Source organism: Pyrgilauda ruficollis, unplaced genomic scaffold (genome assembly GCF_017590135.1).
Source record: "Pyrgilauda ruficollis isolate IOZ18807 unplaced genomic scaffold, ASM1759013v1 scaffold54, whole genome shotgun sequence".
Taxonomy (NCBI): Eukaryota; Metazoa; Chordata; class Aves; order Passeriformes; family Passeridae; genus Pyrgilauda; species Pyrgilauda ruficollis.
This window is the reverse complement of record NW_024527044.1, coordinates 7,481,568-7,605,691: the sequence shown is the minus strand read 5'-3', so window position 1 is coordinate 7,605,691 and position 124,124 is coordinate 7,481,568. Positions and strand designations below refer to the sequence as shown.

General features: G+C 48.9%; 2 protein-coding genes across 2 annotated transcripts; one reads left to right on the top strand and one right to left on the bottom strand.

Annotated features, from left to right (window-relative positions):
- Nucleotides 1-27,616: 27,616 nt before the first annotated feature.
- On the bottom strand, nt 27,617-49,748 carry FAM167A (family with sequence similarity 167 member A). Its single transcript, XM_041480883.1, has 3 exons — nt 49,627-49,748; nt 41,659-42,202; nt 27,617-30,292 (listed from the first exon to the last, which is right to left on the bottom strand). Exons 2-3 carry the CDS (start codon nt 42,034-42,036, stop codon nt 30,029-30,031), a joined length of 642 nt encoding a protein of 213 aa, XP_041336817.1. The 5' UTR covers nt 42,037-42,202; nt 49,627-49,748; the 3' UTR covers nt 27,617-30,028.
- A 15,085-nt stretch (nt 49,749-64,833) lies between these two features.
- On the top strand, nt 64,834-100,371 carry BLK (BLK proto-oncogene, Src family tyrosine kinase). Its single transcript, XM_041480871.1, has 13 exons — nt 64,834-64,913; nt 73,981-74,083; nt 76,376-76,424; nt 82,378-82,471; nt 83,474-83,572; nt 84,623-84,726; nt 90,504-90,653; nt 91,283-91,435; nt 92,311-92,490; nt 93,022-93,098; nt 96,256-96,406; nt 98,209-98,340; nt 99,917-100,371. The coding sequence occupies exons 1-13, from the start codon at nt 64,834-64,836 to the stop codon at nt 100,123-100,125; spliced, it is 1,581 nt and encodes a 526-aa protein (XP_041336805.1). The 3' UTR covers nt 100,126-100,371.
- Nucleotides 100,372-124,124: the final 23,753 nt, after the last annotated feature.

The following is a 124,124-nucleotide window of genomic DNA, read 5'->3' as shown; positions in this document are numbered from 1 at the left end:
TGTGTTGGAAGAGAGCTTAAATACCATCTCGTTCCACCCCCTGCTATGTCCAGGGACACCTTCCACTATCCCAGGCTGCTCCAAGCCCCAGTGTCCAACTTGGCCTTGGACACTTCCAGGGATCCAGGGGCAGCCACAGCTTCTCTGGGCACCCTGTGCCAGGGTCTCCCCACCCTCACAGGGAAGAATTCCTCCCAATATCCCATCTATCCCTGCCCTGTGTCAGTTTTCAGGCCTTATTTCAGTTTTCAGGCCTGATTCAGACTCTGAATGCAGTGAAGATGATGATGATGATGATGATGCAGTGACAACAGAGCCGCTCACACGGTGCTCAAGGCCTGGATTCTCTTCCAACACTGTTCCATTACTGCCAAGAAGATTGCACTCATGTCTCTGGCCGATGATTTTTATGATGGCTTTTTTTCCATGGCTGGGGATCAGATATTTGCTGGGCTGGAGGCTTGTGCCTCTCTCCTGCCAGTTCCCAAATCTCTCCCCACCGCAGCCACCTGCCACTCCAGCAGAAGCTGCCTCTCCATCTCTTCCAAGACACTTGGAGCCAGACACAGCTTTACTTGTCTGGCCAGGGCAGGGTTCTCCATCCTGCTGAGGTGCCTGTTGAGGTGGAAAGTTTAATTTGAGGCTTAACTTGTCCTCTCCGCAGAAGCCATTAAGTAACTGGTGCTGGTTTGGCCGGGGGGCTGGAGTGGAGGCGGTGGAGGTTGTTGTGTTCTGGGTATGGAAGATGCAGCAGCTGCACAAATTTGGGATGTGCTTGGGGCAAACAGCACTGCTGGGGCAGGAGTCATCTTTGGAAAGAAGAAGTTCCAAGGGCTGGAGTTCCTCTGCTCTGGAGCCAGGCTGGGAGAGCTGGGGCTGTTCCCCCAGAGAAGAGAAGGACCCAGGGAGAGCTCAGAGTCCCTTCCAGAGCCTAAAGGGGCTCCATGAGAGCTGGAGAGGGCCTTGGGATGAGGGATGGAGGGATAGGACACATGGAATGGTTTTAAGTGGAAAGAGAACAAATCTAGATGGGATATTGGGAGAAATTCTTCCCTGTGAGGGTGGGGAGGCCCTGGCACAGGGTGCCCAGAGAAGCTGTGGTTGCTCCTGGATCCCTGGAAGTGTCCAAGGCCAGGTTGGACAGGGCTTGGAGCAGCCTGGGATAGTGGAAGTTGTCTCTGCCCATGGCAGGGGGTGGCACTGTGTCGTTTTTAAGTTCCCTTCTAACCCAGCCAGTTCTGGGATTCTATGAAAAGTTTTTTCCATGTCCAAGCTTGGTGTCAGAGAAATACCTGACCCAAGATTCTTCTTTAAACCCAAAGAAGCTGCTCAAAGAATGATTCTGAAGAAGTGGGAAGGTGGAGGATTCTCCATCCTCACTCATTCAGCCCAGGCCAAAAAGCTGCTTTGGTTTATCACATCCTCTCTCCCCTGCACCCTGGAATTTGAGGACCTTGTGCATGACAACGTCAGCAGGGGTTGATGATTCAAAACTCTCCTAGTACTGGATTTTATTTGGATATTTGATTGTTTTGTAATTTCAAAAGAAAATGACAGTTATGCACAATTGGGATACTCTCATTTATGTGAAAGCAGCTCTCCCCTCCCCAAATGTGTTATTATTTTAATGGAATCACAGAATCATGGAATCATAGAATAAACAGGAGGAATGGAAGACAGGAAGGGGGCGGGGGGGGAGGAAAGAGCTTCTTGAAATAAATATCAATTAATTCCCAATAAAGGGAATGGGAAGTGATGGGATGGGAACCAAATCTCTCTCAAGGTCGAATTCTGGCAGGGACCACAGCCAGCTGTTCTGCTGGGACAGAATACATGGAGACAGCATTGCTTTTTAATTTTTTTTTCCTCAAGATCTTGAAACCTGGCCATTCCCCTTTTTTTTTCTCCCCGTCTCCCATGCTATAGGTATTTTACAGCCTTCTTCCCACGGAAATGAAGCATTACACACCTGAGTGCTATTCCACTTGCCCATCAGCCCTTCCCTAGCAATGTTTGCACCCCAGGATTTACTTCACTGAGAGGCAGAGAAACAAAGAAAAAACAAGCCAAATATTTGGGAAATTTGAGGCAGGAGCAGCTGGAGATACCCTGGGGTGAGCTGACCCCCCTATCGGACACAGAGAAGCCCCACCCTGGCACAGGTGGCTCCCAGGTCTCTCTCCCACTCGTGGTTGCTTCCAGCCCAAAATGTGGGCTCGTCTTGCCATCTGCTGGTGCAATCTGAAGCTCGTCAGAGGAGCAGGACTGGGGGACAGAGGACATCCAGGACAAGGACAAGGGAAGGACTGAGCCCTCTATCGCTGTTGTGACCCCCAGAGGGGACAAGCCTGGTCAGGAAGAGACCAAGCACTGCCTTGCAAGGTAATTTTTTGTTTTCCAGAAAGATTTCCATGTTCCTGGAGCTACTAATTCCTCTTTAAATGTGTTTATCCTCATGATGCATGTCCCCCCTCCTAAATATCCTTGAGGGTCCCTTCCTGGACCCCAGGCTTGGTTCAGGGATGTTCCCTCCTCTTCCTCATCTCTGCTCTCCTGGTTCCACCTTCCTCAGCACAGACATCCCAAGGATGAGCTGCAGGTGGCCTGGCACGGATTTTGGGGGAGTTAGGAGATTGTGGAACACATCCCAAGATATGGGATGGACACCAGGGCTTGGAGAAGAAAAGGATCCGTCCCACATGAAAGCACAAATGCACTGGGAGGAGATGGACACGGGAGGCTCCCACTGTAGGCCTGGGGGACGTGTCCCAAATATGCAAGGCCATGCTTGGCACGGTGCTGGTGAGGTTTTGATTTGGTCCAACAGGTTTAACAGGGTTTTTTTGGAGGAGCTTTGGAAGCACGTTGCACCCCGTTACGCGTTCAGAAACTTCAGTGGGTGAACCACCTACAGAACTGGATTTTGGGGATGCTTGAGCCACTCAGAGGTTTTGTTCATGCCCCTGGCCTGGATCTGAGGGGTAAAAAGCAATCCCAGTGCCTTCCCCACTGGATTTTAGAGGATGGCTGGACCAGTAAAAGGAGTCAGGAGAGGGAGCCAGAGCCTCAGCTGAGAGCTGGGAGAGCTGCAGGGAATGGCTCTCACTGCTGCAGGGACACCCCAAATTACACAACTGGGCCCTCACTTTTAGAGACTGTCCTTGTTTTATAGAATCACAGCTTGCAAAACTCTAAGATCCTTTATTCCAGGTGTTTTGGCTGGGATAGAGTTGATTTTCTTCCTAGTAGCTGGCAGAGTGGTTAAATCAGGATGGAGACTCATCCCAGGGTAGTCAGGACAATAATTTTAAGCCTTGTGTGAGTTTTGCTTGGAATTTTAACTGCATGAAGTATTCTGTGCTGTGTCTGGGGTGTCCCCTTGTCCCGTCTCCCAGTGTATGAGGAACTTACATCCCACTTTTATCTGCCTCAACAAATGCAATCCGTCTGTTTTGCTGAGTCCACCCAGAAGCTCAGTCAACAGAAAATGCATCCAAGAATGGGTTGAACTCACAATTTAGCGAAATACACCCCTTGTGATGTTTTAACTTCAGCTTCAGGCTTTTTCCTTCCATTCTTCCTTCCCTCTGAATTTAAGGGATGCTCAGGAGCATGTGGCAGCCCCAAGCCAATGTCTCAAGGATGGGAAGAGAGAAGCATTTCTGGCCATATGGATACTCCAACCCCAGCCTCATGAATGAAACCCCATTCTAACAAATTCAAAATCTTACCGAGGGCAGAGAAAAGTGCAGAGCTGAGTGTGGGAAGAGGTGGTGAATGGGACTTGTTCTTTTTTGGGAGGAAACCTGGAGCTTAATGGCTTGAAACCCAGAGAGAGGCAGGATCCTGCCACCTTCACTTGCCAGTGAAGCAGGAGGAAGGAAGGGGAGCCTGAATTTGGTGTCTGGCCCTGGAAATGCAGAGATGACAGAGCTGCATCCCACTAATTCCCCATGATTTGGCCACCCTGACCCTGGGTGCTTCGAGCACTGAACGAGCCTTGTCCTGCCACTCGTCCCCAGCTCCTTTTCAGCTCCCTGAATTATTGATGGCTCTGATGCAGGAGTTTATAATTAGCTCCCCAGACCTTCTCCCTGTGGGCTGGAGCTGGGAACAGGCTTTCTTTTTCAGTGGTTTTGCTCAGAGTTGAGCAGATTGAGGAGGGAGGAGGGGAGTAAGGGATGGATGGTGACCTTGGGGGACACTGAGGATGGCTTTGAGTGCATGGGGTGATTTAGGAGTGGTCACCTTCAGGGAAAGGGCTCTAGGAGAACCTTGGCTGTCTGAGGGGTGTTAAACACAATTTGAACAGCTTGGAAGCTGTGCCAGAAGCTGGGAGAAGGCAAAGGGTCTTTGTGTCACCTTTAGGGACCTCCTCAGTCACAGTGCTCAAGGACTTACAGGTCGGAGGGAGAAAAACACTGAGCCCTGGCTGCTCAGGGAAAGCCAGGCTTCATCTGGAGGGGACAAAGAGCTGTGTTTGTGTGTGTCTAGATATAGAAAATGATGGGTTAGAGGCACAGCTGGGCAGCAAGGGGGCAGTTCAGTATCTCAAAGATCTTCTTTAAGAGCCATTCATAGCCTAAAAATGGCTCCAGTGATTTCCATGAGGTCTGGGTGCCACAGCCCTCATTCCTTGAAACCCCAAGTCCCAGTCAAAACAGGAGCACAAATTCCCTGGTGTTCTGAGGTCAGAGGCACCAGCCCTCAAATTTAAATCTATGAATTGCTTTGAAAACCAGGCAGTTTGAGCTGAGTTTAACCCAGTCTGAGCTGCAGCAAAGAGTGGCACCTGCAGAGTGCCTTGGCGCCCAGAACTCTAATTCTGAATTAGTTATCCTGGGGATATTTTGTTTATCCACTTATGACACTTCCCTGGAAGTGTCCAAGGCCAGGTTGGACACTGGGGCTTGGAGCAACCTGGGATGGTGGAAGGTGTGTCCCTGTCCATGGCAGGGGGTGGCACTGGATGATCTTTTGGGTCCCTTCCAACCCAAAACATTCCATGAGAGGCTTGGCCAAGGACTGCTGGAGACCAAAGGACCTCTCCAGCCTGAGGTCTCCCTTTTCTCACTGGTGGAAATCCCACTGCACAGTGCCAGTGGGAAAAACTGGCAGGTGAAGGAGGGCAGGATGTTTTTGGTAGCCAGATGAACTGTGAGATTGAGTCTGAGGACAATCATCTCCCCCTGACCTCAGCTGAGCACGGAGCAGAGCGGAGAGCCAGGCCAGCATCAGGAAGGGCTCACAGTCAGATCTGAGCTGCCAGTGCTCTTGTGGGTCTGGGGGTGATCAAAGCCCTGCCAGGAGAGCTCCCATTCCCAAATCCTTGCTCCAAGGTGGAATCATAGAATCACAGAACAGTTTGGGTTGGAGGAGATGTTAAAAACCATCTCATTCCAACCACGTGCCATGGACAGGGGCACATTCCACTACCCCAGGCTGCTCAAAGCCAGCAGAACCTGACAAATATTTCTCTGGGCTTGTTTAAAAAATGGATGGAGATTAAGGAATTCTCTTTCTTGGATGAGACAGGCACTTGACCTTTAAGCAGGACTCTTCTTCCAGGGAGATGCAGCAAATCAAAGGGAATAAAGACAGGGAATGATCACTTCTCAACAAGAAGGAGATGAGTTGTCTTCAATCCCAAAAAGTCTTGGCCTTCTCCAGCATGGTGACTGGGGCTCTGCCTTGGAGAAAAGCTGGTGCTGGGGTCAGCCTGGACAGCACTGAGGGCCACTCTTGCCTGTTCCAGGTCACCCTCCACTTTCCTTGGGGACTCCAGCATCAAGATCTGGCTTGAAACAGCAGCAACAAGGCTCTAGCAGGAAACTGCACCTATTTATAGGGGATCTGCATAGTTTAGGGCAGAGCTGACCCGTGGCTGACCCTTGTATCCCATACACAGGACAGGCTGAGCAGGGGACAGGTCACCTTTCCCCCAGCACCAGCAAGAGCCCATCCTGCCCCAATCCCAACCCCTTGGACACCCCTCACTCTGCCCTCAGAGGTCTCACTGTCCCCTGCTTGCTTCAAGATGTACATTAAATATACATACCTAAGCACATTCCCTGGAAATTGTCACTTTTTTGAGGACATAATTAAAGAGTTGATTTAGTTCCAGTGGCACTGGAAGGGCTGCAGGCAGGCTCAGGGCTCTGCTCCTGCTCTGCACCTGCTCACCCTAAGCTTTGGGCAGAGCTTGGGCCAGGATGAATCCCACTGGCCCAAACACCCACTGCACCTGTGCACACGGGGGTGGTGGACTGAAAATAATGGGCTTTTTTGGGGAAAAGGAGGATTTTCCTGATGACACCTGCAGGCTTTGGATGGAGATGGAGAATTCTGATAAAATCTGTGGCTGCCCCATCCCTGGAGGTGTCCAAGGCCAGGCTGGATGGGGCTTGGAGCAGCCTGGGATAGTGGAAGGTGTCCCTGCCCATGGCAGGGAGTGGAATTGGATGATCTTTAAGGTCCCTCCCAACAAAAACCATTCTGTGATCCTCTCTCTCCATGTCACAAGCATCATCCTGGGGTGGAAAGACAGAGATAAGGATGTGCAGCCATGGAACCAAGCAGGGATAAAGAGGATTCTTCAGCCTGTGGCACAGGAAACCCAGGGCAGCTGGGGCAGAAGGTGAAGGACACAATGTGGGTGTGGTGCATCAGACCCTCATATGGGTGCTGCCAGCTTGGATTTATGTGTAATTTCTGCTCCCTCAGGGCAGGGAAATAATTGGAAAAACCTCTCAAGGCACTTTGCAGATCTCTTTATCTGCATTTCTGAAGGGCCCAGCTAACCCACAGCCTTCCACCCAGCCAGGCAAAACCCCAGAGATGAGTGGATAAGGGAGCACAGGGGGAGACTGAAGTTCAGGGCACAGGTCATGGGAGCCCATAATAAATAAACAAGGCTTGTTTAGGAGATGATTTATGCTGCACTAACATTGTCCCCAGTCTCCCACTCATCACTGCGAGCTAATTACCCTTCCTGGAGCCATCAGACTTCCCTTTGCATTTCCATGCACTGTGCAAAGGCCTGGACATGACCTGGCAGCTGGGGGCTGGGGCTGACCTTTCTGTTTCGGTTCCTTTCAGCTTTTCTGCTGTAATTGGTCCTGCAATTCCACGCTAATGAAGTGTGTCCTGCCCTCTGAGGAGCTCTGTGTCCCTGCCACGCTTCCTTCAGGGAATGTGGGGTTGATAGGAGGTGAAGTCCCATATAAATCTTTACATAAAGCTCTGTGCAAATGGAGTGGGGTTCATTATTGTGTTTGTGTCAGCAGAGAGAGTTCCCGAAGGCTGAGAGATGGATGTGGCAAACCATGGATATCTCCAGCTGGGTTCTGACACTTCCTCACATGGTTTTGGTCCCACTGCTGGTAAAATAAAGGGGTTTTGCCTCAAATCTTGAAGGGAAGGATGGTGGGGAGTCTGGGAACCAGGACTGCTTCCCCGTGGTTGGTCTGTGTGGCCTCCCAGATGTGGAGCTCCCTTGGCCAAGCCAGGCTCCCACAGAGTCACAGCGTGGCTGGGGTGGGAAGGGACCTTTAAAGGTCATTTATTCCAACCCCCTGCCATGAGCAGGGACACCTTCAATGAGATCAGGACCTGCCTGAGGACACGTTTTATGGTGGGGAGCAGCAATCCTTGCTCTCTTTGCCCTTTACTTGGGGGAAGCCCAAGGCTCCTTGGGCCACTTTTGATGTGTGGTGTCACGGTGGGGAAGGTGGGTCCCTGAGCAGAGAAGGGTCTGCTTCATGCCAGACTTACATCAGATTTGATCAGTGGGCCAAATTCCCTCCCAAAATCTGTCCCACTGGAAAAGGTTCCCTTTTCTGACCTTAACAACACCCCATAGCTCTTAAAAGCTTAATTTCCACCAACCCATGGGATGCTCTCAGGGCCAAAGGCTCCTGAAAGCTTGCAGGAAACACAAAATCCAAGGATTTTTTGCACCTGAAAGGGGTTGATTTGGGGTTTTAGAGGCTGAGGGGCAGCCCTGACCCACCTCACTGATGTGGGTGCAGGGTCTGACTGGAGGAGAGGAGCCTGCACCAACCTGGAGAACATCCTTGCTAACCCCAGGGATTTATGTAGCCATCAGTAGAGGACATTTGGGGATTGTAAATATAATCCCAACCTCGGTTTAGCTCCAGTGCAAAGAGCTACTTGGAGCAGAACACAGGCAGATGGAAATCAGGTGCATGGGGGACACGGATGGGACTGGTTTCCTTTGTGGTGGGAAACCAGAAGGAGGCACAGGGGACTCTGGAGTTGCATGAACTGATCTCACCACTCTCAGGAAAAAGCTGGAGCCAAGCACAGCTGGGAGCATTCAGATGTCTCATTTGGGAGAAATTATCCCCATAAAGACAAACCACAAAGCCTTGTTAATAGGAACAGACCAGGCAAGGAATAAAGAGCTGGAGAATGGATTGCAGAGAATTGTGGAATCATGGAATAGTTTGGATTTGAAGGGATGACGCTTTTAAAGGTGATCCAGCCCAAAACCCCTGCCATGGGCAGGGACACCTTCCAGGTTGTTCTGAGCCCTGTCCAACCTTGGACACTTCCAGGGATGGGGCAGCCACAGCTTCCCACCTTTGCCAATGTTTTACAACCCCCATTGTAAAAAAAAAAATCTAATTCGAATCCAATCTAATTTAATCTAATCTAATCTAAATCAACCCTTCTTCACTTTGAACCTGTCGCCCCTTGTTCTGTCACAGCAGGAGGAGGCAAAGCTAAAATATCCTTCACCAAGCAGGACTTGGCTGTGCCTCAAAACATTCCTGAGTTTATCTGTTGTTTCCTTCTGCTCATTCACCAACACTGAATTTCACTGCCACAAAATAATCCTGAGTCCCAGCAATTTCATATCAGCTTTTAGCAGGAGCAGCACCTTGCAGTTGCCACGTTATTGGGAAGTGAGTCCATTTTTAAGCACTTTCCCAGCTGAGTTGAGCCTGGGTGGAAAACAGGGTTCCAGTCAGTCTCTGGGAAATACCAACACCTTCTCCAGCTTCTGGGCACAGCCTTGCCTCCTGTCCCTCGAAAATGCTGCTGCCTCTGAAGCAAGGCTGGGGACAACGGGTCCTTTCATACTTCACAGGAGAAGGAAGCAGGGCCACAGTGCAGAACACCCAGATTTTCCACTTTTCTGGGCCAGACAGGTGGAAAACAGGACTGCCAGCAAAGCAAGGAGGGAAACCCAAACACCTTGGGTGCAGCGTTTCATGGTGCTCCAGCCCAATTTGAAATTCTTGCCCCTGAAGGTTTTAAAATTGCTCTTCCTGAGGCTGGAGATTGATGGGTTCATTCCTTCCCTTCCCAAGTGTAATTTCTCTTATTTTGACCCTATTGTAGCAGCTCCAAGTGTTTAATGTCTGGGATATTTTCCAGGTAGTTTAAACAACAGCTTCAGGGGCTGACTTGAAGCTTTAGTTCATGCTGCAGTGGGGTGCAGGAATGGATGCAGGTGATTTCTGTCTGGCTTTCTCCACAGACCAAGAGGTTTCCATGGAAAGATGTGAATTTGCCCCTTCTTAGAATTCACTTTACCCTTTCCACCTGTAACACCTGCTTTGCTTTTGGAAAATTGCTCCAATATGAAAATTGCTCCAGCATTGCTGAATCTGAGCAGCTCCCAAGAGATCCCATTCCCACCTTTGAAGAGCCTCCTGCAAGACTTTGCCAGGACATTTCCGGGTGAGTGGTTCCCATTTATTCCAGGTATTGGTGTCACTGACATTCAAAAATTATCTGGAATAATTTATCTTAAAAAGAAACCAACCACCAGATGTAGCCCCCAGGGTGAGGGTTTGTTCCTGGCCTGGTGGCTGGTAGGAGTTATTTTATTAATACAAACCACAGCAGCAATTTAAAATCATGGAATAATTCAGGTTGGAAGGAATTAATGGAACTCATCTCATTCCATGCGTTGGTCAGTGCAGGTCTAATTAAGTCAGGTCACTGAGGGCCACGTCCAGGTGTGTTTTAAACTCCTGCAAGGCCATGAAGGAGGATGAAGAAGGGCCTGGCCATGTTCTGTGAAGTTTTGGGGGAGCATGGATGCCTGTTCCCCATGTCTGGCATAGTCTCTCTGGTCTAACAGAGCCAGGCAGGGGCAGGGATGAGCAAATGCAGCCCTGGTACTCCAGGATTGGGTGGGGAAATGGTCATTTCCATGCTCTTCACAGTCCTGGGCTTTGGAGAGTTGTCCTCACATGTCTGGCATAGTCTCCCTGGTCTAACAGAGCCAGGCAGGGACAGGGATGAGCAAATGCAGCCCTGGTACTCCAGGATTGGGTGGGGAAATGGTAATTTCCATGCTCTTCACAGTCCTGGGCCGTGGAGACTTGTCCTCAGAAAGCTGGGGGTGTCCAGCTTGCAGAAGAAAAGGCTCCAGAGAGACCTCAGAGCCCTTTCAGTGCCTAAAGGGGCTCCAGGAGAGCTGGAGAGAGACTTGGGACAAGGCATGGATGTGGATGGTGGGAAGTGCCCCTGCCCATGGCAGGGGGTGGGAATGGGATGGTCTTCAAGGTCCTTCCCAGCCCAAAACATGCTGGAGTCAGACTGCAAGGGACTCATATTCCTGACAGGAAACATCTCCTGGTGCTTGGCCATCCAGGCACCCTGGGGCTGGGCAAGCTGTCCCAGAGCTCTCTCCCAGCAGGATTGGTTTCCAAGGGCTGTGGCAGAGGAAGGGGTGTGGGTGGCACGCGCTGGCTGGGAGCCACCAACCTCCAGCCAAAGGACACGTTCTGCTCCACCAATCTGTTCCCTGTTTTTCCTCATCAACGCTCCTTCCACGCTCGACAGTTGTGATTTGAATAATTTGGACTGATCAGTGTTTGCACAGCAACATTGGGAGGAAATGAAACCACACCAGAGCCAGCAGCTGACTCCAGGCTCTGAGACACCATTTTTGGGGGGATGTCTAAAATAAAAGGGCCCACATGACCTGCAGACCTTTGTCACTTGCTTGCCTGCAGGTTTGGTCACTGAAATAGGTGACAGATCACAGCCATGTCTGATCTGGGGGTGCAGCTCTCAAAGAAAGGTGGTTTTTGAAGGTTTTAAGTAAAACTGGTTGCTGGCTGAAGGGCAGGAGATGTTTCACTGTTGGCACTGGAGGAAGGGCAGGGATGGCAGTGCCTGAGATTGTTTGTGTTCCTTAGAGCACAGATCCAGCAACCAGGAGGTGCCTCTGCTCTCTTGTTCAGCACCTGGAACAGCCCATGGCAGGGGGTGGCACTGGAGGAGATTTAAGGTCATTTCCAACCCAAACCATTCCATGGGTCTGTGAAACTCCCTCAAGGAACACTTGCAGGGAGGATATTTCAGTGCAGAGGGATAATCTGAATAACCTCAATGGAGCTTTTGAGCTCCACCAGTGTTGTGACAAACTCTCTGTGTGTGGAGATACGAGGCTTGACTCCATGTTTCTCAGAAGGCTGATTTATTATGTTTAATATTATATTAAAATGCTACATTAAAACTATACTAAAAGAACAGAGAGAACAGAGAGATCAGAAGGCTACAAAGAACAGGAATAGAATAGCATGCATAACAAAAATCTTGTGACTGCTCACAGCCTTGGCACAGGTGGCTGTGATTGGTCATCAATTGAAAATAATCCACATGCACCAATCACAGATGCACCTGTTGCATTCCACAGCAGCAGATAGTAATTGTTTACATTTCTCTCCTGAGGCTCCTCAGCTTCTCAGGAGGGGAAGAATCCCAGCAAAGGATTTTTCATAATATCATAGCTACACACCAGTTCACTCAGTTTGAGCTCTGGGTGCAGCAGCATTGGTGAGATTCCCTGCACAGGATTCCCCATCCAGAGGGATGGGGATGGGGTGAACACAAAGATTTGGGGATTCTTTTGTGCTTTGATTCCTGTTGTATTTTCCCCTCTCCTCTAAATCCACCCTGCAACCACTGACATTCACCTGCTGAGAGCATTTCCCACCACCCTCCCTCTCCTGCAAGCTCCAAGCAACCAGGAAAAGAAGGAGAGGATTTAACAGAAACTGAAATAATCAAACCCAAAGTCCTCCAAATTTGATATTTTATCTGATGAAGGGAGCAGCTCCTGAGCCCCCTCAGTGCCTGCTGGGAGTGTGATCCAAGCACTGATATTATCCAGGGGATGCTCTGATCTCTGTCAGTGAGCTGAGGGCAAAACCCTTGGAGAACTAAAGAAACCTCCCTGTATTTATTTATTTATCTGACACCTTGTGCGTGGGCAGGTTTGTTTGTGTGTGTAGGGATTTCTGAGGGAACACAGTCTTGGATTACCTTGCTGGCTGGGTTTTTTTTGTTGTTTTTTTGTTTGTTTGTTTGTTTGTTTGTTTGGGGTTTTTTTTGTTTGTCTGTTTTTTTGGTTTTTTTTTTTGGTTTTTTTTTTTTCTGAAAAGATCAGACTTCACCCCTCTAATTTAGGAAGATCTGAGTGTTGGCAGTGACCAGACCCCCCCCAGCTGCTTCCTCAGCTTCTCCATGGATGGTTGAGCAGCCTCTGGCTATGGCTGCACGTCCGGGTCCTCTCTAAATGAGGGGAGAGACAGCATTCCTGCCTTTTCCTCTCCTGCCAGCACACCATACTGCCAAGGAAATGCAAAATCATCCCTTCCTGGCTGCAAGGATTAATAACCAGCTCATTGAGACAAACGACACCGGGCTCTGCCTGTTCATGGCTCAGCGAACACCGACGCTCTGCTCTCCCTGCTCCGCTCCGCACGTGATGCACGCAGAGCTGGAATGCTGCTCCCGAGGGAAATTCTGATCCCATGAGCTCTCAGCTCCCTCAGTGCTCCAAGGTCTCCCTCCCTGCAGAATTTCTGGGCACTGTGAGATGTTTTTGCCTTCCCTCATCTACCTCCCTGCTCCCCAAATGGGCTGGGGGGTTGGTGCCTCAGGTTTTAGATGTAGTGTTTTTCAGATTCTCTGCTGCTTTAGTGTGCAATTCTGAGCTTCATATTAGGGGATGGTGAGCTCTCTGCACAGAGTAGGCAGGCAAAACAATTCCTTCTCCAGCTGGGGACCAAGGACCAAAGGCAAAACAATTCCTGCTCTAGCTGGGGACCAAGGACAAATGATCCAGATTTCAGGCCCAAGAGCATAAACAGTGGAATGAAGAGAGAAAAACAAGAAGGATGGGACTTCATTACCCAAAGCTGTAATTGGGCAATTAACTCCAATATGCAAATGGACCAGAACTTACAAAAGTGAGAGACCCCATGACCGGTTGTCCACTTTTGTGACCATTTTGGTTCATCTTGGGTGTAGCCCTGGCTGGGCTCTTGTGCTGCCCAAGGTGGATCCATTGAGGCTTTAAAAAATTCCTACTTTATTCTTTAGCTCCTTCTAGTCTCTGTTCTAGGTCAGCCTTCACAAGGCATCAGGGTCCCTCAGGATGTGATTCCACACAATTTGGGCAGGGGAGCATCAGCCCCAAGAGGGACTGTGAGGATCAGAGTGGTACAGGCAGGAGTGGATGCAGGAAATCTCTCCAGGGTCACAGCACGGTCCCTTGAGCCCACACTGGCCAAAGAGATGCTTTTTAGGGAGAGCTTGTTAATCCATGGGCAGGAGCTCTCCATGGGCCCATCCCTGAGCACTTCCTTAGCATCCTCATCCCTGGAAAGGATGATCCCTGGAGTTAGGGATGACAGGAAGGACACCCCAGCCTGGTCTTTAATATGCATTTATGGCCTTGCTGCTATTTCTCACCCTTTCCCCTGTGGTAACCACATATCCTCTGAACAGAGAGAGACATAGCTCTCTCCCAGGATTTTCCTGGGAAGCTGTGAGAAAGCTCAGAGAAAAGAATGAGAAACAATTTTTATCTCCACTTGCTGCACCTGTTGTTGTGCACATGTAGAATGTGTTATGGAGATTTGTTTACCAAAAAGTGATTTCTTAATTAGACACTGGTGATGGTGTTTAGATTTCAATTGACCAATTGAGTCTGTCTGTATCAGACTGTCTGCAAGGCCAAGGTTTTTTCTTAATAGTATAGTAGTATAGTACAGTAAAATAAAGCAATTAATCAGCCTTCTGCAATCATTGAGTCAATGCTCATTATTCCCCATTCAGGGGCCCACTGATGCAATATTCCCCAACATCCTTATATTTTCTGATGCCCACTGTGCCAAGAGCTAATTCATGTTACCGGTTTTAAACTGATTCCTGGGGGTTTCATCCCTTGCTCCCCAGGATTTGGGGAAAGATGGGTGTGTAGTTGTTATACCCAGCTCCTTTGTAGCCACTTGACACAGCCAGGGGTGTCCTGGGCCAGGGGACAGGTCCAGGCACTGGTCATTTCACTGGTGTGGATGTAGTCAATGTCCAGCATGTGTTAGATCCTGGAAATATGGAATATTTTGGATTGGAAGGGAAAGCAAAGATTATCTCTATATAACCCCCTGCCATGGGCAGGAACACCTTCCACTATCCCATGTTGCTCCAAGCCCCGTCCAGCCTGGCCTGGGACACTTCCAGGGATCCAGGTGCAGCCACAGCTTCTCTGGACACCCTGTGCCAGGGCCTCGCCACCCTCACAGGGAGAAATTTCTTCCCAGTATCCCACCCAAATTTCCCCTTTTCTTCCCGTTTGAACCCATTCCCCCTTGTCCTGTCCCTCCATGCCTTGTCCCCAGTCCCTCTCCAGCTCTCCTGGAGCCCCTTTAGGCACTGGAAGGGGCTCTGAGTTCTCTCTGAAGGCTTCTCCTCTCCAGGCTGAACAACTCAACCCTCTCAGTCTCCTCTGGAAAACTGCACTGATGGAAAAGCCCTTGAGAAACATTTGTGGGAATATGACATCTCTGAGGTTCACTGGTCGGGGATGAGGAGGTTCCAGAGTGGTTTGGGGGGAAGAGGGGGTGGGTGACAGCAGGATACACAATCAGCGTCATTCTCAAGTGTCCTAGGAATAAAACAAACACTCCAAAAGCAGCTTGTGCATCAGCAATCCAAACTGACACCAGGAGAAGGGAAATCAGGACAACTGGGAAATTTCTACAAGGCGCAATTAATCAGACTCAAAAAATAAACCACAGCTCTGCCTCTGAGGCAGCAGGAGAAGCAGAAAACGAGGCTGAGCCTCTCCCTCTCCCCACACCCAGCATGCAAATCCATCCTGAGCAATTTCTGGAGCAGCAGAAGGTCAGTAATTGATTTGGAGACCCGAATTTCTGACTACATCACCATGCAGATGTGCTTCCCAGCCTGGCTGGCGGCTGTGCAGCTCCCACTGCAGAAAATGAGCTCGGAATACCAATGGAGAGGGGAAGGAGCACTCTCTTCCCTTGATGGAGGAGCAATGGAGAGACAAAAACCTTTCCATGCTGAATTAACCCAGTTTTGTCTGGGGTTGCAACCCCCCTTCCCTGCCTCTCTTCACTCTTCAGAGCAAAATGTCTATTCAGGGTTCCTTTGCTGGGGTAAAAGGGAACTGGGAATGCTGGGGGAGGAGGAGCAGGAGATTCACCTGGGATTGTTTTTAACTTGGTCTGGAAGCTGCTGGCCTTGGAAATGGTGCTGCTGTCTCAAAAATCAGAGTGGCTCTGGTCCTTCCCACTTCTCAGCCCCACAGCTCAGGCATCCTTTGGGAAGCACTGGGAGCACAGTGAGCCTTGCTCCAGGGATGAATCCGTGGTGCCGTGGTGGAGAATGGCTGCTCCTGGCTGGGGAGGCTGAGCACTGGCCCAAGCACCTCATCTTCCAGCCTGGATTTGAGCAAAAACCTTAAAAACTTCCTGGTTCCTGGACAGCTGCATCCTCCCCAGGGGTTGTGGAGATTCAAGGAAGGGGTGAGAGAAATTCATGCAGGGTTGGTCTATCCACAGGAATTGAATGAAATCCACTCAGAAAAACCTCACACTGATGTCAGAAGCTTAAAAGTGAAGGCCAGGGTGAAGATGAGATCCTCCAAAATGAGATCCTGAGGAGGCAGGATGCCTTCATCTCTTCCTCTGAGATCCTTGGCTGTTGCCATGATGAGGATTACCCAGCTGAAGGGTCAGCAAAGGCTCTTTGGGGTGCTGCCACTCATCCTGCAGGACCTGGGTGGAGAACCATGGGTTTGTGCAGGGTGACCCAAACCTGTGGATTTTGGGCTTTGGCACCTGAACTCCACAACCTGGAATTGCAAAGCAGCAGCCCACGGAAGTGACTGCATTGGGAGATTTTGCTGTGGTTTTTAAAAGTTCAGAGGGCCTCTAAGCCCAGTTTTGTGGGTTTTAAGCCCAGCCTGGCTTCTTAGCAATTCTGGATTTTGCAGCAGCAGAATTGGAGGAGTATCTCAAGAGCCATCACGGAAAATCCAGGAATAAAAAGGAATGTGGTGCTCAGAAGAGCTTTGGGCAGTGGGGTTTCCAACCCTCATCTGCCTTGCAGTGCCAAAATCAGATCCTGCCCTGCTGCAGGCTTGGAGTTTGCATGTCTGTGTTGCTCCAAAGCCCACAGCAGCCAAGAGGGATTTCCTGGGACACAGCCAGTGCAGGATGAGCATTAAATGAAGCAGAGAAATATCTGGGAACACGACTCAACAGCAGAGAAAGACCAGCACAGCTATTGTTTATTTCTTCTTTAATTACGTCCTTTCTTTGAAAGAGATCCACAGTGGACAGATGGGCTGGGCGAGCTGAGACCTTTCCCTACCCCCCCCTCATCCTTGTCTGTACAAAGAGATGCTGCAGGGAAAGGCAAATATTTGATTGTTTGGAATGCTGAGGAAAGAGAAACCGGAACGTGAGCCAGCAAGCAGCTCCTTACTCAAGCAGAGCTTTCTGTGGCAGGGATTCAGCCTTCCAGAGGGGCTGGAGCAGGGGGTCCTGGAGGCTGCTGGAAGGCAGGATGGAGGAAGAACATCTGCATCCTTTTCAAGGCTGTGCCCTTATCTCAGTCCCACAGCTGAGGGTGTTTCAGAGGAAAAATTATGATGGAGGGGATGATTGGGAGGGGAGAGGAGGAAACCTCCCTGGGAGAAAACAGTGTGAGGAGTAGGCTTGGAATGCTGGTGTAAAGGAGAAAGGGGGGATTTGGGAATGAAAAATGCCATGAGGATCCATCTTCTGGCTCTTGAGGTGTTATTTCAGTTCCAAAGAGGTGCCCTTCACCTGCTGTCCCCAAGGACAGCCAGCACAGATCTCCTCCCTCCAGCCTGCCCGTGCTGGCACGGGCTCCCAGGAGCAGCAGGGTTGTCTCCTGTCCCTGGGCATCCCCTGTGGCCACAGAGGCTCAGTGGAGGTGGGGACAAGGTGGCTGAATGTCACAGACACATCAGACAGCCCACGGGGGACAGGTGCCCAGGGCTGGTGTGCAGCCCCACCCCAGGGAATGGGCTTAAAATCATAGAACCTTTCAATAATTTAGGGTGGAAAAGACCTTTGAAATCACGGAGTCCAACAGTTCCCCCAGCACCACCAAACCCACCACTAACCCATGTCCCCAGATGTCACATCCACACAGCTTTTGAACACATCCAGGGGCGGTGACTCCACCCCTTCCCTGGGAAGTCCCTGTTCCAATCCTTCTCACAGAATCTCTGTGCCTGTCAACGGCTGTCCCAAAAAGTGCTCCAGGGAGAGAGGGAGGGTTACAGGCTACTGAGAAATTTGTGTATTTTATTTTTTTCAGGCTACTGAGTAGTTGGTCTATTTTATGTTTTTCATGTTATCTGAATTCTAAGGATTTGTGGGTTTGTTTGTTGTTTGTGCTTTTTTTTTTTTTTTTTTTTTTAATAAATAAATCTAGGTTTAAGAGACTGCAAATATGAAAAGCCACTCTGAAGTGGAGGAATATTGGAAATAATTTATGTTAAAAAAGAGCTTTGAAATCCTTAAGGCCAACCATTCCTCCAGCACTGCCAAGCCCACCACTAACCCCTGTCCCAAGTGCCACATCCATCTTTTAAATCCTTCCAGAGCTGGAGACATCAGCACTGCCCTGGGCAGCCTATTCCAGTGTCTGACCCCCATTTCAGTAAAGAAATTATTCCTAATATTCAATATAAACCTCCCCTGGTTCACGCTCAGCTCCAGAGCCTGGCTCTGCCCCTCTGGTCTGTTCAAGGAAACATCCAGAAAATGACAATGAAATGTTGTGGGGAGCTCCAGGCACAGTGCCAGCCCCCACAGAGGGGCACAGGGAGGCACACACAGGTTTCCACAATGACGTACACCCTTACAGGAGAGCTTTGGAGGCTTATCTGGGGTCTGCAGATGTCCCACGGCTCACACAGACACCCCAAAATCCTGCCCCTGCCGTCCTCTCCTGTAAATTTCCCCTTCCCAGCACCCACACCCCAAACGTGGCAGGATCCGGGCAGGAGAGCACGGCCAGGTCAGAGCCACAGCCAGGAACGAGGCACAGGGACATCATTCCCCAAAATATCCTGTACCAGGGAATTTTGGCCCTTTGCTCTGGCACATCCACTGGGCAGATGGTCGCAGGACACGGCTCAGGTAGGGATGCAGCTCCTGCATGCTCAAAATCCTCCCTTTTCCCTCTGCTTCCCAGCAAGAAAGGGGCTGATTAGCACAAAATCCATGGCAACCCGGCCAGCAGCCTCGGAGCCAGCTCCTCGCTCCCTCCCCTGCTCGGGGAGCCTTTGTTTGCTGCTGGCACATCCCTCAAGCCCTCACTTTTTGCTCTCCTGGATTTTGGAAGGAGCTTTGTTCTTCTCTGCCCCTCTGGGCAGAGCTGGTGGGGGAATAGAAGATTCAGGTTTCCCTCTTCCCTGTAAGGGACAATTTCACTTCTTTTCCTATTCCTGAGGAATGTCTGAAGAAGCCAGGCAAGGGATATGCCCTCAGGGTGCAGGCTTGTCCTAGAGATGGGTAAATACCCTGGGCTGATTCCCCTAAGGAGATAATTTCCACCTGCAAACAGCACAGGGGGAAAAAAATCAGCCTGTGACTGCAAAAATCTTTGCAAGAACCACCTGGCACTTACAGATCAGGGTGTTCCCCTGAGGAAAAACCCTATAATAACAGTCAGGTGTGGTCCCCTTTGGGGTTAAGGGTATTTCTGGAGTAATGAAGCAGCATCTTTTCCCTCTGGGACTCACAGAGCGTCTCCTGGCTAAAACCAGCCTGGAGTCCAGTCCATGCTTTGCCTGCAATCTGGAAGAGCAGCCTGCTGAGGATAAATCAAGAGGAAGAGGGGAATTTTCCTCTCCAAGTAAAGCCAGGTTAGAGGGAATTCCCCCAGACCCTCTCTGATCCCTCTCACTGAGCCCACTCCACACAGGAAAACCATTTTGAAAGCAGCCCTTGAAGCCACCCACGAGGATTTCCTTCCCTGAGGGAATCAGCCCCTGCAGGGCATGGAGTCCTCCAGGCACCTGCACGGGGTGAATTGAAACTTTACATCCCATAGTGCAGAGATTCCTGCCATTCCCCTGAACCTTTACATCCCATACTGGCAGAGATTACTGCAATCCCCCTGAACCTTTGCATCCCGTACTGGCAGAGATTCCTGCCATTCCCCTGAACCTTTACATCCCATATTGGCAGGGATTCCTGCCATTCCCCTGCACCTTTACATCCCATAGTGCAGAGATTCCTGCCATTCCCCTGAACCTTTACATCCCATATTGGCAGGGATTCCTGCCATTCCCCTGCACCTTTACATCCCATAGTGCAGAGATTCCTGCCATTCCCCTGAACCTTTACATCCCATACTGGCAGAGATTCCTGCCATTCCCCCTGCTCCCCTTGGCAATCACTCCAGGAAACCGGGGTGAGTCCCTGAGGAACCCTGAGCTGGCCAGACCTTCCCAAATCCTGGCCAGACAGCCCAACATCCTCTGACTGGTGTCAGTCAGGGATGGCAGAGAACCACAGCAGCAGAAGCATCGTTCCCTCAGCATCTTCGAGGGAAAAACGGGCAATTCTTGGCAGCGGGGGCTGGGACAGGGAATTTTTTGAGTGCTGCAGGAGGACCTCGGATGCCTGGCACGATGCACTCAGCGTTCGAGTGGTCCTGCTGAAGGCTGTAAAGCTGGCTCTGCCTAAGGATAAGCCTGAGCCTGCAGGCTGGGCTGGCTGGAGCCCAGGCCGGCACAAAGAGGGCTTTGTGCGAGCGGGATGCTCAAGGGGATGGGGCAGAGCTGCTCCAGGAGGGTATTGAGTGCCCGGAGACAAAACGGGGCGAAGCTGAAAGGGGACCTTTCTTTCTTTGCTGTCCGGGAGATGGAAGGGAGCTGCACATCGGGATTGAAAAGCCGCAGGTGATCAAACCCCCGCGGCCGCGGAGCGGTGCGAGGGGAACAAAGCGGCGCAGGGGGGAGAGGGGAAGGCAGAGTAAACACTCCACGGGGATCTGAGGGCAAAGAAAGGAGCTGCGAGGCTGAGCTGGAACTGCCAGGCTGGAGCTCATTAAAAGCCGTGTTTCCTCCGGGCTGTGATGCCAGGGGTGAGGTGATGAAGGGTGGGAGCAAGGCGGGAGGAAGGCAGGGTGACATCCAGGAAAAGCGTGTCCCTGTATCCTGTGCAGGCTGGGATGGGCACACACACTCAGGGTGATCTGGGGTGTGCAGAAATCTGAAATTCCTCATGCCACGAGCAGCAGCTGAAGGATTGATTGCAGCTGAACTTCTGCAAGGGCAAGAGCTGGGCTGCGGGTCAGAGTCAGGTTTGGGTTGGAAGGAGACTGGGGGTCACCTAGTCTGAGGTTTCCCTAGAGCAGGTTACTCAGGGTTGTGTCCAGATGGCTTTTAAAAATCTCCAGGGAAGGATAAATCCAGAAGCACAGAATGGTTTGGGTTGGAACGGACCTTAGAGTTCATTCCATTCCGTCCCTGCCGTGGGCAGGGACACCTCCCACTATCCCAGGTTGTTCCAAACTCTGTCCAACCTTCTTGGACACTCCCAGGGATCCAGGGGCAGCCACAGCTTCTCTGGGCAGCCTGTGCCAGGGCCTTACCAACCTCACACTGAAGATTTTCTTCCTAAAATCTAACCTAAATATCCCCTCTTCTAGTTTAGAACAGCTCCTGCTGTCCTGTTACTCCCTGGCCATGTAAAAATTTGTTCACCCTCTTTTTTATAATCCCCTTTGCTCTGGAAGGGGCTCTGAGCTCTCCCTGGATCCTTCTCTTCTCCAGGTGAGCACCCCCATCTCCCCCAGCCTGGCTCCAGGGCAGAGGGGCTCCAGTCCTTGGAGCATCTCCTTGACCTCCTCTGGACCTGCTCCAATGATTCCATGTCCTTATGCTGAGACTCCAGGGGTGGATTCAGTGCTCCAGGCTGGATGTCACAGGGAGGGAGCCCTTGCTCAGTCCTGTCCACACCCACCAGAGTGTTTGACCTGCTGCTCATAAAGGAGAAGGAGCAGAGGAAAACTGAGGTCAGGGGTGGCAGGTGGGGCACTCAGAGCTATGAAATAACTGGACTTACACCTGGAGAGAGGCTGGAGAAGCTCTAGGCTGAAGATTTTGGATTTCAGGAGAGTTGACTTCAGCTTTTTGGGGAACTGTGAGGTTGCTATGAAGGGGAGAAGGTGTCCAAGACAGCTGGCTGATTTATTTTTAAAGAAAATTCATTCAGAGCTTGGGAACAAACCCTGCCTTTGCTCATGAAAATCAGGAATTTCAGCACAAAGCCTCCTTGGCTAATTAAGACACTTCTTAGTGAGCTGAGCTGTTAAAAGGGAGCATACAAGAAATGGAAATAAGGAGGGGAAATGAAAGAAGAGTGCAAATGCAAGGCTGGGGTACTTAGGGATGAAAGCTGGAGGGCTGAGGACCAGCTGGAGCAGAGAGTGGCCAGGGATGCTGAGAGTGACAAAAAAAGGGGGTTGCAAGTGTTTTAACAGCACACTTCAGGGAAAATGTGTGTGGGTTGTTGGATGGGGGGACAGCCTCACAAAGGGTGATTATGGCAAGGGTTGAATTCCCTTCTTTGCCTCAGTTCCTATATGCCAGACTTGCTCCAAGATTCTGCACAGAACAGCAGTGTTTGGGAGGGAGAATAACCAGCAGCTGGGGAAATAAAACTTTAGGGGCTGTTTAGTGAAATTAAATGTATTTACATCCATGAGACTGGATGAGAATGCTCCAATGGAACTCCGTGGTGGAATTGTGGGGCTGCTGCCTGTCATCTACAAAAAACTCCTGGTGTCTGATCTCTGCCCACCCTCAGGTGTCTCCAAGATTTATACACACCTTAAAAAAGATAAAAAAGAGGATTTGGAGAGCTCTGGAGTTCAGCCCCACCTTAGACTCTGGAAAAATCATGGAGCATGTCCTCTGGGAATTAATTTCTGGACATGAGAAGACCAGAACTCACAGACTCCAAATTTATTTCTCTGGAGGCTGGTGCACAAGGTGCTCTGCAGAAATGGAATTCCACGTGAGAGGAAGCACACAAAGCACACAAAGCCTTTCTTCTTCTGTGCCAATAGCTTTGAACCGGGCTCAGGAGGAAGGCTGGCATTTTGAGGAAGTGAAGAAATCCCTTAGGAATCAAGTCCTGGTGCTAAATCCTTTCCTTCCCTGCCAGAACTGGGAAGAAAACATGAACAACGAGGCAAATTACACCTCACCCTGTGGCACATGGCAAATCTCAAGATTTTTACCCCAAGATCAGTCCCTGCCCTTGCTTGTCCTGAAGGCGGAATGGGAAAATGGTGAAAAACTCCAAAAAGAGCTTTTCCCAGGAAATATGACTGGGTATATACAGCCAGCCCCAGGCTTGAAATGCTCCTTTTCGCTCAGGGCAGGGGCTCAGCCTGGCTCTTGTGTGACATCCTGGTTTTTCCCACCCGGGAAGATTTTTTGGTGGCTGTATTTTTTGCCCAAAGGAAGGATTTCCACGAGCACCACAACCTGTCATCCTTCACAGAAGTGCTGGAGACTGCAGCTCCTCCCTGCAGAGCCCCTGGGACATCCTTCCTCTGCCATCCTCTCCTCCTGCATGGCAAGGAGCTCTCTGATAAATAATTCCCTTTTTTTTTTTTTGGCTGATTTCATGCTGTTACTAGGAAACCTCCTGGCATCCCTGGGACTGCAACTCAGAGCAGGCTGGCATCTAATGGAGATAATTAAGATTTTATGGCCACCTTTCTGAACGAGCTGGCCATCCCTCCCTGTGGGGGTCTCAGGGGACTGGGGTCCTCTCTCTGTGCTGAGTGGGATTGGAAGAGACCCAGGGAAGGGAAAATAACTTCTTCAGGACTTTGCTGGAGCTGTGTTGGGGCTGGGAGCAAACCAAAAAGCTGAGGAGCATTTCCATGAGCTGGATTTCAATGGCCATCAGAGTCCCTGGCATGGGTTAGGCACAGGACAACTCTCAGGCAAAATCTGGGAGCTTTCATGGACCGGGGACATTCCTAAGATGCAGTTTGGTGTGGCTGCTGTTTTGTAATTAATAATATTAATCAGATGGGCTTGATCAGATTGGGCACTTGGCCTTAGACCAGAGGATGGGTCCTGGTTGCTGGTGAAGACACAGCTCCTGCTGTTCCCATCCAAATGAGTGATTCCACTGCTGGGGGAGAGGTTTGTGTGACACAAGTCAAGAAAACTTTGCCTCTACTGCCTTGGCTTAAAAATGCACTGGGGAATTGTCCCTTTGCAAGATCTCTGAGTCCTCAGTGATTGCTCTCTGTGAGAAAGGATTCTTGCACTCTGTCCTGGCTGAGTTTCCTCGGCTCTGTGGGTGAACTGAACACCACCAGGGTCACTCCTGTGCCCAAGATTCCAGCTGGGACAGCCCAGACAGGTTCATACGGTTAAACCCTCGTGCCCTCAGAGAGGTAGCAGCACCCAGGCTGGCAGTTTGGGATGATCCCTGGCTCCCACAACTCCTGAATCCAACCTGCTGGTTGGGCTGGACCTACACCATGCCAGGAACCTCGTGGAGCAGGCAGAGCCCACCCTTGGCAAGCCACATGCCAAAGGCACCAAAGCTTGGGCTGGAATTGGCAGCCTGGGAAGGGAGCAGCACACACTGAAAAGCTGCTGCCTTCACAGGATGAGCCTGAGAGAATTGAGAATTGATCCCTCTGATCTGGTTAGAAGCCTTGCAAGGGGCTTTCAGTTGTAATTCACCTGCAGGGCAAGATTTTCTCTAAAATCCCAGTCCCAGCAGCTCCCAGGGTGGTGCAGGATGTGCTGAGCCTGCCAAGGTGTTCACACCTGGGAGCCCGGGATGTGCTGAGCTGCACCTCCAGCAGAGCACCCACAGCAGGGACCCTCCCATATCTCATTTCCCACCTTATAACCACAGGACAATCCCTCCATTCCTCTCCCTGGAGTTGCAGGAAGGAGCTGACCTTTGCAGACCTCCACAGGGCACTGTCAGCAGCATTCCTGCTTGCCACTGAGCTGCCTCCTTGGCTACCAAGGCTGGGAGATGAAGCAGTTGAGGGCAGCTCCCTCTGCCCCCCTGAGCAATCCCTATCCAGGAGAGATCCCCTCGCAGCACATGGCATTTCTGGAGCAGCTCCTTCCTGCCCCCATTGTTCCTGGGAAAGGCAGACAATGATCTAAGAATGCAAAACTCCTGAAACCCCTCCAGAAAGCCGAAATTTATGAGCAGCCTGTTCCAACTGGCAGAGGGAAACTGTCAGTGGAACAAAAACATTGTGTAATAACCTCCCTCCTCCCCCTCATCCCCCCTCTGGGGGGAGCTGAGACAGCCACAAGGGAGAGGGGGGGTCGGGGAAGGAGCAGTGGCGAGGCACTGATTATTCCTCACTGAGAATGGACTGGGTTGGAAGGGAAAATAAAGATTATCTCATTCCAACCTCCACCTTCCACCATCCCAAGCTGCTCCAAGCCCTGTCCAGCCTGGCCTTGAAGACTTCCAGGGATGGGACAGCCACAACTTTGGCACTGCAGACCCCTCTCAGTGGTTGCTCCAGAGCATTTTAAAGCACATTTAGGTGCTGAGGGCAACAGTGACCAGAATGGTTTGTCTGAACACAGGGGCTCTGTAATATCCACCTTTTGCAAGGAGGGGGCCAGCCCAGGTCTTGGCTGCTCTGAATGATGATGGTTTCTGGGTGAATGAAGGTGGTTTCTTGATCCTTCTTCATAAAATAGGTTGAAAAGGTGAAAGATGAAAGGCTGAAAGCAGGAGTTTTGCCCAAATTCAATTGTTGCTTAAATTCCACATTTACATTTCACCTTAACTTCCCAACCACTGGAACCTGGGGCTCCCAGGAGTGAGTGTGATCACCCAGGACTCAGGAGTGTCCAGAGCCCGGAGAGGGGAGGGAAGTGCTGCCCTCAGCTTCCCAGATTTCCCAGGTCACACGGAGATGAGTGAGGATTTTTGGAGTGGTTTGCACATCTTTGGGTGCTGCTCCTCTGGCCAGCATCTGGTTTATGAGTGATGCCAGAGGGCTGGCTCCTGCCAGGTTTTGGGATGTCTCACTCCCACGTGTGCCTCCCCTCAGACACAACACTTGGTTGTAAAACGTGCAGCGGGGGAGGTGAGCCTGGCTCCAGTTCTGGTGTGGAGCCTGCCACCTCCTCCTTGCAATCCCTTGTTTTTTCCTTCCCCCTCCTCCTGTCTGCCTTGATCTGAAGGAAAACCCACTCAGCAGAGAGTGTCAGGCTGTGAAACAAACCCACGAGGTGCTGGGAATACTCCAGATGGGATCTGTTCCCATATATATCCATATCTATAGCATCTGTATCTATAAAAAAGGTTAAACTGTGATAGTTGAAATCCTGTGTAGCAGAGTCAATCTGAAAATTCAGACTTTAAGTCCTTAAATGTGTCATTCCTTGGCTTTCCTGGTGCAAGGGGACCCAGTGTGGTGCTCTCTGACAGAGTCTCCACTGAATTTAATTAAGGTTTATGGAGGTGGTTGTGGGAGACCTCAGATCGCTCACTGATTATGGGATATCACTTCCCATGCCAAAAGAGTGAGGAATGAGACACTTTGCTGGGAACAATGACCCTTTTCATCATTTCTGCTTTGGGGCTGTGGCAGAGGAGCAAGGTCCTGTCCATTACTAGGCCGTGGCAGCTCATGCCAGGGAGAGCAGCCAGCTGATTGTGAAGTAAAATATGTAAAATTGCTTTGTGCTTCCTCTTAATTGACCCAAAGGAAGTAAAAGGAAAAAAGAGACCTGGGCCAATTAATTTTTAACTGATTTTTTTATGGTAAGAAATGTAGAGCTTTGGATTGACTAAAACTTCAGGGATTGGGTCTAGCTGAAAAAGAGAAAGTGGAAAAGTTTTATTCAGGCTCCTTCAAGGAAAAAAATTTAACAGTTAACAGCAAAACAATGTTTGAATGAAAATGAAGTGTTAATGTCTCAGCTGTAATTTAAAATTTTTAAAACTATTTTTGCAGAATCACAGAATCCCAGAACAGTTTGGGTTGGAAGGGACCTTAAAGTTCATCCAGTTCCAAGCCCTGCCGTGGGCAGGGACACCTTCCACTATCCCAGGCTGCTCCAAGCCCCATCCAGCCTGGCCTTGGACACTTCCAGGGATCCAGGGGCAGCCACAGCTTCTCTGGGCACCCTGTGCCAGGCCTCCCCACGCTCATAGGGAACAATTTCCTCCTAAGCAAAAAAATTGTAAGTGATGTATTTAAATTTTGAGTAAAAGCAAAGCTTATACAATTAAAATGCTAGACTAGTTCCCCCCTTTAAAATTTGCATTGAGCTTTTCGGGGCTAGGAAAAATAATCTGAAATTTTATCATCCAGTTAGCCTGGAGAAATCCATGGTCCTCCAGCTTGGCCACCCCAATTAAAAATGCAATTATTCCCATGGATTAGTCTCAAACTGGCTCTTCTATTTCATGAGCAACGTGTCTCATTGCTGGGTGGCTGAGGACAACACTGGAATCAGTGCCCAGAAGATTCCTGCTTCCAAGAGATGGAGCAGCAGCCACTGGTGCTCCAGATGGAGATGCAGCTTTGATTTGTTGGTCTACAAAGGAGCATTTTTTGGATGGACTTCATCAGAACCAACCTTGATTTCCACCAGATTTTCTCTGCAGGCATCTGGGAAAGGGAATGTGACTCTAAGCCATAGCAGAGGAACCAACACTCGAGGGTTTGAATCATCTCACTGTGGACAGCTGAGACCTGCAGGCTCCTGTCTGGGAATTTTGTGATGGGAGCAATGACCTGTCCTCATGTTTCTCAAATCTGACCCAAAAATTGGGTGACTTTTAATTTTAAATAAAATTCAGCAAAAATCAGATCTATTTCTATTTATTTTTCCTCCTTAGCCTGATATCTTTTAAGTGCCTGATATCTTTTAAGAGAGAGAAGACCCACTTTTCTCTCAGTGGCTAACTAGCATATAACTTTTTTTTGGGGGGGTTTTTTGGGGTTTTTTTTTTTGTTTGTTTGTTTTGGGGTTTTTTTTGTTTTGTTTTGCTTTCTTTCCCATAGGTTTTTGTCCAAACACACCATACGTGCTCCAACCTTATTTTCTTCCCATCTCTCCTCGACTGCCAGGTGGAGCTGATGGGCTTGAGCGGATACAAAAACCTGCCAGGAAAAAACCTGCCACACCTGTAATCCTGGAACACACCATCCTGGTGCTTCCCCAACGCAGTGAGAGACCAGAGGCAGAAATCAATACAGACAGAGGTTTTATAATTAAAAAATTGTGCATTTCGACAAACAGCTGGCAGTTACACCCATCCTTCTTCCCCCTTAATGCAGAAAATACATGTCTGGAACCCAGACGTCTGATTTTCTAATGCCACGTGTAATGACCCATGAAGACTGTGCTTGAATTAACCCCTGTTTTGGCTACCAGACAAGAGCCCAAAGGCAGGCCCACCCTGTACTCAACTCCATTTGACCCTAGAGGGAACCAATCCCCCTTTCCAAGGCATTATTTTCAAGGAAAACCCATCATTTCCATCTTCTGATTGAAAACGCCTCTGAAAATCAACGTGTGGGACACAAAGTGATTTATTTTTATGAAAAAAGTAAACAAATAAGAACTTTAATGAGGTGGGGGTTTTTTTCCAAGATGTCCATGGGGAAGTAAGGCTGTTCCTAGTAAACTGAATGGCACCATGGCTGGTTGTTTTGTCCAGAGGGACAAGTGACAGTCTGGTCACAACCCAAAATAAACTTTCCTCACCTGGGGAGCACAAGATTCAGCACCCAGGCGTGGTGCTGATGGTATAGATAAAGCTCTGGTGCCTAAAATTCCTCCTTCCTTAGCAGAAAGAAAAGATACTCAGGGAGCTTTGGAGTGGATGGGGAGGCACCACCCAGGGGTTGTGGGGATGTAGGGCTGATCTCAGCTCAGAGTCCCCAGCCCCATCTGGGAAACCCTTGATTCATCCCTACCATGCAGACCTCTGGAGGCACATGAATTATTTGTCTTCTCTGCACCAACCTAAAGCTTCCTGTGGAACCCCAGGTCTGGAAGCCTCCTTGCATCCTCCCAGGCACGTCGGAGTCTCACCAGATCCTGGTTCCTGTCACATTTCAGAACAAAGGCGCGAACCCAGCCCGGAGCCTCCCGGGAGAGGCGTCCTGCGGGCTCAGATGCACACACACAGCGACTGACACACACACACACAGAGCTCACAGACAGCTACAGGCACATCGACACAGCCACAGCTTCCAGAGCAGTGGGATTGCTCCTCCTGCTCCTTCCCAGGCCTTGGGCACAGCCAGGTCTGCTCAGCCAAGAGCTGCTCCTGCTCGGGCATGTAGGGAGGAGCAGAGATGGGCTGAGATCCTAGAATGGTTTGGGTTGGACAGGACCATAAAGATCATCTGATTCCAGCCCTCCTGCCATGGGCAGGGACACCATGAGCAGGATTGTTCCACTCTGACAGGGTCACGAGTGGGGTGGGCACAAGAGGGAGAGCCTGAAGGCATCCATGCTTGATCTGCACTGCCTTGGGTGCCAGGTGTCCCAAAATTACCACGGCAAGACCTTTGGAGTCCCTTGCTGGGCAGCACCAGAGGTCTCTGCCCCCCGTGCCAGGTACAGGCAGCTGTGTGCACTGAAAGGCAAGAAAACACAGCATCCATCTCACATTCTGCTGGGCAGGGAGGGAACCCCCTCTGTTGCTGCAGATCCAAAGCTCATCACAGCAATTTTTCCCTTTAATTTGAAGTCCCATTTTGAGTTCATTACCCGAAAGTCCCCTTTCTCCTCTTGAAGTCCCTCTCTCTGATGGATGTGTGTGGCTACAGAGGATCCAGGGTTTGCTGGTGCTGCTGTTGGGGGTTGTCAGCCTGGGGATTTCTCTGACAGGAAACGTCTTGGGTACAGCATTTCCTTGTTTTCAGGGTGAACCACAGGGTGTCTTGTGGCTGACAACAGGATCCAACAGGATCAGAAATGTGTATTGCTCTGGGTACGACTTCCAGGGCACACAGGAGACTTCTGGTCAGCTGGAATCTCTGAATGTGCCCATGCTGAGTCCATAATCTATACCACAGGCAAAATGAAGCTGTAGTGCCCTGGACTCTACGGAGCAATCCAAAAAACACATCTTCTCACCACTTCTTGGGGCTGGTACCATTTAACCCACAGTCCTTTGCTTGGCTCCTTCCCACTGGAAATCAACTTCCCACTGATCCCCATGGATCCCACACTTGGAGCAGCAGAGGCTGGGGGCTGGTGCCAAAGGGGACATCCATGGAGGAGAGCAATGTTGCTCCAGCCTGGGAGGAGGGGAAGGGGAAGGAAAGAGGGATTTTGCTTTGTGGCTGATTTTTGACCCCTCCTTTGATTTTTGAGCACAACCACCCACACCGAGCTGCGTCCTGTGGGAGGCAGAGGAGAAGAAGGGACTTGGCAAAGGAGCTGAGTGCGTGTGTTGGGTCTGGATGCTCTCCAGGCTTCTTCCACGCAGGTCCTGCCTTCCCCACGAGCATCCCCAGGCCGTTCCAGTGCCAATCTCCACTCTGCCACCAAGACCAGCTGCAGGTTCCCTGTTTGCTCCCGCTCCCTCTGCTCCTCCTTGGCCTCTCCTCACCCAGCCACGAGGCAGAGAGAGCCCTCTCCCTCCTTCTCCCCCATCCTTTCCTCTCCTTCCCCCCATCCCGCTCAGCACAGCGAGAACCGGCGGGAGTTGATGTTCATCTTGGTGACCCCGATGAGCTTGAGGGGCGTGGAGAGGCTGAAGGAGCTCACGAGAGGGAAGTCACAGAAGAGGTCGGCGAGCTCGTCCCTCTCCTCCAGCTCGTAGGTGGCATCGTTGAGCATGCGCTGGTGCAGGTGGCACGTCTGCTCGATCTTCAGCTTGTTGATGTCGCTGCGCAGCCGCATCAGCTGCCTGGCCAGCTGCTGGTCCTGCAGGCGCATTTCTGCCTGCAACAGGGAGGGAAGAGGGGTTTTAGTGGCAAATTCCCCGCCTCCCTGCTCGAGGCTGCACCGGGATCACGGGGAATGGAAGGATGTTGAGGTGCTTGAATGCGGCCAAGAAGGGCGACAAGGCTGGTGAAGCTTGACGTAGCTCAAGCTACGTCAGGGAAGGTATAGGTTGGATATTAGGAAAAAATAATAATAATAAAGTACTGGAATGCTCTTCCCAGGGAGGTGGTAGAATCACCATCTCTGGATGTGTTTAAAAAAAGACTGGACAGGGCACTTGGTGCTATAGTCTAGATGAGGTGTTAGGGCATAGGTTGGACTCGATGATCTTAGAGGTCTCTTCCAACCTCATTATTCTATGAATCTGTGATTCTAGCACTAGCCCTGGTAAGGAGGGGCTGTGGGGGCTCAGCCTGAAGAAAAGGAGGCTCAGGGGAGACCTCATCACCCTGCACAACTTCCCGACAGAAGGTGCAGCGAGGTGGGGGTCAGGTTCTGCTCCCAGGGAACAGCAAGAGGATGAGTGGACACAGCCTTAAGCTTCTCCAGAGGAAGTTCAGGCTGGACATTAGGAAAAAGTCCTTTATATAAAGGGTGATTTGGCATGGAGTGGGCTGCCCAGGGAGGTGATAGAGTCAACATCCCTGGAGGTGTTTAAAAAAAGGTTGAATGTGTCGTGGTCTGGTTGACAAGGTCATAGGTTGGACTCAATCTCAAAGGTCTTTTCCAATCTAGCTGATTCTGTGAACTCACCTATAGGTGCTCAATCTGTGAGGGAGACAGGGATCTTCCAAGCCAGCAATGCATCCCAAAAAAATACCAGCTCAGGATGGGGAATTTTTAACAATCGAGAAATTCTGTGCCTGCTCTTGTTTTCAGGAGCACCAGGAAAGTGGAATCAAAGCTGTGCCAAGGCTGTTGGCTTGGGTATCTGTCAGGCTTCAGAGCCTCCATTTCAACATTAAACAAAGCCCAAATTAATTTTGCTCATAAGGCAGCAGCCACAGGGAGACAGAGCAATTAGAGGTGGAAAGGACCAATTAAAAGAACACCAAATAACTGATCCCCAAATACTCAACCCGGGTTTCTAGCCTGCATAAATCAGAGCTGGTCCATGACAGAGTCCACCTCCTTTGTGGCTTATTTTATCTCAGTAATTTGAAGTGGCTCTCAGGATGGGACCTCCATGGTTTCCCCCAGGACAGAAAACTACAACCTCCAAGCTAATGATCTAAGTGTTTTGGAGGTATTTTTTTCTCCCCTGGTACCTGGCTTTGGAAGGTGGAAGATTCATAAGTAATGAAAGGAAAGAGGTCTTTTATTAAAAAAAAAAATCTAGCTCATAATTAAGAAAATTCATTGCCACAGGATGCTGTGGGTAGTGAAGGAAGGAGTGAACACTTGGTGTGGGAATCAGCCTGGCAAACAGGGGAAGGCAGGGCTGGAAAAGCAAATCAAGACAATTCCCACTTCCCACCCCACTTCCCTCCTCACAGAAAAGCAACAAAACCACAAAAGCTACAAAGAAAAGAAGGTGGGAAAGAAGTTGAACAGGCTCACTAGAAGGGGTTGGAACAGGGTGATCTCCAAGGTCCCTTCCAACTCAGCCAGTTCTAGGACTGTGATTCTACATTTTGGCATAAATTTCCATTTCCTGGATTTTAGCAGCATGGATGTGATCAGACCATATCAGTTTCCCTCCAGGCCTGAAAAAGAGCTGCTCAGTTTGTGGGTACAGACACAGCTCTGGGGAATGGGTAAATTATTCCTGTCCTGGTGGCTTGTCCAAGAAGATGCAGGAGGGAAGGGAGGAAGGAAAGTTCCCCTTGAGAGACCCCACAGAGACCCTGATATTCCTACATGAGACCTTTCCATGACCCCTTTCCAAGGGTTGCTGCAAGGAGGGTGTGAACCAGAGTAGCCTCAGGGTTGCTTTAGCTTTTTCCATAATCCCTCCTCCTCCAGGCAAGCAGAGAATCCCAGAATAATTTGGGTTGGAAGAGACCTTGAAGTTCATCCAGTTCCAAGCCCTGCCATGGGCAGGGACACCTTCCACTATCCCAGGTTACTCCAAGCCCCATCCAGCCTGGCCTTGGACACTTCCAAGGATGGCAACCAGTGTCAGGGCCTCACCGCTCTCACAGGGAAGAATTATTTTCTAATACCTAAATCACTTCAAACCCAAACCATTCTATGATTTTCTGACACTACAGAGACATCCTGGAGGACCTTGCCTGATGCTCCCAGACAGCAATAAGACTCCAGCTTGGCTGTCTGGAGAGGATTAAGTCACCTTTGTACCAACCTCTGAGTGAATCTCTCTCTCTCTCTCTCAGGAAATCTCTCTCAAATTGTTGGCAGGGTTGTGGTAAATTACCTTTATCAAAAAAACCTCACTATTTCCTCTCAGACCTCATAACCTGTGCCCCCAGCAGAGCAATGCCAATTGGCAGTTTTTATTCTTCCACCTGAGTTACAAAAAAAAAAAAAAAAAAACAAACCAAAAACAACAAAACTATTCTGTTGATATTTTGCCCTGTCTCACAACAAATGCTGACATTTTATCAGGAGGTGATCACAGGTGTTATTGAAGTGACCCTGGGTCATTCTTTCTTCTTGGTGTATCAAGTTACCTAAGAAAAGCCAACAAAGGCTTTCATTGAATATTTGGAAGAATGTGGGATTAAAAAAGCCTCTGCTGTCAAAAAAAAAAAAAAAAAACCAAAAAAAAAAAAAAAAAAAAAAAAAACCCCACAAACCAACAACATTTAAAAGAGAATTATGAGGCCATTGTGCAAAGAGCTGTGAGTTATAGGTGCTTTCTTTCTCTTGCAAACCAGCTTTACATTTTTTGACTGGTTCTTGTTTTCCCTCTTTTGAGGAATCTGTTTGATTTCACACAAGCTGGAAGGCAAAGCCCTCTAGAAAATAAAGATAAGGAACAAAGCCTGGCAGTGGCTGACTAAAACCATGTGGATGTGGCACTTGGGGACATGGTTTAGTGGCAGCCTTGGCAGTGCTGGGTTGAGAGCTCAAGTCAATGATCTTTGAGGGTTTTTCCAGCCTTAAGAATTCCATGTTTCAATGAGAGGATGATGTGCACAAGGAGGAGATGGAAGATGGGGTGAGAGCTGTCACTGCCTGTGCTCCTTGGAAGGCTGCCTTGTCTTCCCAAGGGCTTGGGAGTTCCTTGCCTGGTGACAGGTCCTGTGGAGGCAGCTCTGAGGGGTGAGAGCTGGGCAGAGGGTGGAGCATGAAAACAGAGCTGCTCTGCAGGGCGTGAACTCTCACTCCCCACACTCATCCCTGGGGCTTGGCTTGAGATGCAAACCCCTTGCCCTGCATCCATGGAGTCGCCCCATTAAACACTGCTCTGTTCAAACCCTCCCAGAATATTTAGCGGAATTTCAGCCAGAACCCAGAAATCCTCCTTCTCCTTCCCTTTCCCAGAGGCTCTGCACAAATACTAAAGCCATTCCACTGTCCCATGCTGAGGACCAAACAATCACTGGAAAGGATGAGTGATGTCCCTTGAAAAGCAGCGTTGTCAGGCCAGCAGAGCCCACAAAGCTGCCTGGCAATGAATAATGGGATTACAGGGGCCACACCACGGGAAGCCGTGGGGTTTTTGGTTTGCAGAGTTCACCCACGAGGTAACTCCACACTCCAGTTTATCCGTGTGAGGCAGCAGCAGGATCCCACACACGGATGCAGCATCCTGGAGAAATCCGTGGGGAGCATCCAGCAGAAGCCAGGCTTTGGATTTCCTTTGATCCTCTCATGGCCAGGGCAGGAAGAGCCTTAGGTGTGTCTTGCTCATGAAAACCAACATTTTAACACATTCTGCCCCTCTCTGCACACCCAGCCCCAGCTGTGTCCCACCAGCATGGGTGGGGAATGTTGTTGGAAAGGACAAGATGCCAGGTTGAACTTCCCAGGCTGGAAGGGGGAACAAAACTCAAGTCCTTCCTGGCAGTAAAGCAACTGCTGGATTAAATGCAAAGCTGGACCACCAGATCTTATGAACCTAGGGAGAATTTTCTGCTTGGATTGAGCCTCAGAGTCTCCCAGGGATGTTTAACAGGGATGAGGGAGAGAAAGCTCCGGATGTATTCTTTCCTGATTTCCAGTCTAGGTGGCTCATCCTAAATAGCTACAAGCAACTGCCTTCAATTTTGCCTTCAACAGACAGGAAGACCAATAATTTTCCCATTTAGAGCAACCTATCTTTTCTCTGCATTGCTTTTGGGGGATTTTCAGCAGGCAGCACCTCGAGGCATGGAGATGAGGAGTTCTTTGATATTTCCCTCTCTTCCCAAAAGAGAAGAATCCCATGGATGAAGTCCCAGCCTGGTCCATCAAGCTCAGGGGAATGGTCTGTGGAGAAGCAGCTGCTCCCACAGGGCCAGCCCTTTTTATTTCCAAAAGATCAAAAGAAACTATAATGTCAATTGGCACTGTCCTGAGTGCAAGCACAAAGAAGCACAGGCCACTTGTCAGATCCTTGCCCAACCCTTCAGACAAGCCCACACTGTCTGTGTTTTGGTCTGGGGCTTCTTCTGAGGAGCTCAGATGCCACGCTGTCATGGCTAATTTTAGGTGCTCACGCCCTTGTGGTGCAACTCACAGCCCCAAGTGAATTATCCCAGATCCTTCTGGAGTGCCTGGGAGCTCTCCACCACCACCAGGAGAGCTTTCTTTGCCAGCTGGACCATGTCATGGGTCCCAAATCTCACTCTTCCTCAGTGTTGTTTAGGCTGTGTTGGCTCCCTCTGTCCCCAAAGCAGTGGCTGCACCAAACTGACCCTTGGGGGTGGTCCTGTTCCATAATAAATCCTAAACTCTTCCCTAGTTTCAGCAATTTAACAGCAGAGGTCACAGAGTCACACAATGGTTTGGGTTGGAAAGCAAATCTCACTCTTCCTCAGTGTTGTTTAGGCTGTGTTGGCTCCCTCTGTCCCCAAAGCAGTGGCTGCACCAAACTGACCCTTGGGGGTGGTCCTGTTCCATAATAAATCCTAAACTCTTCCCTAGTTTCAGCAATTTAACAGCAGAGGTCACAGAGTCACACAATGGTTTGGGTTGGAAAGGACCTTAAAACTCATCCTGTTCCACCTCCTGCCATGGGAAGGGACACCTTCCACTATCCCAGGCTGCTCCAAGCCCCATCCAAGCTGGCCTGATAAGGAACAAAGCCTGGCAGTGGCTGACTAAAACCATGTGGATGTGGCACTTGGGGACATGGTTTAGTGGCAGCCTTGGCAGTGCTGGGTTGAGAGCTCAAGTCAATGATCTTTGAGGGTTTTTCCAGCCTTAAGAATTCCATGTTTCAATGAGAGGATGATGTGCACAAGGAGGAGATGGAAGATGGGGTGAGAGCTGTCACTGCCTGTGCTCCTTGGAAGGCTGCCTTGTCTTCCCAAGGGCTTGGGAGTTCCTTGCCTGGTGACAGGTCCTGTGGAGGCAGCTCTGAGGGGTGAGAGCTGGGCAGAGGGTGGAGCATGAAAACAGAGCTGCTCTGCAGGGCGTGAACTCTCACTCCCCACACTCATCCCTGGGGCTTGGCTTGAGATGCAAACCCCTTGCCCTGCATCCATGGAGTCGCCCCATTAAACACTGCTCTGTTCAAACCCTCCCAGAATATTTAGCGGAATTTCAGCCAGAACCCAGAAATCCTCCTTCTCCTTCCCTTTCCCAGAGGCTCTGCACAAATACTAAAGCCATTCCACTGTCCCATGCTGAGGACCAAACAATCACTGGAAAGGATGAGTGATGTCCCTTGAAAAGCAGCGTTGTCAGGCCAGCAGAGCCCACAAAGCTGCCTGGCAATGAATAATGGGATTACAGGGGCCACACCACGGGAAGCCGTGGGGTTTTTGGTTTGCAGAGTTCACCCACGAGGTAACTCCACACTCCAGTTTATCCGTGTGAGGCAGCAGCAGGATCCCACACACGGATGCAGCATCCTGGAGAAATCCGTGGTGAGCATCCAGCAGAAGCCAGGCTTTGGATTTCCTTTGATCCTCTCATGGCCAGGGCAGGAAGAGCCTTAGGTGTGTCTTGCTCATGAAAACCAACATTTTAACACATTCTGCCCCTCTCTGCACACCCAGCCCCAGCTGTGTCCCACCAGCATGGGTGGGGAATGTTGTTGGAAAGGACAAGATGCCAGGTTGAACTTCCCAGGCTGGAAGGGGGAACAAAACTCAAGCCCTTCCTGGCAGTAAAGCAACTGCTGGATTAAATGCAAAGCTGGACCACCAGATCTTATGAACCTAGGGAGAATTTTCTGCTTGGATTGAGCCTCAGAGTCTCCCAGGGATGTTTAACAGGGATGAGGGAGAGAAAGCTCCGGATGTATTCTTTCCTGATTTCCAGTCTAGGTGGCTCATCCTAAATAGCTACAAGCAACTGCCTTCAATTTTGCCTTCAACAGACAGGAAGACCAATAATTTTCCCATTTAGAGCAACCTATCTTTTCTCTGCATTGCTTTTGGGGGATTTTCAGCAGGCAGCACCTCGAGGCATGGAGATGAGGAGTTCTTTGATATTTCCCTCTCTTCCCAAAAGAGAAGAATCCCATGGATGAAGTCCCAGCCTGGTCCATCAAGCTCAGGGGAATGGTCTGTGGAGAAGCAGCTGCTCCCACAGGGCCAGCCCTTTTTATTTCCAAAAGATCAAAAGAAACTGAAATGTCAATTGGCACTGTCCTGAGTGCAAGCACAAAGAAGCACAGGCCACTTGTCAGATCCTTGCCCAACCCTTCAGACAAGCCCACACTGTCTGTGTTTTGGTCTGGGGCTTCTTCTGAGGAGCTCAGATGCCACGCTGTCATGGCTAATTTTAGGTGCTCACGCCCTTGTGGTGCAACTCACAGCCCCAAGTGAATTATCCCAGATCCTTCTGGAGTGCCTGGGAGCTCTCCACCACCACCAGGAGAGCTTTCTTTGCCAGCTGGACCATGTCATGGGTCCCAAATCTCACTCTTCCTCAGTGTTGTTTAGGCTGTGTTGGCTCCCTCTCTCCCCAAAGCACTGGCTGCACCAAACTGACCCTTGGGTATGGTCCTGTTCCATAATAAATCCTAAACTCTTCCCTAGTTTCAGCAATTTAACAGCAGAGGTCACAGAGTCACACAATGGTTTGGGTTGGAAAGGACCTTAAAACTCATCCTGTTCCACCTCCTGCCATGGGAAGGGACACCTTCCACTATCCCAGGCTGCTCCAAGCCCCATCCAAGCTGGCCTTGGACACTTCCAGGGATCCAGGGGCAGCCACAGCTTCTCTGGGCACCCTGTGCCAGGGCCTCCCCACCCTCATAATGAGGAAATTCGGTGTTGCATCATTGTTCAAATTCACTCAAGCACTTGTTCAGCCAATATGAGTACACTAAATGGAAACAAAAGTGCTTAATATTTAATTTTTACAAATCTGGCTGACAGGACACAGGTGTTTTATGATTTCCCAGGAGGGCCCATCAGACATTTTTTTTCCTTTTCAAGTCTTTCCTGCATTCTGGCTCACACCCCTCAGATTTCAGTGCCAAACTGGTGAATTTGAGATAGAAAACTCAGTTTTCCTAAAAGGACAAAGTTAGAGCTGTTCTAAGATGTCCCTATTCACAGGGCTGTACTTTAGCCATACTTAGGAGGCAGAGAACTTTGAGTGCTTAATTTTATAACTTGTAAAACCTGGCAAATTTCAGAAGCAAAGAGCAAAGTGTGACCCCTCCAGTCCTCGAGTCTGTCACCATCCCTGGGCTGGTGATGGCTTTGCTCTCAGCACAGATGAGGATCTGCCACACTTGACAGTGCAAAGGCAAGCACAAGGGCAGAGAAGAGGCAGGAGAAGCTGGGGAGGGAAATACTCCAGCCCCGGGGCAGCTCAGCACGAGCTGAGAGCTGCAATTTGCTCCTGCACCTCCACAGAGCCTCTCAGCACAAAAACAAGAGCAGTTTGCATGTCTGAATAAATCAGCTCCTCGGGGCCAGGCTCTCAGCAGGGCCCGGCTGGCGTGGCTGGCTGAGGCTCTGTGGGTTTGTGTCAGTCCCACAAACCTGGACCTGGCACGGGTCACGTGGGGTGACAAGCCCAGAAAAGCAGATGGACAATAAAACCTTGGGTTTGTCTTTTGCTTCGCTTCTCAACGTGAGCAGCCTGAACCTGGCTGAAGTCAAATCTGTGCAGACTCTGAAGACATGGAGGAAAATTCCTTGCAGTGTCAGATGATGACTTTTGTGTGGATTGGGAGTGACGAGAGATAGGGCAAGAGGAAATGGCCTCAAGTTACACCAAACTAGGTTTAAATTGGATATTAGGAAAAAAGTTCTTCAGCAAAAGGATTTTCCAGCCCTGGCACAATGCCCAGGGCAGTGGAAGTGTCCCCATCCCTGGAGAGATTTGAAAGCTGTGTGGAAGTGGCTTGGTGACATGGTTTAGTGCTGGCCTTGGCAGTGGTGGGGAGTGGCTGGACTCGATGATCTTAAAGGGCTTTCCCGCCCTAAACCCTTCAATGATAGTACCAAATTTACTCTCCTGACTCTGCTGTTTTGGCTGGGATAGAGTTAAACCAAACCTGGGTGGTCCTGTACAAATTGCCTGATGGGAACAGTCCCCAGCATGTGCAAACTCCTGAAGCTCCAAGTGCTTGGCAGGAGCTCCCTGGGACAAGCCAGAACCATTCCAGGGTGATGCTGTTGAAACAACCCAGCCTGAACACGCTGGGAGCTGTGCTGAGGGTTGGGGGTGATGGAGCTGCACACTCTGCATTTCACTCCCTAAGAACAGGGCTGCTGCACTTCTTTCCTGCATGGAAAGAATCTCCACATTCACCAGCTTTTGTCCCTTCATTGGCTAGGTGAACCCTACAGACCCTAAATAACCACATTGTGGGATCACAGAATCATGGAAGGGTTTGGGTGGGAAGGGATCTTAAAACTCATCTTGTTCCACCTTCCACCATCCAGGGACACCTTCCACTATCCCAGGTCACTCCAAGCCCCATCCAGCCTGGCCTTGGATACTTCCAGGGATCCAGGGGCAGCTACAGCTTCTCTGGGTGCCCTCTCCACCCTCACAGGGAAGAATTCCTTCCCAATATCCCATCTAATCCTGCCCTCTGGCAGTGGGAAGCCATTCCCTGTGTCCTGTCCCTCCAGGTTGTTGTCCCAAGTCCCTCCCCATCTTTCTTGTAGGCTCCCTTCAGGAACTGAAAGACCACAATTAGCTCATCCCAAAGCCTTCTCCAGGCTGAACAACCCCAGCCCTCTCAGCCTTTACTCCCAGCAGAGCTGCTCCATCCCTCTGATCATCCTGGTGCCTCCTCTGGACTCTTTCCAGAAGCTCCAGCTCCTCTCTGTGCTGGGTCAGCTCTGCAGGTGGGGTCTCACCTGAGAGAGACAAAGGGGGCAGAATCCCCCCTCCCCTGTCCCCTGCTGCCCACACTGGGGGGTCAGCCCAGGATCTGGTTGGTTTCTGGGCTTCATTCCGCTGTGGAACCTTCCTGATGTCTTTGCTACCACAGCATGAGGAAAGGCAAGGAAAAATCTTGTCTGTGTCGGGATCTTTGGAAGCTTGTTCCTTTATTTGACAAGAAACTGCTTTTCACCCTTGAAATGTAATGTGAAATGCACCTTTTGGTTCCAGCACCATGTGATGGGATGGCCTGGCTGTGCTCCCTCTGCCTGCTGGCAGCTCTTACCCACACTCGTGCCTCCAGCTCAGCTATTTCACCCTGTGGTCAGTCAAAAAATTGCTCTCTCTTTTGGGGAAATTGTTCTAAATTGCCAGTCATGTCCAGATCCAGCAGAGACCGGTATTATTAAGTGGCTGGGAAATGGAAAGTGAGGAACAATTAGGGTTTGCTTGGCCTTTTCTCGTCTTTAATTCAAACTTTCAGTTTTTGACAGATGGTGGTTTAGATACCACACCCGAGTTTAAGGGGTAGAATCAGACTCTGAGACAATTTGTACTTCCATCATGGGCAGAGATTGAAAGGAAACCCCAAATCTTTTAAAATTCAGGGTTCTGAGAAAGAAAATCTGCTTCTTACTCTCTTTGATCATCTTGAGATTCAGGGTTTCCACCAAGTGTGAATTTAAGATTACACCCAGATTCAGGTCACAGATCTGGAGCTGAGGCTCTCCAGAGCACTGAGGGGTTGTAGGGGATCATCTCAAAGCTGTTCCTAATAGTCCTGAATTCCTGAAAGCAGGATCCTAAGAAACCAAGTCACCAAAGTGCAATATCCAGAGCCACCTCTGTAAATAAATCCTCAGGGGACCAGTGGAGTTGGGAGAATGCAGCAACAGAAAGTCGACAAATCAATGTTATCTGAAGCAAAAGTCACAAAGAAATCTTTAAAACTGTTATTAATTTTTGTGAGAAGCTTTCCTCAAAGATTTCAGTGCTTCTCAAAAACAAAGTGTCTGCACAGGAACATCTTCACAAATGTTGGCCACGAGTGATGTCCCAGCCCCTGTTGCAAATATTCCTGCTGGGACTCACAGGCACAACTCCAACTGGGCAACAGAAACAAAGCCACGTGTCATGAGTCACTTCCAGTGTTTTGGGCCAAGTAATAAAGAATTTTCATGCCAGTGAGGAGAAGGGAAGTGTGGTTTTGGTGTCTGATTGCTTCTACTCTTGTGAAGAGCACCTGAGCTCAGTCTCCAGCTGCCCTGTCAGGGACATGCCCATCCTATCGACCTCCAGAGAATCACAGAATACCTTGAGCTGGAAGGGACTCACAAACTTCATCAAGTCCAACTCCTGGCCCTGCACAGGACAACACCAAAATCACTGTATGTGCCTGAGAGTGTTTTCCAAACATTTCTTGAGCTCTGTCAGGATTGGTGCATCCCCCTGGGAATTATCCCAAGGCTGTGCTGACTCCTGAGCTCGGCTGGGAGCTGGGTCAGGATCAGGATAAATTTGTGCCAAAAACCATGAGAGCAAAGTGACAGAGAAAAGATGAATTCCAGCCCTGGCTCTCTGGATTTTCCTAGCACAGGTTCCTAGAAAAGACAAAGCATTTTTGTTCCCTCCTTTTCTGTGAAATATCCAGCACATAACCACCAGAAATAAACAGATGTGGGAGACAGGGCCCAAGGCTGGGATGGGGGGATGACTGAAATGTGAACTGGGTTTGAATAAAGAAATAAAGCAACAGAGGATGGGCCTGGAAGAGCCAGGTGTGGAAAACAAAATGAGTGATGGAAAATACAATGAGTGATGAAAAACACAAGGATTGATTGTTGCCTTTCCACCTGGGGCTGAAGGCAGGTAGCAACAAGGAGTTTCCCCACTCTTTCATTTTTATCCCTCTTGAAAATTTATGCTAACAGGGACAGGCAATCACTTACCAGCTCCTTCCTGAGCCACGTCAGAGCTTCGTCGATGCTCTCAAAGCCACCTATCCTCCCTGAGGTGACAGTCCCCTTGTCCTGGGCAGGGCTCCCGTTGAGGTGCAGCTGCACTTTCCTCATGGGGACAGTCTCCCCTGGGGTCTTTTTGGCCTTGGTGGCCTCGTCCTCCCTGTCTCCCTCTGACTGGGGGCTCTTCCATGCCTGCTCCTCCAGCTTTGCCTTCCATTCCAAGTAGGAAGGGCGCCTGGTTTCCAGTCTCAGCTTCTCTGTCAATGCCTTGAGGGTCCTCAGGTGATCATCAGGAGGAGGAACCCCCCCAGAGCCAGCATCCATGCTGTCCAGAGCCTCTTCTATTTGGATTTGGGGCACAGACATCCTGTCTGGCAGTCCAAAGGCATAGAGGTGGGCTGGAAAGGACCAGGGATGGAGCTGAGAACGCTCAAGGTTTGACCAGGTGTCACGAGGGGCTCAGCACAGCTCCCTGGAGGACAGCTGAGGTGTGGGCCCCTCCTCAAGCACCAAACCAGCCTTGAATGAACACCTAGAACAAGGAAAAAAAAAAAAGATTGGTTTTGAGAAGGAAAAGGGAGTGAGGAAAGTGAGACAGCTCTTGCTGGAACAGGGGAGTGAGGGTTTTGGGAGAGGCTCAGTGCCAAGGTGCTGCAGGGGAGGGTGACCTCACCTCAGTTATCTGAGTGCTCTGGGGCAGGAACAGACAGGCTCTGGCTTTTAGCAAAGCTCTGGTTACCTACACCTCCAATCTTAACTCCAGGGGCCACAGAAGGGTGGCCAAGGAGGCCAGGAGACATTCTCAGACCCCAAAGTCCTCTGGAGACAGCAGTGGCTGCTGCTGGATGTTGGGCTGTCTGCTTTTGCTGATCTTCTGCCTGGCAAACCCACATTTCCCCATCTGGGCAAATCAGGCCCAGATGAAATAGGACAACCTGAAAGAGGGGAAGTTTGGATTAAATATCAGGGAGAAATTCTTCCCTGTGAGGGTGGGGAGGCCCTGGCACAGGGTGCCCAGAGAAGCTGTGGCTGCTCCTGGATCCCTGGAAGTGTCCAAGGCCAGGCTGGACAGGGCTTGGAGCAACCTGGGATAGTGGAAGGTGTCCCTGCTCATGGCAGGGGGTGGAGTGTTTAAGGTCCTTCCCACAAGCCATTCTGTGATTCTGCAAACCCAAAGTTTTCCCAAGAGTTTGAGTCAAAAGGAGAACTGGAAAAAGGGACTCGTTCTTCCCCACACCACACTCCCCTCCAGTTTAAGATCTGGGTTTAGTTCTGGGTTTGCTAAAGCTGCAGCCTGAGGATTCAGTTCCCTCCTGGCCCACTGGCCCCAGCCAGGAACATGGTCCCAGCCAGGGGAGGAACTAACTGTGGTGCTGGCATGGCCTGGGCTCAGACACCCAGGGACACTTGGACTGTGGTTTCCATCTCTGGCCACGTCCAGTTTGTCCAGTAGGAGTGGTCCCTTGTAAACACCCCCAGGAGCAGCAGCAGAGAGAAGCCAGGAGCTTCCTCCCCACTTCTCCTCCTGCCAGCACTCATGGAAGCTGTGCCCAAAGCTGGTCTGACAAACCCTGGGACCTGGAAGGGCAAAGAACTCCTCAAGAGTTAAGCTCAGGCAGCTTCCGTGTTCATTTGCCAGCAGGATCAGATAAAGACATTCTCAAGGTCGTGTGCTCATCTATAGCTGAGCTAGGAATAGATCCAGAGCTCTCCTCTGAACGTCAGGCACAAAACAAAATACTTTTCTGCCTGCCTGGTGAGGTGCCTGGAAAACCAGGCAGGATGTGTGCAGCTTCCTAGAGTTACTCAGCCATCCTTCTCCCTGCCATTTCCACAAAGGCATGTGCAGCTCTGAAATCCAGACCATAATTACGCCTCTCCAACCTTTTGAGTAAGAAGATTCAGTTTAAAATAAACACTGAGTGAGAGCAAGACTTATCCCAACAATTGTGTGGGGGGCACATGAGCTGAAGGAGGAGTTGTGAGTGTACACACAGACAGTGTGGGGGTGGAGGATTAGTCATGTTGTGCTCTCCTTCCTGCTCCTATTTATGTTAATGAGAGTTTTACTGGGAGAGGGAGCACACACAGGCACCCTGGCTGGTTGAAGCCAACAGCTCTCGTGCCTGGAACAGCAACAATTTTCCTTCTTCTGTTGAAAAAGAGAAGGGAAAGCAGTGGGCTGCCCTGGTGGAAGGGTGCTCTGCAGGGCTCAGGGCATGTCAATGAATTTACCTTCCCTCCTGCTCCAGCCTCCCCAGATCAATAAAGGAAAACAAGTAATGACTCTAAAGACCTCGTTTCTGAGCGTTTTTCTCTATCCTATGAGACCTCTGTGGAGATTGCTGAGGGTGGCCCAAACCCAGCAGTCCAAGAGTCTGCTGCAATTTCACACTGGGCTTCTGGATTTGCTAATCCCCAGCAAAGATCATATTTTTATCATTTTCTGAATGCCACAGCTACAAAACAGAGCGCCACACAAACTCTTTTGTCCTGTTTTTCAGCTTGTATGGAATCCTCAGGGTGGCAATGGCCCCTGGTATTTGAGCCCTGGGCACAGCTCACTTAACATTTAGAGCATTGGAGCATGAAAACAGAACAGCAGCTTGGAGCATCCCCTTTGTCACAACCCTGCTGTCATCTCCCCCTCCCTGTCACCATAACTCCCAGCAGCTTTGGAGGAGATTTGGTTTTTCTACCCTAAAAGCAGCATTGATTCAGCCCATCCTTCACTTTCTCTCTCGTGTAACATGAAACATCTCATTCCCTCTGCAGGGACACCCCCTAAATTGGCAGCATTCCTCAGCCTGTCCGAACTCCAAAGTGACAGAAGCGAGCCACCTCTAATTTCCTATCAATATCTTGGATTTGGCTTAAAGACCTGCTGTGGAGAAAGAGATCTGAAAGTTGTAAGTGTGAGAAAAACGCCCTTGTGCTGTAACAAAAACCCTGAGAGTTACCAAATTCCCAGGAACAAGCCTGCCTCTGGCTCAAATCCACATCCTCCCAGTTTCCCTGCCCTAGGCTTGGCTCCCCCTGGGCTGGCCTGTGTGAGGGGATTTAAGTGATTAATCCTTGATTTGTCTCATTATCACACCTGCCACAGGGAGTTTGTGCCACTCCTAATTAGGGGTAACGAGTTCAGCCCCGAAACAAGGTGAGGGTTTGCTCACACCTCACTAAGAACCTCTGCTCAGGGGTTCCCCCCTTCCCTTAGATGAATCCTGAAAGCACAGAACACAGCAGCAACTGAGGCAGCAACAAAAAACACTTTAATTTCTTTCTTGTGTTAGGTTTCCACTGGAGAAGTCAACTGACCTACCCCAAGGGATCAGCAGAAGCACCAGCCTAGGATGGAGAAATAATAGGAATGTTAAACTGGGAGTTCAACAATTAGCCAAGGAGGAGCTGTGGGGAGCAAATTATTCTTCTTCCTTCACTGTTCCTGGTGGACTCTGGGTTCCTCTAACACCATTTCTTATTGCAGAGGAGCAGCAGTGGCTGCAGGAGTCTGTGTTAGAGGAATTCTACTCCTCTGGAGGCTGGGAAGATAAAAAAGCCTCAATATGAGACAAATGCTCAGCTGACAAAAGCCCTTTTGCCCACACACACCACGGATGACACTTCTGGCATGGAGCAAACAGGGCAGAGGCAGTGCTTCAGGCTGTGAATGACCTTCAAAAAGCACCTCAGCCCTTTGTGCCTCAGTTTCCCTCTCACTGAGAAGTCAGTCCATGCAAATGGCCTTCAGGGAAAAAGCTCTGAGGGTTTTCAGAATTCACCTCTGGTGTCCCCAGGTCTCATCTGAGTGCTTGTGCTCACACTCCAGTGGGTGCAGGGGAACCCCCTGTGATCCATGGAGTTTGGGATGTGGTTCCCCTGAGCATTTGCTCAGAAGGTTTGCACAGGGCTCACACAGATACCCCCTGCTCCTACCTGAAACCCCTGGAGTAAATCCAACCTGCCAGCATCACCATCCAGCTCTGCAGCTCCCAGCAGCAGAGGAGGACCCTGAGCCTGGAAAGTGGGATGAAGGAACACCGAGGTGGGGGACAGTGCCTGGTGTGCAGGGAGAGTTCTGTTTGCCTCCCTCCATGCACAGCCATGACACAGGGATGGGGTGGGAGTGACTGACCCCCCTGGAGGTCTCTGACCCCCCCTGGGTGTCTGCTGCAGGTTGGGAGAGGGGCAGAGAAGAGGAGATGCCCGTGAGACGGGGTTGCCATAGCAATGGAGTAAGGGAGGACTCTGGCTGCTCACGGAGGTGGATGGATGTTCTGGAGCATCCTCAGGGCAGCAGAGACTCAGAGGGCTCAGGAACGGGGTGAGGGAAGGAGACACTCATCAGGATCAACACTGCAGCTCCCTGGAGCTGGTGCTTCCCTTTCAGAGTGGTTGCACATCACTCATTCCTTTCCCCACGCCAGAATGAGCTCTGTCAGCAGAGTACTGCTGTGCTGAGTGGGTTTGGTGAGCTGGGGGTTCCTCACCCTGCCAGAGCCCCCCCATCCTGCTGGCTCTGCACAAGGGTCCTGCAGAGGTGGAGAACAAATCCCCAGCTACCCCACCGACCCTGAGGAGAACTGGCTTTCCTGGATTTTATTACTCAGTGTTTACCCACCCAATCGTTTTCTGTATCAGCTGAAAATCCTCTCCTGCAGAAAACCAGCCTGGTCCCAAAGTGACCTTCAACTGCCCTCCCTTCAAAAGGACAAAATCCCAGCAGCAGGAAGAGCTGTCTGATCCTGAGGAGCCAGGACACGCTCCAGGGCTGGAATTGGTGCTGTCAGGATCAGATGCTCTCTGCCTGCTCAGGATGGTCGGGACAGGATGGAAAGGGCTCTGCCCATGGAGGAGTCATGGCAGAGCCCTCAGTGACACAGCACGGTGCCCATGGAGACCTTCTGGCCACACTCCTGTCTGTGAGCTTGTTCCTTTCTCCATGGAAAAATGACAGCACTGATGGGACCAAAATGGGCATTAAAGGCATAGATGTGGACATGGCATTCACAGAAAAATGGGGAAAAGGGAAAAAGAGGGGCTTTCCAATCACATATGACCTGGAGCAAGATGAGGGTTTGCTCCAGCACATCCTTCTGCCCAAATGGCCTCCAGAAAGAGCCTGAACATTGCAAGGGAGGAGGGGAGAGCAGTGGCTGCTGCAGAAAATCCACCAGGGGAGTGGAGGGATGCAGAGATGGCTGCCCCAGCCCTGGCAGTGTCCAAGGCCAGGTTGGACAGGGCTTGGAGCAACCTGGGATGTAGAAGGTGTCCCTGTCCATGGGAGGAGTGGATGAGATTTATGGAAGGGGCCTCCCTTCCAGCCCAAACCATTTTGTGATTCTGTGAGATTAGAGGGGACCAGTTTGCACTCCCTGCCCCAAGGCACTTCTCCCTGGCTGATTTCCAGCATCACCAGCAGAGTCAGAACCTGTTTCAGTAAACACATCTGCACCTTCCTGCCTGACTACACCTCATCCCTCCTGCGTGCCCCACACAGCTTCTAGCAGGCTTCTGGTGAGGGAGCAGGGCTGAGGCTGCTGCCTGCTTCAGAGGGACCCTTGCAGCTCCATTTTCAGACCGGTTAGGCTCCCCTAGATCAGCAGATTTCTAGGCTTTGTGTGGAAATCCTGCATGAAGAAGTATTTGGCATTCCAGCAAACCAGTCTTCCAGTCAGCTGGAAGGAGATGCAAACTGGGGAGCTGAACAGGGTCAATGCTTACAACCCATGAGCACAAGCCAGGTGGGATTCCTTTTAGGAGGAAAAGGATTGAGGAGCAGAAGCAAAGGCAAGTTTTCAGGCTCTTGGTGAAGTCACCATGTCCACCCTCTGTGTTCTGAGCTCTGTGGAGCCATGGGTCATGGGCAAGGGTTTCATCTGCGCTTACTGCCCCAGGCTCCTGACAGGTTTTGGAGCTGATCTTGGAAGTCACACAGCCAACCTGTTCCCAGAGATACCCCCAAAGGACCTGTGGCTTGGCACAGCTGGTTGTTACCCCTTTTTCCCCACTGCCACCCCAGGCACAGCCACGTTTCAGCAAGGAGAGGCAGGGACCTCTGTGCCCGTGTGCCCAGGGTAATGAAAAGGGCTGGGATTCCTTGGGAATGAGCCAGGGCAGGCTGAGAAATGCTCTCTTCCCAGGAGACTGGTATGGGGAGCTATTTTTTTCCCCCAGATCCAGCATGCAAGGGTGTGTTTTCAGAAAGAAAAAAACCAACCTAACCTTTTTGTTTTTGTTTTGTTGAGCTCCAATCTGCCCAGCACCGAGCTCAGCCCCTGCAGGTACAACACCAGGGCCAGCTCCCACTGGAGACCCCCAGGCTCCAAGTTAACATGATCAGGGGAACGGGGTCAGCCCCTCGGTGACCCCCTAATCCCCTTTACATGCCCCCTGTCCCATCCAATTATCCAAACCGTGATCATCCAACCTCTGTCCTCAGACTGGTGTTCTCCCAGTGCTGAGCTGCACTGTGGGATTTAATATCATTTAAGATCAGCTGGTTGCAAACAGACCCTCCTCTCCCTCCCCCCAGAAGGGCTACGCTGCTCTGAGGCTGATTATTTTTATTTATTTTTTTTCTTTTTCCCTGCAGTGTCTCTGCTACATTTTGCAAACACCTAATGGCTGCGGGGCTGTTGCAAGCCCAGAGCCCGGCAGAAGCCGGATTCCTCCCGTTCTGCTGGATTTTTGTGGTGTACAGACACCCCCCCACCCACCCCCCATGAAGGATGGGGGTGATTTAATGGGAATTTGAAGGCAGAGAAGAGCTGGGATGCAAAAACCAGCAGCAGCTCCCGTGTGCTGAAATGATGGCTGGCACAGAGCAAACCCACGGCAGCCAAAACAGGCTCGTTCCCGCTGGAAAGTGGGGAGTTCCTCGGATACAGGGGACGAGCAGACAAAGCCAGAGGAATCAGCTGGGCACAGCTCCCCGCTGGAAGCCAGGAACTTGGTTTTCATCCATTCCCACCTCCCCCCACGCCTCCGCCGAGGTCTCCGATGTAGAAAAAGCTCCGGAGGGTGCAGGATTGTGGAATAACAGGGGGAGCATGGCAGGGAAGCAGGGAGGGGTGTCCTTAGAGAGGTGCCTGCGGTGGGAGAGGTGCCAGCCCGCCCGGAGCGGAGCGGTCCGGGCTGCGGGATGGGGATGCTGCCCTGGTGTGCAACACCCGCGGCGTTCGGGCTGGGCTTGCACAAACACTCGTGCTGGGAGGGGTGCGGGCTGGCGCTATTATTTTAACAATTAGCCCCAAGCTGTTATAAAGGGCTCTGAAGAAGTTCTGGCTGGGGTTTTTTTCCCCCCTCTCCTCGGTGTAAAGGTGAGCTGCGAGGGCCAGACCCGCGCAGGTGGAAACCTGCTCTGCTCAGCGCACGGTGCCTGATTCAAAAACCCGAGGTAGCTACGCCCTGCGAGGCCACCACGCTCATCCCACCATGTCTGCACTGCACAAACCCACAAACCATTCCAGGTTTGGAAAGGTTTCCAGGGCTCCTGCACCTCTCAGGCTGGGGGCAGAGGGAGCAACAGGTGATTGTCCCGAAACCCGGGCAGCCTGTCCCCTGTCACACCTCACCCTGTGCGGGAAAATCCTCCTGGAGCCGGTGAGAAGCCCCACGCTGCTCCCGGCTGAGAGCAAAATCCACAAACATCACGGGAAAGGAGGATTCAGACATCCCCAGTCAATGGGGAGCCACCGTGCCGGCCATCTCCAGGGAATGTCGGCGGGGCAGGAGATTGCGGCAGGGGGGACACTTTGCAAACCCCAGCCCCGCCACAGCAGAACCGGCTCGCCAGACCCCGGTGCTGAGCTGGTGCTCGGTGGGGTCCCCATCACCCCTCTGTGCTGCTCCTGGGGTCCCCTCCAGCCGCGGGCAGCTCTCCGACAGCTCCCGTGCTGGGTGTCCCCAGGGTGGCTCTGTCCCCCCCCCAGCCACCACCAGCATCAAACTTACCGGGGCTGGAATCAGAGAGGGGATGGCACGGACATCTTGGCTCCCTCCTTGCACCTCGGGTCCCCAACTTGGTGTTTGCAGAGCGGTGTCACCAGTGCCTCCCGGTGTCTGTCTCATCCTCCTCCTCTGTGTCTCGCTTCAGAAATCTGCGCGTGTGGCGGTTGGTTTGTTTTTGGTTGGTTTTTTTTTTTTTTTTTCCTTTAGGGGGCTCTTTTTTTTTTTTTTTTTTTTTTTTTTTTTTTCCCACATTCAGCGTTTGTGAGAGAAACCCCTTCAGAGCCTTTTTATTCCTTTTTTTCACCCTTCCCTTCTCCTGCCTGAACCACCCCCCCCCCCGCCCCCCCGCGAAGGCAACAGGGAGATTTACAGCCCCTTCCAGAATTCCAGCATGGAAGGGATGGAGGTGGGATTTCCCACCTCCCTTCGATGTCAGGAGTACCCCAGACCCCCACAGTAATTCAGAGGCTGTGCCTGCACAGGGTTTGGAAGCCTGGAGTGCAGAGAAGGGGGGTGCCCTGGATGCAGCAATGCAGCCTCAGAATGAACAGCAGCATTTCCACATTTCTGATGAAAATGCAAATATTTTTCAATTTTTTTTTTTTTTTTTTTTTTTTTTTTTTTTTTTTTTTGCCTTCCTTTTTTTTTTCTTTTTTTTTTTTTTTTTTTTTTGCTTTGCTAGCATCCATTTTTTGTCAGATTTCAGATCTGCATATGCAAACTCAGCCTGGTGATCAGCTCTCACTGTGCTGCAGGGAGGCACCTGAAGGCTGATGATGATGGAGAGGCACCAAGGGAGATGGAAGAGCTGTTGGCTGCATGTTAAAATTGTCTGACAAAGACCTACAGCAGCTTTTAGCAGCAAAAGGAACCCCAGAATCCCAAGAGCGGTCAGGTTGGAAGGGATTACAGTGGGTCAGCTAGTCCAGCCTCCCCATCCCAGAGCACAGGGCACAGGGTTGTATCCAGATAATTTTGGAATATCCCCAGTGAGTAGATTCCACTCTCTCTCTGGACAATCTGTTCAGTGCTCAGTCACTGCACAGGAAAGTTCTTCCTCGTTCCAGGTAGAATTTCCTGGGCATCAGTTCCTGCCCATTCCTGTTATCCTGTTGCTGGGTCCCACAGAGCAGAGCCTGGTCCATCAAGCACGTGGAGGTTCAACATTTTCAGCAGCATCTCATCCAAATCAAAACTGCGTCTGTGCCCATGAACCAAGCAGAACCAGGGAACAGAGAGGCACAGGGTGAAACAGCCCCTGACCTGATTTTGGTGTGGGATGAGCAATCCCAGGACATGGCTTGGAAATGACCATGACTGGGGCCCCTTCCTGACAAACAAATTGGATTCAGCCACCCAGATTTGATAGCCAGGAGCGTTGAATCACAGCGACGTGGCCAGACAGGGTCAGTTGGCCTCAGGGCCAGAGCCCAGGTCTAGCAGGGTGAGTTTACAGCAGAGGTGTTGCTTCCAAGGCTGGATGTCTGTCTGTCTGTCTGTCTCCTCGCAGGAACAGACCACACACTGTCACCCGCTCCCTCTCCTGTAAATGTTTATTTTTAATTCGGTTGCGTAATGGATTTCAAATGAGCTGCCATAAGATAGCAGTGAAAGGCTGCAGCCACATCCCTCTGAAGCCAGTCCATGGGTTTGAATGCTTTTTGGCCTGGATTTATCTTGGATAAGTTTTCTTCATCCAGAAAAACACTGGTGGGGAGCTGCTGAAGAAGAATGCTGCTCCCGCTGGTGATGCTCTAACACCAACCACCTGCAATGGACACCTGAAATTAGGTGTGATCAGTTAAAATAAACCTGTGAAACACCAGCACTGTCCACACCTATGGCTCAGTATTTTTTTCTTTTCCTCAGACACAAGGAATCCTTTCTGTTGCCCGCAGGGCTCCAGAGACTGCCAGTTCCCACAGCATCCCTGGGCACAGGAGCTTTTCCAGAAGACTGCTGAATCCTTGGAAACACACAGATCCAAGCCTGATTTTTTGCTGGAATGAGGTTTTGCAAAGCCCAAGCTGGAAATTGCTTGCTGTAGTGGTAGTTTGTAAAATCATGGAAGGGTTTGGGTTGGAAGGGACCTTAAAGATCCTCTCATTCCATCCCCTGCCATGGGCAGGGACATCTTCCACTGTCCCAGGTTGTTCCAACCCCTGTCCAACCTGGCCTTGGACACTTCCAGGGATGGGGCAGCCAGACTTCCTTGGGATCCCCTGTGCTGATCTGAACACCACAAACTGTAAGGTGCCTTAGAGGCCCCTAAGTCTTACCTGGACATTCTGAGCTGCCTCTCACCACCCAAAATGGGCAGAAATGACCATTTCTTTATCACAACAGCAGCAGCTCAACTCAGTTTGGATTTGAACATTCTGCTTCTTGCCTTTTTACTGGACTTGTGGTGGTTCCTCCCTGCAGGTATCCTGCTAACAAAGCATGGAGGAGCTGGATCTCCTGGCAGGGTTGTGTGGCCATTCTGTAGGAATCTTGCAGAAGCATCCATGTTTTTTTCTCAGCTGGTCCTCAAATAAATGGTTTTCCCCTAAAGTAAAGTCCCTGTAAAGAAAAGTTCCTGAAGTACCCAAGGGGAACATATCGGGGAGCTGGGACAAGAACATGGAGTGACAGGACAAAGGGGAAAGGGTTCTGGAAGAGAGTGTCTTTAGATGAGATATTAGGAAGGAATTCCTCCCTGTGAGGGTGGGGAGGCCCTGGTAGAGGTTGTCTATAGAAGCTGTGGCTGTCCCTGGGTCCCTGGCAGTGTCCAAGGCCAGGCTGGACAGGACTTGGAGCAACCTGGGATAGTGGAAGGTGTCCCTGCCCATGGCAGGGGGTGGAACAGGATGGTCTTTAAGGTCCCTTCCAACCCAAACCATTCTGTGATCCTACAGTTCCCTGGGGTTTGGCCTTCCAAGGATGGGAAGGGGAGGCTGTCGTGCACCCAACCATCATCATCCCACCCTGGGCAGGATCACCCTCTGTGCCCTCCACAGGGATTGGTACCAGGAAAGTCCTCTGGCATGGCAGAAGGATCACCTGAGACCAAATCAATCTGGAAACGTGGCAGAGGCACCTCCAGAGGGCAGCAGGTCCCCAGGTGATGTTGTCCCCTGGTGTCCCCAGGGGCTGCAGAGGTCATTGTGGTCACCTGGCTGCTCATCTCCACGGATCACTGAGGGACCTGGCACTGGCCTGGTTCAGTTTCCACAGAATCATTCAATGGTTTTGGTTGGAAGGAACCTTAAAGATCACCTAATTCCAGTCTCTTGCCGTGGGCAGCATCACCTTCCACTAGATCAGGGTCCTTCCTTGGGGTATCTACTTTATTTTCTCTATGGGTTTCTCCAAGGTGAGTCAAACATCAAAGACCTAACAAAGGACAATTGTGCCTGAAATCCTATCAAAATCATGGTGGGTGGGAATTTTCAGCCCATTTGTTTTTCAAAGGTAAAAGTAAACCCATTTTGTGATTCCATAACTAACTTTGTAAGTATGTGTATTACTGAATTATTTCTCCCTCAACTAAAAAAAAATTTCACCAACACCTGAAGAACTATAAGTCACTTCCAAATAAAATCAAGACCCTTTCCAAAGATTTTTGACTGATTTGTAATGGCTTTCCTTTGATAAACCTACTAACCCAACTCATTTCAGTAATCCATAAAAGTAAAAAGCATTTAAAAATCTCAGGACTGATATATGTTTTTCCACCTCACCTCTTTGCTGGAAAAAAAGGGATTTCAGTTCCACTTCCACTCCAAATGTTTGTTATAAATTAATTCCAGAAGTGCTAGTGAATAAAAATTCCTCCTCCAGTCTTACCTGTCCACCCACTAAGACTTCATCACCAAAATCCACAGGACTGGAGGGGTCTTTAAAAATGCTGTGATTGCCCTGAACTTATATCCTATGCTTTGTGAGGAAGGGAAAGGTAAGAAAAGTCCATCTCAGACTCTTGCTTTAAGCTGGGGTGAATGAAGGGTGGAGTCCAAGCTGCAGCTTCCCTCCCTTGTCACCCCAGAATCACTTCCTGCTAGCTCCTGAAGGAAGAGCTGGGTGGAATTCCCTGGATTTGGAACTGATCACAGGGAACACAGTTCTACTTCAGTATCTGGTGGCTTGACAAACAGAATCTGGACAATCTCCTCAACCCAGGACAATAAAAGACCAACAACTGGATTTTTATCTTTTTTTTTTCTTTTACCCCAGCTGTTGGAATTTTTTTTTCTATTTCTAAATCAAACTGAGTATTTTGGGGGCCTTAAAAGTGAACAACACTTGAAATGTGTTTGCTTGTTAGATTCCTCTGCTTTGATGTTCAGATTGATGAATGAGCCATAAAATCAAATGTTTGCAACACTCCCAATGTCCACTATTCCAGAGAAATCCACATTTTGGAATTTGCTTCCAGAAAACTTCCCCTGCAGAAATCCATCAGAAGAAGGGTGTTATCTCAGCCAGTGGTGATCCTTGAAACTGCAGGACCAAGAGTGAAGATCCAACCTTCTCTTAGATAATATTTTCATCCCTCATCTCAAAAAAAGCTGACAAACTTCCCATTGCTCAGCCAGTCTCAGCCAGGATCCCTGCTGTCCTGTTTGATGAGCCTCTGGCTGGTTTTCCTTTCTCCTTGTCTCAACGTGCAGTGGCTCTGTCCAGAATCCAGCAGGATCAGGAGGTGACACTCATCACCTTCCTGGCCTTCAGATGAGTTGGTGGGTCTGGAACCCTGGGGGTGAGGGTGGAAATGGGGATGATGGAGCTTCACAGCATTGCACAGTAAAACTAGGAAGGACCTGGAGCTTCTGGAGTGGTTCCAGAGGAGGCCATGGAGATGCTCCAAGGACTGGAGCCCCTCTGCGCTGAGCCAGGCTGGGAGAGCTGGGGGTGCTCACCTGGAGAAGAGAAGGATCCAGGGAGAGCTCAGAGCCCCTTCCAGGGCCTAAAGGGGCTCCAGGAGAGCTGGAGATAAACTTCGGACAAGGAATGGAGAGACAGGACACAGGGAATGGCTTCCCACTGCCAGAGGGCAAGGATGGATGGGATATTGGGAGAAATTCTTCCCTGTGAGGGTGGTGAGGCCCTGGCACAGGTGCCCAGAGAAGCTGTGGCTGCCCCTGGATCCTTGGAAGTGTCCAAGGCCAGGCTGGACAGGGCTTGGAGCACCCTGGGATAGTGGGAGGTGTCCTTGGCCATGGCATGGTGTAACATGCTGATTTTTGTTTTCCCTTCCCACCCAAACCATTCTGTGATTCTCTGGCGCCCAAAGGCCCTTGGGAATGGAAGGCACTGAAATGCCCCAGAGGTTTGAGTGAGGTTTGAGCTGGGCCTCACCCACAGCAGCTCCAGATGTGCTCTGGGTGCTCAGCACAGGCAGAGCTTTGTGCAGTACCACAAACAGTTAATTGCACAAAACAGAGGGAAGGCAGATCTCACAAAATCTCTCACACAAGCAATAAAGAGATACCAGGATGTGCTGTCAGCTGTCTTCTGTGCTCTTCCCCCTGTGCCCTAAATGGCATCAGCTGTCTTGAACTCGTTGAAGAAAGGAGGAAGAACATGACCTGTCTCTTTAGGTGAGATCTGAAGCAGAACCAGAACCTCAAATGGAAAGTGAGTGAGGTTACAGCCCCGTAACCCAGCTGATTACAAAAAAAGAAACTTCTCAGACTCGAACCTGACTGGTGATAAGCTCTCTGAAAGTCAAGTGCACACAATAAATAACCCCACCCCTTCTATTGGCTCAGACTGCTCTGAGCTGTGAATGGGCCAATTTACACAACCCCAGACCCATATTTCTCCTCCCATTTTCAGACCAGCTTTATATCCTGAGGCTCCAGGGGTTGACTTTCACCTCACCCCAGCCTGAATGAGAGCAGTTCAGGGCCCTGTTTGCAGCAGGACCAGACTTCTTACAGCCTGAGGAGCCTTTGTGGGTTCTTCTAAGGTAGACCCCGTTCTAATATTAGTAGGGTGTGAGAAGTGTGGTCATACAGCCAGCCCTCCACTGCTCTAAGTGTAACAAACCAGCTCCATTTGTCATTCAGCTGTTGGCAACAGGAAACCACCAACAGCAACTCAACACAGAACAACAAGAAGAATTAGGGTTTTCTCTTTGCATGCTCCAAGGATTGAAACTCATCAGAAGGAGCTGATGGTCCCACGCTGATGATCTGGAAGGGGTTGTTCAGCTCTGGTGGACAGCTAAGATTGAGTGGGATATGATTTAATCTGAACACAGGATTCTCAAGGTAAGTGCAAATGATTTTCCAGCAGTTTTCCTTCCTTCCTGCTGCCTGTTTGTTGTTTGGTGCTCCGCTGGGCATATTCCCTTAGGGTATTTAAAGATTTGGCCCATCTGTGGACCAGTGATTATTAAAGCCTTTGGGGTGGGATGTCCAATGAGCCAAACTGCTGCTCTGGACCAGGACAGGGGGTGTGTCTGTCTTTCCTTCTGGCAGCTTCCCGGTGCTGGAATTGGGAACGCTCTGAGGTGGGACTGATGCTCCAAGTCGGGCATTCACACAATGGGTTCTCTCTCAGGCACCGGCCAACCTTCTTTCTCTTAAAAATAGTGAAAACAGATGGTAGCCAGGAATGAATGAGTTTCATCCAACTGAATTTCTTGGAAATGAGAGTGACAGGAGAAGGCGAAATCAGGGACCCAGTTCTGGGGTTGAGGAGAGGTGGAAGTTTGGGTACTCAGCTTCCAACACAGCAACCTTTGGGTGCTGCGGACAGAGTGGGGAAGGGTCAAATCTTTAATTCCCCATTTGTGGAGATGCACATTTGGGATTTTTAAGAGTTTTTGCTTTCTTCCGCCCCACAGATGGTTTAAATGGTCTCACTGGATGCAATATTTTGTTTTCACCAGCTCCTCCACTGAAGCTGGTAAAACCACTGCAAAGTTAACGCTGGTTGTAGACAAAGCTTCTGGCAAAGCTGGAAATCTCCAGGGGAGCTGTAGGAAGAGTGGACTTGCTGCTTCTACCTTGGTCACTTCCCAGGATCTGCACTAAGCCTATAACTTTCATTCCTGATTAAAATTTAGGTCAGGCTCAAAATTGCAGAGCTCTAAGTTGGAGCATGGATATTTCAGTATATCTGTGCTTGCTGTGGCACTTTTGGGACGGAATAGCACTTGCTGTGTTGTGGGGTATTTGCATCTCAGACCTCCTCAGTGAGGAGGTTACACTACAGTGTTTTCTCAGGGCTTTGTGGCTGATGAAGCCCCACTGAACGCTCTTCAAAGTATTTTAGTTACCCCATTCATGGTTTGGGGCTCTTTCTTGCCTCTCATGACAGGCTGCTCTGATATTTAATTGATTATGAATCTTTAACAGTACAAAACCAGGACACTGCCAGCAGTGAGGGTTCCTGCTGCATGCAGAGCACACGCACATGGTCCCAGCTCATGTACGTGCTGGAGATGGAGAAGGCAGATGGAAATGAGGAATAAAAAAAGGACAGCTGCAGGGCAGCCCAGGCACCCTCATTAATATGCTTGGTCAGTCATTCTGTCAAGGTTTAAGTAATTTTTTATCAGAAGATTTGAGTGCTGCAGAGCTTGTGGTTTCTCGTTCATATTCTGCTTTCTTCTCCCAGACCTCCTGCAGCCTTTTCATTGTATTGGTACCCAGAAGTCAGTGAAAAAACCCTTCTGGCCCATTCTTGTTTTGTTCTGCCAGTACGGGGCTATTGTTGCCCCATGAGGATTGCAAAGTCAAAACCTGAATTTTCTGGTGGAGGAGGAAACACCCAAGGCATATTTAAGTGAAAATTTTGCAAAAGTGCTGCTGATTATTCTTCATCTTCTCATCCAACAAATTCCCATGTTCGATTTAATCAGTATGGAGTGTTCTGGGATGCTGTTATGCCCCGGACTTTCAGCTTAGATGGTGTGCTCCCAGCTTCTCTTAACTCATCACACAATATCCCAGGGTGGGCATCCCATTCTCTCATAATTTGGGCTGTGTGTCCCTTTAAAACATGGCTATCAGCTCCTTTATTTCTGCTTTGTGGCTTTCTTCCTGACCCATATTTCAACCTTTAATTCTCTGTGGCACCTCGATGGGCATATCAACATCCGAAAATGACCTTGAGGCTTTTTTCAGAAACAGCCCAGGCTTTTTGTCATCTAAAGCAGGTGTGGAAAGGGAGGATTCACATGGATGGATTTCACAGGGATCACAGGGATGTGCTGAGTAGAGTAGGAGCTCCTGGGCACGCTATTACTTCATCATTATTTGCCGTCTTTCCTTCCCCTCATTCTTTCCATTCCATCTGTGTTAAAAAAGGAGTTTCCTCACTGCTCCTCCACGGTTCACGAGCCTCTGGAGGCAACCAAGCATTGCCTCCATGTGGGTGAGTTCCCTTGTAGCCAATCATTTCCTGCAGGGGTTCTATCACAGGGAAAATATCTTTCAGGACACCTGGGGCTAAATCCTGGTGGAATCCCTGCCAACCCCAAAGTTTCCATCCATGTCTTAATTCCATGTGGAGCAAGTCAGCTCTTTTCATTAGGCTGACTCCACATTGCAAGATTAGAAGTAGCTGGAGGGGTAAAAAAAGGATGAAATTCCCCCTTGCAGAGGTCTTGGCAATGAATTACAGCCCCAGGGTCCTCATGCTGTTTGTGGAAGGAGCAGTTGCACCAATGGACATCACTGGACAAAACAGGCTGTGCAGGGTCACGGTTCTTGCTTAAACATAAATAGGAATGTAAACCAGAATTCCAATATTTCATGCTGGACAAGACATTTGCTTCTTACAGGTCGGCCTGTTTTCCATACCAGGTTTAGATCCATCACAATATCCAGCCAAAAATATCTCCCCCACCACCAAAAACCAGGCTCAAACCACAGCAGCTCCTTGTGTGGAAGTAAAAAAAATGAGTTTCAATTATAATTTTTTCCAAGAAGAAGTTGCAACTGAGCAGGAGAACAATGTTCCTGTGGTTTTACAGAGCAATTTTGTCTTTGTTAATGCTGGTCAGTTTTAATTTCAAAAATGTTGTGGCCTTGCCTATTCAAACTTCCAAACCCAGTGACAAATGCCTGAAGTAGAGGGACACGGTTGAGCAAAGGTGTGGGAAGGGTGAACCATTTGGAATTACTGCAAGAAATTATGTTGCTTCATTTGCTGGAGACACAGCAAAGAGGGAGGGAACAAACTTGCAGTCCACCATGGAATCATGGAATGGTTTGTGTTGGAAAGGAACCTTAAGGGTCAGCTCATTCCAGCTCCCTGTCATGGGCAGGGACACCTTCTATCATCCCAGGGTTTTCCAAGACATGTCCAACCTGGCCTTGGACACGTCCAGGGATGGGACATCCACCATGGGCAGGACAGAGAGTTGTGAGTCTTTCAGTGAAGGAAATTAGTGGTGGTTGTTAGGATGCCATTTTAAGGCTGTGGGAATTGGAGAGCTGGGATAGACTGGTAGGAAGCAGTGGGAATTTCCATCACTGAAAGCTTTGAAGCACAAGTTAGGGGAGTCTCTGAGATTAATGACCTTCGTGGTGCCAGTCCTACATTTCTGCCACCCTGTGGAATACACTTGGCTTCTGAACTGAAATGCGCTTTTCAAAATCACCCCCCTGCATTTCCCCCTCTTTATTTATTTACTTACATACTTTTATTAAATAGTTTTCCAAATTTGACCCAATCTCACTGGCAATTTCTGCTCCTCTGGAAGCCGTGGAATGTGTTACTGATCAAAAAGCAGCGAGCAGCACCCCTGGGGTCCTGTGTGTCAGCCACGTAGGAGACACAGCAGAAATAATAAACACATGGCTCACAAATGAATTCTTTGCTACTTAACGAGCAGAGAAGAATGAAAAATTACTCGGTGTCCAGGATGTCTGGTCTGCCTTGGTGATGGCAGGATCAGGAATGATTTTGGTGGATGAAGGTTGGGTGAAAAACTCTTTGTCACTTGATAAAGGGACCTCACAGCCAAGAGGCAAAAGAGGTGCTTGGCCCCATGCCCAGGTCCCCAGGGTCACAGTTTACTACAGGATGGTGTTTCCTCAATTATGGAAGGTCTCTCTTCTCCATGAAACCTGGGATGGGAAAAAAAAACCGTAACAAAATGCCTGGTGCAGAGGAACTGCTGGACTTCTTTCAGCCCAGACAGCTCCTTGCCCAGCCCCTGAGCCTTGGTGCCATCCAGGCTTATGTGAACAACTTGGGACCATGAAATTTGGGGTAGAAGCTCTCGAAATGTGTCTGTGGGAGGATGATGATTGAGAAGTGGGCTTTGAATAGAGGTTAAATTTGACCTGTGGAAAAATCAAGGGGTCACCTGTAATGCATGATGGAAAGAGGGACAAGTGATGCCAATCTAAGCAGGCAGAGAAATTGATAGAAAAGCTTTAAATTTACTTTTATCTCGATGTTTTTTCCTGGCTGTCTCTTGCATATTTGGCCTTGACCATTTTAGAAGCAGAGGAAGAAGAGCACAGCTGCTTGAGACATTAATGCAGCAGACTTGCACGATTATTATTCTTTTTTTCCAGTGAAAGGTGCCAATACTCGTGGTGTTTGTGTGACAGAACGTTTTGAAAGGTGGTGATTTCCCATGGAATGCTTTTTTTTCCCCTGAAAATTGTGGTGAAAAGTTGGAAAAAGCATTCTAAAAGTCACTCAGTGGTCTGCCAAGGAATAATAACTGTGAATGGAAGGGAATTGTGAATGTGGGACTCTGTACAAGACTTGTCCTAACCAGGTGAGAAGAAATCCTGGTTGTTTTAGTGCAGTACTGCTTGTGCCAGGCAGAGGATGGACACTGGAAAAGCAAGAAACTTTAGGAAATAAGATTTCTTCCAGCTCTGAGGCAATAACTTCAGGCCAGATCAAATGTGAGGTAACCTGAGAGTGGATCAGCCCCATCAATTCAGTGCCATAAATAATGACTTTCTGTAACAAACCTGGTTGTGAGGTTTGGCTTTGTTCTGTCACATTTCTGTCTCCTTCGAGCACCTTAAGGGTGTTTTGGTATTATTTTAATTCTGAAAATCGAGTTAATCTTCTAATTTTGGGTAAGGGATTAAAAAGCAATGGGTTTCTTCTTTCTTTACGAGCATCAGAAAGGAAATAATATTGAGACAAGGTCTTGGCTGCTGCAAATAGTCAGGAATAGTCATGTTGTGAGTATAGGACAAGCTTGGCAGGGAAAACTGGCCTGGGTAGGAGTCACTTTCTCTTTTCAGAAAGGCTTTTCCTCACGGGATCCAGACAAAATCTCTTTGTGGCAATTGCTAGCAGAATATCTCCCAGTTGCCATCAAGCATAACCTGCATTTTCATCCCAGTCTCCAGAGATATCACTGCAAAACCAATGGGATTTAATGATAAATAATGGTAGTGAAACAAGAGGGAACCCATCTTCACCCTGCACTCGGGGCAATCTGGTACCTGGTACTGTGTCTGAGTGTCATCCCAAACACGGGGATGAGATCAGGGAAAATCCTCTGTTTTCCTTAAAATCAGGGAAAAAGGGATAGCCAGTCTCTTGCAAAGCAGAGATCCAACAGGAGGGCGGTGAAATCAGGATAGACTTTACATAAACATGATAAACATACATAGATAAATATAATCCACCACAGGAGCCACCACAGCTCCTGTAGAATGGGGATCACCAGGAGTTTGGATGCAGCCACCAAAATTTTAAGAGGGGGAGGAGCTCCAATATTGCCTGTTTTAGTAGTTGAGATGCTGCCTTGGCGTTCAAAAAGTCCTCGGAGAGCTTCAAAAATGAACTCTCAAAATGGAGTCTGGTGGGTTGGTTGTAACACATCAGTGTCTTCCAAGAGCAGCAGGACACTGTAAATAAGCTGCTAGAGGTGTGGGAACAGGGAGGTTCTGATGGTAAATGAGACTACTCATTCCTAAAAGGGAAGAGAAAAGCTTGGCCAGCCTGTGAAAACAAAGTCTAGAGGAAATGAGCTGCCCAGCTTTTGCAGCAGCAGGATAGGGAAGCAGTCCTGGGGGCCAGCTAGGAAAGCAGGGGTACCTTCATCCTCCTGGTGGGCTCAGTTCAAAGCTGGAGTTGTTTCTGCAGCAGAAATCCCAACAGGAATGCCTTTGTGTCAGTGTGAAATGGATAAAATGCCACGGGATGGGCACTGCTGCACAAGGAGGCCGTGCAGGTGCCACCACTGCACAAGTCTGGCAGTGGGGTCATCCTGGTGGGCTGTGGGGTCATCTGCAGGGAGGCTTTCCCAGGAATGGCTTCAAACTGACAGAGAGTAGGTTTAGATTGGATATTAGAGAGAAATTCTTCCCTGTAATGGTGGTGAGGCCCTGGCACAGGTTGCCCAGAGAAGATGTGGCTGCCCCTGGATCCCTGGAAGAGTTCAAGGCCAGGATGGACAGGGCTTGGATCAGCCTGGGATAATGGAAGGTGTTCCTGCCCATGGGAAGGTGTGGCACTGAAGGATCCTTAAGGTCCCTTCGGACCCAAACTATTTTGTGATTCTATAATTCCATGATTTCACACTCGTGTCAGGGCCTGCAAAGGCACTGGAGAACATCTGGGGGCTGACGTATGAAAACAGGGTGGAAGCCACCACCAGAAAGACCCTGCTTGTCTGGGTGAGATCACAGCCTGTGCTTTCAGGTTGGGGAAACAGGGACAGATGGAGCCCATCTGGAGTGACTGGGAGCTGCAAATGAGAGACTTTTTCCCTTTTTAGTGCTTTTTTTCACAAACTTTCTCAGGGTTCCCCCTCCAGCTGCTTTCAGAGGACATCCCTGGGCTGAGGAAGCAAATTTTCTGGGCTTCCAGAAGCTCCATCTCGTGGCCATGAGATTCCCAGGCTGGAGGAAACAGTGTGGGCCCAAGGATGAAGGGATGTGCTCCAGGTGACACACAGGATAACTTAGATACCAGAAAGACCTCCCTGGGATGCAGTAGGCCAACCACAGCACACCCAATCCTTTTTATTTTTAATTCTTACTTTTGAGCTGCTTGAACTGTGGCCATCACTGGCAGGGCTTTTGCAGCAGGCGGCTGCAGCTGCTGGGTTTCCCCGCTGTCAGCAGTGGGAATGCGTGTCAGAGCAGAAGCAGGTTTCTATCTGGAGCTGCCACGCTGTCGCCCTGTTCCCAGGATGACTTGGCAGACACTACAGCAGTGCTCAGCCTTTGCTGCACCTCGTGGTAGCTCCTCCTTCCCACCTCGGTGGTGGATGACAGCATCTTTCTAAAAGAGCAACTTCCCTTTTCACAGGGATAGGAAGTGAAGCTCATTTAGCAAAGAGAGGTTGCCCACCAAATGGCGAGGCCCTGTCTTAAAGCTCAAAGCCCTCCACCTAACCTGACACTGCCCTCTTCTTCCCCAGCCCCAAACCTGAGGAGCTCCACCTCCATCCCCTGCCCTCAGCTGGAGGAGAATTGGGAAGGGAAAATGGGAATTGACAAGGGGGAAGTCTGGCAAATCTGCAAGGGCTTCCTCATTTCTGTGTCTCTAAGAGCAGGCACACCTGAGACCTGCTGGGCTGAGTGTCTGTCCTGGTTGTCTTCAGTGTCACCCAGGCTTGGAGGGTGTCAGAGGATGGTGCCAGGCTCTTTTCAGTGGTGCCCAGCCATAGGATGAGCAGAAATGGACATAAAATAAACCACAAGAAGTTCCACCTCAACCATGATGAAGCAATTCTTTATGTTGAGGGTGTCAGAGCACTGAAACATCTGCCCAGGGAGGGCGTGAAGTTTCTTCTTTGGAGACATTCCAAACCCACCTGGTCATGTTCGTGTGCCACCTGTTACAGGTGATCATGCCTTAGCAAGAGGGTTTGACTGGCTGATCTCCAGAGGCCCTTTCCAATCCCAAACTATTCTGAGATTCGGGGATTCTGGGATTTAGAGATTCTGAGAGTCTGTGCTGACCCTCCAGGGTGATGGTCTCAGTGTGACCCCCAAGGACTTGCAGGCCCCTGTGTATGGCCCAGACAGCCTTGCAGCCTTCCATGGGGTTGTCTTCCTTTGTCAGGAGCACAGCTGCAGAGCCAAGGCTGCTTCCCATCCCATGCTTCCAGAGGGGGCACCAGCCACGAGAACCTTGGGGCAGCTGCCCCCATCTCACACATCATCGTGTCCTCAGCCACCCTCTTGTTGTTCTTGTGTCCTGTGGCTGGTAAAGGTCCTCTGCCATGACCTCAGCTCAGATCTACCCTGTGAAGCTTTTCCTCCTGTAAACAACATCACCAGTGTGGGGTGACCTTTAGCTTGTGCATCACTCCCGGCAGATGTTGGCTCGTGTTTGTCCTGCTCAGTGGGGGCAGCTGAAGTGTAAACGATGTGAGGTCATCCCAGCCTCGAGCTGGCTGACACCAAGCGTCCTTTTCCCTCCTGCTGTCACTTACAACGCAAAGATGACGCCATGCAATTTCCCACAGAGGTGTACATAGTGGTTTTTGGGGGCCATGTGTTTGCAACAGCTTAAAAAAATACACTGAAAACACTGCAGAGGAGTCAGCTCATTACACATCCACCATGGGAAGCCTCTACAGAAACAAATCCTGCTTCTTATACAACATTTATCTCCCAGGACATAGTTTCAGTCTCTCAATTGAACATGCTGAGGCAAAGTGAGAAAGTCACTTCCTCAGAGCGACCCACAAGTCCCTGACCAGTCTTAATTCGTTAGACCACGCTGCTATGGTCGAGTAGGTTCATAGAGGGATGGAGCTGGCTGGAACAAGATGTGTTTCATCAGTAAAAGGTCTTTTTTTTTAGTGACAGAAAGGAAAGATCATTGCAAAGCCAGTTTGTTGGGTTGTTTCCTAAAATTTGGTTGTTTTAATAGTGGAAGCACATCCATTCACAGTCATTTTCACTGCTTTTATTGACAGCTGTTAATAGCCTGTGGCATTTGCTGGGGTTTGTGTCTGGATTCTCTTTGTGTTTCTCGCCTTCCTCATTGTTATTTTCATTGGCCAGGTTGTCTGGGAAGTGCAACTCCCAGTCCCTCCCAGGTGATCATTTTTATAATCAAAATAGAGCAAGGAATCCTTAGGGGGGGAGAAAAGAGTCAGTTCTGACACAAAGACCTGATTAAAAAAAGAAATCCCATTAAAAGCATTTGCAAAACCAGGCTGCTCCTGCGGTCGGTGGGTGTAAAGCTGTTGGTCTCATGGATGGTGTGGATGTGGTGGAATCCAGAGACCTCTGAAAGAAAAAATTGGGAAGGGCCTTCAGCCCCATGGAGCATCTGTCATGGGTCCGACCAGTGGCTCGTGCGTCCTCGGATCGTGTCCCCCGGAGCAGCAGCGTGGGAAGCAGGCAAGTTGGGAACATCCCACCCCCATCCACATTCCCCTGAGGGTGGGGAGAGGCACAGCAGGTTTTTCTCTGTCTTCATCCACCCTTCTGTTCCTCCTTGTCCTATTTCCTCTCCTCCCCACAATCTGTGGGTTAAGGAGATGATGGAGGCACTTCCTAGCTCCTGCTGGATCCGGCGCCGAGGGATGGTTTGCAGGGATGTTGTTCCTTTGGTCTCCTGCAAAAGGAGGGGAAGACAAAGAAGTGCCAGGTGTGCACATCCTGGCAATCCCATCCCCCCCATTCTCCCAGGGCCTGGAGGGGAAGAGAGGTTTTGTGTGCGGGGAAGGCTGACAGGAGATGGACACAGCTGTGATGAGTAGGGAAGTGCTCTGACATCCTATTGCTATTCCTGACACGCAGCTGGAGGCGTTCAGGTGGGGAATTGGAGATGTACATCCTTCCCTATAGCCCTTTGCCTCCGCTGAGTGTGGTGGGAGGGAGCATCATTCCCTCTGAGACCCGACCCAAGGAACTGAATTTCTGAGCACCAGCCTGCCACCAGGTTCATTTCTCCTCTTGGTCCTATAAAATGCTGTCCCCTTCCTAGGAAAAGTCATCCTCTGGAATGCAGGGCCTCCAGGAAGGGCCTTCCCCAGGGCAGAAGTTTGGGTGACCACATATAAAGGTGTGGAGCCCATCCATCTCCTCATGTTCTCAGGGCTGGGAGGGCCAGGACGTCCCCACATCCCTACAGATTCCTGTGATGTGTCCTCCAGGTGCTGTGGAATGGAGCATCAGGGATTCTGGCCAAGGGAGCATGGCCTGTGCCCACTTCCAGAGGGTTTGGATGTCAGATAGGGGTGGCCTGTGGAGGGGATTTCTCCCTGCTGTTCCCCTGCTCACCCAGGACCCATCCACAGTTTGGCCTACACCAACACTGGGCAGAGAGAGGTTTGAGTTGAAATTTGAATTGAAATTCCGGGCTCTGCAGAAAGTGCTATTGGGCAGTGCAGTTTTGTCATAGAACCTGTCCCTCCTGAAGAACCCCAGAGTGGCTGCAGGTACCCAGAGGGATGTGCCTCATTCTCCTGGACCCATCCTCCTCCTTGCCCACTCCAGTGCATCCCACAGCCCCTGAGTCCTGCAGAGACATTCCCAGCAGACATACCACCTTGCTGCCTGGGCTGAGCTCATGAGGGAAGCATGAAGGGAGGTGGGATAAGCAGTCTGCCCTCCTGCTTTTCCCCTCTCCAAGACCCTGAGCCCTGGCTCTGTTTCCTGGCCCGCAGCCTCCTGCAGCCCAGCCGAGCATCCGTCGGCTTCCAGCGGGATGCAAAGCTCAATGTAAGCAGCCATTTTTCCTCCAGACAGATGTTTTGATTAGGGAATGACCACTCTGGCAACAGGAGGCTGTTTTCTTCTTCTGGAATGAGCAAGAAGCTTTTATTATCTTCTTCTCTTTATTTTTTTTTTAATTCCCTGTCAAAAGACTTTCTGTGTCTGCTTAAACTCAAGGTTCTGGAAATCTGTGTGCTCCCACACCCCCCCAGCCTCACACAGCCTTCTCCCAGAGATTGTCCCAGCTCTTCAGAAAGACCTGGAACAGATGGATTTTTTGCTTGTTTCATTGCTTGGGCCAGGTTCACCTGCAAATCATGGCCTAAGAAAAATGGTAGATTTAGGGCAGTTATAAATTGTAATAGAAATGGAAAGCTGGCTTGGATTGTAGCAGGAGACCCTAAAACAAGCCAGTGGGCTTCAGTCTCTTTCCTGACATGTGTACCACTCACTTTGGGATAAATTACAGGAGCACAAAGCTCCTGGATTTGTTCATCTGCCCTGGGCTGCCAGGGAACAGATATTTCCAAGGCAATTCGGCCACACTGGCTGTGCTCAAGAATGGGGCCTGGACAGAATTCAAGCCAGGGAGATGGGATGCCCTGGAATGGGGAAGGAGGAGGATGGGGCCAAGAGAAGGAGGCAGCTACAGTTGCTTTGGTGTTCTTTGGTTGTGCAGTTTTAAGATGGATCAGCCTCAACCTCAGCACCTCACCACGGTGGGAGAGCCCAGCTGCTCCTGGGGGTTCTTCACCTTCCCTTCACCAGAGTGTTTGACAGAGTCTTCATTGCACAAATACAATCTGGTATCCATCAAAGATCAGGACTGAAACGGGGTCTGAACACTGCCAGTAGTATATTCCCAGTTCTCTGGTGAGGATGCAACATGGAAACCCAACATTTGCTTCACTCCCCAGCAAGAACCAGGATGCTTCTTCCTCTGGGCTCTCCAGCTCTTCACGGAGACTTCCTGCAGTGCTGGAATCATGGAATCACAGAATGGCTTGGTTTGGATTGGAAGGGACCTTAAAGCCATGGGCAGGTCGACCTTCCACTAGACCAGGTTGCTCCAAAGCTCACCCACCCTGGCCTTGAACACTTCCAGGGATGGGACAGCCAGATTTTGGCCACCACATCACAGAGGATGGCTGTAGCCTCCACCTTCTGCCTCTGAGAAAGACCTTGCTAATGGTTTTAATGCTCTTTATAGCACAGCACATTGGTTTGGAGCTGTCTTCTTACCTCCTCTTAGCAACAAAGCTGCAAATTATTTCAAAATATGAGCTAAAAAGGACTTGACAGAAACCCAGCAGAAGTAGAAAATGGTCACAGCAAAAACTGCTTCAGTAGCAAATCTTTCTTCTTATTTAAGGAGCTGATCCATCAAGATCTTCAGTAATTCTTCAGTTTTGTGACTTGCAAAGCAGTCCAAGGGTGCCAGGTCAGGAAATGTTCTGAAAAACTACATTATTGAGGGGAAAGAGAATTGAATGCATCTGTGATGCTCTAAGAACTGGAGGAAATTATTTTTACTGAACTTTCTCACTCCTTGTTGATGCAAAATGCAAATCTGGAACACTTAAATTATTGCATCTGAAGTGAATTGATTTCAGCAATTCTTTCAGGAGAGGGGAGGACTTGCAAAGAGAAAGCTAGCATTTAAAACCTTTCATAATAGGCTAGATCTGCATTTTCAAAGTAATTTTTTTAGGGTTTTTGAACCCATTTCCTTTTAAAAATGTGTTCTTAAAAAAATAGACATTCGTAAGTTTTTAAATGAATTAAAATATCCGAACTTGCTGAACTGTTAAAACACTGTGTCGCACCCACCACAGAATCTGGATGGAAAGGGGGCTCATTTTGTGATTTCAGTAGGTTTAGGGGTTTTTTTTTTGGAGCTGCCCTCAGAGTGAAACTCTATTGACTTACTTGGGCATTAACCTCTTTTTTCCATGGCAGTTTCATGGGGTTGAGGCAAATGGTGATCCAAGACTTCTGCTTTTCTGCTCAGTTTGGTCTTGTTTCCTTTCCTATACTCGCCTATGCACTCTCAAGGCTGCCTGTCAGTGTCCTCCACATCCCTCTTGCAGAAGGTGCTGGATCCTCACCAGAAATGACTTTAGATCTCTTTTTCCCTGGTAGAGGAAAGCAGCCAAAGGCAGTAGGTGTTGCAGGGCTTTCATTGTGAAAATGAAACGGGCAAAGATTTGAAATGACACAGCCCAAGGCAAGGGTGTGAAACTGACTCCAGGGAGGTTTAGGCTGGATATTAAAGAAAGTTCTTCCCCCAGAGGGTGATCAGGCACTGAACAGGCTCCCCAGGGAATGGTCAGAGCCCCAAGGCTGCCAGAGCTCAGGGAGCGTTTGGACAATGCTCTCAGGGATGCACAGCTCCAGGGAGGTTTAGGCTGATATTATTGGCAAGTTCTTCCCCCAGAGGGTGATCAGGCACTGAACAGGCTCCCCAGGGAATGGTGAGAGCCCCAAGGCTGCCAGAGCTCAGGGAGCGTTTGGACAATGCTCTCAGGGATGCACAGCATGGGATTGTTGGGGTGTCTTGGGTAAGGCCAGGAGCTGGATCGATGATCCTTGTGGGTTCCAATATTCTGTGATTCTAAGCTCTTCAAAGAGCTCCCTTTGACTCATTCCTTCAGAAACCCTTGAGCCTGCACCCACCTCTCTGTAGCCAATGGTTGGATATTAGGTTGGATATTATTGGCAAGTTCTTCTCCCAGAGGGTGATCAGGCACTGACCAGGCTCCCCAGGGAATGGTGAGAGCCCCAAGGCTGCCAGAGCTCAGGGAGCGTTTGGACAATGCTCTCAGGGATGCACAGAATGGGATTGTTGGGGTGTCTTGGGTAAGGCCAGGAGCTGGATCGATGATCCTTGTGGGTTCCAATATTCTGTGATTCTAAGCTCTTCAAAGAGCTCCCTTTGACTCATTCCTTCAGAAACCCTTGAGCCTGCACCCACCTCTCTGTAGCCAAAATGCCACCTCAACTACCCCTGTGAAGGCTGCTAAAATTGCATTCTATCATTCCCCAATGTGGGCACCCAGCTTGAACCCCAGTTTTATGGGCTCATACATCCAGTGTTCCTGTGACCTGCACGTCTGTCCCACAAATTCAGGGCTGGCTGCACCACAGGGCTCGTTGTCCTTGTGTCTATTGGCTTCTTCAGCAATTAGTTGTTCTCTTCCAGGAACAACTAATATTCTTTACTCATGACCTAGCAGCAGCTAAGCTGGACTCATAAAATTGTAGAATATCCTGAGTTGTAAGGAGCACATAAGGGTCATTGAGTCCAGCTCCTGGACCTGCACAGGACCACCCCAAGAATTCCATCATTTTGTTTATGAAGCTGTTTTATGCTACATGTTTTTATGCATATAGGATTTTAAAATCCCAGAATGGTTTGGGTGGGAAGGAACCTTAAAGACCATCCCATTCCACCCCCTGACATGGGCAGGGACATCTTTTGCCTTCCCAGGTTGCTCCATGCCCTGTCCAGCCTGGCCTTGGACACTTCCCGGGTTCCAGGGGCACCTCTGGGCACCCTGTGCCAGGCTCTCCCCACCCTCACATGGAAGAATTTCTTCTGTATATCAGACCTAAATTTCCCCTCCTTCAGTTTAAACCTGTTGCTCCTTGTCCTATCACTCCATTCTCTGATGAAGAGCAATGTGGAAAAAACTTTGTGTTGCCTTAAAACTTTTTTGTTCTGGTTGTTCTGCTTTGACTTTTGGTCACTTTAAAAAGAACTCGTTTTGGAAGCTTGAAGAAAAAAAGTTTCCCTTCTCTTAGTTATTAAATAAAACCAATATTTTTAGATCAGAAATACTATAAATTCACAAAAGGAAATTTCTATGATTTTCTGAGTTGTTGTGCTCTCCCCAGCACTCCTTTCCACTGGAAAAAAAAAAGTAAAAACAGGGTGGGAGGACTATTCTAAGTGGCATTTCTCATTTGTTTTTTCTTGTGAAGATAATTTTTAAAAGCATTAATCAGAAGCGAAACACATTGTCATGACGCACACTCAACTCAGCCACCTTTATTTTTGAAAATAAAATTACTTTTTACCAATCTAAGGTTCCACCAGCTGTGACATGGGAACCAGCAGCTCGCTGTATCCAGAAACATTTGCCTGCAGGACTTATTTTGGGTTTTTAAAACACCTGCTGGCCCAAAGGACGGTGGCTTTGGCTGCCAAAGGTGTTGGAGGTGACTGGAAGAGTGGGACTGGTGGATTTTGTAGGGACTGTGAATCCTCAGCGCTGTTCAAACCCCTTCTGTGTGTGGGTGGGAGCGAGTGACCTTTGTGGGAAGCTTGACTCGAGGTGGGCTGTGTTGTTCCCCTCTCTGAGCTGCTTTTGCACGGCTGTGTCTCCAACACGTGCGTGGGGACAAAGCTGAGCCTGTGCAAGGCTGCAGAGAGGTGTTTCCAGTCTCAGCAGGGTGCAGAAAGGGCTGCAACGTCCCCACGGGGGTGCACAGGTCAAGTTGTGGTCCCCACTCCTCTCAAACCCTGCCAGAGGAGCTGGAATGGTCCCAAGCCCCTGGTTGGACTTGCTGAGGTTGATGTTCCTCCAGGCCTTTCCTATTCTGCCACCACTGGGTACCAGCCTAGTTGAAAGAAGATTCTTGGCCCAGTGGGAGAAGTAGGACACAGTGATGGTGTGGATGATTATGATTAGATTTATAGATAATACAATAAATATTGCCAATGAATATCTAAATAATAGCTCCATCATCTGTTACAGTGGTTGCAGTGTCACCAGGTCATAGTTTATCTTGTTGAGCCATGAGACCTCCTTGCTTTCTAAACTGCTCAAAGAAATCCAAGTGTGGCTCACTCCACTTAGTCTCAGATTTGGTCTATGACTAAAGCATTACAATGTAAGCAAGTTCAGCTGGAAATGTACAGATTTTCAGTCTTTGGCCCTGCAGAATTCACAATTGCAAAGCACCTATGGAGCTACTTTAGGATTTATCTCTGTATTTGACCAGAACTGAGAGCTTTTACTCACCCACCCAAAAGTTCCCCATCTTTGGGCTGGATGTTCTGCAGGTGTCCCTGCCAGGTGAAGACCCATCCAGAAGCTGCCTTCCCTCTTGGAAGATCAGTTGGTCCGGAGAGTCCAATCTCCAACAGCATTTTTTTACCCTTTTGCAGGCCCCCAAATAATCACAAACATTAATAATAATAATAATAATAATAATAATAATAATAATAATAATAATAATAATGTTCTATTTTTTAATGTATTCCATTAATTATGTGAGCACCTGGTGTTCTTATGATTGGACAAATTACATTGCCTGACACAGAGCGGAAGGGGAGAGGGAGGATGTGTGTGGGAGGATATATTTGATGGCCAAAATATCTTTCGTTGCCATCACACATTGAGAGCAACTGAAAACCCCAAAAAAAGCATCCATAATCCTGTAGGTGTCAATCCTCCCGTAAGATCATCCTTGTGACATGACTGGCAGTCAAAGCAAATTGCTGACTCGTGCTGTATCTCACACTCCCTAAATCTGCCAAAAATATGGCAGTTGCATGAATTATCTCTCATTTGGGAGCAGAGTATATCAAAGATCCCAGGATTTTCCAGTGAGACCATAACAAGGACAACAAATCAATGCCAAACATGTAGGTGGATTTTCTGTCTTTCACAGTTGCTAATGAGTGATAGCTGAAACTTATCCATTGTCCAGCCTTGACTTTAAATGATACCTTGCTTTTCCCTGCTGCTGGAAGAAAAAAAAAAAAAAAAAAAGAAGAAAAAATAAGAAAAAAGAAAATTAAAGCCACTCTTGTGGCAAAAAACCCATGATCCAGAATCTGAAATCCTGGCACAAAGTTATGAGTGGAAAAGCAGGAAAAGTTTCCCTAATAAATCATGTGCCATTGCACCACCAGATCTGCTAAGCAGAGCGAGTTCTGGGTACAACCCGGAGGCTGCCAAATAAAAATGAAATTGCTGCAGGAACTGCTCTGGTTGATTTAATAGGTGAAACTCCCGCTCCAACTGTGCTGTCAGTGCCTGGAGAGGAGCTGAGGCCTGGGGACAGATGGATGGGCCATCTGTAAACCCAGGTCAAAGGAAATCTCAGAGATGAAAAAAGTTTTGGATGGGGGAAAGTGTGTATTGGGCTATCCTGAAATATTTCAATATTTCCTTCTATTTTGCATACCTTATCAGTAATAATAAAAATAAAGCAGAAGGGAAAATACATTTAAAAAAAAACAACAAACCAAACTTACAATATTGTGGTGGCTTCATTAGAAACCTCATTTTAGAGTCCCAGATTTTAAAATATTACATCTGTGCTAGAAAGCAAAAAAAAAAAAAGTTGCTTTTACTGGAATATTTTTCCCTGTGAGTCTGGCTTGCTGAGAGCTTTTCTGAACACATTGGTTGGAATCTGACTACCAAGAGACAGTGCCAGACTGACATTTGGGGGTTGTCCCTGGACCTGAGGCCCCTGATCCTCCATGATCACTGCAGACCTTGAGGTATTTTGGCAGAAATAGGAGTCAATGTGTCTCTGCACAGAGACACGTCTCTGCACTTCAGAGTTTGAATTTTGGGAGTTTTGGGCATGTAGCCCACACCTTCCAAAGCCTTTGGTTCAAAGCAGGAGTGGGGCAGACTTTGGCACTGGAAGTTGCACTTCAGCAAAGCTGGCTTCATCTATTCCTTCATTTTTGAGGCTCCAAGAAGAGTTTGGCCATTTTGGCTACCCAGACCCATTATTATCCTTGAATTCCAGACTGGAGCTGAAATTACATTTCTAGGATGAAAGTCAAACAGTCCTCAAGCCCAAGTTTGGAATCCTTAACGCAGACCAGATGATGATCCATGGAAAGGGCTTGATTCATTAGTGTCTAGTGATCCTTGGGGTGTCCAGGAGGTCTGAGACATCCATAGGGTAGAGGGAAACCTAATCCATGATTTCTGGGAGACCCACACCTTGTGAGACCTCAGAGCACATCACAAAGTACCAGAGTACTGCAGCTGGATGAGACAAGCCCTCAGCCCACACTTTACAGGCAGGATGGATGCAGGCTGCACCACATTTCTTAAACTTCTCACAGTATTCCAAAGGGCCAGAGGGGTCCTGTGGCTTCCTGGACAAATCAAGTGTGAGCCTGAGCTGCTGAAATGTGGGGAACAGTGGGACTGGTTCCCTGCAAGGTGTGGTCACATCCGCGCGCTGGCCCGGCTGCGTGGGAGGGACAGGAGCTGCAGAAAGCCCTGAGCTGCCTGAGGTGACTCGTTCTTGGGCCAGGGACTGTGGGACCCTCCTGAAGCCCTGGTGCAGCTGACCAGCTCAGCACAGGGCTGTTGATAAATCCATCTTCATCCTTCCAGCATCACCCAGCCCTGGAGCAAGTGCGATGTCAGACGGGGATCTCTGAGTTGGAGAGGGGACATATCCAAAGCAGTCATTTGAGCCTCTTTTTCTTATTTTTCTGGTGACTTGTAGTGTCTGTTTGAACCTCATTTGCAAAGTGTGAAACACTAGAGTCATGTGGGAACAGAAACCGTGGGATTCACAGGGTCCAAGGTAGCAGAGGACTGTAGACAGGATGGTTTTCGACTCCTCTCTTCACTGTGCCATCGTCCTGCATTCTGATTTTCTCCAGCTTCTTCTTCATGAATGCAAAATTTGTCCCTCAGTGCCTGCACCTTTCCCCAAAAGCAGTCTCATTTAAAAAAATTTCTGCTCTTCCTTCCAGGATGGGGTTGTTTGGCAGCAAAAATCAGCTGATGCCCAATGAGAAACACACTTCTGGGGGCAATACAAAAAGCAAGGGCAAACCTCCTCCTGCCCCACCCAAGGTAAGCCTGCAGTTTTGTGTCCTTTTGGGATCCCCCCACAGCTCAGTTGATATCTGGGGTGATGCAGTCAATATTTAGAATCAGAGAATCACAGAAATATTTGGGTTGGAAAGAACCTGAAAGTCTATCCAGTTCCACCCCCTGCCATGGGCAGGGACACCTTCCACTATCCCAGGTTGCTCCAAGCCCTGTCCAACCTGGATTTGGATACTTCCAAGGATGGGGCAGCCACAGCTTCTCTGGGAAACCTGGTCCTCCCAGCTGATGGACAGGGGTGGGAAGGGATCTGAGGAACCTCTGTATATTTAAAACCCCTAAAATACTGTGTATTGAAATATCTTCTCATCAGCACTTTGAAGCCCAAGCTGATGTTGCTGACTTGCAAGATGGGTCAGATTCAGGCTAAGATTCAAAGTTGCAAACCACAATGGAAACTTCGCCACTGTGAGTCCTCAGCGGGCTCAGTAAAGAGGGTCTGCAGCCACTCTGTGTTGGGGTGAGCTGAGACTCAGCAATGCTGGGCATCTGCTGCTCCCTTTCCCCTCCCTCAGCCTCTGCTGGCATGGACCTAGAGCAGGAAGGAACTAGGGAAGGATTTAGGAGACCTCAAATGACAAACTTGTTTAAGCTTTGTAAGTCACTTTGCCTCTGTTGCTGTCCAAAGGACAAGAAGTTGTTTTGTCTTTCCTTGTCCCTGCCAGTCCAGCAGCCAGCACAAGAGAAACTCGAGGTGCAGCTCTCATGTGAAGACCATCTCGAGCCTTGGGAGAGGGGAGGAATTGCAAATCATTGCTTTTTATGACAGCTGGAGATGTTTTTCACTCCTTTACTTTCATTCCTGAGTTCTCCCACGGCTATTCAGCCCAGTTTTCATGACAGTAGATGTCAGATTGACCAAGAAGATGTTATTTTCCTAAATTTCCTTCTCTCCAGCTCACTGGAGAGGAGCCACTATCAGTATAAATACAGTATCACTGACCACCTTCTGCCATTCGTTATTTTTTGCCACAGGCACTCAGCTCTCACATGTCAGGGGAAATCCAAATTTCTTCCACTTAAATGAGAAATGGCAGCAGATGAGCAGCTCTCCCACCCCACACTGCTGCTAAGCTGGGGTGAAAGGGTGGTGCAGGCAGAAAACACAAGGTGTTTTTAGTTCTGTGTCTGTATTTTACCGCTTTTGCACGTGTATAAAAATACCCAGTGTGGTCAAACACCCACCATAGGCACTGTAAGGTGGGTGAAGGCCAGTTTCAAACTGTTATCCCCCAAAACAAGGTGGTTCCATCCCAGCCTATTTGCAATGATCTGTGGACAATTTGCCAGTTCCAGCAGCAGGGCCAAACCAAACCAGGAACAAAGTAAACATTTTAAAATTGTGCCCAGATGAGTTGCAGTAACTCGTTGCTATTTAATTTCACAGTCTGCAATTTCCTCCTGAGGGACAGTGGAGGGGCAGCTGCAATCTCTGCTCTCTGTGACCAGCGACAGGACCCAAGGGAACAGCTGGAGCTGTGTCAGAGGAGATTTAGTCTGGATATTGGGAAAAGCTTCTTCCCCCAGAGGGTGTTGGGCACTGAGCAGGCTCCCCAGGGAAACTCCCAAGGCTGCCAGAGCTCCAGGAGCATTTGGACAATGCTCTGAGGCACGGGGTGGGATTTTTGGGGTCTCTGTGCAGGGCCCAGAGCTGGATCAATGATCCTTGTGGGCCCCTTCCATCTCAGGAATCATAGAATCATTGAATCATAGAATATTCTGAGTGGATATCCACAAGGACCATCGAATATTCTGTGATTTCTACAGTTCTCTGATTAATTAGCTGCTACAGTCACTGCCTCTGTGTTTTTAATGTAATCTTGAGCAAAGGATATCATATACTCATGATCCTTGGGACAATTATGGCAGACAATATCTCTGGTTTTCTGCTTCAAACAACTCTGCAATTGCCATTTCTCAATTGGACCATTCATCTCTCACCCCTCACTGATCCGAAATCTGGCATCAGTGGACAGAGGTTGGATAGAGCAGGCTCCAAATGAGGGGGCAGCAGATTTCTGCTTTAACTCAGAGGGAAGCCAAGGCTTATTCCAGCTTTCTGTGAAGACAGCTATGAACACCTCATGGCAAAATGTGCTAAAGCCATCACAGCTGTGGAGCCAGGCACAGGGGCTGCTGGCTGACTGCAGTGGTCTCTGGACCAGACTCCCACTCGTCTGTGAAGCTGAAATCAGTTCTTCCTGAAACACAGAAAAGTGATAAATATCTCCTTTTTCCTTTCTATTTCTATCACAGGGGAGACAAGTTATCAACAGCCCTCATCTAAACCAAGCCTCTGCACAAGGTAAGGTTCTGTTTTCTTTGCCTCCCCGTGGGGTTTTGCAGGGTGGTGGTCCCCAAATGTCAGGCTCTGAGGATGAGCCATCACATCACAGGCGTGTGGTTTCTGTATTTGCAGCCGTGCCAGGCAGGGAGTTTATCAGAGTGGTTCAGAAAACTCAGTTTACATCACCAAGTCCTTGCAGCTGCCAATTTTCCCCTGCTCATCAAAGAAACCCAGAGGAAAAAGCACTCCCTCTCCTTTGGAAGCAGATCTTTAGGGTCGCTTCCAATCCTGTGATTCCATGACTGGTGGAGCAAAGGGAGATCTGAGCCTGGAGCTGTGTGAGATTTCTCTGCCCTGTCTGCAGTGTGACAAGTCATGGATGCTTTATCCAGCCAGCTGAAAATTTCAGAGGAAATAGCAGGCATCAGAGAGCACAGAGAGGCTACAAAGAGAAGGAGAAGAAAGGGAAGAACATAAAATAAGGATACACAGAGCCCCTGCCTGGAGACGGGCTGTTGGCTTCATCCACCTCTGCAATTATCTGTGGGTCACAGATGGTGTTTGGAGATTATTGCCTTTTAGCAGGGAGCCCTCAGCTCCCTCTGCCCAGCCTCCATTAGCAGCTCATGTGTATTTTTGTTGAAGTTCTGCAGATTAAGGACAGAAAGAGAGATAATTAGAAGATGGGGGAAAATAGAGGAAGCTTGGAAGAGGGCAGTTAGCAAAACATGAACGTTCTACACATGGATGAAAGGGTAGGATTAGGGGAGATGGTGTGAGGAAAGAGAAAGGGGGGATGGTGAATAAATGGGATGGGTGGAATGGCAGTGTTAGGTCTTCTTAGGTCTTATGGATGGTGATGGAGGGTCCCTACCACGGGCCAAGCACAGGAACTCTTGCCACATCAAAATATTCTTCAAATTTGGCTTTTGTTATGGAGATCATATTTGTGGGAGGTGAATATCTTCAACCATGTGATCTAGGGTGTGTTTTCATGGAAAGGCCATTTTTCCAGAAACTATGTTTTCTTTTGCATACTTTTTTTCATGGCACATTTCCAAGTGGCCGTGCTCTCCCACCTCCCCAGCTGAGCAGGGACTGACAGTTTGTCGCAGAATTTTTATCACAGAGTTTTTATCACAGGGTTTTTATCACAGGATTTTTATCACAGGGTTTTTTCCACTCTGGTCAGAGTCACAGCAGAAATTGTGATCAAGGAGGCGGATTTTACTTCTCCTTCATGCCCAAAGGCAGAAGTTGAAAGTTGTTAAAAAATGGATTAAGTACAATATTAGCCATTTTCAGCTCTCAAAACTAATTTTGTTCATTAGATTCAGTTCCAGTTCTGGAGGAATATTTACACGACCAGTCTGGAAAACTTCCTATTTTTCTCTGCCAGTGTCTGAGTTTCCTGAAATGATGGTACATCTGACTGTGCCCTGTGTGGCAAAACAGGCTGATAAGAACCAAGCAAGATATTTGAGATACCAGAGATCTTCTCCTAAGTGACAGCAATTCAAGTAAATCGAAAGAGAAAGCACAAAACCCAGGCAATCACATCATGTAAAAAAAAAAATAAATTCAGAGAGATGAATTAAATCCTGTGGGAGCACTTTAAATTCAGACAGGAAAAATTATTGGCTATGGAATTGTGGTATATAACATAAAATCAACCTTTTCTTTTCCTGTTTTGTTTTTTTTTTTTTTTTAATTTTTAAATTTTTGTGGGTTTTTTTGTTTGTTTGTTTGTTTGTTTTTGGTCTCTGTGTTTTGAATTGCTTTTCTTTGATTTTTTTTTTCCAATCTGTAGTTGTTGAAATTGTCTCACGCTTTCCAGCTTTCACACCTCTGTCTCAGAAATCATTAATTTGTTTCTTTTTTACAAAAGCCTAACTCCTCCTGACATTTGTCTTCGTGGAAGTTACACAAAGGCAGGCAAGGGGTGCAGAACTTTGCATTCAATGTGGTGCACATGACATCACCAATCCTTTTTTCACTTCAGGTGATTCTCCCATGGTGGGAGTCTCCCATTCATTTTAACACCATTCCCTGGGCAATCACAATGTTTTTAAGGCTGATTTTAAGTCTCTGTGGAGTCAAAATTTTAATTCTGAACTCCCAAAGCCCTCAGCACTGCAAAGTCCTGGCCCATGGTGGGCCCCAAACCCAAGAGTCCCAGGGGAGAGCTGCTGTTTGCTTGCATTGGATGGATAAGACACAGAAAATAGGTAGAATAACCCCTGCCCTTGCCCTGCCAGCTGCTCACAGCTGGATTTAAATCCCACTGATGGAAAGAGCTGGTGGGTTTGGCTGCTTGTGCTCAGGCATTTTAATAACCTGTAACAGCACGAGGAGTTGAAGTCTCTGCAAGGTCATTTCTTCTGGTGAGGAACCATGACTTTTCCACCTCTTCACTTGCTTCTTGCTGACCAAAATAGGAACAGGACTGAGCTCCAGGGTCTGGAAGGTTAGCACGGTCTGGAAGGTTAGCATGCTCTGGAACTTGAGGTCTTCTGTGGTGTGTCAAAGTCAATGCTGAAATTCTTGGTTGTTTTTATTGTTGTTACTTGAATGTGGTTTTGAGTTTGAAAGGAATGCTGTCAGAAACATGAATTTGAGCTGAAGTGGGAGAAGGAAGGGTTGTTTCTACTGAAAAGGCCAAGTTTTGAGTGAGAAATTAAAAAACTTCTAATCAAAAATGTTTGCTTTGATGTGAAGCATATCTGAGGAGAACAGGCTGAGGGAGCTGCAGGGGCTCAGCCTGGAGAGAAGGAGGCTCAGGGGAAACCTTCTGGCTCTGCACAACTCCCTGGAAACAAATTGTAGCCAGGGGTTGGGCTCTTCTCCCTGGTAAAAAGTGAAAGGATGAGAGGAGATGGCTTGAAGGTGCACCAGGGGAGGGTTAAATTGGATATTAGGAAAAAAAAATTCACAAAAAGTGTATGTAACCAATCTTCAGATCAGGTTGCCCAGGCAATGGAATCACCACCCCTGGAGGGATTTAAAAACCACGGGAATGTGGCACTTGGGGACATGGATTAGGAGTTGCCTTGGCAGTGCTGGGTTAAATGGTTGGACTTGATGACTTTAGAGATCTTTTCCAAGTTTAGGATTCAGTGATTCCAACCAACCCAGGCTGAAACAGAAATCTGACCCCATTTCCAGCAGCAGTAAGCCATAGCTCAGTGCACCCAGCTGGCCAACATGTCCTGCAAGTTGTCACTTACACCATGAGCATCCTAAAATGGCCATAAACCAATGGATGATCCTCTGGGACACCCTGGCACAGCCTCAGCCCTTCTTTGTGGCCATGAGGTGGTTGCAAAGACCTTCCATTCAGGACAAGCCAGCAGTGGGAGGACTGGTTGAATCATTCTTACTGAGCCACCAAACTGGCTCTCAGCCTCTGCAGACCCTGCTGGTGTCAGACTTTGCTGACAGCAGCTCTGAGCCAGGATGTGTTTGGCTCCCAATCAAAGTCCCGGGGCTGGCAGCTATATCTGAGAGAGCCTCACAGCCCCGACAAGCCTCTCGTGGCCTGAGTGGATCAAACTGATCCAAGGCAGTGTAATCCATGTGTTTCTCAAGGGGTGATGGACTCAGGGACAGGAAGAGCCCCTTTCATCATGAGATGGCAACTCCTGCTAGCTTGGGCAGAGAGGGCTTTTCTCCTGGCTCATTTCAGTATGCAGCGTTCTCAGCGCCTGTTGTGGGATAAGAGGTGATAAAGTATTTTTTCAGCATACAAACCCTTGCTGTATTCTCGCTTTTTAATTTCATTTATTTTCACTTCTGTCAGTCGCTTCAAGATCAAAATTCCATTTTCATTTTCTGGAGTACACAGCCACTCTGGGCTTGAAGATATTCACACACTTGCCCCTATTTTTCCGAGCATGAGTGTGATCACTGCATTATTTCCCTTTCAAGAGGACCAGGAGGGTGCGTGTGTGTGGATGGCAGGCTGGTTGTGGACACCTCGCAGTAGGCACATGCCCCAAACCCTTTCATGTCTGAGTAGATGTGTGATAACAACTTTCTCGAGGAGGCAGACAGAGTTTGGGTGCATTGCTAATTCGAGCTGCCTCAAGGGGAAGCCCCCAACCGTGCCAGCTATTTTCAGACTTCAAAGCATTCCCCCTTGTGACTGATCATCCTTTTCCCATCCTGGGAGAGAGGCTCTGCTGGAACCTCTCATGGATCTCCGATTTCCTTCTCAAAAGCCTGAAGGGAGCTGCTCAGGGCTCTGCTTTCCAAAGCTGCCTTTCCTCCCACGCTGACCCTTTCTCCTCCCTAACAAATTGCCATCGGAGCAGCAGCCAGCCTTGCACAGACACAAACCCCAAGTCACCCCAGAGACACGGTTATCTTGCTGTGACAAAGGGCCAGTCTGGCTCTCTTGCTGGTGGCATTATTTGAAAAGGTCACGCAAAGACAGTGGCTTGACAGGCTGTTTTGAAAAATGCTAATAATAGGCTGTCCATCGGTCTCAGTGCATTAATTAGGCTGAGCACAAGCTGAAGCCTTCCTGCAGCACAGCTCCCATTCTTTTCTTCTTTTTCTTTTTCTTTTTCTTTTTTTCTTTTTCTTTTTCTTTTTTCTTTTTCTTTTTCCTCTTTTTATTTTTATATTTTTATTTTTATTTTTATTTTTATTTTTATTTTCTTTTAATTTTTCTTTAAATTTTCTTTTTTCTTTAAATTTTTCTTTTTCTTTAAATTTTTATTTTTATTTTGTTTTTCTCCTTCTCCTTCTCCTTCTCCTTCTCCTTCTCCTTCTCCTTCTCCTTCCCCTTCTTCTCCTTCTCCTTCTTCTCCTATTCCTTCTCCTTCTCCCCCTCCTTCTTCTTTCTTTTTCTTTTTCACCACGGTGTTCTGGTTTGATTTTTTGTGATCCTGCGCATGTGCTGATTCTTTTTATACATTTTGATTTGCCCCAAAATAGCTGCTCTTTTCCGCTTCAGCAACCCCGAGCGTGCAGAGCTCAGGGGAAAGGTTGCACCGCTTCCCCGAGAGCAGCCCCGGCACCTCCGGGGTTTGCAAACCAAGAGGTTCAGCTCCAGCCCTCAGGGATCAGCCCTGGGCTGTGCCAGAGCGTTGTGGCAAGTGGACAGGCACATAAAAAGGAGAGAGAAGGACTTTTTGTATGGGGAGAAAGTGACAGGACAAGGGGCAGCAGTTTTAGACTGGCACAGCTCAGGTTTGGGTTAGATGTGAAGAAGGAATTCTTCTCTGTGAGGCTGGGAAGGCCCTGGTACAGGATACCCAGAGCAGCTGTGGCTGCCCCTGGATCCCTGGAACTGTCCAAGGCCAGGACGAATGGCCTGGAGCAACCTGGGATAATGGGAGGTATCCCTGCCCATGGATGATCTTTAAGGTCCCTTCCAACCCAAACCATTCTGTGATTCATTCACTGCAAGGAAAAGTGTTCAAGAGGGAGAGATGACAAGATACTGGATGAGCCCAAAGCACAGGCCACAGACCATGAGCCCAAGGAGAGCTAAATCCTAGAAACAGCCTCAAATAACAGAAACTGCAATGACTTTATGCTTTTTTTTTCAATCAAAAAACCCCACATCATTTTGAGTCAAATTCCACTGCCACCATGGGAAATGTAGCAGTTTTCATTTACTACTGTGTAAAACTCAGGCTGAACTCTGACAGGTTATTTATGACCCTTCTAATTCAACACAAACCCCTTTTTCTTATTGGCACTCTGGGTTTTGTGGATGGGGGAGGTGGTTCTGCAGTGTTTTAAAAATACATACACAGGAAATGCTTTGTTGAATCAGTGTTAATCCCTGAGCAGAGGTTGTGGTAAGCAGGAAAGCTGGGTTGGTGGAAAGGTTGGATTTGGGGGTGGGAGGATGAGAGAGCCCCATGTTTAGGGGCTGAAATGCCCCACCATACACCCAGGTGTGCATCAAACCACCCAAGGAACAGTCTGGATTCAAAGGAGTTAATTCTTCTTTCAGATCACTTGTTTGTGGTTGCACTGTACGATTTTCCTGCCTCAAGTGACCGTGACCTGGAGCTGGTCAAAGGGGAGAAACTCCAGGTCCTCTCCAAGTAAGTGACCCAGAAGGAAGTTCAAAAATGAGCAGGGGGAGGCTGGGAAAGGGGGGACCTTGGGGTCAGCCACCACTTTGCAGCTGACCAGAGCTCAGCCTGTGCCTTGGCTTTGCTCCAGAGCCTGGCTGTGGGTACCCTCTTCTCTCTGGGGGTGACATTTCTGTGGGTCACAGATACTCTGGGGCTGGGGACTGTCCTTGCCTGGGTGCTACTGGGACCCTCTTTGCTGTCAGTGCCTGTGGGTGCAGAAGTAACATAAATAACAACAACAACAAAAAAAAAAAGGCAACAAGAAAAAACAGCTCCTGTCCTCTGTTTGTGCTGATTCTGCTTCTGCAAAGGATGTGGGTTGGGTGTAGTCAGAGGAAAGGACAGAACTGAGCCAGACACTTGCGAGGTTTCATTTCAACTTCTCAAAATCACCACAGGAGAGGCCCAGTCCATAACAGGGCAGAGGTGAGCTTGGGGGCCCCAGACCTTGGAGGTCTGCTCCATCCTTGACTGCTGGAGGTCTGAGGTGGCCTCCAGAGGTGACATTTCTCACCCAGATGCCACGGGCTGGGACCTGTGGGACAAGGGGATGGAGAACCCCCTGCACGGGGATGGCTTTGGGTCATGGCTGGTGATTCAGTCAGCAGTGGGACAGCAAGGTGGGGTGTCTGGAACACAAAGGAAGGAGCAGAAAGGACCCCAATGCCCTGTTGAAAAGACAAAATAAACCCTGTGACCCTGACGCCCCTCCTCTTACTCAAGGTGTGTAGCAGAGGTTTGGGTCTGTGGTTGCTCCACATTCATGGAAAGAGATTGTCACCTCCACAAGTCCCTGAAACACCAACAGCCACCAGCCTGGTTTTGGTCCTTGGGAACCCAGAGGGAACTGCAGAGTGGATTATGGAGTCCTAGTCCCTCTGCAGTGCTCAAACCCCACATCCCCACAGCCTCAGCTTGTCACAAAACCTCCTCTGGGCACTCACACCTTCTCCTCTGCTCCCTTTGCAGAGAGGGGGACTGGTGGCTGGCAAAGTCCCTCAGCACTGGGAGGAAAGGATACATCCCCAGCAACTTCGTGGCACAAGTGGACAGTTTGGAAGAGGAAAAGTAAGTGGGAAAGCTTTTGAGAGGCCAACACGGGTGCTGTGCCCTGGATCTCAACGAGCTCCATGAGGAGCTTTATTGATGGCAGGAAGATGTCACTGCCAGGCTGGATGGCAGGAGGTCTTTCCTCATCCCAAACAATGCTGCCCAAAAGCTCAGGACAAGTTTTTAAGCATCCTATTGGTATGGAAAGGGAGGATGATGTTGTTTTGGGGAAAGTGGGCAAAGGTTCCTTTTCCATTGATTGCACCCACTGTGGAAAACAAGGATTTGGGGGCAACAACAGAAAGGTTACGGTGACAGTGCCAGGGACCATCCTCTGGTCCCACTGGGTCAGTCCACCCACGCAAATGGCTTTAAACCTCTTCCCCTTCCAAGAAAGTATCCATATGTAAACTGGGAATCTCTGGATGGGGTGCACTGATCCAGATCTTGGATCTGCCAGGGACCACACCAACAACTGAACAAGACAGAAAACTGAGCGCCAGTGCCCAGACCCACGGTGCTGGCTTTTACATGAGCCCAGATGCAGCCTCCCTGCAAAGCAGATCAAATGAAAGACTGCAGTCAAAAGAGTTTATTTTGCCTGTAATATAAACAGAGGGAGATTTTTTTTTTCATGAGTTATCCTCCTCTATGGCATTCAGCTCTAAATGACCAGTCCTGCCTGCAATCTCTTCTTGGAGGGACCCAACCATCACTGAGTTGAGCAAATATTTAGTAGGGCACAGAAATATGGCTGAGACATAAAAGCTCTTTGTATCCAAAGCCTGAACTTTGCATGGGATACTGCACATCCCATCTACTCCCCACACTGTCTGAATTTCCAGGCTGTGAAACAAGACCAAAGTGACCCAAATCTGGCGTTAATCTACCCAAAACAGTCTACTACTGCCACTTTCCAGGAGATAAAAAACTACTTGCTGATAAAACAACCCTCAGTTTCACAGTGTAATGATTAATGAAAAAAAAAAAAGAACTAAATGGAAAGAATTCCATTTTTTTAAGAGTTTTTCCTTTTCAAGCCATGCTTTTGTCTTTTCTGTCTCCCAGGTGGTATTTTAGAACTCTGAGCAGAAAAGATGCTGAACGGCTGCTGTTGTCTTCTGGGAACAAAGTTGGCTCTTTCCTCGTCCGGGAGAGTGAAACCACCAAAGGTGAGATCCGTGGAGCAAAGGTAATTCCTCATTGTTGCCCAGGCTTGGAAAACCTTCAGCAGGGCTCTAGGAGTGAGCTGAAGGTTTGGAGGGCAAAGATTTGCTCATGATCTACTCATTTGTGCGGTTCTGGCTGTGGTAAGCGTGTCTCTTCCACCAGAGTTCATGGCAAAGACACAGGAACACAAATAAGCAGATTTTCCAAAATAGTTTAGGAGTTTTCTTTTCCTTTTCTTCCCAAATAAATGTCTCTCTCTCTTTTATTTTTTTTTTTTTTAAGATATTTCTACACACTCTAGAAGGAATATTTCTCCTGTTTGCAACAGAAACTTGCACAGTTTTGAAAAAAGTCATTTTCCCAGGGAAAACATGTTTTTCTTGATAGTCTGATAGGGAAACTCATACAAACCAGAACTTTTGGAAGGAGACTGACTATAGCAGGATAGATGGATTTCATCCATTTTCCTTCCATATGAACATGTCTGACTTTTGAAAAAATGATCCAGTGAGAATGGAAAGACAGAGAATTGCTCCCACTCCTCTTGGGCAGTGGATATAGTTATTAACCATAAGATAAAACGATGTAATTTCAATTTCTTTGTTCCATGCTATTAATTCATAGAGTCTGGAAGTTAGTTTAGGTTTTCCCATGGGAATTCCTTATTGTTTCTTTCCTATTTTTTTCTCCTTGCTTCCTCTGGGCCATCATGTGTGTTTACATCACGGAGGAAATGATGCTCGTGATGGTCCCGTGGTTCTGCTCTGAACCAGATCCATGGATGAGGTCAGGAAAGTGCTTCAGTCTTGCTGTCATTTGGTTCTTTTCCTTTCAAGTAGATGCAGAAGTCTTTCCTTAAGACTTGGGAAGAGGTGATTTATGTCTTCCCAATAGAATCAAGGAATTGTTTAGGTTGGAAAACCTCTAAGATCATGGTGTCCAACTGTGACTTGAGCGGTAGAGAGTTGGAGCATCCATCTGAAACCATATGGAACCTTCATTTCCTTTTATTTTGTTTCCCAAATACTTCCAAAGGCCCAGGCCTAACAGTAAGAGAGGGAACAGTCTGGTTCCTCCATCCTACAAATGGCTCTTGCCTCCTGTAGCCTCTCCTTCTTCCTTTCTTGTCTCTTTTTTCCTCCTATTCACAAGGGAGGTTTCCAAGGCAGCATCTGTTCCTTCCACAATGGAGGTGTTAATTCCACCACTGCCAGAAAATTAAATAGCTGGAGGCAGCAGCTGGAATGTCATCCTCCTGTACGTGTCTCAGCCACCAGGCAGTGGGGCTGTGTCAGACTGTAACATCCTACTTTGAATTTCCCTCTCTGCCCCATCCCTGGACTCACCTCCACACATCCCTGCTGAGCTGATGCTAAGCAGGAGGGCTGCTATCCATAAGGGTTTGCAGCTTCCAGAGTTTTTAGGGAACATTCAGCTCAGGAAACATTTCAGATATTTGTTTCTAAGCATTTCACTTTATAAGTCACCTTTTCTGCTGTATCTCAGTTTCCCTGCTGCTTTTGTGGTGCTTAGACTTAGAACCATGTGCTGCTCTTCTGTTTATCCCATTCCCATTCTCTCTTTGTTTGCTGGGATACTTGGGGAGCTGGTGTGTTCATTGCACCCAGGAAGGGCCGGGAGCACCACAAAGGAAACACTGGGGTGCTGTGTCTGAAGCTCTGTCCACACACGATCCTGGTGTTTGTGGCATCTCTAAGTGCATGGGATCAGACCTTTCCCTCCACTTGTTCAGGACAATTGTCCCTAACTTCTGCAATTATCTGGAGTGTGGGTGGGTCTTGGTCACACAGGGCTTGAGCAGAGGTTGTGAAGTCCTGAAATCCAAGGAGAAATCACCAGATCCTCAATTCCCTGTCTCTGCTGTCAAGAAGAATGAGGTGGGATAATCTGCATTAGCAGACGTGGGTTCCACTCCATGGAAACCCCATGTAAGTCCCAAATGCTCAGATGTGTGTCTGCCCTGTGTCTTTTTTGATATTTAGCATAAAATATGGGTGTTATTCATTTGAACACCTCATCCTCTGGATCATCCTGTGTGCCCAGCTGCTACCTGAGCACCCTGTGCTTTGGGCTGCCTGAATGACCACATTTGATCCATCTTAGCCACAGCTCTGTCCTCCCTAAGGAGAAAGGTAAAAGACAAAGCCAGGCATCTCCAAATGTGCCATGAAGCTGAATTCCCTGATGTAAAGCACCCTGTGGCCCACCAAGAGATGTGCCGTGGAATTAACCCTGCCCTTAGAGCTCCACTGTTTTTTCCTGTTTTTCTGTCCCTATGACGTGTGTTTTTATTCACTTGGCACATCACCAACAAAATTTGACCATCAGGGACAATCACTGGGCTGAGATCAATCCCATTTGTGACTTTAACTGGGAGGTGGTGGCTTCATACTGGGGTGTCGCAGGCACAGCGGGATGGGTTCTGCACCCTGACTAGGAGCAGTACCTATTCCCAGCCCATCCTAAGCAGAGTCTCGTTTTCCTCATGGTTTGAGATGCAAAAACTCTGCAAATCTTCAGAAAATCCCCAAAAGGCACATTCAGCAACCTGGGAAGATGGGGACAGTGTGGGAAGCAGCGAAATCATCGTCAGAGCACTGTCCTTGCCGAAGCTGCTGCAAATAAACAAAGTCCCTCTGAAGTAACAATCATTCCAAAAGCTGTAGGAACACATTCCCCCAGCTGTGCTGAGCCACGGGCTCCTGGCTCCCAGCAGCATTCCTGCATCTCTGGTCCCAGCAGGAGGGACCTCACTGAGCTCAGCCTCTGCATCCAGCTCAGCTCCTGCCCTTCCCGTTGGGAAGGATTTAAGGAGCTGCTGAGAGTTATAGGAGCAGGAAATGGACTAAACACATGTCCCCAGGTGCCACATCTGCATGGCTTTTAAACCCTTCAAGGGATGGGGGCTCCATCACTGCCCTGGGCAGCTGTGCCAGGGCTGGTTAACTTTTTGATGAAGAAATTTTGTACTCTGGTCTCTTTACCAGCCCAGATCTGTGCCAGGATGCAAGACAGGTGAATGTCCTTTGAGGCTGAGGAGCGAGAACTCCTTTGTCAATCCTGGATATCATCAGAGGGACTTAGGAGTCAATGATTTTCATTTTCTGCTGTCACTGGGAGCAGGGACCAGGTTGGATGGGGCTTGGACAACCTGGTTTAGTGGAAGGTGTCTCTGTCCATGGCAGGATGTGGAACAAGATGAGTTTTAAGGACCCTTCCAACCCAAACCATTCTGTGATACTGTGAAGGAAGAATTGAATCTTTCCCTTCAGTGCCTTGCCTCTGCACAGCAGCTCCCAAGGGAACAGTATCTGGCCTTGGAGAAGGACAGGGAAGCTCCACCACGCTCCCTGCAGCAAATTAAACTGTGACTGGGGCTGAGATGCAGTCATTAGCTTAATGACAGGGTAAGAATTAACTCTGGCAGCTGAGATATTGGCCCTTTCTCTGTCTGAAAGTTTAAAGGGTTGGTGGGGCCTGGAAAGGAGATCCTGTGGGAGAAGGTTTTTTGGGTGCAACCCCTGGCAAATAGGGCGGGTCTCCTCTTCCCTGCTGACTCTCAGCCCCCAGATGTATTTTGTCATCAATTCCTGGATTTCCTTCTGCAGGATCATTTGGCCTCAGTGCAGCTGCCTTCACACCACGTTTGGCTCCTTCCTTGAGCAGTCCTCACTCTGTAAAAATCCCACACAAACCCTAAGCCATGTCCCAGGCATGCCAAGCACCCTCCTGGTCTTGTGCCACGTAAGCCAAACTCTCTTGGGCTGCAGCCTGGCCTGGGCAGTATTTCAGTCTCTTTGAAATTAAAATATCATCACCCTCAATGGCAATAATGGAAGTTAATAATAGATAATAGTAATAATAGCAATAATAGTAGCAGTAGTAGTAGTAGTAGTAGTAATAATAATAATAATAATAATAATAATAATAATAAATGTGTTGTCATCAATGTCATATTCTTCTTCACAGAATCACAGAATCATTTAGGTTGAAAAACACCACTTTAGATTATCAAGTCCAGCCTTTGGCCTTGATGTTTATTATCATTATTTTGGAATTAGGGCCACATGGATACCACAGAGGAGCCAGCAGAGCCATTTCTTTGCCCATTGGAGGTGTTTCAGGGCTGTTTCTCTGTTGTTCAGCTGCAGGACTGATAAAATCAAAAGGGCTTCTTAATTTGTCTTCTGCCTGACATTCATGGTGAAGGAAAGAGAACCAGAAGAGTTTCCTCTGCTGAGGAGACCACCACATCAAACTGAGGTTCCCTGGCTCTGCATTTAAACCACCAGGTTTTTCCATGTATTTTACACCACCAGATCTGGTTTCTGCAGGAAGGGAGTCCTCTCAAAATGATTGCTGGCACTTGGGAAAACTTTAGACTCTTCCAAACTCTGCTTGTAAAGATTTATGATCACTCCAACAGAGCAAATATCCTCAGAGGTGGGGAGATTTTTGCTGCTTTTTATAAATGCAAATGGGTTTCAGGCACAGTGTAGGGAAAACTGCTGGTGCTGGGATGGAGAAACACCAGCCAGTGAGGATTTTATGTTAATAAACTTTCCCCTCACATGCAGGTTTAGGATTTCAGAGTTGCTGTGGATGGCCCTCCTTCTTTTTATGATCCTGCATGAACAGATACACATTTTTAAACATGTATAGCCTTGCCTTTCCATTAAAAAAAAAAAAAAAAAAAAAGAAAAATGGGCAGTTTATCGGCCCAGGTGACATATTAGACTTAGAACAGCCCAGCAGGCATGTAACAACTCACTCCAGAAATACAATCCAGACAAAGGGGAGAAGAACCCCTCTGCTCAACTGCATTGAACCACGCTGACACAGGCTGGAAGTTCTGCTCTGCAGCAACATCTAGTGATGCTTTTGTGCACTGAAAACCAGCCTTGGTTTAGATTCTCATGGAGGGAATAGCAGGTTGGGGAGGTGGATGGCCGAGCAGCTCCCTTGAAGCCCAAAAGGGACAAGATTCCAGATGGGAATCTCTAGATCTGGTTTAGCCATGGTCACAAGTTTGTGGCTGAACAAGACAATTCTCCTGAACTCACCTTTTGTGCCCCCACAGCTGAACCACTGACCTTGGCACAAGGTTTAATAATGTTTAATCCAGAGGAAAATGGTTTTAAATGGCGTTAAATTGAAAGAGGGCAGGTTTAGATTGGATGTTAGGAAGAAATTCTTGGCTGTGAGGGTGAAACCCTGGCACAGATTTCCCAGAGAAGCTGTGGCTGCCCCTGGATCCCTGGAAGTGTCCAAGGCCAGGCTGGACAGGTCTTGGAGCAACCTGGGATGGTGGAAGGCATCCCTGCCCATGGCAGGGGGTGGAGCTGGAAGAAATTTAAGGTCCTTTGCAACCCAAACCATTCTGATTTCTTGATGCTGAGGTTGGCAGAGCTCAGATGGGAATATGGAGCTGTGGAAAGACCATCCTGACCTAGGGAACATCTGGCTGCTGTGCCTGGAGTGGTGCTGCTGGTCCCCACAGTGCTTCCACGGGGCTGTTGGCCACAGCACAGGCAGGTGTTACTCCAGGAAGCCTGGACTGGATCAGTTAAGCTTTGATGAACTTTTATCCTGTCCCCTTGCCTTGGAGAGAGGGAAGCTGTAAATTCTGGGGGGGTTTGCTCTGAAAAGGCATCAGCCAGGGCTGGTTTGGAGCTGTTGGCAGCCATGGAAAGAGGAGGCAGCTGGTCCCTGGCTGTGGTGCAGTTTGTCCTCACAGTTCCTTCTGCTCCTTCTCCAGATGCCTATTCCCTGTCCGTGAGAGACAACAACTCTGCCCATGGGGACATCATCAAACACTACAGGATCCGCTCCCTGGATGGAGGGGGGTACTACATCTCCCCCAGGGTGACTTTCTCCAGCCTGCCAGAGCTTATCCATCATTACAGCCGTGAGTTGTCTGCCTTCCCTCATGGATTTGTGTCCTGGAAGAGAGTGGGGACAGAGGGAGGACAGGTTTGGGAGACACCACAGCTGCTCCACCTGCTCTCGTGGGGCAGGTGTGATCCTACAAGCAGAAGCCATGTCCTAGTTTTCCATCATAGGGAATTGCAAGGGTGAGCTCTGCCCCCAGCCCTAAAGTCAGGGAGTGTCCCCATGAAGAAAGAAAAGAGGTGAATGTTGTCAGGAGGGATGCATGGGAAGCAGGGTTTGGAATAACTGGGCAGGATAATTTGCTCCTCTATGGCTCCCTTTGAGCTTTCCCCTTTGATTGGGACCATTCTGGGTGCCTTGATCCCTGTGGCTGAAACTTTTCATGAAACCGTAGAATTATAAACATTGGAAAAACCCTCTAAGACCACTGAATCCAACTGTTCCCCCTGAACTGCCAAGGCCACCACTAACCCATGTCCCAAAGTGCCACATCCACCAGTCCTTAAATCCCTCCAGGGCTGGGGGCTCCACCACTTCCCTGTGTGGTTGTTGAGGTTTCCATGGCTTGATTTTTCCATGTGTGGATGGAGGAGGAGGTTTTCTCTGCCATCCCCCTGAACTGTCCTGTGCTTTGTCCCCCTCCAGAGAAAGGGGATGGGCTGTGCCAGCGCCTCACAGCTCCCTGCACATCCCTGGTTCCCCAGAGACCCTGGGCCCAGGACGAGTGGGAGATCCCTCGGGAGGCCCTGAAGCTTGTGAAGAAGCTGGGCAGTGGGCAGTTTGGGGAAGTGTGGATGGGTAAGTGGAATTCCTTCCATTCCAGGATAAAAAAGACATAAAGAGAGGAGATGGATAACCCCTTTTATTTCCCTAAGGCAAAACTTATTTCCCTAAGGAAAAACTTCTGGGAGTGGAGATCCGTAAGGACAAACATATATTTAGAAGTAGCTGCAGGACCCCTGGGAAGGAGTGGACAGCTGGTGTTTGCAGAGAGCAGTGGTTGAGCAAGGGTTTCACAGGGGATGGGTGTTGAAGTCACTATTTACTCATCTCTTGGGATATGCACTCATTCTTCCTGGGAATCCTGGGCACAACTGTAGTGATGACAGTGATCCTAAGCCACACCCAGCAGGGTACCTGGGTGATATTTTCCCACTTTTTCTGCATCCCTGTTCCACTTTTTTAGCTCAGATCTCCATCCCTGATGCCTTCCTGCCTACTGCTAATCAGCAGGAGAGGAAGTGGGGGCAGCTCAGCTTCCTTTGCCGCCCTCTTTGTGGTTGCTGGTTGCCTTGGAAATGGAGATTGTGGACAGGACCAGCTGAGTTCATGTGCTGACTGCTCAGTCCTGCCTTTTTGGCTGCCTTTGGATGATTTGAGAGCCCAGCTGGTGGGAGGCCCCAGGGGATTCACCCAGAAAGGGTCTGGGAGAGCTGTGTGAGGATGGGCTCAGTGCAGGGACCATCCCTGATGCAGCCTCATGGGTTGATAACTGTGCCATAAATGTCCCTTCTCCTCTCACACCTGCTGGCACTGGGATTTACCCTGTGTTCCTTTCTGAGGGATCCAAGCTGTTCCTGTGGTTTTCTGCTCCATGAGCTCTCCTTATTACACAACCCCACAGAGCCTGCAGAGGGCCCAAAATTCCTCAAAACACCATGATCTCCCTGCAGGCTACTACAAAAACAACATCAAGGTGGCTGTGAAGACCATGAAGGAGGGCAGCATGGATCCTGACGCCTTCCTGGCAGAGGCAAACCTGATGAAGAAGCTGCAGCACAACAAACTGGTCCGGCTGTACGCCGTGGTCACCAAGCAGCCCATCTACATTGTGACAGAGTACATGGCCAATGGTAAAAACCCTCCTGGAGCTCTGTGCTGGGCTTCTGCAGAGCCACTTTGGTGATCTGGCCAGTGCTCCCGTGCAGAATGAGGGTGGGCAGGAGGGGTTGTACCAAATCTGCAAGCAAGTGACCCAAAAGTTTGGTTCTAATACAGAAAGAGACTTTCTGGGTGATGATAAAACCGTGGTGATGCTCCATTTGAAGAGTATTTAAAGTTTTCCTCCCCACTGTTCTCACTGGAAGTTTGTTTCAGGTTTTTAATCCCTTCTTGGTGAAATTGCCCTTTCTTTTGCCCCTCTTGTTTGCAACAGTTCAAATGATGAATGCCAGCAGTTTGCAACAGATCTATGCAAAACAGAGGGGAATTTTGGGCTGTTTGGGAGCTTTCCTAATGAAAGATACTCCAGTGGACATCCGTTCTGGCTCCTCAGATTCCCCTTAGGATGGAGGCAGATTTGTTGCATATATTCAGAGAAGCACCAGGGAAAATAAATTTATAAATTATTCAGAAGAGTGACAGCAGTCTCTCCTCTCCTGCAGGGTGTTTGCTGGATTTCCTGAAGACAGAAGAAGGAAGCCAGCTGAATCTCCCCAAACTCATTGATATCTCTGCTCAGGTCAGTGAACAGTGGGTGGGAAAAGGATCCAAGATTTGTTATAACTCAGTGAAATTCCTGCAAGTCTGAAGTCAGTCAGAGCACAGATTTTCTGGAGAAAAACAGCTCCTCCTGGTGTGTTCTCTTAGGGATTCTCCTCATCCTTCTCGTGTCCATGTGCATATCACTTCTGTCCTTAGGGCAACCCTCTGATAGCTTAGTGCAGGGCTAGAGATCTGGAGTTTAGGGGTTTTTGGGGGTGGTTGGATTTGTTTTTGTCTGATTTTATTTACCTTGCTTTTCTTCCTTGCTGAGCAGGAAAAAAAAAATTTGTTTTTTTTTTTCTTTTTACCAAAAAAAGGAGAAAAATTTCAACGAAGAGACTTCCAATGCAGGACCAGCAGTTCTGCCCTTCTGAGGATGAGGCATAAAGGATATTCTGATCCTCAAATCTTGGAATATTGCTCTTTAGGAAAACAAACTTTTATCTTTTAAAGATCCCCAGGCTTCAAATCCTCATAGCTGTGGCTGCAGCTTAAAATTTTAATCCAGAAGTGCCTTTAAACACAAATAGGGCAAAATTAGGGAAACCACATGAAGAATGAGAATGGCTAAATCATTGCACTTTGGTCCCAGACAGCTGTTGACAGAATTTGGCTCATCCAGAGCAGAGTCAGGTTAATTAGGAAATATTGGCAAAAAAAAATCAAAAAAACAAACAAAACAAACAAAACAAACAAACCCTGAAGCATCAGGCTGAACATGGGATTTATCCATAAAATCACTCAGCTTCTCTTGTCAAACTTGATTTGAGGAAACAATGTGCAAAGTTTGCTGGTTCCAGCCCTGATATAGAGTTGCTTTTTAATAAATTAACAACTGGAAAATGTTAATATTTGAAGGGATGGTTTATTATAGTGAAATACTTTAATTCTTGCTTTAACCAGAATGAAAATATTTAAATGCTTTAGAGCAATGCCACCTTCTGTCATTTTTACTTTGAACTTTCCATAGGGGTGCAGAGGAACCTCTTTCTCTTCCTTCCCTCTTCACTACTGATAAATTTTCCATATCTGCAGCTTCATCATTGTTGTCTGTGAGATGTTATGGAGACAAATGCACCCTCCCATTTTAGGGTATTTGACTTAATTACTTCTCTCCTTCCCTCCTCTCCTGAAATCTCCACTTCCTTCCCTCCATCTTTCATTGTTTCATTCCCTCTCTTGAAAATTACAGCCTGTGGTTTGTGTTAAATTCCTGAGGATAAGGAATTAATTAATTCCTTTAATTAATTAATTAATTAATTCCTTATACCGATTAATCCATATTACAGAGCCCCTGGGGTTAGTGGGAGCATTCCCCAGAAATTGGCAAGCTGCATTTCTGTGCAGGACCAGAACAATCTCTGCATGACTCAGAGCAAAGATTTTGGTCAATGTTACAGAGTTATGGAATCATGGAATGGGTTGGGCTGGAAGGACTTGAGAAATCGTCTCATTCCAAACTCCTGCCATGGGCAGGGACACCTTTCTCTATCCCAGGTTGCTCCAAGCCCCATCCAGCCTGGCCTTGGACACTGCCAGGGGTGGTGGGGCAGCCACAGCTTCTCTGGGAAAACTGCACCCGCACATCAGAACCAGGATAACTGAACACAGACCAAACCCCCACACCCCAATCATGCAAAACCCACCCTCAGCATGGGGTAGGAAGGATTTTACCCACCCCTGAGGCATTGGCGTCAACTGGAAGAACAGCTTTCATCCTTCCCTCTCCCACCCCAGCATCACCTCTCCAGGGCAGGGACTCAGACGTTCCCTGGGTATCTCTGGGAGGAGCAGCAGGAGGAAAGGGCAGGCTACTGAGCTATTTTGCAATCTGCTTATCTGTGGTGTTGGGGTGACATCACAGCTCAGCAGGCACCCAACCCTCTCGAGTGCAATTTCTGATCCAATGACATCCGTGTGAGTTAAAATTAGAACAGTCTGGGCTGATACATTCAATCCTGTGGTCAGTCGTGAGGGTAAATGCTTGAAAACACTCTGGGCTGGAACGGGCCAAGCATCAGGTCCTATCTCATTAACATCAGGACAGGAAATTACATCAATTCTTCCATTTTCCACTGCAGAAACCAGCCCTTGCACTAGAGGGCTGTTGACACAGGTTAGAAATGCAGCATTGGAAAGTATGTGTGAGTATCCTGTTTGAAACCACATGTGAGTGCAGAGGCTCATGTGAATCTGCATGGAGTGGAAAATTGCTCTGCTCTCATCCACAGGCACTTAAAATCTTTAATGGGGGCTACCCCTTGCTGGCAGGGGCTGCACACATCCACTCACCTTCCCAATAAATGCCCAGTCCAAATCTGAGATTCAGCCTGGCAATCTCTGTTTTCTAGCAATCTCCCTTTTCAAACCCCAGCAGCCATCAATGAAATATTGCTGCTGTGATTGACAGAGGCTCATCACACACCAGGTGCCTCAATTAGATTTTAGGAATAAATTCTTCCCTGTGAGGGTGGGGAGACACAGGTTGCACAGGGTGTCCAGAGAAGCTGTGGCTGCCCCTGGATCCTTGGAAGTGTCCAAGGCCAGGTTGGGTGGGGTTTGGAGCAACCTGGGATAGTGGAAGGTGTCCCTGCCCATGGCAGAAGGTTGGAATGAGAGGATCTTTAGGGTCCTAAGGTCCCTTCTAACCATTCTATAATTCTAAGATTTGCTAGTTTGATATTTTTGAGGTTTTTTTTCCTTTTTTAAATTCACATATTTAATTTGGAATATTCATTAATAAAATCCCCACTGGAGAGAAGAGACTTGTGGCAGAAACTGGAAATCCAGTGATGTGGTTTCATCTCTCGCTGCAGACACAGCTCAGGGCTGTGGCTTCTGAGCAAAACAGAGAGTGCTTCTCTCTGTTCTGCTTCACTTGGCTGCTCAGGATTGTAAAGCTGAATATCTGCAGCTGTATAAGTGTGATATCTATTTATTTACCTGTCTGCTGATCCACCTGTCCATCCATCCATCCATCCATCCATCCATCCGTGAGCCACATAGGCACATCCATGATCACGGAGAGACAACAGCAACCCTGTAAAAACGCTGTGCTTTGCAGAGGTGGGTGAAAACCAGCCATGATACCACGGGGAGGTGATGATGAAGGTGGGTTCTTCCTCCCCTCCCAGGTGGCAGAGGGCATGGCCTACATCGAGCGCATGAACTTCATCCACCGGGACCTGAGGGCCGCCAACATCCTCGTCTCGGAGACGCTCTGCTGCAAAATCGCTGACTTTGGCCTGGCCAGGCTCATCGAGAACGAGTACCTGGCACAGGAAGGTGGGTGTCCTTCCCAGCACTGCCCTAATCTCCCACCATCCTTCCCCCAGGAATGCCAGGATACCAGGCTGGCATCAGGCACAGGGCAGCAGAGCCCGCGTGGCTGCTGCTGTCAGCACCCAGGCAAGAGAAACAGAAACAGCCAAACATCCATAGCCTGGGGACTACAAAACCAACTGGAAACTGCAGAGGGAAATGGGAAAAAACTCTTTTGGTTCTGTCTGGGGGAGTCCTGATGACTCCCCAGTTGTTTGCTGGAGAAATTCGACCTCTACTAATGAAGAGAGTGCTGCTTGTGGCCAAGTTTTCACAGGGATTGAGTCCAGAGGGAAGGAAATAACAGAGCTGGAACCACAAATCTGGATCCAGCAGCAGCTTCCAGGTGTGCCAGGCAAACCAAGCCCTGACCACATCAAGTCCCTTCCACAGCAGAGGGACCACATGGAAAACAATAAATCACGGAATCATTTCGTTTGGAAAAGACTTCTGAGATCATCCCTGTACTGAGCTCTGACTCTGAGGTCAAGCATGAGATCAAATAATTCAGATTGCAAAGGGACTCTACAGAGCATCTACAGAGACTGAAATAAAACAATTCAGTCAGGAATAAGTGGCACTTACCAGAAAATTTTCAAATTTTGGAAATCTGTCCACTTCTAGAGTTGGGATGAGATAAAATTCCCCTTAAAATGGACTCTGAGGAAAGGAAATTTAATCATTTTTGTGGGCTTTTTTAATGAGATAAGAAACATTTCTTTCAATTTCCTGTCCCCAAAATCCTTTTTGATACAAATTATACCCATTTCAACATGCAAAACTATTTCAGAGTAGTAAAAGATCCCAAATGCGATTCAGAAACTGCCATGAAGGGGAATTTTGACTTTGCTGCAAATTTTTAGGGCAGTTTTATCCTTAAGAGAAGCTTTGATTAAATCAGTATAATTCTGTTAATAACCAAAGGAGCTGCTTTCCCAGCAGAAAGCAGATCCCATCAGCATTTTTCCAGCTAGCTTTGCTCTGGAATAACACCTCCCCTCTATCTGCTTTGAACAATTCTCACTTCATATATTGCATTTCCCAGCCTTGTCACTCAGAGTGTGATGTGCAACAACTGAGGCACTTATTTCACACCCTGCAGTTGGATTTCCAGTCCTGTGAGAATGTGTATAAATAAAAGTGTGGTTTCCTCTGCAGTGTAACGTAATCAGTTCCCACTTATCAAGGTGGTTTTGCTGTTGGTTGTTGTTTTTTTGGTTTTGTTTTTTTTTAGCTAAACTGAAATTGCAACCTTATGGTCATTGCTGTCCACAGTGGGTTAAGCAAGAACTTGGTGGGCAAAATAAAATGGAGTTTATTTTGGTTTTAATTAAACAATGCAGCTTTAAGGACTGGGGAATTTATATTTGCTGTTATATTTATGCACTTTTGCTAAAACAGTCCTCTTCTAATAAGTAATTTCACAGAATCACAGAGTACCAGGTTGGAAAGAGGATCATCTGATCCAATTTTTCTTGGCAAAAGCCAAAGAAGTTTTATACAGAATAAAATCCTACTGTTATTGTCCCATAATAAATCTGCCAGATTGGTTTTGAAGATTCCATCCAGCTCTGGGATGGAGCAGGTCCAGAGAAGGACCTTCAGATAATTAAAGGGCTGGAGCCCCTCTCCTAGGAAGAACCACAGAATGATAATCAAGAGCCCAAAGGAACCAGGGATCAGTTTGGGGGAATTCTTGTGCCTGTGACAGGTGAGGGAGGTGCTCTAACTCCAGGAGTTATTTCCCTTTGTTTCCTTTGGGACAGGTGCCAAATTTCCCATCAAATGGACAGCTCCGGAGGCCATTAACTATGGGGTTTTCACCATCAAATCTGACGTGTGGTCATTCGGGATCCTCCTGACAGAGATCATCACCTTCGGCAGGATCCCTTATCCAGGTACAGGATCCCTTATCTGGATCCAGGATTTTTTATCCAGGTACAGGATCCCTTATCTGGGTCCAGGATTTCTTATCCAGGTACAGGATCCCTTTTCTGGGTACAGGATTATTTATCCAAATACAGGATCCCTTATCCAGGTACAGGATCCCTTTTCTAGGATCAGGATCCCTTATCTAGGTACAGAACTATTTATCCAGGTACAGAATCCCTTATCAAGGTACAGGATCCCTTATCCAGGTACAGGATCCCTTATCAGGGTACAGGATCCCTTATCCAGGTACAGGATCCCTTATCTGGGTCCAGGATTTTTTATCCAGGTACAGGATCCCTTTTCTGGGTCCAGGATTTTTTATCCAAATACAGGATCCCTTATCCAGGTACAGGATCCCTTTTCTAGGATCAGAACCCCTTATCTAGGTACAGAATTATTTATCCAGGTACAGGATCCCTTATCAGGCTACAGGATCCCTTATCTGGGTCCAGGATTTTTTATCCAGGTACAGGATCCCTTTTCTGGGTCCAGGATTTTTTATCCAAGTACAGGATCCCTTATCCAGGTACAGGATCCCTTTTCTAGGATCAGGATCCCTTATCTAGGTACAGAATTATTTATCCAGGTACAGGATCCCTTATCTAATTACAGGATACCTTATCCAGATATAGGATCCTTTATCCAGCTATAGGATTCCTTATCAGGGTACAGGATCCCTTATCCAAGTACTGGATCCCTTATCCAGGTACAGGATTCCCTATCAGGGTACAGGATCCTTTATCAGGTACATGATTCCTTATCCAGGTACAGGGCTCTGGGAATGCAGGATGGATGTCCAGGCACTTCCAAGCACCCAGAGGTGTTCCCAGACACACCCAGCTGTCTCTTAGAATCACAGAATTGTTTAAGTTGCAAAAGGCCTTTAAATTGAATTAACTCAGCACTGCCAAGGCCACCACTGCTCCATGTCCCCAGGTGCCACATTTACACATCTGGTAAATCCCTCCAGGGATGGGGACTCCACCACTGCTCTGGGCAGCTGTGCCAGGGCTGGACAACCTTCTCCATGAAGAAATTGTTTTTAATACCCCATCAAAATATCCCTTGGTACAACCCGAGTCCATTTCCTCTTGTCCTCTGGGAGCAGAGCCTGACCCACCCCTGGCTGTCCCCTCCTGTCAGGGAGTTGTGCAGAGCCACAAGGTCCCCCCTGAGCCTCCTTTTCTCCAGGCTGAGCCCCTTTCCCAGCTCCCTCAGCCTCTCCTGGTGCTCCAGCCCCTTCCCCAGCTCCATTCCCTTCCCTGGACACTCTCTAGCCCCTCAATGTCCCTCTTGTCACAAGAGCTCCTTCAAGCTGGCTTTCCTTCCCTCAGTTATACCTGTGCAAAGCCAAACTTAGAGAGGGGAATCGGGGAGGGGAGAGAGGGATGGAGAGGAAGCACAACCCTGAGGAAAGGACGAATCCCAAATTCAGGAACCACCGCAGCCCCTCCAGCCCTGCCTGGATGTGAGCTTCGGGGAGCACTGACCTTCCCCATCCTGGGTGCTGAATAACTCCTGCTGGGCTGTGTTTCCCCCCAGGAATGACCAACCCCGAGGTGATTCGCAACCTGGAGCGGGGCTACCGCATGCCCTGCCCGGAGACGTGTCCCGGGGAGCTCTACAGCATCATCCTCAAGTGCTGGCGCAGCAACCCCGAGGAGCGCCCCACCTTCGAGTACCTGCAGTCCGTGCTCGAGGATTTCTACACCTCCACGGAGAAGCAGTACGAGCCCGAGCCGCAGCAGTGAGCCGCGGCCCCGCCAGCTCCTGGGGACAGCGCTGCAGGACAGCCACCAGCGGGCGGTGGCTCGGTGCCGGCGTTTCCCTCTCTCCCTTCCGCGCGTGGAGATGGGGAATGAGGACAGACATGAGGGAGGAGGAGGAGGATGCTGCCGGCTCTGTGGTTGTCGCAAAGACTGAAGAGGTGGCTGAGAGGTGGCGCAGCTCCTCGGAGGGCTGTGCCCACCCGGCAGGCATCACCTCTGGCACGAAGGACAGAAAACTCCTTCGTGACACACCTGGATAGAGACTAAACTATTCCATGATTCTGTGTCATGTGTATCAGAAAAAGCACCCAACCAAGCCCAAGCCACACCACAGAATTACCTGTTCATGCCACTGCTGCACAAGGGCCTGGGAGAAAAAGGAGTTGTCCCCCTGAGGGGGAAAGGAGGATTTGATAACAATAAATGATCTCCCAGACTGAGAAAGAAGGGAACTGGCTGAGATGACCCAGTCTCAGAAATGCTAGGTCTAGTGCAGAAACCCTAAGGTGTCTGGAATTTTTCCATAGGGATGATGGATGGAGGTCTATGGGAGACCTGCACCACTCTAGGACTGCACTGGAGCAGGATGGGAAACCTTGGGCTGTGGAAAAGATCTCCATCCTCCCAACCTGAACCCTGTGAACTCAAGGCTAGTAAGTCCTAGAAACAATTTAAGATTAATCAGGCTTGGTCCAGTTCCTTCGTGGTTCCCAAGGGACAAGTCACATGTGCTATAATTACACAAAGCCCATTTTAAACCACAGGATAAAATAAATAAATAAATAAATAAATAAATTTTTAAAAAGCCATTTATTCAATAACTTCATTGGAGTTGAAGGAAAAGTCTTTCCCCTAGTTTGAACTCCAGCTTGGTCTCTCCCAGATACCAGGAACTCCATGCAGAACCAGCAGATTCCTGTTAATTAGATGATAGTCAGGAAATAAATACAGATGAAAGCTATTTGACTCCTTGGCTGTTAATATTTTATTGAAGTGAATACTGTGGATTATTTGTGCTGGAGCAAAGCAGGAAGAAGGGCTGCAGTGTGTCTGCTGAGCACTTGTACATTGCATTATCGCCCAAGGCCAAAGTGTCAAGTGTTGTGGCTCAAATTAGAAAGGAAATGGATATTTTTATGGCCAGTTGCAGCACGTGGCCAAGCCCAGGGTGAACATAACAAGAGGCTGTGGGCTGAGCTTCCTCTGCACTGGACACCACGGTCCTTTTTGTTCTTGCTGAACAATCACGTTAAATTTGTTCCCTGGGGCAGGCCTGGCTCCATAATCTCCTCCATGAAGCCACTGGAAACTCTTCCCTTGCTTTGGGGAGCAGCCTGGGGCTGTGCCACCAAGCTCAGCCTCTTCAGGGGATGGACGGAGAGCATGAGCCCCGTGAGCAGCCATGGTTTTACAAAGCATCCACAGTTTTACAAAACACCCACCAAAAAAACCACTGGGAAATGGGCCCTGCAGCTCCTCCACCACAGCTGGACAGAAAAGGACCTGAGCATGGACATCAGGGGCTGCAGCCACAATCCCAGGTGAGGAGTGGGGGTGCTGCCATCTGTGACTTCCAGCCCAGGATGTCTCCAATGCCATCAGAAAGCTCTGGAAAATCCCTTTTGTCCCCATACCAACCTGGCAGCCTAAGAGGTGTCTCTTCACATGGATGAGCTCCAGCCAGAGGCTCACAGGGGAGTCTTGGAGCAGGAGAAAGGTGATAAAAGTGACCCAGGCTCTCAAACTCAACCTGCCCAAGAAGAACTTGTCGGGCTGTGCAAAAGGTATTTCACAAGATATGAGTCAATTCCTGCCACAGACAGAGCATGAATCCCTGAATGGCCCAGACAAGGATTAAAAATGCTGTCAAGTGATGTGCATCCTGCGTAATATCCAAGATCATCCTTTCATTTCTTCCCTGGGTGCCACTGGAATGGTCTTTCCAATTCTCCCACTGAAAGATTCAGTTCTCCATTGTTGGTCTTTCCTTTCCTGTGCAGCCTTGATCCTGTTACTGTATCCCCATCTTCTGTCTGAAATTTCATCTCTGTGGGTAATGTCTGGTCTTGTGCTGAGTTCCTTGTCATTAACACCCTGTTTACAAGTGGTTTGAGGCTTTGGAGAGAAGGTTTTTGTGGTATTTCTCAGTTCTTCACCTTGCAGATGCAGAAATAGCCCGTGGCTGCAATGTAAAACCTTCCCTGAGCAGTGGCTGTGCACTGTGACACCTTGGCAGGGCAGGGAGTGCATCTGGAAACTCGGAGCCAGTGCCAGCAGGGGAGATTGGCATGGAAAAATCAGCAGGTGCTGAGGGGAGAGAGGAGGGAGAGCAAAGGAAAACCAGTGAGAGGGCAGGGCTGCGGGGAGCTGCAGCACTGGGTGGTTTTTCTGCTGTCTGTCTGGTAAGGTGTGAGCTCCAGCTTTCCTCAGAGCCCGGGCACTCCCAGCAGCATGGATTTTCTCATGTCTAATAAAAGATTCAGCACAGCACACACTCCATCTTCAGCTGGACCCTGGAGCTGTGAGATGGGCTTGGTCAGCTGGGGTAAAACAAGAGCAAAACAGCATCAAAGTCATGTCACAGAGCCATGGAATCACAGAATGCTTTGGAATAGAAGGAACCTGAAAGTTAATCTTGATCCAACCCTCTGCCATGGGCAGGGACACCTTCCACTATCCCAGGTTGCTCCAAGCCTTGTCCAACCTGACCTTGGACACTTCCAGGGATCCAGGGGCACCCACAGCTTCTTCACAGACAAGAATTTCTTCCTAATACCTAATTAAAATCTATCCTCCTTCAGCTTAAAGCTGTTGTCCCACCTCCTGGGAAATGAGATTTTATTTCAATGCCATCCCATGCTGGGCATTTATTTGGATTAGGACAGCACTGGCTGCTCATCCACACATGCACTGCCACATTCCAGGAGCTCAGGATCTCTCCCAAGGGGATTAAGGGAGGATCCAAGTGTCTCCACCTGCTCTGTGCAGAACAGGCTGCCTGGAGCTTACACTGCAAATCGAGGCTGCCAGGGAAGGGAGGTGGTGAGGAGCCCTCACCTCGCTGTGTTTGACCTCCACCCACACACAGCGGGGTAAATATTCCCTGGCAAACACTGCAGAGCAAACAAGGGCATCAATGCCCTGCCAGGCTGGGCTCTGGTCTCTGAGCTGCTCCACCAAAGGGAACAATGATCACTTTTTCCAGGGGGGCCCCCTCCCTGGCCTGGCTGGTCAGTAGCCCACTGCCAGGGGAGAATTCACTGAGCTTGCTTCTCTGAGGAGTCTTGGTTCAGAGCATCCCCAAGGGTGGTGACACTCCAGGCTGGTTCTGAAAAGCATTTGTGGTCATCCCTGAGCACCCCTAAGCAAGGAGAAGCTGGGTCTGTGTGTCACAGCCAGGCTGTGAGGGGGGCAGAGAGCACAGGTGTGTTCCTGGTGGGAAGCAGAGACAAAATCTGCAACAAATCAGCCCAAAGAAAGTCCTCTCCATCCCCACTGGCTGCTCAGGGCAGCATTCCATCTCTGCCCACAGCCAGGAAAACCCTCCAGGGATAACAGGGCTCAAGAGAAGCATTTTTCTTGGTCACTCAGCTGCCCCAAAAAGGTTTGTGTTGGGTTGCAGGCAAAGGGCTGGGGCTGTTTCTGGAGGATTGCTCATCCCTCAGGGGGCTGAGCCAGTTGTTACAACACCATCCCTTGGTTGGAAAGTCTCTAGATCACTGATTTCCTTGTTCTGCTCTCCCAGGGCTCATGTTGCACCCTTCCCCATGACATTTGGGGTTGCCCACCACTGCAGACAGGCTGTGACCTGCCATGGTTCTCCTTTCCTAGGCTGCTTCCAGAACCTCCTTTCTCCAGGGTTTCCTCCTCCCTGAATCTGTCCAAGGTCACTCCCAGCTAAAATTAGCAGTTTATCCAGTGTTGGAGAGAAGGGAAGGCCAGCTGCTCTGGCCTGCTCATGATCCTGGGAGCTGGCAACAGGAGCTCCAGATCTGACTCCCCTTGGAGATGAGGATGGCCTTGCCATCCTCGTGGTCACAAGAAAAGGATTCGTAGCCAGCTTGTCCTCTCGCCTTAAACCTGAGCTACAGGTCTCTGCCAGCAAAGCAGGAGGAAGGAACATCTCCCTGGAGCCACCAATCCCTGCCACCATCCTCTAAATGCTAAATGTCACCCTGATTGTACCAGAGGCAGACATCATTGTCTCTGTGAGAGATTCCCAAGGAATCTCTGCAGGAGATTCCCCTCAGCCTTTCAAGTGTATATTTAACTCATCCTCACCTGAACCTTCTTTCTGACCTTATCTTTCCTCTTTTCTTTCAAGGGCAGGCTGAAGCCACAGGGTGGAGACAGTGGAAAGGCAGCTGTGGCAGGGTGGTGGGAGTTTTCTGTGGCAGCCCACTGCCCTGGGCTGGGGGTGCTCAGGGTCATGATCAGAAATGGGAGTTTAAACCATATTGAGCTCTGGGAGTGAGGACACCGCTGGAAATGAGGTAACAGCCTGCCCAGGGCAGTGGCTGAATCACCATCCCTGGAAGGATGAAGTGTGCATGTGGCACTTGGGGACATGGTGAGTGGTGGCCTTGGCAGTGCTGAGGGATGGCTGGACTTGATGATCCCAGAGGGCTTTTCCAGCCTAAATGATTCCATAACCACAGGGAGCCTCCAAGCCACAGGGAGCCTTGACTGGGGATTGTGCTCTTCCAAGCAGGGGGATCTTCAGCTGCTCTGAAGAGGTGAATGTGAGAGGCTTTACCCCTGGTTTCTTATCCAGATCAAACCACAGAACAACTGCTCTGTCCCATCGAGGAGATCAGAAATTAATATCACACCTTGCCTCTCCCATCTGCATCTGACCAACTTTCATAAAATCACAGAATGTTTGGGTTGGAAAACATCCTAAAGATCATCCAGTTGCAGCCTCCCTGGGCAGGGACACCTTCACTAGACTTTGTCATCTTCAAATAAGGACCTCAGGGGCCTTCCTTTGGCAGGACAAACACTGTCAGGGCTGCTTTGTCTGGTGTTGACTCTTCAATACCTTAAACTTTGGCACCTCCTCAGTACAGCTGTGCTTGTAAACAAAAAAACACCAGTTCTTTCCCTTGGTCCAGAGGCCAGTTGGTCTTGTCTGGCCATGTCCATTCTATTAAGCTCTCTCAACCTCAAAACAGTGTGGACAGATCCAAAATATGTTTTGGGAGTTGCTCTTGATGCGTGCTGTCTCCAGCCTGATGCCCAGGGATTGTCTGGATTTTTTTTTAATCGTTTCTGTGAGGAACAGGTTAAGAGTTTAGCTGTGCAGATGACCAGATTCCTGGCTGGGTTGAATTTAATACCCCAGATACAACCAATAAACACAACTTTGCCTGGAATCACCAGCGCTGGTGTTCATCTGGTGGACAGAGCCACCTCTCTCCACGGGCCAACACCACAGAGGGCATCAATCAACCCAACTGGTCAGACTGCAAAAAGTCACCTCTGCCATCCACGGGCTGGCAAATGTTTATTCCAGGTGTTTAGATGCTCCTATAGGTTCCCAGCCCTCTCTCTACACGGGCCAGGAGCCCTCTGTATCTCCAGATCTCCTCCCCTTGGGCTGTGCAGCATCTCCCCACAGCTCCCCTGGCACTGTAGGTGGTCCTCCAGCCCCACCGCGTGGTCGCTTCCCCCTGATAACTCCAGGGTCTCAAGGGTCACCCCAAGGGCAGCAGGGGGACATGTATCAACCAGCCCCGACACGCTGCACTCCAGGAGTAGCTGTGTTTAGAGCCAGCGACTCTCTGATCTTCAATAACCTGGCAGCAGCTTGTAAACAGTGTGTTTGACGTGATAGCATCCTCCGTGAGCAATTTACACCCTCCCCCCCCCAGCCCCCTGCCCTCTTCTCACTCCCACTTTGGCTGCTCGGAGACAAAATTGCTGGGAGAGGCTCAGCCTGTGGCTGAGGGTCGGATGCAGTGGGCTGGGGAGTCAGGGAAGGCTGCTGGGATGGGAGCACTGGTTTGTGTGTGTGCTCTGCGTGCACAGTTTGGGTGTGTGGTGCTACAGAAACACTGATGTTTCTAAAATATTGTCTTGCTTTGTCTCTTATGTATTTGACCTAAAAAAGAGTGGGACAGTGGAACACTGCAAAGCCTTTGGCATGGATGAACAACATCCCAGCCCCAAGTGTGACATGAAAATGTAAAGCTATTTGTTGGGAGCAAAGCAATACCCAGCATGGTGGTGATCTAAATTCACCTCCAGTTTCACAGAATACTTGAACAGGTTGGGTTGGAAGGAACCATAAAGATCAATTTGTTCCACTATCCCAGGTTTCTCCAAGCAACCAACCTGGCCTTGGACATTTCCAGGGATCCAGAGGCAGCCACAGCTTCTCTGGGCACCCTCTGACAGGGCCTTCCCACCCACATAGGGAACAATTCCTTCCCAATATCCCATCTATCTCTCCCCTCTGGTAGTAGGAAGCCATTCCCTGTGTCCTGTCCCTCCAACTCTTGCCCCAAGCCCCTCTCCAGCTTCCCACCCTCAGCTTCTTGCACACACATTAGGAAGGCCTGAGCCCTGGGGATGGACTGTGTTTTACTCAGAGGGGCTCTCTTGGCCTTATCCCACTTGGATGTATAAGGAAGGAACATTGGGATAACTCATTGCAAGGGAAATGCCCAACAATGTCTGCTCTGTAGCGGGAGGAGCCCAAAAAGATGGATGAAGGGAAAGGGGATGACCCCATTTCCCTGTCTCTCCTAGAAACATGGAAAAACCCCTTTGAAGTTCCATCTCCAAACTCTCCATCCTGCTTAGTCTGGCACAGGTCTGGCTTGGCCTGGGTAGCACTGATCAAGGTGAGTCCCAGGCACAGTTCTGGGGTATTTATGAGCCGGACATCATTTGTAAATTCCCAATAATCATTGTGAATCAAGCCATCCTTTCTGAAGGTTGAAGAGAGCTTAAGAGGATGGATCCAACCCATGCTGCAGGACCAGAGGGTCCTTCCACCTGGGGAGAAAGCAAAACATGAAAGCAGGAGAAACCAAAGAGCTCTACAGCACATCTCTCCTCTTCCTCTGGCAAAGCAGCAGGTGAAGGCCACGGGACGGAGCCCAGCTGTGCCGGCTACTTCCAAGGCAACCTCCCATGAAATCCCTGCTGTCGGCCCCACTCCTCCTCCTCCTCCTCCTCCTCCTCTTTCTTGGAGCAGGACGGCAAAACAACCCTGCCGCATCCCTGCTGGCTGCGGAGCCGCTCAAGGTGACAGTCCGTGCGCATCCGTGCCCGTCCCCCCGGGCACCCCTCGCCTCCCCAGGGAATGTTCTGTCCCCGGCAGCGGGAGCGTCACGGGGGAGCGCCTGCGTCAGGCTCTGCTGCCACCGAGGCCTTGACTCCTGCTGGGAACAGGAAGGACAGGCCAGGGCTGTTCTGGCAGACCAGTGTGGAATAACAGGGTTGGGTCCAGGGTCCTCGAGCTGGTTTGCTCCAGGGTGGAGCAGGACCTTGGTGGTCACCAAGACAAGTCTTGAGCCTCCCAGAACTCCTCCCTGCCCTGTGTATCCAGCAGAGGAAAGGTCCAAACCCACCTGCAAACACCCCACATCTGACAGTCTGCCCTCTAAGGCTCTTCACACAACAGCCAGCCCACACTCAGCAAGAAAACCACAGAATCTGGTGGGAATGCAAAGTCCAGTCTGCCCAGAAATGTTTCTTCCTGCTTCAACAGAAAGAGCTGGATGCCCCCAGCAGCAGGCTGAGCAGTTCCCATGGGATATTTTTTAGATCCCATTCTTCTCCTCCTCCTCCCCTCAGACATAGGGCTTGTACCCCTGACAAAGCCCTGGTGTGTTACTTAAAGTCTTGCTGGTGTAAAATTGGGTTTTCTTTCTATTCATATAATCATCCACACTGCTTTCATATGGGTGATAAATCCACCTGACTTTGACCAGGATTTTCCCTGACCCACAGGCCCAATCACCTGTTAGTGCTAACCCAAATGAGGACAAGGAAACATCAAAGCTCTGGAATCCCCAGAGATGAGATGCAGAAATGCACTGGAGCCTGCACCCACCATGCACAGGGAGAGTGTTTCAGCATTTGCTGCAGTCCTGGCAGCCCACCAGTATGAATAGTGAGGAAAAAAGTATTTTCCATCTTAAAGAGAATCTGTTCTTAGTCAGAGAAGGTTTCTCCTTCTCTGGTTATCCACTGAGCACAGCCAGCCCAGAGGAGGTCAGGTCTCCTCCTCATGCCTTTCTTCCTTTAGCCTTTTCTCTGAGGTGCAACATCTGCAAGTCCCAGGGTGCCCAGCAAGATGGAATCAATTCCTCCCTCCTCCCCACCTGAACAGGAGCATTGGAGCTCCTGGAAGCTCAGCCATCCATGAGCAGGGCAACCCCTTTGCTCCATGTTCCTGAGAAGAAAACTTGGCACCAGGAAGTGCCACAAGATCTCAAAGATAAGGTTGTGCCATTTTGATTTTTACTTTTTTTTTTTTTCTTTTATATATTCTCTGTATTCTCTACACATCTACTTTTTATGTGGCAGGACCTTGGTTGTCACCAAGACAAATCTTGATCCTTCCAAAACCCCTCACTGCCCTGTGCATCCATCCAGAGGAAAGGTCCAAACCCTCTAAGGCTCTTCACACAACACCCAGCCCACACTCAGCAAGAAAACAACAGAATTTGGGTGAAATGCAAAGTCCAGTCCGCCCAGAAATGTTTATTCCTGCTCCTTCACATCCTCCTGTTGTTTCAGGAGACGTCTCCATATCTGTCTGGTTTTTAGCTGCCTTTTTTCAGCACAAGCCAAGAGCAAGAGAGGTTGGCTGACACCACTCTGCTGCTGCTGCTGCTGAGGAGATTTGGGTAGGCAAGAAACTGTTTGGCACCAGGGTTGACATGAACAGCTCAGGCTATTTAAAAAGGGTGATTTAATCAGCAGAGGTATTTCTGCCCAGCTCCCTGCACAGTACATTTGGCATTTTGCTGGAATCAGACCAAGGTATTTTATCAGGAGCAGCGAGGAAGGGAAGGAAAGGGCAAAGCAGATGTGCGTGCAGATGAAGGAAAAAAGAGAGGCTTCCAAAGCTCTTCCATAAAGAAAAGCAAGGAAGAGAAAACAGAGTTAAAAATAATATCATGGCATGTTCTGGGCAGAGATACCAGCATCCTAGGAAAAATATACGCCTTTATTTTTTGCCAAGAGGGAAATAAAAGGGAGGATGAGGGAGGATGCTGAGACTGTTCTTTGATTTGAAAACGAAACAAGGCCAAAGAGTAGAGACAGTCACTGGCATTTGTCAACAGAATCTGCATTTTACTGCTAAATCTAAAGCAAACTGGGCTTGAAACATGCCAAGTGCAGGAATTTGCTCAGAGGAAGAAGGGTCAGACCCAATACTGTGCCACCAAATGTTGCCTTCGCAGTCCTGTAGGAAATGTGTGCAAATCCTTGGATGGGGTGAATGGAATTAGTGTGAATTCTGCTTTTTGCTTTCAGTGGTTGTTGGATCAGTCCCTCCTGCTGTCAAGAACAGCCATCACCATCTAAGCATGAAGGGCCAAAGTCATCCAAGAATTAAGTAGTGACTCTCCATCATTTGAGAGGGAGTTAGGTACATGCATTCCTTTAAGGAGCTAACCATAAAGGCTTGTCTGGAAAGACTTTTGCACCATTTTAACTTTATCTCTTCAAGACAGCTCTGGGTTTTGTCTCAGCTGGCTGAAATTTTTCATGACCATCATTAATTCACTCAAAAATGCAGGTTTTGGCAGATCAAGTCTCTTTGCAAGTTCAGGCCAAATTTGGCAAGTTCAGCCAAAAAAAAAAAAAAAAAAACAAAAAAAAAACCCCAAAACAAAACAAAACCAAAAACGAAGAAAACTTCGACGCATTTCACCCTGAGTTTCAAAATGACTGAACAATGCCAATTATCTCAGCCTTTCTTCTAATGATTTTCATGGCTTCCCATTTCCTTCCCACTGCAGTCATAGGAGGAAGCATTGCAGCCGGGACAGCTAAAACTTTAGCCCTGTATCCCCCTCCCATGTAGACAACAGGGAACACCAGTGCATTTCTCTCTTTGGCTGGCACATTTTCCCTACGCAGCTCTTTGGAAGAGGGGTCCCAGTTTCTGGTGCCTTTCCCAGACTGAACTTGCTCATTAAGGCTTTTTAAATAGACTGAATAGCACAGCTTGGAGAAGCTGAAAGTCTCTGAAAATCTGGGAGAAATGAACAGAACAGGCGTGCAAGGTAATTTCTGGCTTGGCCCAGAATAGGAAATAAAGGATGTGGCTGCACCACAAGTAAAAACAACCTTTGAAAATCTCTTCAGGAGAAGTTGTAACAAATATTTCTTTCCCTGGTGAATTGGATCACTCAGCTCAGTTCACTGATGCAACATTGGCTCCCACTGTAAAATCCCAGGGTGGGAAGAGCCAAGCCACTGAGGTCTGAGCAAACTACTGGTTGTCTTTCAAGAAAACCTGCACACCCTGAGGTCCTAAATAGCTGCAGAAATTAGGAAAAAGGCATTAAATATGGTGCCATAGGAATTCTTAATTCATTTCAGCCTACAATAGCTGTGTGGACAACCTCACATCTGCTCTTTGGTCCATAAATGTTGATTCTGGTCCATTCTCAAGCATCCTTTGCTGCAGGAACACAAAATCTCCCATGCCAACTCATGGATCTACATGAATTTTCAGTGCTCCTCCAAAGGATGATCAGAAGACAGGCTGGGTCACATGAATTGGCTTTGTTGGACAGCACAAATATCACTCCCAGATAAATGGGACCACAGCACTCAGCACTCGGCATCAGAGCCAAAGGATCCCAAGTAATTATCAAAGATGTTTTTAGGCATCTGAATTCATCATAGTCCCCTGGCTCCACAGTCAGTGGAGCTTGGAGAGCTGGATGGGGGTGTCTAACATGAGCTAATCCTTTCAGGGTCTGCTGAAGGTCTGAGTGACACTTCCAGTGACCATCACAGGACATATTTGACAGCCAAAAAGGAGCTGAAAAACCATTTCACTGAGATATTTTCCATGCAAAAGCAATAAGTGATTAAATCTTATCCTTCGCCTGGAGTCTGATCTGGAGGAGGTGTTGAGATGTGTAGGAGCCTTGAGATTTGAGAGAATCTTTGCAGCAGTGGGTTTCACTTGGAGGAAATGGAAAACCCTGGTGGAAGTTTCTGTGCTCATTACACGGTTGTGGCATAGAACAACTTGTGACAACACAGGAACAAAAATCCCTGCTGAAATCTTCACCTCTTGTTCCCTCCGCCCTGCAAACTCCATTTCTAACTGCCATAGGTGCTTTGGGAGAATTCCTTGGTTTGGGTGGATTTCTGGGTGCTCCAGGAGGGTTAAAGGGACAATCAGCTCCTGGTTTGCTCTGGAGGAACAGCGTCCATGACAGTCAACCCTCGGTCACAAGACACAGGAAGAGCAGTGAACGCTGGGGTAAACGAGGAAAATTTGGATGTTAAAAATGCAGAGGGACTGCCAGGAAACACTGGCAGGATATCTGAAAGGCAGCAGGGGAAATGAGATGGAAGCGAGGTCTAATTTTAGGGATAAACTCTCCAATTTGCATTTGTTAGCCTCATCCCCCACCCTGCTTTTTCTTTGGCCATTTTTAGATCCAGAACCTTTATTTAGGCTCCCAGATATTCAGGACTGCTTTCAAATTTACTCCAGCCATTCAGAGGTAAGTGAACTTGTGGGATTTGCTTCCTGTCCAGAGGTAAATGAAATCTGCACAACAGATACATACACAACTCCATTCCTTCCAAATCCACATCTAGGGACTTCCTCCAGCTGGGGAAAGCTGACTTTCTCCTGACATTTCAGATCTTCTTCCTGAACCAAATTCCCAAAGGCAAGGAATCTGCAAAACACACAGTTAAGCCCAAAAAATGTTTTTTCAAGATGTTCCTTCAGGTCAGGATTTGCTAATCACAATCACCTTGAATGAGTCGTGACAAAATTTTAGTAAGGCCTGTTGTGATGATGATTTAAAATGATGAATGATGATTTAAAACTAAAAGAGGCTGTATTTTTACTAGATATAAGGAAGAAATTTTTTACAGTGAAGGAAATGAGGCCCTGGCACAGGTTGCCCAGAGAAGCTGTGGCTGCCCCTGGATCCCTGGAAGTGTCCAAGGCCAAGTTGAACAGGGCTTGGAGCAGCCTGGGATAGTGAAAGTTGTCCCAGTTTACTGTGAGAAGACTGGACTAGCTGACCATTAAATATCCCTTCCAACCCAAACTTTTCCATGATTCTTTGTGCAAATCCCAGATCACAAGAGAGGGGAGTCTGTGCCTATAAATCAGACTCCAGCTCCATCCCCACCATGTCACTGCATCAAGGAAAAGCAAAGACAGCACAGCCACCTGTGCAGGGGAGCAGCCTGAGGATGAAAGCCACAGCCTTCCCTCCCCTCCATTACCTTCACGCTCTACAAGTCACTTATTTTTTGTTACAGACTCAGCCACCTTCAGCAAGAGGGCTGAAGAGAAGGTCATGGCTCCTCTCTGGGAGCCAGATGATTTCAGTTTCGTTTTCCTGAGCCTGAGCGAGGCTGTGAACTGAAATCTCTTCTTTTCTCCTGAACAACTCAACCATGAGGCTCCCCTGTCCCTTCTCTGCTTCTTCTCACAGAGAGAGTGTCCACACTGGGACATGGCAGGGATGGGAACACAAACCTCTCTCATTAGGAAATCCCTCAGTTGCCTTTCTAGAGGGAATGTGTCCACTTGCAACCAAACTGTGAAGGATTTACATTTTTCAGCCGTTCCTTCTGGTGATAGTCATTTCTACTGCAAAAGAAAGTGTAAGGAGACACACCACAAAAAAGTACTAAGCAGAAGAACATTAAGAGGAAAACTAAATTCTCAGTCCCACATCCCCTTTCCCCTTTCAAACACATTTCAAGTGAATAATTTCTGACTGCTGCCACTGCAGTGCCATGGGCAAAGTGAATGGAAGCAGCCAAGTCTGGCCAACTCAGTGCATGCAGGATTCCAGCTGGGAAGAACCACTGGGCACTGGGTCACAGATCCCTGATCACTCATCAGCAGGCCCTGAAAAGAGATGCAAGTCACTGCAAAGAGTTTCACTGATTGGGGTTGGGGGGGGGGCAGGGGATGGGGCCAAATCAGTGTTTTCTCATAAATCTGGACAACGTGTATATCACTCTAATTGATGTCAAACTTTCAGCCTGACATGCTTTATAAACCCTGGGCAGCTTTGATCTCCTTGTCTTTGCCTATAAATGCAAGGATTACAAAAACATTCCGAAAAAAACGTCACCAAAAAATGTCTTTCACCGAGGTACTTTGCTCCAGCAGATAAGGCTAATAAGCAAAGAAACCCCAGGTATTAGGAAACGAGGCTTTTCAGGAACATACTCCAGGGTGGAGAGAGAGGGGGGAGAAGCAGCTGAAGGATATTGATGCTTATGCTCCCCCTGTCATTATTCCAGGATATTGTTTATATCCCTGGGATGTGGATAGAGGTAGCTGTCACTTCTGGCACCGCTCTCCCCGCGGGAGATTACAGCGAACTGTGGCTGACACTGCCCAAGGTTGCTCTGACTGACAGCCCCCGTGGCATGGTTACTGTCAGAGCCCTCCCAGGGCTGGGGGTGCCCGGCTCTGAGAGCCATGGAAAAGGGAAGGGGGGTTTCCATGAAGGAATGGGCTCTGCTCAGCCTCCAGCACATCCTCAGGCAGGAGGAGACAGCTGCTCTCCAGGCAAAGCTCAGCAGTGAGAGGGGAGTTGAGGGAAGGTGTTTTACCATCCCTTTCCTCTGTACAAAGCTCAAATCCCAAGAGTTGGGGTCCCTCTCGGGTTTCAGTGCTCTGCTCCCAGGGAATGCTCAGGGATGGAGAGGGAAGGGGTCCTGCAATGCCTCCACCAAGCAGGGAAAAGGGAAAAGTGATGGGAATGGAGAAGGGAGATGTGAAACAGCAAGGGAGGCTGTGAGACTTGGCATGCCAAGTCAGGACTCAGTTGTGGATTAAGACTAATAAATTTCCCCAGGTCAATGTCTTTGAGTGATCTGGATGTCTAAATTCCCTTTATATTCCCTTTATATTCCCTTTATTCCCTTAGATATCATTCAGTTGGCCAAACAGAGGCACTGGGAAAGTCTGAAAGCACCTGAGATGTCAACAGAAGGCCAAATGGCAGCAGGACCTCAGACTAAAGTGACCTTAGACACCCCTGTGGCAACCAAATCCCACCCCAGTATTGATGGAGCCACCACAGCTCCTCGCTCCCCTCAGCAGCAGAACTCGAGGCTTGGCCAGGTGGAAGTAGACACCAAAAAGTGGGTTTTGGTGTCTTAGATCTGCCTTCCCCAGTCTCATTTCATAATGGGAACTCCTTTTCCCAACTTCTGGGAAGCTGGGAAGTGTCTGAGCCATTGGGAAGCTCCGTGGAGTTACGGCATTATCTTTGAAGTCAGCTCTGGAGTTATCTCCTTGGTGCTGGGAAAGTCTCAGCTGGAGCACTGGGCCCCCCTCCAGGCTTCAGGGGAAAGAGGGGTCAGACTGGGGACAGCCCAAAAAAATGCCAAGGGAATGACTAAAGGAGCAGGAAAGTCAGGTTAAGGAGGGAGCAGTGAAATTGGTTAGTCTGCAGAGACACTTGAGGAGTGACATTCCCTCATGAGAGGTAAAAGAAGGGAGGGAAGGGACTTTTAATGGCAAGGACAGGGAAGTGTATGAAGGAGAAACTGCCTGAGAAACTCAGCAGTATTCAGAACAGCCCTGGCACAGGTAAGCAGGATGATACTGACTGCCTTGGGGCAAGAGGAAGGAGGAGATTCCCTCAAGGAGCCCCCTCACTCCTGGGGTTCTTTGATCCTTGGCTGGGGCTGTGGTAGCTGCCATGGGATGGGACTTGCCCCAGGCATCTTGGGACTTTTAGAACCAGACCTATTTCTGGGGGCACCCACAGAAGTATTTGGCTGCAGAGCCTCTCCCTCTGTGCCTGCATTTGTCAAAGAAGCTGATTAAAACCTCAGGGAAAAGCAAAACCCAGGGGCGGGGACTGGTTTGCGATGGCATTACTTGGGTCACATGGGGTGAACTCCAGGAGATTCCATCAATGAAAAAAGGAGCAGGGATTTCCAGCCCTCACAAACACAGCCTTGGCTGTATCATTCCAGTCTTGGATATGTTTCTCCAGGACATTTTCCCCTTTCTCACTTTGTAGGCTTTTATTTGTACTAACACCCCTCCTACAAGGTTGATTTCCTTTCCATCAGGCTGAAGAATGCAACTGAACTGCCTACATGATGGGTTTTCATGGCAATATGGGGTTCTGAGGGAAAAAAAAAAAAGGAATCAGGCATTTCTATTAATTAAATGACATTGTTAATTAACATGATTTAGGATGGCAGGACGTGTAGAACGCACATTAACTCTCCTGCTTTGGAGTTGAAAGCAAGCTCCACTTTTTGCAAGTCCAGATAAGTCTTCTTTGAGAAATGGGAATTTGGCTCCTAAATCAATTAGGCCTGGCAGCTCTACAAAGGGAAATTTATAACGGAGCACAGAATTAACCCTGGGACCTTGCAAACTGCCTGTCAGAGCTGCTGGGCTCTGCCTCTCGCCTCTTCCCCTGCCGAAGTCGCACGGCCCAGAGAGAGAAATTACTTTGCAGTAATGCTGTCAGAGACCAAAGCAAATCTGATGCTCCCAGACATGTGGAGGGCACAGGCCTTGACCTGGGACTGCAACCCTCTGAGCACAGGAGGAAGCCAAAGCGTGCGGCATCACCGGTTTTCCGCGGAATGCCTCTTGGCTGGACCTCAGTAGGGTGTGTGAGGACCCCTGGAGAAGTCCAGGGTTTTTCTAAAATCCACCAGCACAGTTCTGAACTCAGCTCCATACACATAAAATCATTGAATGGTTTGGGTTGGAAGGGACCTTAAAGCTCATCTTGCTCCAACCCCCTGCCATGGGACACCTTCCACTTGCCCAGGTTGCTCCAAGCCCTGTGGACCAGCCTGGCCCACGTCATCCATCTTCATGAAAGGTACAGTTGGGACCCTTCAAGGAAGTGAGTTTCACCACTTTTGTCTGTCAGACATCATGAGCACAAAGACTGATGAAGGTGGAGTTCGTGCCTAAACAATCTTGTAAATATGCCTTTGAGTTTGTTTTAAAGGATTTGGTGATCTCTCTTTTACAACAAACAGGTCACACAAGAGAAATTGTGGATCGCCAGTCTATCTGACCCCAAGCCTGACTTTGGTGCCACTTCTTAACCTCCTCTGGTTAAGTGGAAGTTGTCCCTGCTTATGGCAGGAGGACTGGAATGGATGATTTTTAAGGTCTCTTCCAACTCAAATCTTTCTATGATTCCTTGATTCTTCACAACTCTCCCTACAAGACATGATCAGCTAAGGCCACACATCCAGAGCCCAAGCCATCCACAGTGACTTTATCAGATAGATCCACTGCCCGTTGGCATCAAGTGCCATTTTTGATGCCCTCATCCTCCAGCTGCTCCCCAAGACCTGCACAGGCCTCCCAAGAGATCTGTTGTCGCATCTGTGTGACCCTGGATAAATGTAAACATCCTGAGAAAAAACCACCTTGGAGTTGGAACTAGATGGTTTTTAAGGTCCCTTCCACCCCAGCCTATTCTGTGATTCTGTGATTCCAAACCCAAACCATTCTATTCTCCCTTTCCAGTCACTCCAGGCCTGAATCATTTGACCTCTTTCAGATCCTGCCTTAGCCTGACTGAATTGTCCCTCTGAGCGCACGTGTCTCTCTTCACTGACTACAAAGTGAGCTTGGGGTGATTAGCTCAGCTCTGGATGTTTACAGTGCATACAGCAAAATTTGACCAGCAGACTCTCACCCTCAGGCCTTTGCTGTTCTGCATGTCCCAGTGTCCCATCCAAAGCTGAGTTTCCACCAGAAAAAGGGAAAAAAGAAAGCCAAAGAGGCCCTCCCACTCTGACTCTGCTTACATCGTCCTTACACTGAATGGAGAGGATCCTAATAGGATATTTAGAAGAGGTTAACTCTTCAGAAGCCTCCGGCCCTGCCCTACATCCTGGACGCCTGCCAGAGCAAAGCCAAGGATAACAAACCAGCTTTCGTTCAAGTATTCTGAGCCAATTAAAAAAGACAAATTAGTTTGGCCTTATCTCTCCCTCCTCCTCCCCCTTCCCACCCGAGAGACAAGAGGGGATTCGCGGAGGAATGTTTCTCCTCTGTGATGGCTCTGCCTCGCTGAACTCTTCAAGGTCTGTGATGGATGAAAGCTCTCTCTTCCATTATGCTTCCGACAGCCCGCTGGGTCCTAATGGGACGGGGGGCAGGGGCAGTGCTGGGGGGACCAAAGTGGCAAAGTGGGGGGAAAGCTTTACATGGAAAATCAAGGAGATGGAGCTAATGGACATCTCCTCCCCATCCAAGCACAGCCTGAGGATCTCTGCAACCTTGCAAGCCCCAGTGCAAGATAAACAAGAACTGCCTTGTGCAATCTGCCCTTTTCTTCTGTAGTTCTTTATTCCTTGCATTTTTTTTTTTTTTGACATGCAACTGCTGCACTTTCCCTGTGCTGCAAGCAGAAACTCTGGCATGACCTGAGTATGGCAGGAATGGAAAAAAGAATTGGCAAAGAAGGCTTTTGAGAAGAGCTATCTGGTTCAGCTCTGGGCTTTTTAAAGATATCCTGTGCTGGTTTGACCTCTGCCATGGTCTAAGCTCATCTGCATGAAAAGCAGGGCAAAAACATCTGAGCAGCCGCACAGAGTCAGAGCAGAGCCCTATCTGCTCATGGGCTCTTTCCCAGCCCTGGCCACTTGCAAATGTTTATGTAAACGGTCTAAGAAGCAGCACAAGAGGAGTGATGCATCAACAGGCTCAGCTGTGCTTTGCCACATGCTCCTTGCACCCACAGGGGGTTCATACAGGGCACCCCAACAGACTGGATGTTCCACCAGGATTTTGTCTGGGTAAAGCAGCATCCCTATGCTCTGGCCTGTGCAGATTTAGGGTGGCAGTAGCTGGCTAGGGCCAAAACTGTGCCAAGCACCATGTCAATGACAGAGACAATCAAGTTCCAGTGTCTGTGTTTGGCACTGTTTTATTTGTTAGTGGAGCTGTGTCCTGTGACGGAAAAGATCATCTCATCCCCAAGATTAGAAACCCACTTGTTCTTGTTATTTGTGATAACACAGAGCTCTCTTCATCCCACTCTTGCACTGCCTCTGTCTCACAGCTGGGGAGAAGCATGATGAGCCACTCAAGGAGGAGAGTTTAAACCCCACCTCACTTCCCAGACCAACACTCTACCCAGTGGATAACTAAATCTGTTTCACTTGGGAAACAACACACACACTCTGGACAACACCTAAGATACTCTGTCCCCACTTCATGGACCTTGGGATGAGGAAAGCCAAAACACCCAAGCAATTCAGGAGAACAAGACTCTTCAATTTCCATCCAGTCTCAGTCTCCCAGAGTCTTCAGGGATTTTGCAACATCCTGCTTTTGCAATCCAAGAGAAACACTCCAGGATGACTTCACTGAAACACTGTGTCCTTACAGAAGGAGCAGGAAGGACTTCATAGAAAGGCAAATTCCCCTTGTGAAATATCTGTTGGGAAGGAGTTGCATTTACTCCTTTGACTTGACTTTATTGTCCAACGGTTGGGAATGTGGAGAAACAGCAGCAGGCTGGGAGGCAGGGGGATAACCAGAGGATGGGCTCCCAGAGACAGAAACAGAATGGAAATCACAGATCCATTAGAACAGAAGTCACAGGTCCACAGAGAGAAGATGATGCTCATTTGTGCTTTGATATTTCTATGTGATTTAGGCTGAAAGTTGGGTTCAAAAGGCTGGGAAAGCAGCATGAAGTGATGTCCTCCCTTCTCTCTGTTTAATCCTCCTGACCAGACGTTGCTGTCAACTACCAGGACACCAAAAAGGCCCAGATTTCCTACAGCACAAGCACCTCCCAGACACAAAAAGTGCAGGATTTCTCTTTTCAACCCACCCCTTGCCTCTTCCCTACCAGCACTACTGCTCTGGCAGGAGATCACTGCAGGGAGGGTGGCTCCTGATCTGCATCCTAACATCTGCCCTGGCATGCAAAACCTCTGCTGGGGAAAAGGGCTCCTGGATTCTTTAGGAAGTGGTAGGAATAGAGCTCCTGGAAACAGGAGATGTGCACAACTGGGTAATTCATACGGCAGAGAATCACAGAACCATTCAGGCTGGAAAAGCCCTCTAAGGTCAGCTCCAACCATGAACCCAGCACTGCCAAGCCCAGCACTAAACCAGGTCTCTAAGCCATAATGTGAATTTTTTTAAGGACCTAGACTCTGAATGCTGTCTGCAGCAGCAGGGACTTTGCAGAGAAGCAGGCCAGCACCAGCACAGCCCTCCCAGGGCAGAGCTGTGTCTGTACCCTGTGGGCAAAGTGCCAGGAGGGTTTTCTAGGAACCACTTAGAGGACCTGCAGGGCTTGAGGTCAACTCTGCAGCACTTTCACGCCAGTCCTGGGGACAGAGGGTATAAAAGAGGCACAAGAGCAGCCCCTCAGAGGGGCTCTGGCCAGGCTATAAAAGGAGCTGGTCTCTCCTGAATTCCACAGGGAGGGAACATGCTGTAATTACACTGGTGCTGTCTCGATCGACAGTGGCACAAACCAGAACCTTCCAGTTCTGCGGTGAACAACAGCCGAAAAAAATGCCGGGTGCCCTTGAGAGAGGGAGCATGCAAATTAAAGTTTAGTCTGAAGCTTCACTCCTCTGCAAGCTCAGCCCTGGCCTTGGGAAGGGGGTGTGCATGTGGGCTGCTGGGAGAGAGAAACAGTGGGAGAAAAAGCAGGAAAGGGAGAGGTGGAGGGGGAGACACGAAAAGGAGAAAAGAAAGATTTAGGATAAACATATCTCAGCTGATAAGCAATCAGGGTCAAGACGGGAGGGGCTGGAAAACCTGCTCAGAATGAATGGAAAAGGTTTTTTCCTCTCCTGCTATGCAATGAAAGGTATTAGGGACTTGCTTTATGTAAGAGGCTGCAGCCCCTCCCAGCTGGGCCGAAGGCTGTGTACACAGGGAATGAAATCCTTGATGCCCCAGGGAGCTGGGATTCCACCTCCATCTCATGTGGATGGGACTGGTCTGACCTCTCAAAGGTTTGGATCACCACTGGTGCTGTGGGAGTGTGGGAAATTTGTCAAAAAGAGAACACAGTATCCCCATATTGGTATAAAAACTCCTGAAAGCAGAATGTTTGTAAGAGCACAGGGTAATCTCCACGAACAAAATTTTGTGGGGAAAAGGTGGATTTAGGAAAGAGACCCTTCATGCAATAGGATGGGATTGATGGTGACAAGCCACAGGGTAGCAGAGCAGGAGCAGAAGGGGATCTGCATTGCAGATCAGAGCCTGAGCATCAATGAGCTGGAGCAAAGGGCTTTTATTCCACACTGAGATGCTTAAATTGCTCCAAAACCTGGGATTGAGGAGGTCCAGCACAGGGTCCAGCTTGGGCACCACATGGAGTTGCAGAAGGAAGTGGGGGAAATGCAGGAAAGAGCAACAAGGATGAGGAGAAGAGTGAAAAACACAGACAATGAGGAGCAGCTGAAGGACATGAAGTGTTCAGTTCTAGATAAGGCGTGGGGTAGATGTGATATGTCCCTCATTTCCCTGTCTGGGGAGAGAGGAGACAGGAAGAACAGTGTCTCCATCACCAGTGGTTTACAGGAACAGGCTGCACAAGGACGAAAGGTTGTGGAGGTTTGATCCAGTGTTTGGACTGAGTTTTTCAAGGTCCCCTACCTGTCACAATATCTTTCAGTCCTGTTCACCTTTTATTCCTCCACTGCTGAAGATTTACTCAGAATTCACTGAAGTTGCCTTCTTGGTGCTCACACCTTGCAGCCTGTTAATGAAATGGGGTTTTTAGACCCTTTTTAGCTGCTGCTGGCTCTCCCCAACTCCTGCTCAGAATGGCAGCCAGAGCTCAGGAAAAGCATTTTTCAAGCAACATATTTGTTGAAAGTCTCTCCTGTAAATTTTGCCCAGTGAGAAAATCAAACAATGGTAATGAAGCAGCTGGGTGAAACATGCCTTCAAAAAGAAAAAAAAAAAAAAAAAAAAAAAAAAAAAAAACAACCAAAAGAAGGAAGAACAGGAGAAGTATTAAAGAAAGGACAATTCCATTTTGAAGAGGTGAAGTACTAAATCCAACAGCCTCCCTGTTTGCTTATGACCTGCACATCCAGAAGGGTAAAAAGTGTAAAAACACCAGCAGAAAAGCATGAAAAAAACATAGAGTGAGAGAATTATTTGGGCTGGAAAGGACCTTATGTGTCACCTAGTTCCAAACCCCTGCCATGGCCAGGGATACCTTCCACTACCCCGGGCTGCTCCAAGCCCCATCCAACCTGGCCTTGGACACTTCCAGGGATCCAGGGGCAGCCACAGCTTCTCTGGGTACCCTGTGCCAGGGCCTCACAACCCTCACAGGGAAGGATTCCAATATCCCATCTATCCTGGCCCTCTGTCAGTGGGAAGCCATTTCCCCTTATTCTGTGCTCCATGCCTTGTCCCAGGTCCCTCTCCAGCTCTTCTGGAGCCCCTTTAGGCACTGGAAGGGGCTCTAAGGTCTCTCCCTGGAGGCTTTTCTCTAGGCAGAACTCCTAGAACTCCTGAGTTCTCCTCAGCTCTCCCAGCCTGTCTTCACAAGCAGAAACATTTCCTGGACTACTCCAAGATTTCCCAGTGGAAATTTTAGTTGGGCTAGATTGAAAGTCTCTTCGAACCCTGACGATTCTGTGATTCTCACTCTGGTTCCCCCATCCCCTTGATTTGCTGAGCCATTGCCTTACCCCAGTCAGGAGCTTCTGAGACAGGAATAAGGGCTGTGTCCTCAAACCAGGAAGAAAATCTCGTAACTCTCATAAAATAGTAATCAAGGAGGTGCCAGATCTCCCTTTGATCTCCCTTCCAGAACTGCTGAAGCAAATCCAGCTGGAATCTCCACCCATCAGAGCTCATCCCATCTCATTTCAGCACTGTCAGCGTGATATTCAGGTGCAGCTTCTGCCTGTAACTCAGCAGCTTGCACCTGACTGAAGCATTGCTTCCAAATTTAAAGATATCCAAGCATGAAGAACCTGGGTTAACCAAGTGATTAATTTCCCATTGCAGCAACCATAAGCCTGGGTGGTTTGGCTCTGCTTTGCAGCCAAGGAAGACCTTTTTTTGCTAGATTAAAGACACTTTTATCACCAGGTATTTTTCTCCCCAAGAAGTTCTTCTCCAGTCACTTCTCCATCTCCTTTTCTGATAAGCCAAGCAGACCAAGCTTTCTGAGTCTGCCATGCCAAGGTTTCCTCTCCACTCTTCAGATAATGTCTGCAGCCCTTTTTCCACACCCTTTCCAATTTTTCAGGATCTTCTCTAAAGGAGCAATGTGGCTCTCTCAGTGCCTAACCACAAAATAACTATGCCAGCATCCACTGAGAGGTGATCCTTCTGGTCTCAGGCATGTGGCCTGGTTAGTAAAGACAGGAAAAGAGTCAGGGTGTTTTATAAAGGTAAAGAAATAAGGATTTTTCCTTTCTACATTCTGAGATTTGGCCTCTTCTCCCAGGGAACAAGAGATAGGACAAGGGGAAATGACCTCAAGCTATGCCAAGACATGTTCAGGTTGGTTATAAGGAAAATTTTCTTTGCTTAAAGAGAGGTAAAGCATTGGAACAGGTTGCCCAGGGAAATGGTGGAGTCACCATCACTGGAAATGGTCAAAAAACAAGCAGACTTGGCATTTAATTACATGATTCAGTGGGCAAAATGGTGATGGGTGAAAGGTTGAACTTGGTGATGTTTGATGTCTTTTCCAACTTTAATTATTCTATTATTTGTTGCTCTCTATTTACAGTGAAAACTAATAAAAAAATCACTGCAGATTCTGCATTTGGGCGAACACGTCTATCTAGGGTGTGTGGGTGTGTCTTATTTTTCACCTTCATTTTCTGAAAACAGTGAGAAAGTTTCAGAACTGGGATCACTCCCTGCAGATTCTTGTCTTTCCCCCAGTCATGGAAATGGGGTCAGGAACAGCCACTGGCACTGACCCACGTCACCCACACCAACGACACCAAAGTCTTTGCCACTGGCCTTCGCCCTTGGCCAACCTGCAGATAAGTTCCCCAAAAGGCAGCTGAGCTTCCAAAGACCTGATTCCTACCTGGAAGACAGAACCAAGTCCACAGTGCTGACCCTGGGCTGCAGGGATCTCTGAAAATCAGGCTGCCAAGAAAAGCTGGCTAATTAACAGGAGAGCCAAAGTGCAGCACTGCTGGATGGTGGGGAGAGGTGAAAGAGAGGGAGGGGTTGCTCAGATGGGGACTGGTGTGAGTGTTTCAGGGGAGCTTTTCTTGCAGGTCCTCAATACTCCTACCCTAACCAGGTCCAGGGAGGATCAGAACCACCTGGCTTAGAAGCAGAATCCCACTGAATGCTGGATGTGGGACCCAGTGTTGGTTTGGAACAGAAAATGTGAAACATCACCAGAGGTTAAGGAGTGCTGGGCTTCACTGACAGAGCTTTGCCCCATCTTGTTCTAGAGGTGAAACAGAACCCATGGAGTGCACAGAGGTGAGTGTTTCATCTCTCCTCCAGGAATGCCATGGAGAAATTCAAAATGAGTGCAAGAACAGAGCAACGCTTCCCCAACACCCTCTTCCAGCCTTTAGCGCATTTCTACCACGTGATATCCTGAGCTGGATAAGCTGATCTTATGTTTAATCGCCCTCCACAGAACATTTTTCCTCCACCCAAGTGTCCAGTTGCTTTCCTGAACCCTCATGAACCTCCAGCTTGGCCTGGAGTTGATCCCATGCCCCGGTGTCAGGAGGCCAAGCTTCTTGCAGACGTTTGAGGACGCAGTGGGGGCCAGAGGAGCCCTATCAGCCTT

Bases quoted from the DNA above. Each gene is read 5' to 3' on its own strand.
- FAM167A (XM_041480883.1), bottom strand. From the start codon at position 42,036: ATGTCTGTGCCCCAAATCCAAATAGAAGAGGCTCTGGACAGCATGGAT. The intron at 30,293-41,658 runs GTAAGTGATTGC...TCCCTGTTGCAG, and splicing joins CGTGGCTCAGGAAGGAGCTG to GCAGAAATGCGCCTGCAGGA.
- BLK (XM_041480871.1), top strand. From the start codon at position 64,834: ATGGAGCATCTGTCATGGGTCCGACCAGTGGCTCGTGCGTCCTCGGAT. The intron at 74,084-76,375 runs GTAAGCCTGCAG...TTTCTATCACAG, and splicing joins CTCCTCCTGCCCCACCCAAG to GGGAGACAAGTTATCAACAG. The intron at 93,099-96,255 runs GTCAGTGAACAG...CTCCCCTCCCAG, and splicing joins TCATTGATATCTCTGCTCAG to GTGGCAGAGGGCATGGCCTA.